This window comes from Panthera leo, chromosome B1 (genome assembly GCF_018350215.1).
Source record: "Panthera leo isolate Ple1 chromosome B1, P.leo_Ple1_pat1.1, whole genome shotgun sequence".
Taxonomy (NCBI): domain Eukaryota; kingdom Metazoa; phylum Chordata; class Mammalia; order Carnivora; family Felidae; genus Panthera; species Panthera leo.
In genome coordinates this window covers 118,820,380-118,964,558 of record NC_056682.1, presented here as the reverse complement: position 1 = coordinate 118,964,558, position 144,179 = coordinate 118,820,380, and the positions used below count along the sequence as shown (strand labels likewise).

The window sequence follows — 144,179 nt, the reverse complement described above, 5'->3', positions numbered from 1 at the left end:
AATGACCTGTTTGGTTAATTTAATAATTATAATAGAAAATATCAATGTACCAAAAGAGAAAAATCACTTAAAAACAACATAATTCACTAAAAAGGAGAACTTTAGAATTTTCTCATTGGTTCAAATTTTCTACTGGAGCTTATAATAAGTTGTCACTGTCTTTATGCTTTTGAGATATTTTCACTAAACTCATACATTTGTTGTTTCAGTAGCTGTTATATTTATTCATGGAGAGTCACCTTTTTAAAACCCAAATAGATTTATGATTCCTAGATTGTGATCTTTTAAAAGATTAGCTTCTACAATAATGCACAGATAATCAGGAACATAACATCTGTGGGGGAAGAAAGTCATTAAATAAAAATGTTACTGAAATTCTTAATCTCTTTGAAAAACATAACAAAAGTAAAAACCTTTTAGGAGTGGACCTTACCCTTTGTTTATTTTTTAAAGTTTATTAATTTATTTTTGAGAGAGAGAGAACAGGGTAGGGGCAAGGAAAGAGGGAGAGTCAGAGAGGGAATCCCAAGCGGACTCTGTGCCGATGTGGGGCTGAATCTCATGAACTGTGAGATCATGACCTGAGCCAAAATCAGGAGTCAGACACTTAACCAACTGAGCCACCCAAGCACCACAAGTTTACTATTAACTGAAAAGTAAATAGTTATCCATAGAAAAGCCACAGGTCCCAAACAAAACAAATGCTGTACAAGGGACATTTATCTCTATGAAAATAATTAAAGATGATTTCTAATAGAGATCTTACATCACACTGATTTCTCTTCATATCAGTAATAATGATGACCAGAAGTAGAAATTATAAGATGCCAATATTTCTGCAAAATCTTTGTTCTTTACCTTAGTTTTGCTTACAGACTTCACTTGGAGTCTTTTTGCCTCTTTTTCTTTTCTACCAGCCTCTAATATTTAAAATATCTTTATTCAAGATATAGTTGCAAATCTACCTGTGGATCGAGTCCAAGCCCAGCTTGTATTAGGATAACGGTAAGGGCAGTGTTTCTTAAAGTTGAAGACCATGTGTTATTAATATGGATGTAATCACTGAGGAATGGAACATTCCTGATGGTAAAACCTGCCAGTAACATCCCTTTAAAAAACAAGAAAAGAAAACATGTCTGATTCAGTTCATTTTTCTAAGTTAGAAAAGAGAAATGTTTAATTTTCCTTCTCTAAACACACTACATCATTACTTTGGTGAAGGACAGATTACATACAAGTAGAGAAGGCAGCATAAGTAAAGGGCTGGCGATAAGAAATGACATATCTCAAAGGGCTAAAACAGGTAATTCAGTGTTGTTAAACAAAAAAAGGGCAAGGACTGAGTGAGAGAATGGGCAGGAGAGGCCAGATAATATAAAGCTAACCCCCCTGCAGCCTCCAGTCCCACCGCTTGCTTTTCCAGAGTAATGTACCATAGGAAAAGTTTTAGGAGGGAGAGACATAGTGCATCTTGTATTTTCTATGTGATGGTTTTGATGAGTTAGATAGACATAAAACTAGAGGAGAGAACAATTAAAAGGCTCTGCCAAAGTCCATGGAAGACTTGGAAAACAAATAGCCTAAGCTAGGGTAAGAGTAGAAGTTTTGGAGAGAAAAAAAAAAGATTCAGTGAATACTTAGCAAGCGCTAAAAGGGTGTTGTGGACATAGAAAGGGTATTAGCAATAGGATGGAGCAATTATCTCTACTCACAGTGTACGGAATATTTGGGTGTATTGAATACTTAGAAGATATGAGACACCACTGATAGAAGTTCTTCCACTAATTTTCCTCTGTCCAAATGGAGAGTTATATAATAATGGTAATGAAGAAAGAGGATATAATACTGGTTAGGCAGATGACGCACCCATGAATACACATAGTGGAGATGCCCAAACAGCTTAAACCATAAAACTTTCTGGTGCCCTAGTCACTACAGTATTTGAATCTTATCATTGTATTTGAGTTAGGTTATCTACAGAAAAGTTCAGTCTTTTCCAAATGTTTCATTTTCTATAATATATTTAAAATTAATTTTAAAATGTCCTATTAAACAATAAAGCAACAGGAATCATATATTGAGTATATTTAAATTGTTTCAAAAATATTTCAGAAAAAATATCTGTGTGCTTGTATACAAAGAGAATAAATACTTCTATAAATGAACTATATCCACACGTATATAGTAAATATAAAAAGAAGCTATAAAGATCATATTACATTGAAATATTTCTATATTATATGTATTCTGACTAGAGTATGTTCATAATTTGCATACAGCAAAAACAAAGAAATAAGAGCTAACTGTACACTTACCAAGAAGAGGTGGAAGTTGAGGCACTGAAGGTACTCGAATGAGTTCCAAAAATTTACCCCCAATCATGGCACTATAAAAAATAATTAATAATCCAAATAAATTTCCACCAGGGAGAACTTCGGGGCCTGAGAATGACCAGGCTACACACCATAACATAAAAAGTGCAACTCCTGAAATATAAAAAAAGCATATATCTATATATCTACATAGACATAGATATATACATACAAAAGATGATTCTATTTTATCAAATATCATATTAATAGCCAGGCCTATATAATGATACATAACATAGACTAATGTTGCTTGCTAGTATGGTTGAAGAAATATCTGTTTAACATATATTCCAAAGTCCCTGTCAATTTATGGCACAAGTTTTTAACAAAGTATTAGTATTTTAAAAAATATTTTAAGGGGTTCCTGGGTGGCTGAGTCAGTAGAGCATCTTACTCTTGATTTTGGCTCAGATCATTATCCCAGGGTCATGGGATCAAGCCGTGCATCAGGCTCTACACTGAGCATGGAGCTTGCTTAAGGTTCTCTCTCTCTGTCTTTCTCTTTCTCTCTCTCTCCTTCTGGCCCTCTCCTGCTCACACATGCTCAGTCTCTCTCTCTTTCTAAAAATAAAAATTAAAAAAAAATTAGAAGTATATGTGAATCCTTTAAAGTGCTAAACATTTCTCACAATATATGACATTTAAAAAATTCCATGGCAATATGATGAGCTTTACTTCATTTTATATTTTAGAGTAGCCTTTGCATCATGAATAAAAAGATAATTGGTTGTGATAAGAATTCTCAAATTTATAGTAGATCAGAGTGGTAGAGTGCCAACTTTTTAAAACAGGACCAGAATAAATCTTTGTGCTGGAAGGATACTTCAGTTGATATTTGGCATAAATTATTAAAGGGATTTAATGGCTAGAAAAAAAGTGAACTTGGTCTTTGGGAGAATATAATGTATCTTAGGTTATATGTAGGAAGTACAGGTAAATAGTGTGAGAAGGATAAGTTAGTAGATATCTTCTTTCTGGCAACTAGATTCTCAGGAAAGGCCCTACTCACCAGGGAATCCATAAGTTTCTGCAAAGGACAAATGATTACACTGTAAATTGCCACCTGCATATTAAACATTTAACATATTTTACTATAAATCATAGTTCCTAATACTTAGAACAACTTAAGTGCATTTTTTAGCTGTGACCCCTTTTTGGCTCCATAAAACTGGCAGGATAGAAGAGGAGGATTTTGATAAACTCAAGGCAAAAAGTTAGAACTAAGATTCTTGTTCCTCTGCTCTGACTGTTGCCATCCACAAAACTGGAACACTTGAAAGACTAAACTCTTACTAAATGGACCAGAAGATACTATTCTACTGACAAAGGGAAAAGACAGGGCAGTTTGTTTGTCTTAGCTGGTCTCTAGTTGGCAAAATCACCTCTGGGAATTCATATATAAAATTAGGCCTCAACTACCTTAAGGCTAAGTCTCAAATTTACATGATTTGCTTGGTTTGGGAATCCCCAAATCCTAAATACAGCATAAAAAGTATCTTCCCATGGAACTAGGCCTTGAGCAATTAGTAGATTCTAGTTCAAAATATCCCCAATAGACACTCCTGATTCCAAACTGTATAAACCCCACTGAATCTGAATTTAAGATAAAAATTTATAAAATAAGAAGTAATTCCCAATGATTTGGACACAGGAAGCAAAATGATTAAATTATTCTAGGATTAAATTAAAATAGATACTTAGACATAATGTTGAGAAACCACAGACCACCAAAGACAAAAATAAGGTCGTAAAGATTCCAGAGAGAGAAAGATAATCATAAAAAAATAAACATTGGAGCAGATTCTCAATTCTCAATAGCAATAATGGAACGTGGACAATAATAAAGTCTTCAAAGTACAGAGATAAAATATTCAATGTTGAATTCTGTAGCCAGTTAAACTATCATTCAAACAAAAAACAAATTAAAGATATTGTCAAGTTAATATATATCTAAGAACATACTCCATTTTCACTGAAAACAAAAACTATTGAAAGATATGTTTTAGGAATAAGGACATAAGAACAAAAAGAAAGATGTACAAAGAAATTTGCAAACATGTAGGTTAGTCTAACCAATTTTAGAACACATTACTAATCAAAATGGCTAACCAGGGGATATAAAAGTAAGTGGGGAAGGGGTTGTCAATAATGATGACCTGAAGAGATAGGCAATTTATCTCAACAAAAAAATCCCTCCATGTAAAGCTATAAACAACAATAACAACAACAACAACAACAACAACAAACCAATAATTGTAGGATCCTGAAAACTGACTAATGACAGTTACCAAATTGAGAAGCATTTATTAAAAAAAAAAAAAGATGCTAGGGTTTTATGTAGGACTGGTTAAAGTCTGAGGCCTTCCTGCCTGGGACTGCTATCATTCCTCCCTCATTTCCCCACTTACTTCATTTAGGAAACACTGTAGTTTTACCATCATGGAGCTAGCTTAAAAACCAGCCACTTTGTTGTGAGGGGAGGTGGGATAGATATGGAGTGGAGGGAGAAAACCCATGACTTTGCTGGGTAGAAGTGGCAGATTGGTTTCAGAATAGGCAGAGGAAATATGCTGTGGTGCCAGTTTGAGGTTGCAGCTCAAGTTGAGGTGAGTGGCAGATATGGTAAAAATTTAACTGGGAAATGCTGGATATGACAGAATCACAGAAAGGTTGAGGTAAGTTCTCCACATATGCGTGGCTGATTGGATGTACGTGTATGCAACCACAGAGAAGACTCCTGAGAGTATGGCAAAAAGTAAAAACTGATGTGAGACTTGACTACCAGCAGCAATTCTGAATGCATTCTTCAACCCACTTATAGGATCACTTGGCAGAGGGTGGAAGCCTAACTGGCTTGAACACAATGTCTCCCCCAAATCATTAGGTGACTCTTAAGCTATGCAGACAAATTAGAAACCCCTAGGAAGATAGGCTAAAAACAAATAAACAAAAAGTAAGACACCAGGTGCTGCAAAACCATGGCACAGAATGATTCCACAGTTTAAGTACATGCAAATTACCCAAACAACAACAATGAAAACCTTAAAAAAATAAAACTGAATTCAAAGTTGCCATATGTGTAACTAAAATGTTTAATTTTCAGCCCAAACTTACCAGATATGGAAAGAAATGGGAAAATACAACCCACATTCAGGACAAAAAAGCAGTCAATAGAGACTGAGTGAATAAGTCCAGTTGCTAGATTTCCAAAGTTTTCAAAACAGCTATTATAAATATATTCAAATAATGAAAATAGGACAATGTGTCAATTAACAGGGAATATCAATAAAGAGATAAAATTTATTTGAAAATGAAAATCTGGAAATGAAATGTACAAGACTTGAAATGAAAAGTTGACTAGAGAGGCTCAACAGCATATTTGATCTTGTGAAAGAAAATATCAGTGAACTTGAATATAGATCAATAGATATTAATCAATCTGACAAGCAAGGAAAAAAAGAATAAAGAAAAATGAACAGAGCCTCAGGCACCTATAGGATACCACCAAGAGTACTAACATATGCATAAAAGAAGTCCCAGGAAGAGAAGAGAAAGACATAAAAGGGCAGAAAAATACTTGAAAATATAATGTCTGAAAACCTCTCAAAGTTAATAAAAAACATTAACTTATAGATTAAGAAGCCCAACAAATCCCAAATAGAATAAGCACAAAAGATCCACACCTAGAGACATCATCACCATCATCAAATTTCTGACAACAAAATACAAAAGAAAATCTTGGAAGTAGTAAGAAAATGACTCATTATGTACAGGGCAACAATAATGCAACTAACAGCAGCATTTTCATCAGAAAAAATAAAGGCCCAAAGGCAGTGGGGTGACATTTCAAAAATGTAGAAAAAAACCTGTCAATTAAGAATTCAATATCTAGTAAAACCATTCTTCAGGAGTGCCTGCATGGCTCAGTTGGTTAACTGTCTGACTCTTGATTTCAGCTCACAGTTGTGAGACTGAGCCCTGTGCTGGGCTCTGCATTGGGCATGGAGCCTGCTTGAGATCCTCTCTCTCTCTCTCTCTCTCTCTCTGTCTCTCTCTCTCTCTCACCCCCCCATTACCCCCAGCCCCTGTGTGTGCACTCTCTCTCTAAAAAACAAATAAACAAACACCTATTCTTCAAAGTAAAGTTGAAATAAAGACATTCTCAGACAGATGAAAATAGAAAAATTCACCCCTAATGAAATACTAAAGAAAATGCTTTAAGTTGAAAGGAAATGACACAAGATGGTAATTTGGACCAATAAGAAGCAATAAAGTATACTGGATATGGTAAATAAATACCTAAGTATAAAAGATTATAAATATATTCTCATTTCACCTCTTCATTTAAAAAAACTAAGATTATTAAGAGCAGTAAGAATAACAAAATATTGTTGAGTTTATGGCATATAGAGGTCTATTGGCTGAAAGCTGCTATATAACACAGGAATTAAGTGTTGGAGATGATTATTAGAATTCCCAGAGAAACCACTAAAACTAAAACCTCTAAAACACAGCTAAGAAGTCAATAGGGAAATTTAAATAGTGCTCTAACAATACTTCGTTAGCACAAAAGAAGCATGAACAGAAAAACAAAAGACATGACACTTATAGAAAACAAGGAACAAAACAGCAGGCATAAACACAACCATATCAGTATTTATGTTAAACTTGAATGGTTTAAATTCAAAAGGACTGTCATACTGGATTTTTTTTAAAAAAAACAAGATCCAACCATATGGTTTCTATAAGAAAGATACTTTGTATGAAACAGATAAGCTGAATATAAAAAGATGAAAAAGATATATCATGCAAATAGTAATCATGAATCAAAGAAGTAATCACAAGAGAAATATATCTTAATGAAAACAAAGCATTTCAGTATTAATGGGATGTGTTGTGCACAGACGGAAATGTATAAGCTTTAAAAAATATTAGAAAGAAAGGATTATCTAAAGTTAACAATAAAAACTTCCACCTTAACAACTTAGAAAAACATAAACAAATCAAACCAAAAGATAGTAGGATGTATGAAACAAAAAATAAGTGGAAAACAATTAAATAGAAAAGAGAAAAACATTAGAGAAAGTCAATAAAATAAAAAAATTGATTGTCTTTAGCTAGACTGACAAAGGAAAAAGAGAGAAGGTACAAATTACCAAAATCAGGAATTAAAGAGGAAACATTACTTTAGACCTTACAAAAATTAAAATGATGCTAAAGAAATATTATAAATAATTTCAAGCTAAAAAATTAGACAAAGAGATAAAATAGACAAATTCCTAGAAAGAATTTCTGGCAACCAGAAGGGGGGGTTGGCAAAATGGGTAAAGGGGGTCAAAAGTTACAAACTCCCAGTTATAAAATAAATAAGTTGTTGGATATAATGTACAGCTTGGTGACGATAGTTAAGGCTACTGCATTATATATTTGAAAGTTGCTAAGAGAGTAGAACTTAAAATTTTCATTACAAGAAAAAAAGGTTTCTATGTATGATGATGGATATTCACTAGACTTATTATGTTGATTTTGATCATTTTGCAATATACACAAATATAGAATCATTATATTGTGCACCTGAAACTAATATAAGGTTATATGTCTGTTATACCTCTATTAAAATTTCTTTTAAAAAGACAATTTCAGACAAATAAAAGCTAAAAAGAATGCTAGAAGACTTTTACTACAAAAACAAAACAAAACAACAACAACAACAAAAACTACAAGTTTTTTAGAGTGAAGGGAAAGAATTCCACATGGGAACCCAGAATGCCAAAAAGAAATGGAGAGAACCAAAGAATGTAAATATGTGGAGAAATATGAGAATTTTTTTAATGAACAAAAAGACTTTTGGCTTTTTTTAAAGCAAATGTAGCAGTAAAAAAAAAAAAATTATATATATATATATATATATATATATATATATATAAATGTAGAAGCAAAAATAAGAATGTAGAAGTAAAAATAAGTACAATTGCAGAAGTAAAATAAGAATGTAGAAGTAAAGAACATATATATAAATCTAGCACAGAGGGCAGAGGAGGAATAAATAAAGTCATACTGCTGCAAGACTCTTCTACATTATCTTGATGTGAGGGATGGTTACAGAGCTGTATACATTTGTCAAAATTCATTGAGCTGCACATTTAAGCCTTAAGTTAACATTGTGGTATGTTAACTATATTATAATTCAATAAGGCACAGTCAATAACAAAAAAAAGTTTATAAGATGATGGAGAGGTTTGGGGGAAAAAAACAGGGCAAGTGTTAACACACAAAAATTGGCAATTATGAACAAAACTGCTATAAACACCTATGTGCAGGTTTTTGTGTGTATAAATTTTCACCTTATTTTGGTAAATACTGCCAAGGAGCATGGTTGCTGGAGCATACGGTAAGAGTATGTTTAGTTTTGTAAGAAACTGTGGAACTGCTATCCAAAGTGTCTGTACTATTGGCATTCTTACTAGCAATAAATGAGAGTTCCTGTTGCTTTACATCCTCACCAGCATTTGGTGTCAGTGTTTTGGAATTTGGGCATTTTAATAGGTATATAGTGGTTTCTTATTGTTGCTTTAATTTGCAATTTTCTAAAGACATATGATGCTGAGAATATTTTCATATGCTTATTCGTCATCTTCTTTGGTGAGGTGTCAAAGTCTTTTGCCCATTTTAAAATCAGAGTCTTTCTTCCATTGCATTGCCTTTTCTCCTTTATCAAAGATCAATTGACTGTCTTTATGTGGGTCTATTTCTGGGCCCTCTATTCTGTTCCATTAGTATATGTGTCTGGTCTTGCACCAACATCACACACTCTTGTTTATTGTAGGTTTATAGTAAATCTTGTAATGTTTATTTATTTTTGACAGAGAGAGACAGAGAGAGAGAGACAGAAAGAATGAGGGGGGAGGGGCAGAGACAAAGGGAGACACAGAATCTGAAGTAGGCTCCAGGCTCTGAGATGTCAGCACAGAGCCTGATGCAGGGCTTGAACTCACAGGACCATGAGATCATGACCTGGGCCGAAGTCGGATGCTCAACCGACTGAGCCACCCAGGTGCCCCTATAGTAAATTTTGTACTTGGGTAGTATTAGCTCTCCAACTTTTAACTCAGTCTTTTGCCTCTCTATATAAACTTCAGAATGAGTTTATTGGTATTCACAAAGTAACTTGCTGGGATTTTGACTGGGGTTGTGTTGAATCTATGGATCAAGTTGGGAATGATGTTTCTTTGTCAAGTTGAGGAAGTTTCCCTCAATTCATAAATTGCTGAGAGTTTTTATTATGATGGATGTTGGATTTTATCAAATGTTTATGCTACATCTATTGTTATTATCATGTGATTTTTTCTTCTTTAGCCCACTGGTGTTATGGATTACAAGAATTTGTTTTCAAATATAAGTCAACCTTGCATATCTAGAGTAAATTCCACATGGTTGTGATGTATAGTTCTTTTTATACATTGCTAAGTTTTATTTACTAACATTTTGTTGAGAATTTTTGCTTCTGTGTTTATCAGAGATATTGGTCTGTATTTTTCTTTCCTTGTAATGTCTTTGCTTTCAGTATGAGGCTAATGCTGACCTCATAGAATGAGTTGGGAACTATCCCTTTGCTTCTATCTTCAGGAAGGACAGTATAGAGAATTGGTATAATTTCTTCCTTAAATGTTTGATAAGATTCACCAGTGAAGCCATCTAGGTCTGGTGCTTTTTGTTATGGGAGGTGATTAAGTATTGACTCAGTTTATTTAATGGATATGCCTATTCAGATTGTCTATGTCTTCTTGTGAGTATTTTGGCATATTGTGTTTTTCAAGGAATTTCTTCTTGGCTATCAAATTTGTGGGCAAAAACTTGTTCACAGTATTCCTTTACTATCTTTTTAATGGGATCTGTAGTGATGTCTCCTCTTTCATTTCTGATATTATTGATTTGTGTCTTTTTTTTTTTAATTAGCCTAGCTAGAGGCTTACTGATTTTACTGATCTTATCAAAGAACCAGCTTTTGATTTCATTGATTTTTCTCTCTCGTTTTCAGTTTCAATGATATCTGCTCTGATTTTTGTTATGTCTTTTCTTCTGCTTACTTTGGGTTTAATTTGCTCCTTTTTCAGGTTTCCTAATGTGTAAGTTTAGAAGATTGATTTAAGATCTTTATTCTTTTCTAAAATATTCATTCAATGTTATAAATTATCCTCTAATTTCACTACTTTCACTGCATCTCACAAATTTTGATAAGCTGTATTTTCATTTTTATTGAGTTCCAAACATTTAAAAATACTACTTGAGGTTCTTTCTTTGGCCCATGTGTTATTTAGAAGTATATTGTTTAATCTCCAAGTATTTTAGGATTTTCCAGCTACTTTTCTTTTGAATTGTAGTTTAAATCATTTGTGGTCTGAGGGCATCCATTGTGTGATTTTTATTCTTGTATGTTTATTAAAGTGTTTTTGTATGTGTATGACAGAATGTGGTCTATCTTAGTGAATGTTCCATGTCATCTTGAGAATAATGCGTGTTATGCTATTATTAGATGAAGTAGTCTATAATTGTTCATTACATCCTGTTGATTGATGATATTGTTGAGTTCATGTCCTTATTAATTTTCTGCCTGCTGGATCTGTCCATTTCTGAGAGATTGTTTAAGTTTCTAACTATATTTGTGGATTCATATATTTCTTCTTGCAGTTCTTCCAGTTTTTGCTTCATGTTAACTCCATGACACATGTCAACATGTCTGTTGTCAGACACATATACATTAAGGATTATCATATGATCTTGGGAACTGACCCCTTTATCATTATGTAATACCCTTCTTTATCTCTGATAATATTACTTACTCTGAAGCCTGCTGTCTGAAATTAATATTTCATCTTTCTTTTGATTAGTGTTTACATGGTATACCTTCTCCATCCCTTTATGTCTAATTTATGTGTGCCTTTATATTTAAAGGTGGCTTCTTATAGTTCTTGGTCTTTTGATACACTCTGACAATCCGTCTTTTACTGGTGTATTTAGACCATTCACATTTAAAGCTATTATTAATATACTTAGATTAATATCCACCATGTTTGTACTGTTTGCTATTTATTGCCCCTGCACTTTGTTTCTATTTTTGTCTTCCCTACTTTTTTTCCCTTTTGTGGCATTAACTAACCATTTTATTTTATTAAAAAAAATTTTTTTTAAACGTTTATTTATTTTTGAGACAGAGAGAGACAAAGCACGAATAGGGGAGGGTCAGAGAGAGAGAGGGAGACACAGAATCGGAAACAGGCTCCAGGCTCTGAGCTGTCAGCACAGAGCCCGACGCGGGCTTGAACTCACGAACTGCGAGATCATGACCTGAGCCGAAGTCAGACGCTTAACCGACTGAGCCACCCCGGCGCCCCCAACCATTTTATTATATACTTCTATTTTCTTTCCTTTATTAGTATATCAGTTATATTTATTTTTTTCATTTTCTTTTTAGTGGTTGCCCTAGAGTTTGCCACTAATCCAACTCCACTTTCAAATAATACTGTACCACTTCATGGATAGTGCAAGTACCTCATAAAAACACAATATTCCTGATTCCTTCCTCCTGTTCTTGTATCATTGCTTTCATTCATTTCACTTATACATTAGCTATCATTAGTGAATATATTTTTGCTATTACTGTGAACTGGTATCTGTTCAATAATTTAAGAATATTAAAAACATTTTTGTTTTACCTTCACTTATTCCTTCTCTGATGCCCTTCCTTCTTTATGTAGATCTGGGTTCCTGACCTATATCATTTTCTTCTGTCTGAATTTCTTTTAACATTTTGCAAGGCAGGTTTACTGACTCAATTTTTGTTGGTCTAAGAAAGTCTTTATTTATCCTTTACTTTTGATTATGATTTTTTAGGATACAGAATTAGAGTCTGGTGTGTTCTTGTTGGTTTTTGTATTAACACTTTAAATACTTCATTTCACTCTCTTTTTGCTTGCATTGTTTCTGAGGGTAAGTCAGACATAATTTTTATCTTTTCTCCTCAATAAGTAAGGTGCTGTCTTCCCCTCTGGCTTCTTCAATATTTTTTTAATCTTTGATTTTCTGTAGTTTGAATATGATATACTTAGGTGTGGTTTGTGTGTGTGTGTATGTGTGTGTGTGTGTATGGTATTTATCCTGCTTGGAATTCTCTGGCTTCCTGGATCTGTGGTTTTCTATCTGAAATTAATTTGGGGGAAATTGTCAATCACTTGCTTCAAATATTTCTTCTGCTGCTTTTTCTCTTCTCCTTTTGCTATTCCCATTTCTTTTTGTAGTTGTCCCACAGTTCTTGTATTTTCTTTTTTTCAATATTTTTCTCCTCTTTACTTTTCAGTTTTTGAAGTTCCTATTGACATATCCACAAGCTCAGAGATTCTTTCTTCAGCTATGTACAGTCTAGTAATGAATCCATCAAAGCCAGCATTTCCATTAGGGTTTTTAATTTCTAGCATTTCTTTTTGGTTCTTAGAACTTCTATCTCTCTGCTTACATTACCTGTCTGTTCTTACACGTTTACCTTTCATTGGAGCCCTGAGTATTTTAGTCATAGTTGTTTTAAAATCATAGTCTGATAGTTCCAACATCCCTGTAATATCTGGGTCTAGTTCTGATGCTTTGTCTCTTCATGTTGTGTGGGGTTTTTTTTTTTTTGTCCTATTTTTGCTTAAAAGTGAATATGATGTCCTAGGTAAAAAGGCCTTTAGTAATATAGTGGTAAGTTGTGAGGGGAGGAAAAGAGTTCTTTAGAATTCTTAACCAGTCTTTAGTGAGCCTGTGCTTCTGGGCTGTGAACCTCACAAGTGCCTCTCAGGTTTTTTTTCCCTACCCCATTAGGTTATATAGGATGGCTAGTGGAGGTTATATTAGAGGGGGCAGGAGTTGGTTCTCTTTTCCCAGATCAATTTGGCTCTGATAAAATCCTCATAAGTTAGGTTCTGACAAAACAGTTTCTTTTGAGGGACAATATAAGAAGAACAGAAAACTGTTATACTGCACATGATTACTTTCCCCCTCCCCTTGCCAGATGGCTCCTGGAGGTAAAACTCATGAAAGTGTGTCTCCCACACCATGACTGGCCTCCCTCAGACTTATCCACACTGAGTTTCTAGCCAATTTGTCAATAACAATATTGGTTTTCCTATCCTAGCACTGGTTCCTGCTGAGGTTTCTACTCTGATAAGCTATGATTCTCTGTATCCACATTCCTGTTTCCAATTTTAGGGACAGTTATTTGCCCTGTGACCTTACTTCTTTGATAGAGCTAAGAACAGTTGTCAATTTTTAAGTTTGCTTAGCTTTTTATACGTTGGTAAGATGGAGTGATGATGGTGGACCAGAAACTGGAAGTGTCTAGGATATTACTTTTCAGCTCTAAACTTTCAAGACTGCTTCCTTCAAAAAACTGATGATAAGATTTTAATGGAGAAATTCTGGCCCTCAGATTATTTGAAAATCATAGCTGGATGTATAATCAAGCTTTTCTTTCATTTATTTAAAGGCAAAACAACTTCATAAAAATAGTTATAAAGTAGCTATTATTGAAAATAAGGTATCTTTATTGAAAGTAAACCTAAAAGAAACAAAAATGGAGTAATAACCTAAAACCTAAACTATTTCCATACAATATCCATTTCTTTGGAACTAGGCAAGCTACCACCTGAGCAGAAGACATAAACTTGATTAAAAGTGATGAGACTGATTTTTGCATGTGGTTGAGAGTTTAGACTTCTTACTTAATTTAACTTATATACACTATGGGATTGGTGAATTAAATATGATTTGTAGAGAAACTGTAGCTCCATCTCTATTATCTAGAATATATGCTATTATCTAAAATATTATCTAGAATATATATGTTTTAAGAGTTTCTTTAGTGAATGTTAGGGTGAGAGAGAGAGAGAGAGTGAGAGAGAGGGAGACAGTGAGAAAGAGACACACACACACATAAGACACAGACAGATAGACATGGAGACAGAGAGACAGAGACAGAGAGACAGGAAAAGAGAATATAAGAATATACATTCCCCAAGATAGAAACATGGAGGAAGATCATTTTCCTATAGTTTACTCTAAATTTGAAAACTCAAAAATTAAAGAAAACAAAGGGGAAAACTGGTTATAGATCTAAGTATGTACGTTTGCAGTCTCAATACTGGTATTTATAAAACTCCTAAGTTAGTTCCTGAGCAAACTGCAGTCCTCAATCTCAATGGAAAATCTTTGGTGACCAATACGTTTTCCACTCTTCACTGCCCCTGACCCTACTCCTAACAAGTGCTGTATAGACACTGCTCATGATATAAGGTATAAGGCCATGGGAATGTGTATGTAAGATCTATGTGTAGAAATTATATTTACAAAGGAGTCCAATCACTTATACTATCAGATGTTCAAATTTAGATTCAGAACCTTAAAAATACTGATGTTAATCTCAAACTTTAGCCTGTACTACAAAGCTATAATCATCAAGACAATATGGTATTGGCACAAAAACAGACACATACACCAATGGAACAGAATAGAGAACCTAGAATTGGACCCACAAATGTATGGCCAACTAATCTTTGACAAAGCTGGAATGAGTATACAATGGAAAAAAGTCTCTCTAGCAAAGGGTGCTAGGAGAACTGGATAGCAACATGCAAAAGAATGAAACTGGACCACTTTCTTACACCATACACAAAAATAAACTCAAAATGGATGAAAGACCTAAATGTGAAACAGGAAACCATCAAAATCCTAGAAGAGAAAACAGGCAACAACCTCTTTGACTTCAGCTGCAGCAATTTCTTACTCAACACATCCCCAAAAGTAAGGGAATTAAAAGCAAAAATGAACTATTGGGACCTCATCAAGATAAAAACCTTCTGCACAGCAAAGGAAATAATCAACAAAACTAAAAGACAACCAACAGAATGGAAGAAGATACTTGCAAATGACATAGCAGATAAAGGGTTAGTATGCAAAATCTATAAAGAACTTACCAACCTCAACACCCGAAAAACAAATAATCCAGTGAAGATATAGGTAGAAGACATGAATAGACACTTCTCCAAAGAAGACATCTAGGTGGCTAACAGACACATGAAAAGATGCTCAACATTGCTATGTTACATAAACTTTTTATAATTCTTATATCATATAAAAATTATATGATAATGAGATGCTTTGAAATTTTAATGGGAAAGAAAGTTTTATACACTTCTTTACAAGGCAGTAGTTGTTTTAAAATTGGGGTCCTAATTTTATTAAGAACCTTAATATTGCTAGGAGTATAATATTCCTTCCAGCTGAATTAAAATTAAATATCAAAAGTATGTTTTAAATAAAAATCTTTAATCAATGCTGTTTCTAATCCTCAAGATTTAACATAAAAAGTCATGAAAAACATTAAAATATATACCTGTTAAGCAATTATTACTATTTTTTGACAGAGTTAAGGAAATATTTCCTCTTTGTCCACATATTGTTTGTAATAGAGCTGAAGTATACAGCCAATTTGATCTGGTTTATATGGATTAAGCAGTGGCTTTGTTGGTTTGTGTTTTAATGTTTATCAAATATACCTCTCATTTTCTCTCCACTTACATTTCTTTTTTTTATTTATTTTATTTTATTTTATTTTTTTTTTAATTTTTTTTTTTCAACGTTTTTAATTTATTTTTTTTGGGACAGAGAGAGACAGAGCATGAACGGGGGAGGGGCAGAGAGAGAGGGAGACACAGAATCGGAAACAGGCTCCAGGCTCCAAGCCATCAGCCCAGAGCCTGACGCGGGGCTCGAACTCACGGACCGCGAGATCGTGACCTGGCTGAAGTCGGACGCTTAACCGACTGCGCCACCCAGGCGCCCCTCTCCACTTACATTTCTTATTTCACATACCGTTTGTAATAACTTTATTCAAATTTCCTTGTGGAAGACAAGAATACTTCTTTTCCTTCTGTGGTTTTGTTTCCTCTGTTTGTGACAAGACACTTTCCTTAGTTTCTTCATGTTCACGAATACTACTATCTTTGAGGATCTGAAGTAAAACAAGGAAATCTTTTAAGACATATACTTTCCATACTATTTTATGAATGTACAAAACCACCGAATCTCATAATTAAGTTCATATTATTACTGTCATCATGGAGAGTTACACATATAAAAGAATATTCATGCATTATGTCATTAGGTATTTGGGGATGTCACAGGAGTGCACTTTGTAGAGCACCTTAATTTAGCTTTTATAGACTTGTCCCTGCCATTTTCATTTGTGGTTTATGCATACTGGATAAGTGAGCCTATAGTATAAGCAGAATAATTAAAAGTGTCCCTCTTCAGTCTTACTTCCAAAGATTATTCCATAAAACTTTTGTAGAATGAAAATACAACTGAGTTGGAAAGAAGGTGAAATATAATTCTACTTGGACTCATTTCATTTGAAAAATTATATAACTGGAAAAAAATGAAAAAAAAAGATCAAGCTTTCAGAAATTCAAGGCTCATGCTTCCACTGTTAATCATAGATAACATCCTTAGGTAGTTCATGAGTTTAGATACATCTTCCAGGCTTTAAATGCTGGTTAGTCTAACTATGAAACTGCTGATTTAGAAAAAAAAAAAAAAAAGGATACTGTAGTTTGTGAGAATATTAAAAGGCTTCTTCCAAGGTAAACAAAACAAGACAAACAAACAAACAAACAAAACAGAATAGAGTTAACCCTAAAATAAAGATCTTCAAATTTGCTTTACTGTCATTATGGTGTCTATGTGTGTGTGTGTGTGTGTGTGTGTACGCATGTATTCGCATGTGCACAAACAGGCCAACACTGTAAGTGTATTGTTAATACTCTGAGTGCAGTGGAGAGAGATGTGAGCTTATAGTGTAAGCAGACGTGTCTCTCTCCACTGCACTCAAATGAAGAGAGTGCACTGTCACAAGAAATGGTAACAAAGGCTAGAGGCATGGACAGATTAAGGAAGGGAAGAGGAAAGAAACATTTAGTAACTAGGGAGACAGAGGCACCACAGCAGCTGATGTAAATGAATTATGTGGTTCTTTAATAGCAAACTTCTTTAAAATTAATCATAATTAATCTGTTGGAGTTCTGGTATAGAGACTTTTTGGAAAGTCTGTCACTATACAAAAGGGCCAAGAATAGACACAAAGGTGAATTTTGATTAGTTTGGGTGAAAGTGCATATACAGTAAGACCATATTATTTTAAGTTTTATTATTTCAGAATGTATAATAAATTGACATAGACCAGGATGAAGTCTTTACAGATAAATAAAATAGTTAGAATCAATGACAAATGTTTTATATATTTAAAAGAAGATTTTTTGAGCCCTTAAGAACTATAGAAACCTCTTCCTATTTTAAAAAGTAAGCAATTTTTAAAAAGTAAATAATTTATAGTTCTAATTGTGAGCAATTACTATGTAGTAAAACTAGACCAACAAAACGTCTATTACTTACTCTATACACTTGGGAAAATAAAAACTTGGTTCTCTTCAAATATACAGCACAGTGTTTTAGTTAATTTAGATTTGTCTTTACCTCTTGTAGTTTAAATTACTGAGTTTTTCCTAGACGTGGCAAAAAATAATAAAACATATTTCCATTATTCCTAAAACCTGCCTTTTTTAGCCCCAAAATAATCTTTAGTCACCCCTTTCCATCTTTTCGTTCATTTTTCTCATTTCTTAGGACTTATTTAAATTAGTTATTTTCAGGGGTGCTTGGGTGGCTTTGTCGGTTAAGCGTCCAACTTCGTCTCAGGTCATGATCTCATGGTCCGTGAGTTCGAGCCCCATATCGGGCTCTGTGCTGACAGCTCAGAGCTTGGAGCCTGCTTCAGAGTCTGTGTCTACCTCTCTCTCTGTCCCTCCTTCGCTCTCACTCTGTCTCTGTCTCTCCAAAATAAATAAAGATTAAAAAATCTTTTAAATTACTTTTAAATGACCACTTCTCATTTTTTAACCAGACATACAATAGAAACTTAATAAGTAAACTTTAAAAATAAAATCTAAGATCAGATTGATTTTTATGTCTCATATTACAAAATAGTTTTAGGTTTTTACCTGAGGAGTTGTAGATGATGGGGTGTTTTTATCCTCCAAATGTTCATTTTGTGGTTCTGTGGTGTACATGCTAATATTTAAAAGAAAAATAATTTGAAAAAAAAGTACTATAAATCCATCTGAAACAAACATGGTTAAGCGGGATTAATTTTTTAATGATTTTTTATCATAAACTTGTATCACAGTCAAGTCAAATACCTTTATAGCTAAGACAGATCCAAATATTCATTGTAAAGTTATTAAGCAAAATCATGTGCATAAGTTTTAAAAACTTATTTATCACACAGAAATTTCAAAATTCTCAGTGGTTCATAATGTTGGGTCATATCTTAAGAGCAATACATAAGAAAACTCAGTTCTTTATTTTATGCACTGAAATAATTTCCACCATTGATTTACTCTATGTTCAGTCACATTCCTGTCAGAAGAGAGTACAAAAGTTTTTAAAATATGATCAACTACATTAATACTTACATCTATAAGTTACTGATACAGACTGTCTTTATATGCGGTCCATTTGAAAGATCATCCTTTACCCATTGCATTCCAGTGTCACCTTTGTTGTAAATCAGGTGACCACGTATATGTGAATTTATTTTTGGATTCTGTTCTGTTCCACCAGTCTATTTCTCTATCCTTATGCCAACACTACACTAGTAGTTGTATAATAGGAATTGTTATCTGGTGGTGTAAGCTCTCTAGCTTTGTTCTCCTTCAGAGTAGGATTGACTCTTTGTCTCTTTGTGTTTCCACATAAATTTTATTTATTTTTTTAAAAAAATTACTTTATTTATGTATTTATGTATGTATGTATGTATGTATGTATGTATGTATGTATGTATTTATTTATTTTGGAGGAGCGGTGGAGAGAGAACCTTAAGCAGGCTTCATGCTCAGTGGGGAGCCTGATATGGGGCTGGATCCCACTGCCCTTGGATCAGGACCCGAGCTGAAATCAAAAGTTTGGTACTCAATCTACTGAGCCACCCAGGTGCCCCTCCACATAAATTTTAGAATGAAGTTGTACATTCATACACATACACATACACATACACACTCTCTATATCTGGTGGAATTTTGACTAAAACTGCATTGATTCTGTAGATCAATTTGGGGAGAACTGACATCTTAACAATATTGAGTCTTGTAATACTTACACATTGTATACATCTCTCCATTTATTTAGATTTTCTTTAGTTTACCCTAATATTTGTAGTTTTCAGTGTAGAGGTCTTACATATCTTTCATTAGACTTATTCTTACATAGGCTTATTTCTAGGTAATGATGTTTTTTGAGATGTACCAAAAACAGTACCATTAAAAAAAAACCTGTTGCTTGTTTTTTGCTGGTATACAGAAATACAAGTAATTTTTATTTATTTACCTTGAACCTAGACCTTAATAAATTCACTTTATTCTAATAGTCTGTAGATTCTTTTGGATTTTCTAACTATACAAGCATGTCGTCAGCAAATATTTTTTAATTTCTTCCTTTCTCAATTTTATACATTTTTTAAAAGTTTATTTATTTTGAGAGAGAGAAAACACGAGCAGTGGAGGGGCAGAGAGAGGGGGAGAGAGAGAGAATCTTAAGCAGGCTCGGCACTATCAGCACAGAGGCTGAAGCGGGGCTTGATCTCACGAACCATGAGATCATGACTTGAGCTGAAATCAAGAGTCGGAGGCTTAACCAATTAAGCCTTTTTGTTTGTTTGTTTTTAACATGAAATTTATTGTCAAATTGGTTTCCATACAACACCCAGTGCTCATCCCAACAGGTGCCCTCCTCAATGCCCATCACCCATTTTGCCCTCCCCCCATCAACCCTCAGTTTATTCTCAGTTTTGAAGAGTCTCTTATGGTTTGCCTCCCTCCCTCTTGAACTTTTTTCCCCCCCTTCTGCTCCCCCATGGTCTTCTGTTAAGTTTCTCAGGATCCACGTAAGAGTGAAAACATGTGGTATCTGTCTTTCTCTGTATGGCTTGTTTCACTTAGCATAACACTCTCCAGTTCCATCCATGTTCCTACAAAAGGCCATATTTCATTCTTTCTCATTGCCAAGTAGTATTCCATTGTATATATAAACCACAATTTCTTTATCCATTCATCAGTTGATGGACATTTAGGCTCTTTCCATAATTTAGCTATTGTTGAAAGTGCTGCTATAAACATTGGGGTACAAGTGTCCCTATGCATCAGCAATCCTGTATCCCTTGGGCAAATTCCTAGCAGTACCAGGGCTAGTATCCAAAATCTATAAAGAACTCACCAATTTTTTTCTTTCTTTACTGCACTGGTTGTTAACCTGTATTTACAGTTGTTTTATATCCTTGCTGACCTTGGTATTGTCTGGATTTGTTTTAACATAGATCTGTTGGTAATAAATTCCTTCATTATTTGTTTACCTTAAATGTATTTCACCTTCACTTTTGAAAGGGATTCTCACTGAATACAGAATTCCATATTAGAAGTTATTTTCTTTAAGAATTTTAAAGATGTCTTCTGGCTCCCATAACTTCTGTTGAGAATTTAATTGTCATTCTTACTATGGTTCCTTTGAAGATGATATGTCTTTGGCTGATATTAATTATAGTTGTTATTTTTTTTCATTGTGGTAAAATATACATAACAAAACTTTACCATTTTAAAGTACACAGTTCACTGACATTAAGTACATTCACATTATTAAGCAACCATCACCACTATCCATCTCCAGAACTTTTTCACCATTCCAAACTGAAATTCTGCATCCAACTCCCCATTCTCTTTTCTCCTAATCCCCTGGCAACCACATTTTACCTTTCATCTCTATGAATTAGACTACCTCAAGTACCTCCAATAAATGGATTCACAATATTTGTCCTTTTGCATCTGGTTTATTTCACTTAGCATAAGGTCTTAAAAACTCATCCATTTTGTATCATGTATCAGAATTTCCTTCCTCTTTATGGATGAAAAACATCCCATTGGATGTATATATCACATTTTGTTTATTCATTCATTCACTTATGGATATTTGTGTTGTTTCTACCTTTTGGCTATTGTGAACAATCCTAAGAACATGGGTGTGCAAATATCTGTTCAAGTCTCTGCCTGAAAGCTGCTAGATCATATGGTAATTGTTTCCTTTTTCAAGGAACTGCCTTACTGTTTTCCACAGTGAGTATGGCTATACCATCTTATATTCATACCAGCAATGCACAAAGGTTCCAATTTCTATGTATACTTGTCAGCACCTGTTATGTTGTTTTTTGATAATAGCCATCTTAATGGGTTTGAAATGGTATCTCATTGTGGTTTTCATTTCCATTCTCCTAATGATTACTGAGCATCTTTCATGTGCTTATTGACCATTTGTATATCTTCTTTAGAAAATATCTGTTCTAGTCTTTGCCCAGTTATTAATTGGGTTATTTATTTTTTGTTTTCAAGTTGTAAGGGTTTTTTATATATTCTGTGTATTAATCACTTACCTGATACATTATTTACAAATATTTTGTCACTGTGGGTTGCCTTTTCTCTCTGTTAATGGTGTTTTTCAATACACAAAAGTTTTTAATTTTGATGTAGTCCAATTTCTTTCTTTTATTGCCTGTGCTTTGGCTATCTTATCCAAGAAACCATTGCCAAATTCAATATCATGAAGTTTACTCCCATATTTTAAGAGTTTTATAGTTCTAGTTCTTGCAGTCATAGTCATTTTAACATCTTTGTTTGCTAACTGCTAACTAAAAATTCTGAGTCACCTTTGAATCTGTTCCTATTTTCAATTTTCTATCTTGGCTGGTAGTCATATAGTATTGTCTAATAGCTAGCATGGCTAATAAGTTGTATTGAAAACTTGACATTGTGTATAAAAATTCAGTCTCTAGATAATATCTTGCTCCAGACAGAAATATGTGGAGTGGGGACAGTGTTAATCACTAAGCAAAATCAGAGCTTGGTTGAGACAGCTTTGCAACTTTCAGTTTTTACCTCAATGTGTCCCAATTTCTGGGGAATAGTTCTCTAAGAATTTTGCCTTAGATGATGTACTCCCCAAATTATGGTAGCCTCACCTATTTTCCACAGATCAGGATACCTTACCACTTCCCCTTTGGTTTACTCCTTTTGTTCTTGCTTTACTATCCCAGAATAGCTGAATAAACTTCTCCACGGTGACATAGCTATAAATAAGGAGTTAGGTGGGGCCAGAATCAGGCAGCTGGTTCCAGAGCCTACACTTTTTTTTTTTAAATATAATTTATTGTAAAATTTGTTTCCATACAACACCCAGTGCTCATCGTGACAAGCGCCCTTCTCAATGCCCATCACCCACTTTCCCCTCTCCCCCACCCCCCATCAACCCTCAGTTTGTTCTCAGTATTTAAGAGTCTTTTATGGCTTGCCTCCCTCCCTCTCTGTAACTTTTTCCCCCTTTGCCCCTTCCCTTCCCCCTCCCCCATGGTCTTCTGTTAAGTTTCTCAAGATCCACACATGAGTGAAAACATATGGTATCTGTCATTCTTTGGCCTGACTTATTTCACTTAGCATAATACCCTCCAGTTCCATCCATGTTGCTGCAAATGGCCAGATTTCATTCTTTCTCATTGCCAATTAGTATTCCATTGTGTATATAAACCACAATTTCTTTATCCACTCATCAGTTGATGGACATTTAGGCTCTTTCCATAATTTGGCTATTGTTGAAAGTGCTGCTTAAATATTCGGGTACATGTGCCCCTATGCATCAGCACTCCTGTATCCTTGGGTAAATTCCTAGCAGTGCTATTGCTGGGTCATAGGATAGTTCTATTTTTAATTTTTTGAGGAACCTCCACACTGTTTTCCAGAGCAGCTGCACCAGTTTGCATTCCCACCAATAGTGCAAGAGGGTTCCCATTTCTCCACATCCTCACCAGCATCTATAGTCTCCTGATTTGTTCATTTTAGCCACTCTGACTGGTGTGAGTTGGTATCTCAGTGTAGCTTTCATTTGTATTTCCCTGATGATGAATGTTGTTGAGCATCTTTTCACGTGTCTGTGGCCATCTGATGTCTTCTTTAGAGAAGTGTCTATTCATGTCTTCTGCCCATTTCTTCACTGGATTATTTGTTTTTTGGGTGTGGAGTTTGGTGAGTTCTTTACATATTTTAGATACTAACTCTTTGTCCAATATGTCATTTGCAAATATCTTTTCCCATTCTGTCGGTTGCCTTTTAGTTTTGTTGATTGTTTCTTTTGCAGTGCAGAAGGTTTTTATCTTGATGAGGTCCCAATAGTTCATTTTTGCTTTTAATTCCCTTGCCTTTGGGGATGTGTCAAGTAAGAAATTGCTGTGGCTAAGGTCAAAGAGGTTTTTTCCTGCTTTCTCCTCTAGGGTTTTGATGGTTTCCTGTCTCACATTCAGGTCCTTTATCCATTTTGAGTTTATTTTTGTGTATGGTGTAAGAAAGGAGTCTAGTTTCATTCTTCTGCATGTTGCTGTCCAGTTCTCCCAGCACCATTTGTTAAAGAGGCTGTCTTTTTTCCATTGGATACTCATTCCAGTTTTGTCAAAGATTAGTTGGCCATACATTTGTGGGCCCAATTCTAGGGTCTGTGTTCTATTCCATTGGTCTATGTGTCTGTTTTTATGCCAATACCATACTATATTGATGATCACAGCTTTGTAGTAGAGGCTAAGGTCTGGGATTGTGATGCCTCCCGCTTTGGTTTTCTTCTTCAGTATTACTTTGGCTATTCGGGGTCTTTTGTGGTTCCATACAAATTTTAGGATTGTTTGTTCTAGCTTTGAGAAGAATGCTGGTGCAATTTTGAGTGGGATTGCATTGAATGTGTAGATTGCTTTGGGTAGTATTGACATTTTAACAATATTTATTCTTCCAATCCATGAGCATGGAATGTTTTTCCATTTCTTTGTATCTTTTTCAATTTCCTTCATAAGCTTTCTGTAGTTTTCAGCATACAGATCTTTTACATCTTTGGTTAGGTTTATTCCTAGGTATTTTATGGTTCTTGGTGCAACTGTAAATGAGATCAGTTTCTTTATTTCTCTTTCTATTGCTTCATTATTGGTGTGTAAAAATGCAACTGATGTCTGTACATTAATTTTGTACCCTGCAACTTTGCTGAATTCATGTATCAGTTCTAGCAGACTTTTGGTGGAGTCTTTTGGGTTTTCCATGTAGTGTAACATGTCGTCTGTGAAAAGTGAAACCTTGACTTCATCTTTGCCAATTTTGATGCCTTTGATTTCCTTTTGTTGTCTGTTTGCTGATGCTAGCACTTCCAACACTATGTTAAACGACAGTGGTGAGAGTGGACATCCCTGTTGTGTTCCTGATCTCAGGGGGATAGCTCTCAGTGTTTCCCCATTAAGGATGATATTAGCTGTGGGCTTTTCATAAATGGCTTCTATAATGTTCAAGTATGTTCCTTCTATCCCGACTTTCTTGAGGGTTTTCATCGAGAAAGGATGATGTGTTTTGTCAAATGCTTTTTCTGAATCTATTGACGGGATCATATGGTTCTTAATCTTTTCTTTTATTAATGTGATGTATCACATTGATTGATTTGAGAATATTGAACCAACCCTGCAGCCCAGGAATGAATCCCACTTGATCATGGTGAATAATTCTTTTTATAGGCTGTTGAATTCGATTTGTTAGTATCTTGAGAATTGTTGCATCCACATTCATCAGGGATATTGGCCTGTAGTTCTCTTTTTTTGCTGGGTCTCTGTGTGGTTTAGGAATCAAAGTAATACTGACTTCATAGAATGAGTCCAGAAGTTTTCCTTCCCTTTCTATTTTTTGCAACAGCTTGAGAAGAATAGGTATCAACTCTCCTTTAAATGTCTGGTAGAATTCCCCTGGGAATCCATCTGGTCCAGGACTCTTATTTTTGGGAGATTTTTGATGACTGATTCAATTTCCTCACTAGTTATGGGTCTGTTCAAATTTTCTATTTCTTCCTGTTTGAGTTTTGGTAGTGTGTGGGTGCTTAGGAATTTGTCCATTCCTTCCAGGTTGTCCAGTTTGTTGGCATATAATTTTTCATAGTATTCCCTAATAATTGCTTGTATTTCTGAGGGATTGGTTGTAATAAATCCATTTTCATTTGTGATTTTATCTATTTGCATCCTCTCTCTTTTTTTTGAGAAGCCTGGCTAGAGGTTTATCAATTTTGTTTATTTTTTCAAAAAAACAACTCTTGGTTTCATTCATCTGTTCTACTGTGTTTTGTATTCTATGTTGTTTATTTCTGCAGAGCCTACACTTTTAAAATTAAAGTTCCTATAATATGCCAGAAACTCTGCCAGACACAGATGAAAATTTTCACAAGGAAATGGCAATAATAAATCCATTTTCAAAAAGAGAGAAGAAAAATCTATCAAATATCTAACTTTTTGGCTTTTCCATTTTAGAAAAGAAACTATTAAAAATAAGGGCCCTAGAAAAACTTTAAAATAGAGCATAATGAGTAAGTTATAGGGACGCCTGGGTGGCTCAGTCAGTTAAGTTTCTGACTCTTGATTTTGGGTCAGGTCATAATCTCACAGTTCATGAGATTGGATTCTGCGTGGGGCTCTGTACTGACAGCGCAGATCTTGCTTGGGATTCTCTCTCTTTCTCTCAAGTAAATAAATATTTTAAAGAATAGTAACAGAAGGCTAACATTATTTAGAAATAGCTCATAGGAAATCAATTTATAAAAGTGTTACAATCCCTAGCCATCATTTCATTGCCTGTCATCCTGCCTTCTACATGCCCCTCACCTCCCAAGCCCCTTCACTGAGTACTCTGGAACTTCTGCTAGACTATTATCAAACTCTCAGCCTCTTACATTTTCAACCTATTTTCAGAGCATTTTCTCAAATTCTGTGTTCTATCTGAAACCAAGCACTTCCCTTAAGGACACTTCTTTCCCTATGGTTCTCTTACATAATATCTGTTTATTTGCTACCATTCTTTCTGACACCCTACTGCTATTTCTAAACATTATTATTATTAAAATTTTTTTTAAATGTTTATTTATTTTTGAGAGACAGAGCATGAGCAGGGGAGGGGCAGAGAGAGAGGAAGACACAGAATCTGAAGCAGGCTCCAGGCTCCAAGCTGTCAGCACAGAGCCTGATATGGGGCTCAAACTCATGAATTGAGAGATCACGACCTGAGCCGAAGTCGGACACTCAACCAACTGAGCCACTCAGGTGCCCCACTAAACATTAATTTTAAAAACCTTGCTGCTTTGAAACTTGTGTAATTTGACAACACCACCTTCTCTCTCTTCTAATCTCTGTAATTTACTGACCTCATCTTGGTCCCTTTCCATTATTCACCAAAAGCATGAGCACATCAAATTTGTAATGCTTGTGAGTCTTAAACATACACTTGGATAATTCAGCTACTACCTTGGTTCCTCAGTTCTTTACTTCCTTTCCAATAAAGGAAAGGCCATACTAGACCCTTCCATAATCTGAAATGTTCTATAATCAATAATCACTAATTCAAACATCTACTTGTAAAAATATTACCTTATCTTCTTTCAGTTTGCTTGTTCAATTGCATTTGCTTCATCCCTACCAATTAATCTTTAACATCAGGATGTGTAGTGCAATGATACTTTTAGTTCAGACTTTAGCCCTTTCCCTCATTACTTCCTTTTGTATTTGATGTGTGATCTACCATCTCCAAAATATTACTAATATCCTAGTCTCCTGAAATATGGTTACTATTGTACCTTTTTAGAAAAATCTTGATCCTGCACTGACCTTATTATCTCATATTTTGATTCACTTATTTGAGCAACTGAATACTGCCATAGAAAGTTACACTAGAGAAACCTGGCATCACTATAAATTCATAACCAACAGCCTCTAGTGGGCCTTTAAAATGGACCAAACCCAACATATACATTCTGTCAACTCATTTTCCCCAACAACTATTCCAAACCTTTTCCACTCTTCTCAAACCATAGATCCTCCACATATTCCCCTTAATTCTCAGTAGATAACCTTACCTCCAATTTACATATATAAATCTAGCTTCCTCTCTTCTTAAAGGAAGTGTCCCTCCTCCTAAGGCAATCAGAGCATGTGCATTTTAGATTATATTCCTTCCTATATTCTCAAGAATTTTATACTATCAATGATCCTTCTCTGCCTGTACCAACTATCTCTCCCCTTGTACTTCCTTTTAACCAGATCCTTCCCAATGACTTTTAAATGAGTTCATCTTAATAAAAGTTTCCCAGAAACCCATCTGCCCATTTAGTTACTGCCCCGTCTGTCTCTGTTCCTTTACCAATAAACTTTTTGGAGAGTCAGCAGTTCTCAGTCTTTTTTTCTCCATGAACTACTCACCCTTCATTGTTCTCTAGTTGAAGATTCTACTCCTTTCACTCCAAAAAAACAGTTCTAGCAAAAATCATTAGTAATCTCCAAGTGACCACATGACATGATAAAACACTCTTCTTTTGGTTCTTGTTAAACCACTCTCTCATATCTCCCCCTCCCCGCCCCCATACCTTTCTTCTTATTCCTTCCCTGTCTCCTTTACAGGATCATCCTTCTCAATTGTTAAAAGTTGGGAATCCTGAAGTTTCCATCTCTCAATCCTCTACCAGTTCACTGGCTTTAGGATATAGACAAAAATACTTAACACAATTGTCTTAGTTCAGATTACCACAACAAAGCACCACAGACTGGGTGGCTTATAAATAACAGAAATTTATCCCTCACAATTCTGGAGGTTGCACATCCAAAATCAGGGTCTCAGCAAGTAGGGTGGAAAGTCTTCTTCCAGGTAACAGACTGCCAACTTCTGTTATATCCTCCCATGGCAAAACGTGAGGCAGAGAGCTCCCTGGGGTTGGTTGCTTTTATAAGGGTATTAATCCCTTTATAAGGAATCTACTTTCATGGAACTTCCAAAGGTCCCACCTCCTAATACTATCATATTGAGGGTTAAGATTTCAATATATGGGCACATCTGGCTGGCTCAGTTGGTTAAGCATCCAATTTTTGATTTTGGCTCAGGTCATGACCTCATGGTTCTTAAGATCAAGCCTTGATTAGGGCTCTGCGCTCACAGCAAGGAACCTGCTTGGGATTCTCCCTCTCCCTCTTTCTGTCTCTACCCTGCTCACATGCTCTCTCTCTCCAAAAATAAATAAACTTTAAAAAAGTTTCAATATATGAATTTGGGGAGAGACACATTCGGTCCATTGCAATGACCTATAGGATTCTGCACAATGTGGTCCCTGGCTCCCTCTTTAGCCTAATTCATACCATTGCCCATCCATTTTCCCCCCACTCTTAGCCACTCTGTTTTTTTCAGTTCCCTGAAATTGCTAGGTTCCTTCTGTAGGGCCTTAACACTTACTTTTCTCTCTAATTTGAAACACTCTCTACCACCATCTCCCTTTCATTTGGTTAACTCCTTTTCATCCTTCTGCTCAAGGAACATATCCTCAGAGAAATATTTATGACATCACTTCTGCCCCTAGCTAAGTCAGGTCCAGTTATTATATGCTCTTACAGTATCTTGATCATTTTCTTCAGAACATTTATCTCAGTTTGTAATTGTGTATCCATTAGTGATTGTTTAATGTGTTAGCCTCATTAGGCTATAGACTCCATAATAGTGCCCATTTTATTTTTCAATTTTCTTCTCATTTTGTTTTTCAATCTCTTTATCCCATTCTCTTCCTCAGATAAGATAGTTTCTATTTATCTATCAAGTTCACTGATTTTCCCTCATTCATTTCCATTCTGCTGTTGAGTCTATCCAGTTAATTTTTATTTCAGATACTGTATTTTTTAGTTTGAAACTTTTTGTTTCTTTAGTTTCTATTTTTCTGCTATTAATGTGTATCTTCCCATTCATTACAATCATAGTTTACCACAACGAAACAGTTACAATAATAGCTGCTTTAACCTCTGTCTGATAATTCCAATATCTGTGTCATTTTGGATTGGCATCTATTGATTTTCTTTTCTCGTAAGACATTCATTTCCTAGTTCTTCATATGTCAAGTACTTTTGGAGTATATCCTTGACATTTTGCTGTGTAGACTCTGGGTCCTGTTAAAATCCTATGAAAAATATTTAAATTTGTTTGTCTCAGTAGGTAATCAACTTGTTCAGGTGCAGATCATAAGCTCTCTCTTACTTTCTGTGGGCACTGGTTCCAATCTCATTTGTTTTCAAAGCCTTTGCTTTGCGGTTTTGGGTGTGTTCCAGCATGAACCACTCAGGGGTTATTCTGTGACTTGAGCAGTGTTTTTTCCCTCCATATTTATTTTAAATTAAAAATTCTTTATCTTACTTTAGTTCTTAAAGCCCTTGCAATGCTGCTTTAGGCCTGTCTCCTGCATGCACAGCTGGAGGTGACCCAAGGCATCTTGTTGTGTTCATATACAGAACTAAGGAACCTCATTCTCCAGCTTTTCCCTCTCCTAAATCTGTACCCTGCTATATCTCTCAAAGTCTCTTTCCCTGGTTTCTCTGGTCAGAAGATGGGGTTTTTTCCTCTGAGTTATAGCTGCCCATAATGTCATAAATAGGGCCTGCCCTTGGGAAAAAAACCACAAAAGGAAAACAACAACAACAACAACAAGGATTCTTCACATTCTCTTCAAATGATAGAGTCCATTTTCCCAGATCTTCAGGCCATAAAAATAGGTTTCCTATTGTACTTTTAACCTTCTGTGCTGTCCTTGCATGGTTTTATCACTGAAGCCTGTCTTCAGGTCAAAGCTGCAAGAGCAAAAGAAATTCACCGTGTGGTTTTGACTCTCCACAATCCACCTCCTTTTGTTTACTTTTCGATCTCAGGTAGTTGCTCTTCACATTTTGCCCAGAGTTTTTTTTATTGTGAGCAGTAAAAAAAAAGAGGTTGCAGTAGACCTATTACATCTTGGAGGGAACTGGAAGGCTATATGCTCCACAAGAGAGAGGGACAATATCTGGTTTTACCCTTGATCTACATAGTGCCTACCACATGGTAGGCCCTCAAGAAATATGTGTGGAATAAATATTGAGTGAACTGAGAATTTTAAATGCCAGATATTCAAAATGACAACAAAACCAAAAATATTTCTGGATGTTAACAAAAAAAGGCATCTTTTGTAGAAGAGTAAGATTGCCAACACCAAGAACAGGCTTTACAAATACATTATGAAAAAGGAAGCAAATTATAGAATGACGAAGATCCTTAATGATTATGCTGCAAAGACAGGCAGGAAATCAACAGGACAACTTAGTAAAAGGTTCTGTTCCTATAGAAAAAGACTAAAGAGTAGAAGTTTTGAAGAACTAGGTAGGACCCTGGCTAGGATAGATTTTTGATACAAAAATGGAGGAAGGTAAGGAAGAATATCCAGATACTTGAGTAATGTAGGGATCAGAAGCAGGCTAGGCAGGGTATTTAACCCTTAACTCTCTCCCTATTGCCCTCTTCTCTCTCTCTCTTTTTTTTTTTTTAACACTGTGCTTATCTCCTTTCCTCTTTGATCTAGATATCTCCTTCTATTTTCCTTTGGACTTCTTGCTTCCCCTAGGACCTCTTTATCTATTACATAATCAAATTTTCAAAAGTCGATTTCCTTAATATAATACAAATTTTATAATTTAAAATGTAGTTCTCCTAATAACATTCTTAGGAGTCAATTTCTTGACAGAAAAAATCTTGTCAACAGCTCTGTGCAATTATGTGAAATAAATTTGATATAAGCAAAAGCCTACCTGTATATATCAGAAGTAATTGTGGTAATCCAGGTGTCTAAGGATTACAGTGACTGTATTCTGGTACGAGTCCTCTCATTATACGTCTGGATAGCTGGCATAATGGAAAGAATGAGGGCTTTGAAATCAGAAATACACTAGTTGTACGATCTTGGGGAAATTATAGTATCTTGTCATCTTTTAATGAGCATAGTACTATCTACTTTTCTTACTTTACACTTACAGCTAGAGAAAGCAGGATACAATTTGAGACAAGTCCATCAAGTTTGATTTTACTAGACATCAGGGCATGCTTTTTGTACACTAACAAACAGAAGACTTCAAAGTGGTTTATATTTTAGTATCTTATATTTATGATCACCTCAATTTCTTTTTAAATTTTTAGGCTATTATTTATTTCAATAAGGTTCTTAAAAATCTCATTTGGAATAAGGCAGAAATAAATAAATATGTGCCACATATCTTGCTATCATGGGGATAAAGTAAGATATTTGTATAGTTCATAGCAAAAGCTATGGTAATCAATTAATAATTTTTATTATAAATAGGAACTGTTGTCATATTGCTAAACTTTGCTTTTACAGTAGTGGAAAATTTGGGGTGCCTGGGTTTCTCAGTTGGTTAAGTGTCTGACTCTTGATTTTGGCTCAGATCATGATCTCACTTTGTGAGTTCAAGCCCTGCATTGGGTTCTGCACTGACAGTGCAGAGACTGCTTAGGATTCTCTCTCTCCTTCTCTTTCTGCCCCTTCCCAATCATGTGCTCTCTCTCTCTCTCTCTCTCTCTCACTATCTCAAAGTAAATAAATAAACTTAAAAAAAAACCCACACAAATTAAAAAAAAATAGAGCAGTGGAAAATTTTGATGGATTTAGAAGTTCTAGTTTTATTAGAATGTTTCTTTGACTGTAAATATTAGTAATAGAAACAGTGTTGTATTATAGAATTGGGAATTCTAAGCTTCCTGCTTTTAATCTGCCACATAGCACTGAGTAAATTTCTTGTCACTTCATCTCCCTGTACCTCATTTTCAAATTTATAAAATGAGGTAGAGACGAAAGATGTTAGATGATCTAAGGTTTTTATCAGTTTTCTTTCTTGCTTTCTATTCTCTTATGGACCTACTAAGAAACGGCGTGAAAGAATACCAACACATGTTGCTTGGGAATTACACATCTTATATAAATATCATGTATGTATGTGTGTGTGTATGTATGTATATCACATAACAGAAATTAATTGTCTTTCTCTGGTGTGTGCTCTTGTTACTATACACTGTTCTTTGGGTTTATCATTTTGAAGCAATGTTGTGCAATGGCGACATCTAGTGAATATATCATATACCATTCAGCAAAATTTATGGCCAAAGAATAGTCCTTAAATATGGATAATTCACGCAGTGGTTTAGCTACATACTTTAAAATCATTTCTCATCTCTCTCCCCAGAAGATTTAAGAAATAACAATTAAGTTTTATAGTAGTGTTAAAATTGGATACATAACTGGAATTTCTTTCAAAAATCAGAATACTTACAGAGGTAAGTATAAACTATTCTAAGTGAGATTGCAACTTGTTTCCTTCCATTGAAAGCAGAGCTGGGATTTGAATTCATGTGTGTTTCAATATGTAGTCCATGCTCCGAGCCACTATGCATTACTGACATATAATGGTCATTTAACGTGTATTTATTACATGAACGTTTGGTAAAACATATGCATCATTATCTGCTTATATGTATTGCTTTAGGATCTTTGGAACTCGTGTTGTCCTTCATACAAAGAAGTCTTTGTGAGTGTACATCAAAGACCATTAAGTAAAAACTATAATGTAAGCCTTTCCAAACAGATGAATTTGAAAGCTATATCCACAAGGAGAATATTCTTTATACAGAGCATTCAAATTAGATCAGGGTTTTTTTGCTTGGCCTTTTTTTTTTTTTTTTTTTAAAGATAATGACTAGCTGGCATATTATTTAATCAGGACAATACAAATCTGGGCTAAACTAGTACTCCAATTCAAATTGACTTTGCCACTGTTAAAATTCCTATGGGAGTTAGTGTTTGTTCTCATTAATCAGGTGTTATCTTGAATTTTTATTCTTTTCAGATGCCTAGATCTTGTTTCCACAATAAAATAGTAAGGTATTCCAGGGTTCAGAGCATGATTTATATCCTTGACTTTTTGTTAGCCCCACTACAATGGTTTTTCTCACCAAATAATAAAGTTACCAACAACTTACCCAGAATCCATGGTTTTCCACAAAATGGCATCAAACCATCATGGCTTTCTCTCTAGTCCTCTTGACCCTACATTTCAGTCATACTGAACTACTAATTGTTCTCCTGTGCATTTTTGTTTTCTTTGCTTGGAATACCTTCCCACTGCATTTCTTCTTTGTAAATCATACCTATTGCTTAAGGGTCATTCCAATAGAACTTCCTGCAAGGTACAGCACAAAACTAGAAGTCGTCTTCCCTTTTTGAATTCTTACATCACTTTGTCACTTGTTCTACCTTCATTCTCTCTCTCTGGTTGTCCTTGGTCTTCTTTTCATCTATCCATCCTTTGAAAGTTGGGGTTGCTCAGCATTCTTCCCTATGCCCTCTTCTCACTCTATATACATTTCTTAAGAGACTTCTTTTACTCTCATGGCTCCAATTATGTCCAATATGCTGATGAGTCTGGCCTAGAGAAGCTCTGTTGAGATTCTAAGTAGTGTATTTAACAACTTATTGGATATCTCTACTTCATGGTCTTTACAAGCATCTTAAACTCAATATATGTACAACTGAACTCAAGAGCTTCCCCCACTAAATCTATTCCTTCTTCAGAGAATTTCCTATCTCAGAGAATGAAACCACCATCCACCTACTTGCTGAAATTAGAAACTGAGAACTCATTCCTTCTCTTTCCCTACTGACATTCAGTGAGTTACTAAATCATGTTAATACAAGCTCCTAAATAATTGAAAATTTTGTCCACTTTCTCTCAGTATAAATTGCCACTGTGCCAGCCCAGGCCATAAGCACTTTTTCACATACACCCTGTAACGGCCTTCCAACTGTTCTCCCCATGTCCAGTCTTGGTCCTCTGCTTGTAATCTCCACAATGCAGCATAAACTAAAATGTAGCATGATTCCGGCAACTTCCTGCCTAACATTCTTCAATGGCTTCCCATAGAAGAAAAAAGTCCAAGCTCCTTAAACTCATATTACAGAGCTCCCTTTAATAAGGGCTAACCTTGTTCCTGTCTATCTCCTCATTTTTTAAACTTCAGCCATGCTATTTTAGTTCTTAAAACTTGCCAAGCCTCATATCTCTGAGACTATACATTTTGTATGCTGTTTTCCAACCCTAAACCCCCATTTTTTGCACAACTAACTCTATCAGTTTAGAAGTCCTTCCTTTAGAAGTTTCTCTAAGATGCATCCTTATCATAGCATCCATCCCTTATCACAGCCTGTATCCCACTATTATAATTACTGATTTAACCTTCATCATTTTTTATTTGACAAATATTCAGCAAGAGCCCACCATATAACTGGTACTGTATTCATTTTCTTTTGTATATAGAATTTAGTCGATACCGGGTATTGTGGAAGCAATTATTGATTTAACTATTTTAATTATAATTATAAATACTAGTTTAACTATTATAATTATATTATTATGTTATATTTATAATTACTGGTTTAACTATCATCATTCTTTTATTTGACAAATATTCAGTAAGAGCCCACCATATAACTGGTACTGTATTCATTTTCCTTTGTATATAGAATTTAGTCGATACAGGGTATTGTGGAAGCATATATAGTATGTTGGAAAGGGCCCAAGAAATGCTACTTAGTGACTTGCATTTCCATGCATTTCCCTACTGGATTAAATCTGTGCTGATTTTGTAATCATTTCTGAGTTCTCTACCTAACACAGTAGATGGCAGGTAATTATCTAATCTCATTAACTGCTGAATTTTAAACACAAACAAAAAGTTTTTAAACTGTAAAAGGCCTCTAGCCAGCCATTACTTTCTACCTAGCAGAGTTTTTTGTTTTTTGGATATCACTTTGGATATAATAGAGTGTAAAAAGCAAAGAAACAAACCACTATAGTAAAAAAAAGAACAACCAAAAAACCCAAAAAACAAACAAAAAACAACCATGGGATTTTTGTCAGAACTCTGTGGTTAATAATTCTGCCACTTACTCGGTATGTGGCCTTGGTCAAGACCCTTAACCTCTTTGAGCCTCAGTTTCCTCATCTGAAAAAAGTAGTTATAAAATCAAATGAGATACGAGAAAATAAAAACATAGCACAAAATGTAAAAGGTTACCCCAATGCTATTATTATCATTATTATTATTATTATTATTAGCGTGAATACAGATCAATCAGGTTTCCCTATTACTGGTCATCCCAGCTCTACAGGCAACAGGATTTCCAAATTTTATCTTTCATCTTTACTTTCCCACTTAAGAGGTAGGCTTTTGCAATTTAATAAACACATATTGATGGAAGTGGTTAAAAAAAATTCACAAAGAAAACAAGCCAAAAAAATTAAATATTAAAGGAATAAGAGAGACAAAAGCAGCAGCCTATCTAGAATTTGGATATATGGATCAAAAAATAAATCAGATCACAATTTTTTATTTTTATTTTTTTATGTCAACTGGAAGGATAAGTGGCACAAAAGAGCAATGCTATGAGCTATTTCTCAGGAAAACTGTAACCTACTGAGTGGGCAGTCAGGATATTTAGGTTGAAGATCTCACTTAGCCACTAGAATATCCAGGTAAGCCAATCCTTATGGTCTTATGGCTCCTTGATCTCCTTGGCTCCTATGATCTTTTCCTCCACCCTATCTCAGCTACCCACTTACAAGGCTACAAATCTCAAATGGGCACTTGATCCTGCCTAGCTATGCTACTATGCTTCTGTAGTATTGCTATAGATGAATATTTGTGTCCCCTCACAACTCATATGTTGAAATCCTATCCTCCAATGTGATGGCATTAGGAGGTAGGGGGTCTTTGGTAGATGATTATGTCATGAGGACAGAACCCTTAGGAATGGGATTAGTGCTCTTAATAAGAGTTCTTGGGAGCTCTCTAATCCCTTTTGGCTTTCTATTAATCAGAAATAGGGCTCTCACCAGACACTGAATCTTCCAGCACCTTGATCTCAGACTTCCCAGCCTCCACAACTATGAGAAATAAAATTGCTTATAAGCCACCTAGTCTATGCTATTTTGTTGCAGCAGCCCAAACAGACTAAGACAAATGATTTCCTTCCATTCTCTAAAATGACTATTTTATTCCTTCTCTTCCTACCCAAACATTCTTTCTTTTCTCTCCTTACTGATCTTGCCTCAGACTTTCTATTTTATTGAGAAAAAGAGAATCACTATCAGGCAGAAACTCTTTCCTGAGATCACTAGATCTACTCATCTATCTGCATCTCTACCTATACTCACTGCCTTTCTTCTTATTACTACAAATTTTATGTTCATGTTCCTGAGCCAACACTGCTACATATTCCCTGGATCCCATTCCCTCTTGGTTTCTCAAAGACTTCACTCCTAAAATATACACATTCTCTCTTATACTATAATTTTTTTCTTCTCTGCTGAATAATTCCCATTAGCCTAGAAACATACTTAAGTGTCCCTATCTTTGAGAATTCTACTTTGACTCCACATACTCCTCTATTATCTACATTTCTCAGCTCTTCTTCCTGAAGTATCTTGAGATGTCTATAGTGCTGTATCTATTCTTCACATTACATTTTCTCTTCATCGTTCTTGTCAAGACACATAACCACTACATGTTGTCAAAATCCAATGATCAGATATCTTTATTTGACTTTTCAACGTGTTTCAATAGCACTGGCCGTGCTTTGTTGTCTTGACTTTTAAGTCACCGCACTCTTTGGATTTTCTTCCTACTTCACTGGCTACTCCTTACCCAATTCCTTTGCTTGCTTCTTTTCTTCTGCTTTACCCCTAATCATTGGAATCCTCTCTATGAATACACTTTATCCAGATAGTTTTTTCTACATGCTGATGTTCCTCAATTTTGTATCTTTGGTTCCTTACACAGAACTCAAGACACCAGATTTACTTTAGATTTCTAATAAGCATAGATCAAATTTTAGGTGAACAAAATAAAAACAGCCCCTTCCCAATGTACATAAACACACACACACACAGGTACTTTTTCTTCTTTAGTCTTTTTCATTTGGTAAATGTCACAACCATCCACTCAAATTCAAGACAAAAACATAGAAGATTCTCTTTTTTTCTCATCCCCTACATTCATAACATCACCAAATCTGTAGGTTCTGCCCCAAATATACCTTATATCCATCCACTTCTATACTATGTTAGCCCAAACTATTGTCATTCCTTCCTGGATCACAATCGTCTTCTGCTACTAATCTTGTCACCAACCCTATGATCAATTAACCACATAACAGGCAGAACACATCTATTTTCAATGAAAATCAGATTATATTACTCCCTTCCAGGAGAACTTCCTGCTGGTTTATCATCATGCTTTAAATGAATTCCAAACTTATTCTATGGGTAGATCCTCATGACCTATTCAAAGCCCTGTATGATTTGGCCCCTATCTCTTCAAGGTCAAGTTGTACCACTTAATCCACACTGAAGCTAGAGCAGTCTTTATGGTGTTCCTTGAAAGAGTCAAGCTCTTTCCTACTGTAGGATTTTTGCAATTGGAATTCCATTTAACTTCAATGCTTTGATCCTACTATTTCTGTGGTTTTTTTTTTTTTTTTTTTTTTTTTTAGATCACTGAGGTGTTAGCACATGTCAGGTCTTCAGAGAGCCCTTCCTTAACCAATCAATCTAAGACAACCTCTTCCCCAGTCTCTCTCACTTCATACTGTTTTACTTCTTGACTACACTTAACATTATCCAAAATTTCCGCATTCCTATCTCGTTGCTTTGCTCACTAAATCTTAAGTTCCATGAGAATAGGAATCTTGCCAGTCTTTCTTACCATTGTATTCAGAATAACTGGCAAAACAGATTTCCTAGAGATATTTAATGAATGTCTGTTCCTGAGTGAATCACTCACTCTATCTGATCTCTCATATTTGCAGACTTGCTAGTGCTAGACTTAGCTCTGGGTGCAGGGAATACAAAAACGAATAAGGCATGGCTCCTTGAGGATCTCATCCATTCGTCTCTTCAACAAATATTTACTGAATGTATATTATACTAAGCTCCAGGTACTATTAAATCTGTTTAGTGAAAATATGAAAATAATGTACAACATGAGATGTACCATAAACATGTTACTTTAGATGGTACTATTATTGCACTCGCCTCTTCCCTCTTGTTAGGTAACGGGCAGGAGCTCATGACAAGAGACAGCCAACTGATAAAAATGGCTAATATACATTTTGGTATTCACAGAAGGCAATAAATAGGAATGCGCTCTTCATAAGCACATAGTGACTAAACCCTTTGGGGTCATGAATTCTTTAGCTGAGATAGTAACAAGTGTTAACTTTCACACTGCTCTTGCACAAATTACAATTTTATTTACGCTTATGGAGAATTAGGGAATACCCACGTCAATTGCTCCTCTCCATCTAATTTTTCAGGGACCTGGTATGGGCCTGCAGCGCTCTTGTAACTCCTGAATGCTGTATACTGGACACATGGTACCTGTACAACAGTTGCTCTTAGTCTCTTCAAAAGCATTGAGCTAAAGGGCTTGTCCAGTGTAATAAAGCCAACAGAAACAGGCTGGGGAGGGGGAACTGAGAGGTGGGTAGGTTAGGGAGGAAAGCCTTCCCAGGATCAGCTACCAATCCTGGAACACACGTCCGGTCACAGGAGCACGTTAAAGTTCATTTGCACATATTCACCCTTTGGACAACAGTCTACCCTTAATAAAACTAATTTTGCAGTCAGTCTTGACTGACAGATCTTTTTTCTTGCGAGTTATCTGTAAAATGAAAGGAACAGAGAAGGAAGGGAGAGAATAAAGAAGACAGCGATGTGGGATGAGGGAGTAAAGAAACGAGTCAGGGGGAGGAGAGAAAAAAGGTCTGTGGCTGTTTCCCCAGCTTCTGACAAAGGAGCCCACGTCTGCTTCTGAAGCGGGAGGAAAGGAGCTCCACGGGCCTACAGGAAGGGAAGGACGGCACAGGATGAGGGGCCAGTGCCCAAGGGCCTGGAAAGGGTGAGAGTTGTTGAGAAAAATGGACCATACCTACAATTCCTTCAGCATCCCTCGCTACCCCGGGAGCGGTCCTGGCGCCCAGCAACTGCCGCGTAGACCACGCGCCGCTCTGGGGGAAAAGCCGCCAGGGCACGAACTCCGCGCGGGTGCTGGGGCCAGACTAATGGCCGCCGGCTCAGCCAAGGGCAGCGGGGCGGGGTCTGGGTGGGGTCTGGGCGGGGCTGGCAGCAGCAGGGCGGGGCTAATGGAGGCCCCGCGTTTAAGCGGACTGCCGGCTGCTCTGCCCTGCGAAGGCTCGGGTTTGGGGGTTCCCGGCGACGGCGTGGTGTGCTTTCAGTCTATTCGACCCTTTCCTTCCCACGTCTCTTGTGAATGATGACTTATTGCGTTGTCAAAGTCCAGGTACAGAGTTGACATCACAGGGTCTTTAAGCCAAAAAGCAGCGCCAGGGGCTGCACGTGTCAGAAATGACTTGTCAACTCACATCAGTGTCCCCTTAAGTCAACTTAAATATAATACAGTTGTAAAAGAGAATAGTCTCTGGGGTTAAGACTGGACTCAAATGTCAGCACTGCCACTTTATAGCTACGGAACTACAGGCAAATACATAGCTTCCCTGAGCTGCAGTTTTCTCTTCTGTAAAGGACATGGTTGGCGGTGGTGCGACTACATGACAAGTGTCTGGAACAGGGCTCGGTACAAATAAACACTCAAATGTCCTGTTATCAGCATAAAACCTTTGTGTTTTTTTCCACATGAGCTCTTATGTGGAGACCTTCATATGAAACAAATAAAAGCAGTTGAGAGTGGGCCCCCAGAAGCTTTGGGTTCTTAGTTCTGAGGCTCCTCTAATGGACTCTGCAAGCTTCTTAAATAATAGACGAAAAACAACTCTTATTTCTCCAATAAGAATTATAAACGTCTTATAGAGACAAACTGCCCTTTTCTAACTTTGCTCCCCATACCGCAAACAACTTTGGTCCTTGCACACTCCGTATCCTTTTTTGCCTATGTGTTTTTTTCTCAAGTTTTTGGTTAGGACTGTTTTCTTTCTCCTTTTCTTATTGCTCAGGATATGATTTAAATTACAACTCTTTCTTGGGTGATCAAATAAAAAAACTCTCCTTCACCTTTAGCATGATGTAGACATCTCAAAAAAGATTCAAAGTTATTTTCTGCCTTGTTTCAGGAGAGTAGGCAAGATTTCTGTGATTGTAGGGTTAGGGAAATGCTTTGTTATCATGGTAGGGAAGGGAAAAGCAGGATACTGGTGCAAAGCTCTACAAATGGTAGAGCTGGGAAGAAAGGCTTTTGAGAAGAGTCTGAACAGGGCACTGCTCTGTGCTCCAGATGCAGTGAAATACTGGAGAGATTAGTGCTTTAGGGTCCATCTAAGGAGGATGGAGGACACATAAACAAGTTCTGTTCTAATTGGAACAGAAGGCTCAAGCCAGATTTAATTTGGCTTAGTCCACTAAACCTGTATTATTTGCTCCTAAAATGGCATGAAGCAATTCCTACCTGTTGGAAAGAACTACATAAGTTATTCATATAGAAATAAACGTTCTGAAACATTTCAAAAACTATGTCCTTCATTTATTTGAAGATAACATGATGAAAATTTAATAATGGTTTAAAAAACATCTAAAAAACACCGATGTCTTCTCTTGTAAAAACTTAATAGAAACTTAAAAAAATAAGTCAGTTATATTTGCAACCATGCCATTGAGAGCAAAACACTTTGAGGAAAAAGGATGACCTTATTAATGACAGCATTTTTCACTAAATTTGATATGACAAAAATAGCTGAAAAATATCTTCTATATAAATCGCTCTGGGAGAAAAACAAGGAAGATGGTGGCGTAGGAGAACACTGGGCTCACCTCGTCCTCGTCCTGCTGATCACTTAGATTCCACCCACACCTGCCTAAATAACCCAGAAAACTGCCAGAAGATGAGCAGAATGGACTCTCCGGAGCAAAGCATAGACAAGAGGCCCACAGAAGAGGGTAGGAAGGGCCAAGAGGTGGTGCACACTACATGGACTGGTGGGAGGGAGCCGGGGAGGTGGAGGGGCAGCCCGCCTGGCAAGGCAGAGCCCCTGAGTCTGATTTGCAAAAGCGGAGGGGCCGGACGCAGTGAGTGCTGACAGCCATCGGGATTTAGCAAGCACTTGGAATGTTATAAGTCAACAGCTCTGCTTGGAGAGTGGGAGGGCAAGAGGACACCGGGAGGGAGAGGTGTTGAGCCCTGGAAGACAGAGCTCAGCTCAGCAGGGAACAAAGATGCTGGCCAGTGCCATCTCCCTCTCTCATCCCCCAGCCAAAACCCTAAAGGGAACCAGTTCGCCGAACTTGCTTGCATCGCGCAAACACCCAATGTTGTGCTTCTGTGGATCCATCCCTCAGACCGGGTCAGCCTCCCTCCCAGTGCTGCAGGGCCCCTCCCGCAGGGGACCACCAAGGGCAAAATAAGCTGAGCCTGCTCCTCTGCCCCTGTGCACTTTGTGGATCCACCCTGGCTAATATGCCAGATCCCATCAAAGCAGCACCACAAGCCTGGCAGTGTGCAAGTAACCCAGACAGGGGCCACACCACTCCACAGTGAGTCCTGACCCTGGGAGAGGGGAAGATAAGGTACACACCACTCTGACTGTGGCCCCAGTGGTGGGCTGGGGACAGACATCGGGTCTGACTGCGGCCCAGCCCACCAACACAAGTTACTCCAGACACCACAGGGGAAGTGCCCTGCAGTTCCGCGCCACCCCAGGGACTATCCAAAATGACGAAACGGAAGAATTCTCCTCAAAAGAAACTCCGGGAAGTAGCGACAGCTAGCGAATTGATCAAAAACGATTTAAGCAATATAATGGAACAAGAATTTAGAATAATAGTCATAAAATTAATCGCTGGGCTTGAAAAAAGTATAGAGGACAGCAGAGAATCTATTGCTACAGACATCAAGGGACTAAGAAATAGTCATGAGAAGCTAAAAATTGCTATAAATGAGGTGCAAAATAAAATGGAGGTGACCAGAGCTCGCATTGAAGAGGCAGAGGAGAGAATAGGTGAATTAGAAGATAAAATTATGGAAAAAGAAGAAGCTGAGAAAAAGAGAGATAAAAATATCCAGTAGTATGAAGAGAGAATTAGAGACCTAAGTGATGCAATCAAACGGAACAATATCTGTATAATAGGAATTCCAGAAGAGGAAGACAGAGAGAAAGGGGCTGAAGGTGTACTTGAACAAATCATAGCTGAGAACTTCCCTGATCTGGAGAAGGAAAAAGGCATTGAAATCCAAGAGGCAGAGAGAACTCCCTTCAGATGTAACTTGACTCGATCTTCTGCATGGCATATCATAGTGACACTGGCAAAATACAAGGATAAAGAGAACATTCTGAAAGCAGCTAGGGATAAACACGCTCTAACATATAAAGGGAGACCCATAAGACTAGTGGCAGACTTATCTACTGAAACTTGGCAGGCCAGAAAGGAATGGCAGGAAATCTTCAATGTGATGAACAGAAAAAAAAAAATATGCAGCCAAGAATCCTTTATCCAGCAAGTCTGTCATTCAGAATAGAAGGAGAGATAAAGGTCTTCCCAAACAAACAAAAACTGAAGGAATTCGTCACCACTAAACCAGCGCAAAAGAGACTCTAAGGGGGATTCTGTGAGTGAAATGTTGCAAGGACCACAAAGGACCAGAGACATCACTACAAGCATAAAACATACAGACATCACAATGACTCTAAACCCATATCTTTCAATAATAACACTGAATGTAAATGGACTAAATGCTCCAACCAAAAGACACATGGTATCAGAATGGATAAAAAAACAAGACCCATCTATTTTCTGCCTAAAAGAGACTCATTTTAGACCTCAGGACACCTTCAGATTGAAAGTGAGGGGATGGAGAACTATCTATCATGCTACTGGAAGTCAAAAGAAAGCTGGAGTAGCCATACTTATATCAGACACACTAGACTTTAAATTAAAGGTTGTAACAAGAGATGAAGAAGGGAATTGTATAATAATAACAGGGTCTATCCATCAGGAAGAGCTAACAATTATAAATGTCTATGTGTCGAATATGGGAGCCCCCAAATCTATAAAACAATTAATCACAAACATAAGCAACCTTATCATAAGAATGTGGTAATTGCAGGGGACTTTATTTTATTTTATTTATTTATTTTTTTTTTTTTTTAAATTTTTTTTTTTCAACGTTTATTTTATTTTTGGGACAGAGAGAGACAGAGCATGAACGGGGGAGGGACAGAGAGAGAGGGAGACACAGAATCGGAAACAGGCTCCAGGCTCCGAGCCATCAGCCCAGAGCCTGACGCGGGGCTCGAACTCACGGACCATGAGATCGTGACCTGGCTGAAGTCGGACGCTTAACCGACTGCGCCACCCAGGCGCCCCTATGCAGGGGACTTTAATACTCCACTTACAACAATGGATAGATCATCTAGACACAGGATCAATAAAGAAACAAGGGCCCTGAATGATACATTGGATCAGATGGACTTGACAGATATATTTAGAACTCTACATCCCAAAGCAACAGAATATACTTTCTTCCCAAGTGCACATGGAAACTTCTCCAAGATAGATCACATACTGGGTCACAAAACAGCCCTTCATAAGTATACAAGAATTGAGATCATACCATGCACACTTTCAGACCACAATGTTATGAAGCTTGAAATCAGCCACAGGAAAAAGTCTGGAAAACCTCCGAAAGCATGGAGGTTTAAGAACACCTTACTAAAGAATGAATGGGTCAACCAGGCAATTAGAGAAGAAATTAAAAAATATATGGAAACAAATGAAAATGAAAATACAACAATCCAAACGCTCTGGGATGCAGCGAAGGCAGTCCTGAGAGGAAAATACATTGTAATCCAGGCCTATCTCAAGAAACAAGAAAAATCCCCAAAACAAAATCTAACAGCACACCTAAAGGAAATAGAAGCAGAACAGCAAAGACACCCCAAACCCAGAAGAAGAAGAGAAATAATAAAGATCAGAGCAGAAATAAACAATATAGAATCTAAAAAAACTGTAGAGCAGATCAATGAAACCAAGAGATGGTTTTTTGAAAAAATAAACAAAATTGATAAACTTCTAGCCAGGCTTCTCAAAAAGAAAAGGGAGACTGACCCAAATAGATAAAATCATGAATGAAAATGGAATTATTACAACCAATCCCTCAGAGATACAAGCAATTATCAGGGAATACTATGAAAAATTATATGCCAACAAACTGGACAACCTGGAAGAAATGGACAAATTCCTCAGCACCCAAACACTTCCAAAACTCAAACGGGAAGAAATAGAAAACTTGAACACACCCATAACAAGCAAAGAAATTGAATCAGTTATCAAAAATCTCCCAACAAATAAGAGTCCAGGACCAGATGGCTTCCCAGGGGAATTCTACCAGACATTTAAAGCAGAGATAATACCTATCCTTCTCAAGCTGTTCCAAAAAATTGAAAGGGAAGGAAAATTTGCAGACTTATTATATGAAGCCAGCGTTACTTTGATTCCTAAACCAGACAGAGACCCAGTAAAAAAAGAGAACTACAGGCCAATATCCCTGATGAATATGGATGCAAAAATTCTCAATAGGATACTAGCAAATCGAATTCAACAGCATATAAAAAGAATTATTCACCAAAGATCAAGTGGGATTCATTCCTGGGCTGCAGGGCTGGTTCAACATTCGCAAATCAATCAACGTGATACATCACATTAATAAAAGAAAAGATAAGAACCATATGATCCTGTCAATCGATGCAGAAAAAGCATTTGACAAAATTCAGCATCCTTTTTTAATAAAAACCCTTGGGAAAGTCGGGATAGAAGGAACATACTTAAACATCTTAGAAGCCATTTATGAAAAGCCCACAGCTAATATCATCCTCAATGGGGAAAAAAGTAAGAGCTTTCCCCCTGAGATCAGGAACACGACAGGAATGTCCACTCTCACTGCTGTTGTTTAACATAGTGTTGGAAGTGCTAGCATCAGCAATCAGACAACAAAAGGAAATCAAAGGCATCAAAATTGACAAAGATGAAGTCAAGCTTTCACTTTTTGCAGATGACATGATATTATATATGGAAAACCCGATAAACTCCACCAAAAGTCTGCTAGAACTGGGGCGCCTGGGTGGCTCAGTCGGTTAAGCGTCCAACTTCGGCTCAGGTCATGATCTCACGGTCCATGGGTTCGAGCCCCGTGTCGGGCTCTGTGCTGACAGCTCAGAGCCTGGAGCCTGCTTCAGAGTCTGTGTCTCCCTCTCTCTCTGCCTCTCCCCCGTTCATGCTCTGTCTCTCTCTGTCTCAAAAATAAATAAACATTAAAAAAAAAAAAAAGTCTGCTAGAACTGATACATGAATTCAGCAAAGTCATAGGATAAAAAATCAATGTACAGAAATCAGTTGCATTCTTATACACTAATAATGAAGCAACAGAAAGACAAATAAAGAAACTGATCCCATTCACAATTGCACAAAGAAGCATAAAATACCTAGGAATAAACCTAACCAAAGATGTAAAAGATCTGTATGCTGAAAACTATAGAAAGCTTATGAAGGAAATTGAAAAAGATACAAAGAAATGGAAGAACATTCCATGCTCATGGATTGGAAGAATAAATATTGTTAAAATGTCAATACTACCCAAAGCTACCTACACATTCAATGCAATCCCAATCAAAATTGCACCAGCATTCTTCTCGAAGCTAGAACAAGCAATCCTAAAATTTGTATGGAACCACAAAAGACCCCGAATAGCCAAAGTAATTTTGAAGAAGAAGACCAAAGCGGCAGACATCACAATCCCAGACTTTAGCCTCTACTACAAAGCTATAATCATCAAGACAGCATGGTATTGGCACAAAAACAGACACATGGATCAATGGAATAGAATAGAAACCCCAGAATTAGACCCACAAAAGTATGGCCAACTAATCTTTGACAAAGCAGGAAAGAATATCCAATGGAAAAAAGACAGTCTCTTTAACAGATGGTGCTGGGAGAACTGGACAGCAACATCCAGTTCTGGATGAACTGATCCAAAGGCAAGGGAATTAAAAGCAAAAATGAACTATTGGGACCTCATCAAGATAAAAACCTTCTGCACTGCAAAGGAAACAATCAACAAAACTAAAAGGCAACCGACAGAATGGGAAAAGATATTTGCAAATGACATATCGGACAAAGGGCTAGTATCCAAAATCTGTAAGAGCTCACCAAACTCCACACCCAAAAAACAAATAATCCAGTGAAGAAATGGGCAGAAGACATGAATAGACACTTTTCTAAAGAAGACATCCAGATGGCCAACAGGCACATGAAAAGATGCTCAACGTCGCTCTTCATCAGGGAAATACAAATCAAAATCACACTGAGATACTACCTCACACCAGTCAGAGTGGCTAAAATGAACAAATCAGGAGACTATAGATGCTGGCAAGGATGTGGAGAAACAGCAACCCTCTTGCACTGTTGGTGGGAATGCAAACTGGTGCAGCTGCTCTGGAAAACAGTGTGGAGGTTCCTCAAAAAATTAAAAATAGAGCTACCCTATGACCCAGCAATAGCTCTGCTAAGAATTTACCCAAGGGATACAGGAGTACTGATGCATAGGGGCACTTGTACCCCAATGTTTATAGCAGCACTTTCAACAATAGCCAAATTATGGAAAGAGCCTAAATGTCCATGAACTGATGAATGGATAAAGAAATTGTAGCTTATATACACAATGGAATACTATGTGGCAAGAGAAAAAATGAAATATGGCCTTTTGTAGCAACGTGGATAGAACTGGAGAGTGTTATGCTGAGTGAAATAAGTCAAATAGAGAAAGACAGATACCGTATGTTTTCACTCTTATGTGGATCCTGTGAAACTTAAAGGTTAGAGAGGGAGGGAGCCAAATCATAAGAGACTCTCAAAAACAGAACAAACTGAGGATTGACGGGGGGTGGGAGGGAGGGGAGGTGGGTGATGGGTATTGAAGAGGGTACCTGTTGGGATGAGCACTGGGTGTTGTATGGAAACCAATTTGACAATAACTTTCTTTTTTTTTTTTTTTTTTTTTTAATTTTATTTTATTTATTTATTTATTTTTTTATTTTTTAATATATGAAATTTACTGTCAAATTCGTTTCCATACAACACCCAGTGCTCATCCCAAAAGGTGCCCTCCTCAATACCCATCACCCACCCTGCCCTCCCTCCCACCCCCCATCAACCCTCAGTTTGTTCTCAGTTTTTAACAGTCTCTAATGCTTTGGCTCTCTCCCACTCTAACCTCTTTTTTTTTTTTTTTTTTTTTTTCCTTCCCCTCCCCCATGGGTTTCTGTTATGTTTCTCAGGATCCACATAAGAGTGAAACCATATGGTATCTGTCTTTCTCTGTATGGCTTATTTCACTTAGCATCACACTCTCCAGTTCCATCCATGTTGCTACAAAAGGCCATATTTCATTTTTTCTCATTGCCACGTAGTATTCCATTGTGTATATAAACCACAATTTCTTTATCCATTCATCAGTTGATGGACATTTAGGCTCTTTCCATAATTTGGCTATTGTTGAGAGTGCCGCTATAAACATTGGGGTACAGGTGCCCCTATGCATCAGTACTCCTGTATCCCTTGGATAAATTCCTAGCAGTGCTATTGCTGGGTCATAGGGTAGGTCTATTTTTAATTTTCTGAGGAACCTCCACACTGCTTTCCAGAGCGGCTGCACCAATTTGCATTCCCACCAACAGTGCAAGAGGGTTCCTGTTTCTCCACATCCTCTCCAGCATCTATAGTCTCCTGATTTCTTCATTTTGGCCACTCTGACTGGCGTGAGGTGGTATCTGAGTGTGGTTTTGATTTGTATTTCCCTGATAAGGAGCGACGTTGAACATCTTTTCATGTGCCTGTTGGCCATCCGGATGTCTTCTTTAGAGAAGTGTCTATTCATGTTTTCTGCCCATTTCTTCACTGGGTTATTTGTTTTTCGGGTGTGGAGTTTGATGAGCTCTTTATAGATTTTGGATACTAGCCCTTTGTCCGATGTGTCATTTGCAAATATCTTTTCCCATTCCGTTGGTTGCCTTTTCGTTTTGTTGGTTGTTTCCTTTGCTGTGCAGAAGCTTTTTATCTTCATAAGGTCCCAGTAATTCACTTTTGCTTTTAATTCCCTTGCCTTTGGGGATGTGCCGAGTAAGAGATTGCTACGGCTGAGGTCAGAGAGGTCTTTTCCTGCTTTCTCCTCTAAGGTTTTGATGGTTTCCTGTCTCACATTCAGGTCCTTTATCCATTTTGAGTTTATTTTTGTGAATGGTGTGAGAAAGTGGTCTAGTTTCAACCTTCTGCATGTTGCTGTCCAGTTCTCCCAGCACCATTTGTTAAAGAGACTGTCTTTTTTCCATTGGATGTTCTTTCCTGCTTTGTCAAAGATGAGTTGGCCATACGTTTGTGGGTCTAGTTCTGGGGTTTCTATTCTATTCCATTGGTCTATGTGTCTGTTTTTATGCCAATACCATGCTGTCTTGATGATGACAGCTTTGTAGTAGAGGCTAAAGTCTGGGATTGTGATGCCTCCTGCTTTGGTCTTCTTCTTCAAAATTACTTTGGCTATTCGGGGCCTTTTGTGGTTCCATATGAATTTTAGGATTGCTTGTTCTAGTTTCGAGAAGAATGCTGGTGCAATTTTGATTGGGATTGCATTGAATGTGTAGATAGCTTTGGGTAGTATTGACATTTTGACAATATTTATTCTTCCAATCCATGAGCAGGGAATGTCTTTCCATTTCTTTATATCTTCTTCAATTACCTGCATAAGCTTTCTATAGTTTTCAGCATACAGATCTTTTACATCTTTGGTTAGATTTATTCCTAGGTATTTTATGCTTCTTGGTGCAATTGTGAATGGGATCAGTTTCTTCATTTGTCTTTCTGTTGCTTCATTGTTAGTGTATAAGAATGCAACTGATTTCTGCACATTGATTTTGTATCCTGCAACTTTGCTGAATTCATGTATCAGTTCTAGTAGACTTTTGGTGGAGTCTATCGGATTTTCCATGTATAATATCATGTCATCTGCAAAAAGCGAAAGCTTGACTTCATCTTTGCCAATTTTGATGCCTTTGATTTCCTTTTGTTGTCTGATTGCTGATGCTAGAACTTCCAGCACTATATTAAACAGCAGCGGTGACAGTGGGCATCCCTGTCGTGTTCCTGATCTCAGGGAAAAAGCTCTCAGTTTTTCCCCGTTGAGGATGATGTTAGCTGTGGGCTTTTCATAAATGGCCTTTATGATCTTTAAGTATGTTCCTTCTATCCCGACTTTCTCAAGGGTTTTTATTAAGAAAGGGTGCTGGATTTTGTCAAAGGCCTTTTCTGCATCGATTGACAGGATCATATGGTTCTTCTCTTTTTTTTTGTTAATGTGATGTATCACGTTGATCGATTTGCGAATGTTGAACCAGCCCTGCATCCCAGGAATGAATCCCACTTGATCATGGTGAATAATTCTTTTTATATGCTGTTGAATTCGATTTGCTAGTATCTTATTAAGAATTTTTGCATCCATATTCATCAGGGATATTGGCCTGTAGTTCTCTTTTTTTACTGGGTCTCTGTCTGGTTTAGGAATCAAAGTAATACTGGCTTCATAGAATGAGTCTGGAAGTTTTCCTTCCCTTTCTATTTCTTGGAATAGCTTGAGAAGGATAGGTATTATCTCTGCTTTAAATGTCTGGTAGAACTCCCCTGGGAAGCCATCTGGTCCTGGACTCTTATTTGTTCGGAGATTTTTGATAACCGATTCAATTTCTTCGCTGGTTATGGGTCTGTTCAAGCTTTCTATTTCCTCCTGATTGAGTTTTGGAAGAGTGTGGGTGTTTAGAAATTTGTCCATTTCTTCCAGGTTGTCCAATTTGCTGGCATATAATTTTTCATAGTATTCCCTGATAATTGTTTGTATCTCTGAGGGATTGGTTGTAATCATTCCATTTTCATTCATGATTTTATCTATTTGGGTCATCTCCCTTTTCTTTTTGAGAAGCCTGGCTAGAGGTTTGTCAATTTTGTTTATTTTTTCAAAAAACCAACTCTTGGTTTCGTTGATCTGCTCTACAGTTTTTTTAGATTCTATATTGTTTATTTCTGCTCTGATCTTTATTATTTCTCTTCTTCTGCTGGGTTTAGGCTGCCTTTGCTGTTCTGCTTCTATTTCCTTTAGGTGTGCTGTTAGATTTTGTATTTGGGATTTTTCTTGTTTCTTGAGATAGGCCTGGATTGCAATGTATTTTCCTCTCAGGACTGCCTTCGCTGCATCCCAGAGCGTTTGGATTGTTGTATTTTCATTTTCGTTTGTTTCCATATATGTTTTAATTTCTTCTCTAATTGCCCGGTTGACCCACTCATTCGTTAGTAGGGTGTTCTTTAACCTCCATGCTTTTGGAGGTTTTCCAGACTTTTTCCTGTGGTTGATTTCAAGCTTCATAGCATTGTGGTCTGAAAGTATGCATGGTATAATTTCAATTCTTGTAAACTTATGAAGGGCTGTTTTGTGACCCAGTATATGATCTATCTTGGAGAATGTTCCATGTGCACTCGAGAAGAAAGTATATTCTGTTGCTTTGGGATGCAGAGTTCTAAATATATCTGTCAAGTCCATCTGATCCAATGTATCATTCAGGGCCCTTGTTTCTTTATTGACTGTGTGTCTAGATGATCTATCCATTTCTGTAAGTGGGGTGTTAAAGTCCCCTGCAATGACCACATTCTTATCAATAAGGTTGCTTATGTTTATGAGTAATTGTTTTATATATCTGGGGGCTCGGGTATTTGGCGCATAGACATTTATAATAGTTAGCTCTTCCTGGTGGATAGACCCTGTGATTATTATATAATGCCCTTCTTCATCTCTTGTTACAGCCTTTAATTTAAAGTCTAGTTTGTCTGATATAAGTATGGCTACTCCAGCTTTCTTTTGGCTTCCAGGAGCATGATAAATAGTTCTCCATCCCCTCACTCTCAATCTAAAGGTGTCCTCAGATCTAAAATGAGTCTCTTGTAGACAGCAAATAGATGGGTCTTGTTTTTTTATCCATTCTGATACCCTATGTCTTTTAGTTGGCGCATTTAATCCATTTACATTCAGTGTTATTATAGAAAGATATGGGTTTAGAGTCATTGTGATGTCTGTATGTTTTATACTTGTAGTGATGTCTCTGGTACTTTGTCTCACAGGATCCCCCTTAGGATCTCTTGTAGGGCTGGTTTCGTGGTGACAAATTCCTTCAGTTTTTGTTTGTTTGGGAAGACCTTTATCTCTCCTTCTATTCTAAATGACAGACTTGCTGGATAAAGGATTCTCGGCTGTATATTTTTTCTGTTTAGCACACTGTAGATATCGTGCCAAGCCTTTCTGGCCTGCCAAGTTTCAAAGGAGAGATCGGTCACGAGTCTTATAGGTCTCCCTTTATATGTGAGGGCACGTTTATCCCTTGCTGCTTTCAGAATTTTCTCTTTATCCTTGTATTTTGCCAGTTTCACTATGATATGTCGTGCAGAAGATCGATTCAAGTTACGTCTGAAGGGAGTTCTCTGTGCCTCTTGGATTTCAATGCCTTTTTCCTTCCCCAGTTCAGGGAAGTTCTCAGCTATAATTTGTTCAAGTACCCCTTCAGCACCCTTCCCTCTCTCTTCCTCCTCTGGGATACCAATTATGCGTATATTATTTTTTTTTAGTGTATCACTTAGTTCTCTAATTTTCCCCTCATACTCCTGGATTTTTTTATCTCTCTTTCTTTCAGCTTCCTCTTTCTCCATAACTTTATCTTCTAGTTCACCTATTCTCTCCTCTGCCTCTTCAAGCCGAGCCATCGTGGATTCCATTTTGTTTTGCAATTCGTTTAAAGCGTTTTTCAACTCCTCGTGACTGTTCCTTAGTCCCTCGATCTTTGTGGCAAGAGATTCTCTGCTGTCCTGTATACTGTTTTCAAGCCCAGCGATTAATTTTATGACTATTATTCTAAATTCACTTTCTGTTATATTATTTAAATCCTTTTTGATCAGTTCATTAGCTGTTGTTATTTCCTGGAGATTCTTCTGAGGGGAATTCTTCCGTTTGGTCATTTTGGAGAGTCCCTGGCGTGGTGAGGACCTGCAGTGCACTTCCCCTGTGCTGTGGTGTATAACTGGAGTTAGTGGGCGGGGCCGCAGTCCGACCCGATGTCTGCCCCCAGCCCACCGCTGGGGCCACAGTCAGACTGGTGTGTGCCTTCTCTTCCCCTCTCCTAGGGGCGGGATTCACTGGGGTGGCGTGTCCCGTCTGGGCTACTTGCACACTGCCAGGCTTGTGTTGCTGGGGATCTGGCGTATTAGCTGGGGTGGGTAGGCAAGGTGCACGGGGGCTGGAGGGGCAGGCTTAGCTCGCTTCTCCTTAGGTGATCCACTTCAGGAGGAGCCCTGTGGCAGTGGGAGGGAGTCAGATCCGCTGCCTGAGGTTTGGCTCCGCAGAAGCACAGAGTTGGGTGTTTGCGCGGAGCGAGCAAGTTCTCTGGCAGGAACTGGTTCCCTTTGGGATTTTGGCTGGGGGATGGGCGGGGGAGATGGCGCTGGCGCCTTTGTTCCCCGCCAAGCTGAGCTCTGCCGTCCGGGGGCTCAGCAGCTCTCCCTCCCTTTGTCCTCCAGCCTTCCCGCTTTCCGAGCAGAGCTGTTAACTTATGACCTCCCAGACGCTAAGTCGCGCTTGCTGTCGGAACACAGTCTGTCCGGCCCCTCCGCTTTTGCCAGCCAGACTCGGGGGCTCTGCTTGGCCGGCGAGCCGCCCCTCCGCCCCGGCTCCCTCCCGCCAGTCCGTGGAGCGCGCACCGCCTCGCCGCCCTTCCTACCCTCTTCCGTGGGCCTCTAGTCTGCGCTTGACTCCGGAGACTCCCTTCTGCTAATCCTCTGGCGGTTTTCTGGGTTCTTTAGGCAGGTGTAGGTGGAATCTAAGTGATCGGCAGGACGCGCTGTGAGCCCCGCGTCCTCCTACGCCGCCATCTTCCGGAACCGAAAAGACAATAACTTTCATATTAAAAAAAATCTCTCTGTAGTTCGGGGAGCAATAAATAGAAAGATGGTCAACTAATAGAAATAGAAGTGTGGTCAGTGATCTATTTGGTATGATTTAATTGCCAATAAAAATTTTTTTAATGTTTATTCATTTTTGAAAGACAGAGAGCGCAAGCAGGGGTGGGGCAGAGACAGAGGGGGACACAGAATCCAAAGCAGGCTCCAGGCTCTGAGTTGTCATCATAGAGCCCGATGAGGGGCTCAAACTCACAATCTGTGAGATCATGACCTGAGTTGAAGTCGCACACTTAACCAACTGAACCACCCAGGCTCCCCTAATTGCCAATTTTCTTTTCTAGTCCTACCTGTCACTAATTTTTTATCAACCCTAAGTGCCAAATTTTTACTGTATACCAGGCTTTACTGTTTCAAATTTTCCAATATGCTTGTCCTTTATCTAGTTGTTTCCTTCTTCACCTTACTCTCTAATATTAATCCATCAATTCAAATTGAAGGTCCAATTCACGTTTATCCTCCTTTAATTTTCCCCACTGAGAACACTATTGAATCATTCATTTGTATTACAGCTATTTGTACATATCTTATTTCCTTGTAAGATTCTTGAAGGCAAGTATGTGTTATTCGTATTTGTATTTTCCACAGTGTCAATTTCCCAATAGAATTTGAGTTCCGTGAAACAGGGCTCTTGCACATCTTGGTCATTGTATCTCTTGGCATTGAGCATAATGCCTGGCACATAGCAAGCATATTATAAGTGTATTTTGAGTGAGTGTATGTAAGGATTTTAAAACATAATCTCCATCAAGGTTATCTCCATAATCTCCAAGGATTTGTCTGTTTTATTCATTGCAAAATGAATATGTTAATATTACCAGGTGAACACATGCTTATTTGGAAGTCTCAGTATTCATCATATACAACAAATTTCTTCAATCTCTATATCTTCACAGAAGTCAAATATAAAGTGTTTGTTCCTTTTCACCCAACGAATTCAGTGGATGATGTATCTTTCTGAAAATAAGACATCTCCTAGAAGTGCAAGAGTAAAATGTAAAAGAATCAAAATAAAATGGATGTTTATGTTAAGAGTAGTTTCGGTTTTGTTCCTTGTGCTTTTCTGTGTTCTAAATTTTCTGTAATGAAAAGGTCTTATTTTATAATCAGAAAAAAATGGTATTTTTAAAGAGTGTAAAGGATGAGATCATTTGCAAATGTATGGTTGAGGAAACTTTGAGGACATCCAAGTTCAATCAAGGTTATCTGGAGTTAATATCAGAGAGAAAATATTGGAATGTGAAAATTACTTTGACCTGAAATGTAATAAGCCTCTCTTAAAAAAACAATACCTCTCAGAGGAGAGATGGATGGCACCAACCTTAGGAAAAGAAAAAGACATCATAGAACAAGAACTTACAGTGATTTCTTAGCAGTGCCTTGGAAGTATGACACCTTTGCTGTGGACTGTTTTCCGCCCAGATTCATATGTTGAAGCCTTAACCCCCAATGTGATGCTATGTGGAGATGGGCTTTTGGAGGTAATTACATTTAAATGAGGTCATGAGGAAAGAAAAGACACCAGAGAGCTTACATACTCCCCCTCCCCCAACCCATTCTCATCTCTTTCCCTATCACATGATGACACAGCAAAAAGGAGGCCATAAATGAGGTAGGAAGAGAGCCCTCAGCAGAACCTGATCATGATAGCACCCTCATGTTGGAATTCCATCCTTCGGAACTATGAGAAAATAAATGTCTGTTGTTTAAGTCACTCAGTCTATGGTACTTTGTTATAGCCGCCCAAGCAGAATAATATAGATCAAGAAGACTAAGATCGGAACTGTTATGTGGCAGGTAGTTTTCCTTTCTCTTTTTTTTTTTTTTAGAGAGGGAGAGAGCATGATGGGGAGTAGAAAGGGAAAGAGAGAGAGAGAGAGAGAGAGAGAGAGAGAGAATCTTAAACAGGCTCCATGCTCAGCACTCAGTATGAAGCCTGGTGGGGGCTCGATCCCACAACCCTGGGATCATGACTGGAGCTGAATTCAAGAGTTGAAAGCTCAATTGAGCCACCCAGGCACCCCTGGCAGGTAGTTTTCTATATTGGAATAGGATCCCCTCAGTGATTCAGTCGATGAAAGTTTATTAAATGCCTACTGTGTTTCACGCCCTGTGCAAAGTACTGTGTATCCAAAGATGACCAAGACAAAGCTCCCACCCCTAAGGAGCTCATGTAATAGGAAACAAGCATGTAAACAAACTGAAAAAAGATTATAAATGCTTTGACAGAAGTATGTATGGGGTACTTACATCCTTTTTTCAGGAACTCAGAGGTCAGGGTAATTGTTTCTATCTGTGTTGGGGTGGTGTAAGTTTGGTTGGCCTGAGTCAACACTCTGTATCTAGTTAACTCTGAGTTCAACCAAGTCAATAGCTGTGACTCATGATGTGGTGATAAGCCTGAGACTTCAGTTACAAACCCTGCATAGGCCCATACTGGACCATACTGGACATTTTTAGGCACTTAGATAGTGGCTGCCCACCAAGGAGAGGGAGGACAGAACCTGTTTTATGCCCTCCAAAATGGCATAGGCTATTGCTAGTGGCCAAATGGCCTCTTGCACCATTTCTGTACTGTGAATTTCCACTTCTAATTCTTCTTTGGAGCCTTGAATATTTATAACAACATTCTCATTTACTTATACTAATTGTATTTTGTATACGTTAACAAGCATTCAAAGCTGTTACTGGAGAAAAACTACTGGAGAACATGGGACCTAGCACTAACTACAGCAGCCTTTTGCCTCACATGCCTTTTGCTGTCTATGTTCTAAGCATCCCCCATATCCTAGCCCAGGCCTTACTCTGTCTGGGAGCTGTGCCTGAACTGTACCACCCCTGGATTGTGAGGGTGCTCCTGTTATGAGCCCCTCAGCACTCCTGGATTTTCTGCATCATAGCACATATCATATTGCTTTGAAATCTCTTATTTGTGTCCTCTACTAGACTGTCAGATCCTTAAGGACAGGAGCAATAATAGTTTTGATGACATGCCTAGGTCATCAAAGGCTTCCACTAAGTATTTATTGAAGGAATCCAGTTTCAGAGCCTGCAAAAGTAGAGGAACAGATGAGCATTAAGTTTATGTTGCTACCACCAAGGTGCATCTAACCAATGAAGTTCAGTTTGAAATATTTATCTGAACTTCGGCATAAATCAATCCAATCCAAATAAAGAGCAAAAACTAGAAGGAAACACAGTACCATAAAGCAACCAAAGTCAGGCTGATATAAAAATTGAAGCTATTATGGCTTCATATTATGTTAGCTTAATAAAAATTAAGTTGGTTTTGAACAGAGGTGAAAGTCATGGAGAAAGGGTCTGGAGCAGTAGTCTGAGGACAAGAGAGGAATGGATAGGCTTTATGCAGATCAGCTTGGTAGGATCAGAATATTTGTAATCTATTCATTTAACACAATCTATTCCTTTAATAAGAAAAGGCTGAATCAGGGCACTCCTTAAGGCAAACTCAGATTGGCCACTAAAATGGGAGACTCTGTGTTGCCACCTAGGAGACAGGATAAGGTCTGTCTAGGTGCATAGCTGCAAGAGGAAGAGCCAATGAAGATACTCTGCATACTTGAAATTTTGGTGGGACCAATCAGTTACAATACTACACAGAATGGTAGCAAGAGAGGTAGAAATGGAGTAGAGGCAGATTGGCACAGAAAGTGGGGGTAAAACTGATGGGGAATTGCATAAAGTGGGGGTAGAAATTAATGGGGGATTGCATTATGGTATTTAAAAATAAAAAAGAAAAGAGGAGTCAAAAATATATCAAGGCATGAAAGGTTAGGTGACTATGAATCATGAAATTATGACAGTTACAGTAAGTTAGAACAAGCTGTTGGCTAATAGAATAGGATACTGCACTTGATGTTTTCCATGTTAATCTTAAATTGTGGTAGTACATTTTAGTGTATATGTCCCTAAACAAATTAAGATATATGATGAAGACTTATTTAAAAAAAAAAAAAAAAGGTCGAGAAATCAGGTTGGAGTTGTAGAATATTACCATACAAATGGAAAGGATAATGGCTGAAAATGCTCTTTAAAGAAATAGCCACACTTTTGTTTCTATTACATTTAAGGTTTAAACATTACATATCTCAATATCCATCTAGATAAAGTAGCCTCTGGTAGTTGATAAAATTAGCTCTGGTAGCAGCTTTCTAATCATTATATTCAGCATTCTCTCTCTTCACCTCTAAACTTGTACAGAAGTCTCTTCCTGAACTTCTTCATTTTTATTTTGATGTTCAGCTTTCTGGAGAAGCCTGGGGCCCAGCAAACCGATGAGCAGACTGCCAATTGGGGCTGTGATGAGGATGGACAAAAATGCCACTGTCAACACATCCATTCCATATTCTTCCAATTGTTTCTCTCCATGTGATCTTGCTGTGTCCAAAGCCACAGATCCTATGGCAGCCTATACAAGTTTAAAGGTAACATTGTAAACATAAGACAAGCACACAGAAAAAAGGTGAATTATTTTCTCATTTGCAAAAACAAATGGCTTATTCTCTTGCTCAACTAAGAAAGTTCTTAGTCTTCCTTCAAAGCATACTGCAGTTAGTTTTGTCTGAAAACTCTCCCTGTCCTTGCTTGGGGAAAGAATAGTGATTCATATGTACCTATTTGCATAAGGTAGGGTTACAAAAAGTATCAGGCAAATATATTTCAAAACAAAAGGCAAACGCAGACTCACAATATTAATTAACTATAACATGATCTTATATACTAACTTCCTCCTGAGTAAAGCTGAATGTTACTGGTCATCTCATTCTTTTATCTTTAGAATTCTGAATTAAGAAAAAAAACAAGATGAAAAAATGCAGTGATACTGGAAGATGGTGAAGTTTTAAATAACAACAATAATAATAAAAGCCCATGTTGTATGTAAGCGATGAATCATGGAATCTACCCCCAAAACCAAGAGCACACTGTATACACTGTATGTTAGCCAATTTGACAATAAATTATATAAAAAAATTTAAACAACAAACAAAAGAATATGTTTTGCTTTAGAGCCTAATTATTAAACATCATGAAACTTGAAAATGTTAGGCACCTTCAAAACTTGAAATTAATGTTATTCAGTATTTAGTTAATTTTTGCCTTGGGAGTTGGTAAAATGTCTTATTTAAGATTTGGCTTTTGAAAAGCCTTACACAATTTTTGTTTCCTTTTTTACAGGCAAAATGCAGTATTATCAGTGCACATGGCAAAATAACATATTAAACGATCTGGTTATTCCCTTATTCCACAGAACACAACAATGTTAGCCTGGAGGATAATCAAACAGAAGAGAAAATATCAGTGTGCATAAGACACATGGCAGAGACTACTAATTGCCCGCAAATATCTGAATGCCCCTTTATCCTTCTATAATGAAACTCTTGAGTTTCAGCTGGTCAATTACTGTACAAAGAGACTTTTTTCAGCGTTTTTTTTACAACTAGATGAAGCTATGTTTCTAAGTTCTGGCCACTGAGAGGCAAGCAGAAGTGATAAATGCTATTAGTAGACTGCTCTCTAGGTGGACTCACGGGTGGAAGGCACACACTGAGGGTAGTAGCCACGCTGCCAGCTCTGGAATGCCCAGATAATTTATTTGAAGGTTCGTGGTTATTGCAGTTTACCTTGTACCATAAGTAATACAACATTTCAAGAATTCTTGAGAAGATGTGCACATACTACGATGTGTAGTTTTCAATTTTCTGTTGTGTGTGTGAGTATGCATGTGTGTTTTGGGGCTTGTACATATGCTGAGTTGTGATTTAAAATATATTTCTTATAGTATACATGAGCAAAAAAGTTTGAAAAACACTAATGTAGAAAAAACATATAAGACAGTTTTGTTTCTTGGGCAGTGGCAAGAGGAGAAAAAATTTTTTATACAATACTTACTTCACAGAACATACATTATTCAACAGGTTCTGGATAATGTTTCCTTATTTTATAATTGGCTTTGAAAGCAGGAAAGTGTCATTTTCCAAATGTTAATGTTTAGAAACAAATCTTTCATACCAAAGCTACTAGAGTGATTATTTGATATTTACCCACTAAAGTTACCAAAGGTAGCGAGGAAGCTGAAGGCACTCTGAGGGAGAAACTATTTCACTTACTGTACTATTAACCTCACAGTATTCTTATCCATTATGTCTCAGACGTCTTTGAAAGTCTGATGGAAATGAAAACTTCTCTGGAATAATGCCGAAGCTCACAGCCACACAAAATCTGGCATAGTTATAGAGCATACATATCCCCAAAAGCTTCCTAAATTAAGAACATCTGATTTTCATTTCATGAAACAGAAATGTGCATATTTAAACAACTGCAAAATAATCAGAGAAGAGACAGTTAAATCTTGTGTGCTATGTTTAGTTTGAAAATATGGAACATAATCAGAATTATATTACATTTGCAACAAATAATAATCTACACAGTTGTAATTTAATTAGTAACTAAATTCTATCAAATACGTGGTCAGTAATTTCAAGCACCTATATTCATGCCTTGCTCATGAGAGTGCACAGTTTTGGGGTCATGTGATTGATACATTTGACAGGAGGTTCGGCTAGTTTGAAAATTTTAATATCAACCAATAATCTAGGAAGGCAATAAAGCATTTTCCTAATTGTTTTTAATAAATCTTTCTCCTTTATATATAAAGACTGTGGTCAAGCATAACTGATCATTAGTCATACGGACACTGAAGTATTTCCAAATACTAAGATGGGCCATGTTATTTCTGTTTTACTCTCTTCTTGGAAGATATTGAAATGCAAAGCTGTCAAAAGATTGACAACTATCTTTCTGGGTGATTTAGAGAACTCTGACTGATAAAAATTCAAACACTTTCTTCCTGTGACTACTACTTTCTGCTTAGTGTAGGGATATATTGGATTTTTAGTTGATTTAAGTAAATCTGGTGATCTAGATAAATTTAAATGAGCCATCATATTTAGGAAATGAATATACTCAAAATAAAACTTTTAAACAGTAGATTAGTATAAACCCTTTTTGTAAATCAGTCTTCAATTACATTTTTTCACCAAATTTTAATTAGCCCTCTTATTCAAAAGTTCAAGATACCATATATAAATAGGAGTTAAGATGCTAAGCCATCCTATCCATTATTACCTGGACTGTGGCCTTCGGAAGCCATGCAAAAGAAATAAATATCTTTTCCTTTATGTTAAAACCAGCAAAACACACCATCAGAAATGTAGTCAAAACTCGTATCAATACTGCAGTGCCGAGGATGGCAATACAAAGGCCTGTAAGAAATACTTAATTTTTAGATGTAATGAAATACTGAGGGAGAAAATGAAACTCATGGTTATTGATTCAAAATACTATCAACTGTAATTATCTAAATATATTAAAAAATTAAAAAGACAAAAATGATTAGGCATAATTTATCAAAACATCAACATTAAGGATCAAACCACATGTTTGAAAGAAGTTATTTTTCCTAGATTAAACCAGAAATTAATTAAATATATTTGATATATGGATGAACTAGAGGGTATTATGCTAAACAAAATTAGTCAGTCAGAGAAAGACAAGTATCATATGACTTCATTCATATGAGGAATTTAAGATACAAAACAGATGAACATAAGGGAAGGGAAGCAAAAATAATATAAAAACCAGGAGGGGGACAAAACCTAAGAGACTCTTAAATACAGAGAACAAACCGAGGGTTGCTGGAGGGGTTGTGGGTGGAGGGATGGGCTAAATGGGTAAGGAGCATTAAGGAAAACACTTGCTGGGATGAGCATTGGGTGTTATACATAGGGGATGAATCATTGGTATCTACTCCTGAAATCATATAGTGCCCCTATTGCACTATATGCTAACTAACTTGGATGTAAATTAAAAAATAAATAAATTTTAAAAAAATTTAATAAAAGAAAGAAAAAGGTTGAGCACAAATTCTCCATAGCAAAAAAAAAAAAAAAAAAAAAAAAAAAAAAAAAAAAAAGAGAGAGAGAGATATTTGATATATATTACAAAGGAGATTTGAATGTTATTTCTTTTAAGCTGTATAGCAAGAACCACACTTTCTTCCATGTGTTTATTCAACAAGAATTCATTAAATGATAACTATGCATGACAGGATTTGGACTACGTATTGTGTATACAAAAATGCATAATGTGCAGACTTTGCCTCTACGAAATTCAAAGTCAGAGGAGAAGAGAAGCATAAACAGCTAATTAATATGCTATAAGGTAAGGGCAATATAAACATACTGGTAAGAGGTCATAGAGGAGGAAAAGATTAATGTCTTCATCAAAATGGTTGAGAACTATTTACAGAGTATAAACCAGAGGTGACACTGAAGATATTTATCAGCCAGTATGGAAGCAATTAGCCAATCAGGACAGAGCTGGCTGGGCACTAACCTATCAGAATAGACACTGGCAGTCTACATCTGTTTCACCATATTGGTGTGTACACTGACTGCCCATTAGCCCTGGTTAACGTGCACAGATACTTCATTCAGTCCTTTAGAATCCTTTGCTCAGAGATAAGTTCATCCTGATTTGCAAAACAAGAACTGTGACTAGGGCTGCTACAGGCTACTGAACCTGAGAAAGGTGCTAACCTGAGCTAAGGTGACTGCTAAGAGGGTGATTTTCTAAAAAGTAACATTTGTTGAGTGTTTACTGTGTGCTAGGTTCTGCATTCAGCTTTAAGTGCACTCATTACTTAATCCTTACAACCTGTGGGGAAATGTTTCTTATTTTACAGTTGAAAAAAAATGAAGTTTAGAAAGGATCAATGACTTTCTCAAGTTCAAAGGTTAGTAAAACACCAGATAGACATTGCTGGAGGATCTACTGTGAATCTGCAATATGGCTTCTTTACAAAAAAGTGTGGCTCTGTATAGAAGGACATTGCTCTTATCATCATTTGTTGCAAATCAGGTTGGTAGGGTTCAAAAGTACTTGTTGCCTGAAGTACAAGAAACCAAAGGGATGATTTGGTTCATTTCCAGGAGGAAACATTGAAGGTTTGGGGAAAAGATGATTTAGAAGTTTTGAACATATTGACTTGGAAGTTTTGTGAGATTTACAAGTGGTGATTTCCAATCAGCAATTAGATACACTGATTTAGAGATAAAAATTTTGGAATTATATAGTTTATAATCAAAGCTACTGAATATAGATGAGCCCAGAAAAATGATATAGAGTGAGAAGCACAGAAGGCTTTGGAAGAACTTAGATGAAGAGTAGAATTTAAGCCATATACAGTGTAAGTGAGGACTCAAAGGGCATTGAAAAATATGAAGTTTCAGAATTCAATGTAAAATGTATTTTAAAGAGGTCAATAGCATCAAATGCTGCTGAACGATCACGTAAAAAAAAAGACTGATAAGTATTCAGTATATTTAGCAATATAACCTTGGTGAGAGCAGGGTTGGTTGTACGATGGGTGAAAGCTGGGCAGAGATGTTTTGAAGAACAGAGTGAGAGTTGAAATGGAAAAAGGAGATACAGTTACCTCTTTGGAAAAGTTTGAAAAGAGGAATAAAGAAGAAGCATGGTAGATGGGGGGGGGGGGAGTGAAATGGAGAAAGGAAATTTTATGTATTTACATATTTATATATAAATATAAATTGTGGTAAAATACACATAACAAATTTGCCATCGTAACCATTTTTTTATTAAGATTTTTTTTAATGTTTATTTTTGAGAGAGTAAGAGAGTGCGAGAGGGGGAGGGGCAGAGAGAGGGAGACACAGAATCTGAAGCAGGCTCCAGGCTCTGAGCTGTCAGCACAGAGTTGGAAGTGGGGCTCGAACTCAAGACCTGAGCTGAAGTCGGATGCTTAACTGATGGAGCCACGCAAGAGCCCCCCGCATCGTAACCATTTTTAAGTGTACAAGGTAAGTAGCATTAAGTTAAACATTCACATTTTTGTGCAACAAATCTTCAGAATTTTTTCATCTTGCAAATTGACCTATTTAACACTTCATTTCTCCCTCCCCCAAGTCCTTGGCACCAGTCTACTTTCTGTTTCTGTAGTCTGACTGCTGTGGATGCCTCATATAGGTGGAATCATACAGTATTTGTCCTCTGGGTTCATCCATGTTGTAGTATGTATTGGAATGGAAAGACACTGAGATAGGAGAGATTAGAGTTCGTTTAAATTCTGAAGAGGAAAGAACTGTGACATGGATATTTGAAGGTATATGAGAAAAGGAGAAGAATCGATGTGTGAGATCCAGAAGAAAGTATCAGGGACATGGGATTCCTAGTAAAGATGAAAGAATATGGAATGAGCAGAAAGAAGAAATAGTGTGTACATGGGTACAAATAAATTTTTAAGTGTGGTGTTACGAAAAAAAGTTTTAATATGATGGCTTTCAAATATATGAATAAATAAATGAATGAATGCTCGAATGGACATTTCTGTTCCATGGATGTATATTATAGAACTGAGTAGTTATCTTTGCAATTCTGGCCCTTGATAAGAACAAGTCTAATTGAACATTTTTATCCTTAGAAAAAACTTTTAAGACCTGCATTTTCTAGATAGTAGTTAGCAGTGTTACTTTACAAAGAATAATATTAAAGGTATAAAATTTATGCCTTAGATTGACAAATATTACTTTGTAGCCAACTCCTGTAAGAGACTTAGATCATTATTAGCTTTTTATATAATTGTGACAATAAATATATCTAATAAAGGTATTCCACTGAATATAGAAGTTGATTCTAACAAAAGTACTACTTTGAAATTCTTACCTACAGTTTCTGGTCTGAGAGATGCAATAGATACTTCTGCTCCAATCAGTCCAAACAGAAGGGGCTGAAAGATGTACCAGGCAACTGCAATAATTTTTTCAACATCTGCCTAAAAGAAATACACCCACACACCCACACACAGATTTTTATTACATGAAGTTACAAGTTCTAAGAATTTTACTAATTTGAAATTTGAGTCAATTTGACCTGAGATAGGCTTTATTTCTGTGACATCTTTTTTTTCTTTTAATGTTTATTTATTTTTGAGAGAGACAGTGCAAGCAGGGGAGGGGTAGAGAGAGAGAGGGAGACACAGAATCCCAAGTAGGCTCAAGGCTCCAAGGTGTCAGCACAGATCCCGATGCGGGGCTCGAACCCACAAACTGTGCAATTGTGACCTGAGCCAAAGTCGGATGCTCACCGCCTGAGCCACCCAGGTGTCCCTATTTCTGTGATACCTATAAATAAGAGGTTAGCTAAAATAGATCAAAAAACTGCATAAAGATATTTCTAACACAGTTATTATATGAGGTGCTTTAGAGTTGGTTTGCAAGTGGATGTTAATTATAAAAAGTCTAATAAAATAATCTTAGGGGGGTTTCTACTTCTAAATATATGATACGTGTGTATGTACATATGTAATACCTAGTATTTTATAGTTAAAATTTTATGTTAATCTTCATTTGACAATATGATTTTGAGATCTTATAATAGTAGCACATATATCTAGATACACATCTCATTATTGTTATATAGTAATCTATAGTATGGTAGTACCATAGTTTATTCAATCATTTCTTTATTGATGGCCCTTTGTTTCCCATTTTATTTTATCTTTATAGAAAACATCATTTAAGGTTGTCTCAAATCATGCACAGAAATATAACTCAGGTCTAGTAAAATGCTGTGCCACTTGTTAATTTTTTACCCCTTGGTTCTAAATCCACATTTCATTGTTGCTCTGCAGAAAATTAAGCTAAGCCTTTAAATATTTCTCTTTTGCCAGCTGGCATCATATTAAATTTTGTCAGTAGAGAGTGCTGAAGAGATATTGCAAGGAAGATACCCTCCTTTCTGATTTCTGGGGCTCCTCCCAGCAGGATCCTATAGCACACTTGGGTTTCTTCAGCACCCAGGTATCTTCTCCAGTGCTGGGCTTCTATAGTGCATGGCAGCCAGCAGCACCCAGTGGCCAGCAGCCGCTCCTAGCTTACTGCAAGGGAGTTTCATAGCCTATTCCCTTGGGCAAAATACCTCCCCATGCATGCTAGAAGGTGAATTTGGAGTATAGATTTCCAGCAAATTGTCCAGGCAGGGCACCATGGCTGCCTTCTCCACCATCCAGGGAATAAAGGCTTTCTAACATGATCTGGATTCTGAGCCCTGGGGGTGGGAGAAGGTGGGGTGGAGTGGGGAGGTCTTAGGGGATGCTTAATCTGAGCGCTAGGAGTTTATAGCTTATTCCTATATTCTTCAGGGGTACTTTACATCTTACAAGCCAATCTCTTGTTATCTGATCCCCTGGTATGGTTAATAATTAACTTTCCCTATTCCAGTTATCATGTGATTTCCCTTGCCTGATAAGATCCTAACTGATAAAAGTACTAACTTTATAACACATACTGCCAAAATCCTAAAAGAAGATGGGCACAACTGACTATAGCAAGGCTAGAATGTTTTGTGGCAACAGAAACCATACACAAACAAAGAACAAAAAGATGACAAACCAGGAGAAAATATTTGTACTGTGCATAACAGAATAAGGAGCAAAATCTAAGCAATAAGAAAAAGAAATAGAAAGTAAAAGAAAAAAAAATGGGCAATGTATATATACAAGTAATTCATAGCTGAAGAAACACAAATGGCCAAAAACATAAGATGTTAAAATTCAGTAATCAGTGAGACACAAATTAAAATGATATGTCACATTTGAGGAGGCATTACATTACAAAAACTACTAAAAAGTTTTAATAATGTCAAGTATCTGTGATTATAAGGAAACTCTCACTAATTGGTAGGAGAACAAATTGATAGTGCTTTTTTTTAGAGGGCATTTTAGCAGTACCCATCATAGTATCTAAAATTTGTATTGAACAGATTTTTCCAGTCAACTAATAAGAATCTATTTTTAGACAACACTTTTACACTTATAACTACACACGTTTGAGGATCTGGTTTTCTATATCTATATTCAGCAGTTTAACAAAGGAAGATTACATCGTGTCTCTGTTTTCTTTATTTTTAAACAAGTTCTGGTATGTTTATTAGGGTGAAGATTCTGTTTCCTCTTGGCTTACAAAAGAGCTCATGTGTGAGGGGGCTGGTTGATATACTTATACAGTTCTATTCCTACATCATGCAAAGAGTTATGTTTTCATATCATAAGGAATCAGATAATAGCTTAGGGTCAAATACTGCCACCTGCTAAATGCAAGCCACTTGTCCCTCAGTGCCTTATTTTCTTCTCATCTGTAAAATGGGAAGTTTATATAACATCCAAGATCTTTTATCATTTAATGACAATTAAATTGTCCTACCAAAACTGGAGTCCAGTTGCCCACCTTTCTACGTATCTTTAAATTTTACTTTTTAATTTAGTTTTTAGAGTATATCATAGGTATAGCTCAGACTTTAGTTGCTATCCACATTAGTGCAGAACAAAAATCAACTCTATTAATCTTAGGTTACTTAGCCTTTTGTTACCATGACTAATTATTTAAGGGAAGGCCTCAAAAACATTTAATGTACTCAGAATTCCAATGAAAGCAGATGGCCTAAAAAGCTTTCTCCATCCAATTATTTTCATTTCTAAACTGTAGACAAAGGCCACCATTTGTTTTTTTGATTGTAATGCTTTAGACTAGTTGAACATCAGACATAGGTTTATATATTGTAAGACTTAAAAATGGGAGAAGAGTCAAAATGTACCCTCTTAATGCTTTTTCATAACTTCAAAATGAATGTGCTTATAAAGAAAATGGAGTCATCGAATAGGCTAAGTGTAAAAGAGAGCAGAGGAATGAAAACTACGTTGTCCACACTAAATGTTTAAGGCTACTTTATACATCTGTTTGTAGCAGTAGCAAGAATTTTCAAAAACATAAATCACTTTCAAGGATGGAAAAAGGAAGAAAATGAGCAGAAATGGAAGTTTTACCATGACTTAAATACCTACGTAAGCTGATACCTCCCTTCTCAGAAAGAGTATTTCAAGATTCAGAAGATTCAAAGTATGTCAGAAAAACCACCCCACAGCTACAAAGGTCTTCAGAAGAAGCACTGGATTTGAAAATAGATGAAAAAAAAATGACAGAGGTTGTAAAAAGGTGAGCGTATTTGAATACAATAAATGGCAAGATTAATGATATATGGAAAAACCAAGTAAAAGAAGTATGAAATAATGTCAGAAAACTATAGCATAAACAAAGTTTTATAACATATTTTAGCTTTTCAAATTATAACTCAAAACCAGCCTTGATATAGCACTGTTGAGTTTACAATTGTTTTATATCTGTTTTCCTACATAGTAGTCACTATTCTTTTGATATTATTATTATTTTCTTCCTATTACAGTTTGAGAAAACAGAGTAATAGAGAAGGCATGTAAGTTTGGGGGGATTATACAGCTACAGAGCAGTAGAATTGGGATTGGAATCCCAATTACTTTATCTTAAATTTTAAGCTCTTTTTATTATATTGTATTGCTCTACAAAGTAGTTACAAAATAATAAGGATTATATTATTATTTACTGAGTGTATTCTATGGCTAAGGATTTAGCTTTGTATAGAGTATAATGGTTAAAAAAAAGTGTGTGTGTGTGTGTGTATGTGTGTATGTAAGGTAAAGAGATCCATATATGAGAGTTACCAGAGGTACATATGAAAAAAGTGTTCCTAGTTCTTCCACTGGGTTGTAGGATTACACGGACCTATGTAGGTTGAAGGCAATTCAGGCAAAATTATGACAAATGCAGACTAACAGATGCTGTGTTTTGGTTTATAATGATCTTTTCTCTATAATCCCCAGTTTTTGAGAAGAGTGGTATAACTGGAACTGGTCAAAATTTCCCTTGCCTTGCTGTGTCTTTCTGTGCCCGTAGCTAATGCACACTTGCAACAGACACTAATCTCCCCTTTGATTTCCCTGTTGCTAAAACTACTCTTATATGTTCCATTCCAAATGATATGGCTCCTTTCATTGTTTATTTTTTATCCTATCACTTAGGGATTTAGACACTTAATTTTGAAGTGCAAAGCGTAGAAATATAATGTTTCTAAGGTACTTGGTATGTGTTATTCAAATAGATGTCAAAAATATAAAAATGTGCCCTGAACAACAATGCTACAGTTGTATCACAGAGTAGTAAATCTGGTGTCAGGTAAACCTGAGCTTAAATCACAGTGCCATTTTCTAATTTTGTGATTTTGGACATGTTATTTATATCTTTCTGATTTATAGTCTCTATAAAATAGAAATGGTAATACTTTTTAAAGTTTATTTTGTGTGTGTGAAAATAAATGAGAACATCCACTTAGTGCCCAGCATACAGCCATACAGACTGGCCAAAAAAATTTACTAAAAAACGGGCAGAAGACATGAATAGACATTTCTCCAAAGAAGACATACAGATGGCCAACAGACACATGAAAGAATGTTCAGCATCACTCATCATCAGGGAAAAGCAAATCAAAACTACAATGAGATATCACTTCACACGTGTCAGAATGGCTAAAATCAATAATACAAGAAGTAACAGGGGTCGATGAAGATGTGGAGAAAGAGAAATCCTCTTACACTGCTGGTGGGAATGCAAACTGGTATAGCCATTGTGGAAAACAGTTTGGAGGTTCCTTGAAAAGTTGGAAGTAGAACTACCTTATGATCCAGCAACTGGACTAGTAAATATTTACCCAAAGAATACAAAACACTAATTCGATGTTTATAGCAGCATTATATAAAATAGCCAAATTATGGAAACAGCTCCAGTGTCTGTTGATAGATGGCTGAATAAAGAAAATGTAGTATATATACAATGGAATATTACTCAGCCATAAAAAGAATGAAATCTTGCCATTTATAATGACAAGGATGGAGCTAGAGTATTATGCTAAGCAAAATAAGTCAGGCAGAGAAAGACAAATACCATATGATTTCACTCATATATGAAACTGAAGAAACAAAACAAAAGAAAACAAGGGGAAAAAAAGAGAGACAGAGACAAACCGAGAAGCAGACTCTTAACTATAGAGAACAAACTGATGGTTACCAGAGGGAGGTGGGTGGTGAGATGGGTAAAAGAAGTGATGGGATTAAGGAGTGCACTTGTGATGAGCACAGGGTGTTATATGGAAGTGTTGAATCACTGTATCATACCCTTGAAACTAATATTATACTGTATGTTAACTAACTTGAATTTAAATGAAAACTTAAAAACATGAAATAATCTAATTATCAAATTAAGATTATAAAAAGAAACATTAAAAAAGAAAAAAACTATTAGTTCCCTTTCCTCTTTTTACCTGTTACAGTATGAAATAATGAGTTGGCTGTCATTTTCGAAGATTTTTAAGGGGGTGACAACATAAAAACAGTTATCCATAAAGTTCAGTTTGAAAAAGCTTATTATGAGCATTTTTGAGAGTTTTCTTGTTGAATAAATGAAAGGAAATAAACTAAAATATTTAAATACTTTACAGAGCTGTTGGCTTTAGATGGAGGAACTGCAAATGATTTCTTTCCTTTTCTTTCAGATTTTCCCCCTCCAAAGTTAAAAAGTGAGCATATAGTACCTTCATACTAAAAAATAAAGTTAATTTTATTTTAAAAATTACTGTCTTTGGTAATTTACGTTTTTAATGCTGGAAAAAAGATTACTATTAAGAAGTGAATGGACAATTTGTAAAATGCCAATGCAGGCAAACTTCCCAAGTGTTGGACAAAGAAAGGGTCACAACGTGAATGTAGCAGCATCTTTCACTAAAGTGAAACTGTGACCTCGGTCCTGGGGCAGAGAATAGATCAGAGCGCTTCAAAGAGTAGGGCACATTTGTCAGCAGCCCTGGGGAGGACCCAAGACAGAGAGCAGTGAATCCACAGAGAGAAGCAAAGGAGGCAGTATAGCCCTTAAGTCCAGAGCTGAGATTAGATAGAAGACCGACCAGTGATAGGTGATAACTCTGCTTCAGCCCACAAGCAGAGTGAAGCCATGGAAAAACAAATGTTTTGATAAGAGCAAATGCTTATGGGAGACAAGGGATGATAAGAGTACCTGATTTATGCTAGGAAGTTTGTTTACTCTGTAGCTCTGCTCTGGTCAAATGTTAGGTTACTTGAAATCAGAAAGCAGAATTGAGTAATACAGGTGTTGCTAGGAAAGAAAAAAGTAGACCTGAAATAAGCCTGGAGCCAAGAGTCTTGCAAGGCAGCAAACCAAGGGGTGCATCTAGTGCATGGAGCAGAGTTTCAAAGGGACTCTCTACTTTCCTTCGAAGCCCAATCCATCTCCATGTACTTTCTGGTGGCTTCAATACTGTTCTCTACACAATGCTCCAGGCTGTCCCTACCATTTCTGTCTCCTCTGCAGCAAGAGAATTCAGTTATACTTGTCTTAACTTTGTAATCATAGATTACACAGCGAGAGCCTCCTATCTGAGTGTTCTTTACTCACAGGGAAATTTTGTCTCTATTCTACCTCTGCAGAGATTCACTCAATTGAATTTGATTATACACCTAACCTCAAGCTTTTTAACCCTCACATATTTTTCCATGTGGCATTATTTTAAGCTTAATTATTTTGAACAGTTGTTTCCAGGTTGTCCAAAATGATATAGCTGCATTTAGGTGGGTCACCTACATCTAATTTCTCCATTAAACAGAATAGCATATGCTGCTGTCAAGTTCAAATCTATAAGGATGTAACTTGAAATTAAAATTAGTAAATAACAACCAGCTAATTTCCATAGTACATATCAAAAAAATCAATAATATTAATGATCATGAAAATCAATAAGAAAAACCAAAACAACCTTTTAAAAAAATGGGCACAGGCTTTTGAGCAAATCGGTTAGTAAGCACAGGAAAAGATGATTAGCTTCACTCATAAAGAAATGTAAGTCAGATCAATAATGAGATACATTTTTAACATATCAGATTAGCAAAATATCTGAAGATTGAAAATACTCAGATCAGAAAGACAGATCTTCACATACTGTTGGTGAAAATATAAACTGGCGCAGTCTTTTAAAAGGGAAAATTGATATTATCAAAATATCAATGTATGTACTCCTTCATAGAGAAATCCTGTTTCTGGAAATTTATCCTATAGATAAACTCAAACGTATGTCGTATTTTGTTGATTTTTTTTCACATTTTAAAATTTCTGAAATTAGGATGTCATGTCATAGTTTAATAGGCAGTATTCTTTTTTCTTTCTTGGTAGCATGTAAAATGGTGCTTCTTAGATTTGATAGCATCTTAGAGTTAATGAAATATGGCATAGGTAGGATATTTTACCGAAATACTTTTTGTCTTAGTAGAAAACCAGAAACAATTTAAAATCTGTTATCAGGAGACTGGTTAAATATAGGACAGCTATACCATGCAATACTCTGTAGCCGTAGCCCTTACAAAGAATAGGGAGGCAGCATGGAAATATGACCATAATATATTTTCAAGTCATCAAATTACAGATTGGTATATAAGGGGGAAAAGGATGTATGTGTGTACACTTGGGCATACATTTACATATGCATAGAAAATAGCTTTTGTGATTAAATAATTTTATTAATTTGATATTAGGAAACATCTGTAAAGAAAAAAATTTACTCTGATCAGAAAGAACTTAAATGAGAAGAAGAACTTGAAATTCACCTTTTCGCCAGCCCATCTCAAACCTGCAAGGAAGGACATGACCAGTGTGCACAATCCTCCTGACCCAGGGAAACCAAAATACACGCTGCTGAACACAGCTAGTATGGACAGCCCCAAAACAATGAATGCTCTCTTCCACACAAGTTTGTCCTTGAGGAGAAAAAGAAAGGTTGATTAGCTCAATTATTTCCTATAACTGATTTTTAATGATTGCTTTTTATATATTTAGGACTTAGTGGAAAATGAAAATGTCTGTCTAGGCAAATAAATGCATGCCATGACATTTACTTTCTTTTTCTTAATAAAAGTAGAGTCAACACATGGACAAATGCAGCTTCCTCTTCCAAGAACACTAGTTGTATTCTCCTGCAGTTATCAAAGCAGAATTTCACAGGGCTGAATGTAATAGTAGAAAAAAGCGCATGGGCTTCGGAGCCAGACAGACCAGAGTTAAAATTCTAGCTCTTTTACACTACTGGCATATGTAGTGGTCACATTACTTAGCTTCCTCAGGCTTTTTTCTTCTCCTCCCTGAAAGCAGTTTTGTCACAGGGTTTTTGTGAAAGTTAAAGATGTGATATCTCTAGTATTTTTAGGCTGTTTACTCCTTAATGCCATGCTCTCCTCATTTTTTTTTTCTAAACATGATTCTCCTTCCTGTTTATTTATTCATTTGTTTTGTTTTTAGATTCCACGTGTGAGTGAAAATCATATGCTCTTTGTCTTTTTCAGTTTGACTTATTTACTAGCATAACACCCTCTGGATTCATCCATGTTATTGCAAATGGCAAGATCACATTCTTTTTTATGGCTGTTCAATGTTCCATTGTGTATATATCACACCTTCCTTAGCATTTACCTATTGATGGACACTTAGGTTGCTTCCATAGCTTGGCTATTGTAAATAATACTGCAATAAATACAGGGGTTCATAATCTTCTCAAATTAGTGTTTTCTTTGAGTAGATACCCAGTAGTAGAATTACTGAGTCATATGGTAATTCTATTTTTTATTTTTTGAGGAATCGCCATACTGATTTCCACAGTGGCTGTACCAGTTTACCTTCCCACCAACTGCACAGTGTTCCGTTTTCTCTGTATCCAATACTTGTTATTTCTTATCTTTTTGATGTTAGCCATTCTGACAGGTGTAAAGTAATAACTCATTGTGGTTTTGATTTGCATTTTCCTAATGGTTAGTGATGTTGAACATCTTTTCATGTGTCTGTTGGCCATATATTATGTCTTCTTTGGAAAAATGTCCATTCTGGTATATACATATATATATATATATTCCGATTAAAAATGGGCAGAGTACCGGAATATATATATATATATATATATATATATAGATATATATATATATGGAATATATATATATACACACACACACACACACACATATATATATATATACACATATATATATATATACACACACACACATATATATATATGTGTTGAGTTGTATAAGTTCTTTATATATTTTGGATACTAAGCCTTCTTGGATACATCATTTGCAAATATTTTCTCCCATTTAGTAGGTTTTAGTCTTTTAGTTTTGTTAATGGTTTCCTTTGTTGTGCAAAAGCTTTTTCTTTTGATGTAGTTCCAATAGCTTGTTTTTGCTTTTGTTTCCCTTGCCTTAGAAGACATATCTAGAAAAATGTTTGCCATGGCCTAAACTTCTTAATCACTTTAGAAGGCAAGTAGGTCTTTAGAAGTGCTTGACTTAGAAGCATCCAGGCTCAGGATTACTAGAGTTCACTCCCAGCTCTGCTGCTTTCTAGCTGTATGAACTTGTTCAAGTTACTTCTTAAATCTCAATCTCCTCATCAGTAGAAAGGTACTGATGAATACTATTAATAGTATTCTCTTCATGGGTCTTATGTGGTTTACACTAGATTACATGAGTTTATATGATTGTACTAGATCAGTGCTTCCCAAAAGAACATCCAGTGATGATGGAAATTTCTACATCTGCACCACTGAAATGTTCTCTATCTGCTATAGCCACATGTAGTTGGTGGCTGCCATATTGAATGTAGTGGCACTTTATTGTACTTACTATATCATTTTATATACAGTAAGCAACAAAATGTAAGCCATCACTCTTTTCTTTATTTTGTTGTGTAATTAGAAAATCCTATAATTTTCTTTTATGCATTCATAAAATTTTTTATAATTTTAGTTGGAGGGTTTTGGAGCATAGTAAAAATCCAACTCATCATACTTTCTTATAATGGAACTATTAATTTTTTTAAAGTTCTACTTTAGTTAAGTTTATATTTCCATTCAAAATTCTCTGAAATTTCAAAATAATGCCAGTTCTTATAGGAAAACAAAGACTCTTATATGTTTTTCTATCCCAAGAGACTTAGGAGGGTAAAGGAAAACAAAACAAAAAAACCCTCTGTGAATATTATGAAATTATTGTGAAGAGTAAAGAACTTTGATCATCTTGGTGACAAATACTAGACTATATTACAATGAGATGTTAAGGTATAGGTAGTATTATAATCTAAGATATGCTGATACTAAAAAGAGGGCCCCAAAGCCATTTTACATCTTGACTTAGCTAATATTAATAATAATAATAAAATAAAAAATAAAAACAAAAAGAAACGATTCCTTGCATATTCTGGAAATGATGTTATTTATTTTTCAGTGAAATGTAAGTTTATAGAATATACATTAGAGTAAAAATTTTAGGATTGCATTAAAACCTTATACAGTTGACCCTTAACACAGATTTGAGCTGCATGGTCCACTTACATGCAAATTTTTTTTTTTTTTGATAAATACAGTACACTACTATAAATGTGTTTCCCTTTCTTTACGATTTTCTTAATAATATCTTCTTTTCTCTAGCTTACTTTAAGAATACAGTATATAATACATACAACATATAAAATATGTGTTAATCAACTGTTTATGTTATCAGAAAGGATTCTAGTCAACAGCAGGCTATTAGTAATTAAGTTTTTGGGGAGTCAAAAGTTATACATGGATTTCTGACTGTGCACAGGGTCAGTGCCCCTAATCCCTGCATTGTTCAGGGGTCAACTGCACATCTAACCTTGTTCATACATCTCATGGATAGCATTGATTTGGGAATAAGCAGTTTTACAATGGGGGGCCATTTTCTAAATCGTGTTCTTCACGTTCAGGGGACTTTCCAGAATGTTTTTCCAATGACATTTTAGAGCATGACTTTCCCACAGATTATTTCTTTTACCTGGTCACTGCTTGGAAAGTACTGAATAAAAAATCCAAGAAGAGATCCAGTTGCCATACCAATTACCACCTCTAAAATTCCTCTGAGAACATTAAAAATTGTGGAGCCTTAAAAACACATAAAAAGAAAAACTTCAGGCAGAACTCTAATCTGTAAATACTTAGACTTTACTTTAATTATCAACATAAAAAGCATCTAATTACATAGAAGGAAAGGTATACAGGTATTCCCTGCTCTCCACTTTCTTAAATATATGTGATGTAAAATGTCTAATAAGATGGGCCTATATTATAAGAAACCTATGCATATTATTGCAGATAAATTTCAAAATTGGTATAAACTATGATTTGTGCCCTTCTTTTATGCTTACATCAATAAAAGTTTACTTACATGGCCTAAGAAAATACGAAAGATAAAATTCATGAACAGAGCTAATTTGTTCTACTGTACTATAGGCACAGGTTGGGTGAGAAGACATACCTAGTTTTCAAATTGCCAATTAAGAGCCTGATTTTTTACTAATAATTCATTACAGTAGCTCTGATATGTAAAGAATACAGTAACTTAAAAATTTGGCAGTTAAATCAAGAATCTTTTATTTTTTTAAGTTTTTAAAATGTATTTATTTATTTTTTTGTTTTTAGTAATCTCTATACCCAATGTGGGGCTCAAACTCATGACCCTCAAGGTCAGGAGTCACATGCCCTTCCAACTGAGCCAGCCAAGTACCCCAAGAATCTTTTCTTACTACAAGGAGTGTAGGGGACCTACTGTTTCTCAAAAGCTATTTCTAAAAGTAAATCTGAAAACAAATTACTAAAAAAAATTTTTTTTTTAATGTTTATTCATTTTTTAGAGACACAGTGCAAGCAGGGGTGGGGCAGAGAGAGAGGGAGTCACAGAATCCAAAGCAGGCTCCAGGCTCTGAGCTGTCAGCACAGAGCCCTAGCAGGGCTCGAATTCACGAACCCCGAGATCATGACCTGAGCTGAAGTTGGACATTTAACTGACTGAACCACCCAGGCACCCCCAAAAACAAATTATTTTTGAAACTGCTCTTAGAAGAGCCTTTATTTGTTGGATTGCTTCTTTGAAGTATCATAATATATATATAAGTAGACTTCTGTTTTCTTTCATAGCAAACAGAATTTAGAATACTTTAAAAAAATCTGTTAGCACATTGAACACAAAATCATAGTAAATTGCTCAACACATGAAGTCCTTCCTTCCACACTATTCAAAGAAAATATGTACTGGGGCGCCTGGGTAGCTCAGTTGGTTAAGCGTCCAACTCTCGATTTAGGCGCAGGTCATGATCTCACAGTTCATGAGTTCGTGCCCTGCATAGGGCTCTCTGCTCTCAGCACAGAGCCCACTTTGGATCCCCTGTCCCCCTCTCTTTTTGCCCCTCCCCCACTCATGTTCTCTCTCTCTCTCTCTCTCTCTCTCGGTCTGTCTCTGTCTCAAAAATAAACACAACATTTTAAAAAATGCAACTAGTATGTAGTTTCTTATTATTGTAGTTTAGGGTAACAATATGCCACACCAAGGTATGCCACTTTGGCATAAAGATGATTTTGAGCAGAAGGCAATTGAGAAGAAACAGAATCAAGAAAAGGTATCTATCTCCTCCTATTTGCCTAAAAGGAGAGCATAAACTTTTAAGGGCATAAATTTTTCCTCTACCAGAAGGACAGAAGTTAACCACTGGGACCAACTTCAGACTCTTATCAGCCCAAAGACAGATTCTACTAAGAGCATCCCTAGATACCATTGGTTACCCTATTTGCCTTTCTACAATTTGCTGCCTCTAAAAGTTCAAAGTTCTTTTCTTTTGTCTTGCATTTCACCAAAATTACTGTTTTTTGCTAAGATGTGATATATACATCACATACAGGTTTGAGTTGCACGGTTCACTTACATGCAAATTATATATATATTTATATACCAAATTCTAACCACCTCTTTGAGTTAGGCATCACTGAGTAAGTACTCCCCTAGGTAAGCAGGGTGCACATGCTAACAACATGCACAACAGGGTGCACATGCTTTTCTCTTGTTAATTTGTCTTTTGTCATTCTGATTTACAGGGCCCAGCCAATGGACTTAAGGTGGGTAGATGGGCAACAGTTTTTCCTTCCTTACAGTTTTAATCATCTCTCTTATTAAAAGAAAGAAAAAAGAATTACCTCTGTAGTAATTTTATTTAGCTAGAGCAGCTCTATGTTAGATAATGGTGTGACTGTCAGAAACATCTAGCTGTGATAGTAGCAAATGTCTCAAGCTATTACAATAAATAATTTACTATAAATGTATAAAAAGTAGCTAATTAGTTTCAGTCTCTAGTATGTAAGGAAAAAAAAAAAAAGACTTCTTGGACCCACCTCTAAAAATTCTGATTCAGGAAGCCTGGCAGGGCTTGGGATCCATATTTTAAAGAGGCTCCTGGTAGTTCCCATCCAAAACGTCTAAGGACCACATTTAGTGGAGCAGGGCAGAGGGAACACAGCATTGTTGACTAGGAAAGTTCTTTAAACTATCCATAGCCCATACTCCCCAGATTATGAAACCCCAGTACACCCTCCCTCTTGCCCCCTCATCCCTCTTCTTCTCCTCCCGTGTGATTCTAATGCAAACTCTTGCATAAAGCCTGGTTTCTATTCCCAAAGGTTCTGATTTAACTGGTCTAAGGTAGTGCTCACTTACGAGTATTTTTAAAAATTCTCCAGGTAATTCTAGTATGCAGCTGAGGCTGAGAACCATGGTTTCAAAGGTGTATACCAGGAAGGCAGTGAGAACATAAGTTTGGATAGGTACAGTAAAATTAAAGTAAAGACAAGGGTGTAGATTTGACCTAACAGGTAAGAGAGAATCCTCACTGGTTCTTGTACCAAAAAGTAATACTATGAGAGTCATGTTTTGACAAGGTTAATTTACCAGTGATGCACAGCAGTGTATGGAGGTGACCGGATATAAGGAACTTGGGGCAGTGGGAAGAGTTGAGGTTCTAGGTAATCAGCCTAAATCCTAAAATGTTATCCCTAGATAACTATGGGAGTAGAGATACTGAGAACATATGACTTCCCAAGAAAATGTGTTCCACAATAATTGGAAGCTAACTCACTCTACAATTACATTTTGTCAATCGCATGGGATCGCAAATCTTATCTCTGAATCTTGGACATGGTTTAAGAATAAACTTGTGTTGTGCCAAAGGATAGTAAAAGTCTTAAATAATAGTGGGAGACAAAAAATGCTTTACACTCTTCTTTTATTACTGCTTAGCACAAAATACATCCATGTCAGACACTCAGTAAGGAAGTAAGATACCTGTGAAAAATCATTGCCATTATTACCCATAAAATGTTACAGAGAGCAGAAACTGTTCCTATTTTAGAAGAATGCTGTTCCTTTCACTTGGACTGCTCTGTGTCATTGCTGTCTTTGAAAAATCTACTCATCTCTGTGTGAAGTCTCCAAGATTGAGCTTTCTCAGAAGCCTCCATGCAAAAGCTATTCTAATCCTTTCTTAAACTTTGCTACTCAGGATCCCTGTCAATGCATTTACCAGACCATTGGAACAGTCCATGTCCAGAGGGTGAAGGGAGTAAAATAAGCTACTGGTCCCTCCTCAGGTATAGAACTAACCTGTGGAGTTGGTTTCTCCATTTTAATCTGCCGTATTCAGTTATCAAGCAAATATGCCCAGCTTGTAACATCATAATCTATGTCTCTGTAGCGCAAGAGAACAGCACATCGTGAACTGACCAGTTTACCTGTGGAAAAGGCCATGCCCAAGCATGTGTTGAAGCCAGTGATAGCCAGAATATCATCGAAGCTGCCAGCAGCCATAAGTAAGGTTGGGACGCCTTTTTCAACTCCATAGCCTCCTTCCTGCAAAAGGAGCATTGAAGGCACTACGACAGCTGGAGATACAGCACCTAAAACAAAACTAAGTAGGCAGCGCTTTAAACATTTGTGATAGCAGCTTACTCATTATTATTATTATTGTTGAAATTATAATAACATCTACTCTTTTAGAGGTTACACTTTAGACAACTACTGTCTTTCAAATAGCAGTGAAGCACCAAACTGGAAACACACACACACACACACACACACACACACACACACAAGTTCTACAGAACACTTTTTGAAAGCGTGGCTACAATCAGCCTATATTGGAACCACTTAGGTTGCCCCGAAATATATAGTTATGGGTGGCACAGAAGACCTAATGGGATTAGGTTGCAGGAATCTGCCTTAAAAAAAAAATAAATAAATAAAAATAAATAAATACATACATACATACATACATACATACATACATACATACATACATAAATACATAAATAAAGCCACGGCGACTGCATGGCTCAGTTGGTTGAGTATCTGACTTTGGCTGAGGTCATGATCTCATGGTTCGTGGGTTCGAGCCCCATATCAGGTTTGCTGCTATCAACACAGAGCCCACTTTGGATCCTCTGTCCCCTTCCCCGTTTGCTCTCTCTCAAAAATAAATAAAACATTAAAAAAAATAAAGACGAAACATTTATGGTATGAGGTTTAAAAAACACAGCTGCAGGCTTTTTAAATTGGAACTGACTGTATTAGGCCTTCTGTTGGGACTTGGTATGTAGAACAAGAGCACAGATTAGAAGAAGCCCATAATGGCAGTGACAGTGATACTAACACTAGCAGCAGCAGTAACAGCAGAAAACATTTTACAGTGTTTACTATGTGCCAAACACCATTTTAAGTGCTCTACATAAATTAACTAATTTAATCCTCACAACAACTCTAAAAGGTAGCTACAATAATTATCTTCATTCTGTAAATGAGGAGACTTCATTCTTGCAAATGAGATGCAGAGAGATTGAATAACTTGCCAAAGTTCACAAATTGGAGTCACAGAGCTGGGATTTAAATCCAGGCAGTATAGCTCTACCGTCTTAACCAGAAGTAAGGATTTCTTGCTTCTTGCCTACTAATTAGTACTAAATTCTTACTAAGTACTTTCATAATTATTTGCTTCTTTTTTTAATGTTTATTTATTTTTGAGAGACAGAGAGAGAGCATGAGTGAGTGAGGGAGGGGCAGAGAGAGAGGGAGACACAGAATCTGAAGCAGGCTCCAGGCTCTGAGCTGTCAGCAGAGAGCCCTACGTGGGGCTCGAACCCACGAACTGTGAGATCTTGACCTGAGCCGAAGTCAGACACTTAACCGATGAGCCACCCAGGCTCCCCTTTATTTATTTACTGCTTATGGCTGTTAACCATTAGAAGAACTGGCAGTGGAAGGAAGAGACAGCAGAACCACCCAATCATAACTGTCTGGTGACAAAAGAAGGAGAAAAGAGTGTTAGGTGTTCATTACTGTTGATATATTTATTACCCTTTGTATGGACTTTGAGGTGAGATATGGCATCTCTCTCACCAGCATGGAATAAGGTGTAGGTAAAACACCATTAATTCTTCAACTGTTTAAATCATAATGCCTGTAAAAGTTAGATGTATTCTATAAATAGTATATTTTGAAGTTATAATATTTAGATTACGCTGGAATATCCATGTTGTATTTTCTGATGTCCTTAAGAAAATGCTATTATGCATTCTCTGGTATGGAATCAGAGAAAGCCCCAAACATCCCTGCATTGTTTTCATACGAAAAAGAAAAACCATTACCCCAGGATAAATCCCCATTGCCATGGTAAGCCCATTAGAAAGTGGGCCAGAAGTGCAGATGTGCATGCCTCCACAAGACAAGGACCCATGGACAGTCTTATACAAACACCCTTCAACTTCTTCAGGGCCTGAAATATGCAAACAGAAATACAAAAATAATCATTTAAAGACAGAAAGAGATTATGACATCAGACACTTTTCTTCAGTATTCAGACCATGTTTGGATTATCATGAATTTGCCAGGTAATGAGTTCTATTTAACAAACATTTCAGTGTTTGAAGTGTTTTGGAGATAGCTTATTTAGTCCTCATAGCAACACTATGATATAGGTGAAATTACTATCCCCATTATATTTAGATGTCCTCATCTAAAAAGATACAAGTTAAAGTCATTTGTCCAAGATCATGAAATTGGTAAATTGTGCAGCTAGGTTTGAACTCAAGCAGGATGTTCTGTAGTCTGTGCTCATTAATCCCCAAAGTAGCTGATTTAACCCTCTCGGTGTTAGCTTTATTTATAACTTGTGGCCCCAGAATGAGGCCAGGGTGAAAACCTTCATCCCCAAGAACACTCATTCTCTCATTCAAAAATATACGTTAGTAAAAGCAGGAAAAAAGGCATACTTGAGACTCGTCCTATGTATCAAGCAATTTCTTGGGCTGTATAGTTAGCCCTAAGCACTTGCATAAGGCTTTGCATGCCATAAATGTGCTATCCTCTCTCTAGCCTGTTATTTATAAGGATGACCTATATCTCTGTCAGAGAAAAGGGGAGCCTTTATTGTTAGTGCTGTCCCCAGACAGTAATTCCACCTTCCACCAAGAACGAATATAGGGTCATCTTCTGGGAATAGTCAGTCCTCCGTGAAATAAACTCCATTCTTTTCTTTAAAAAAATTTTTTTTAACATTATTTCATTTTTGAGACACAGAGAGACAGCGCAAGCGGGGGTGGTGTACAGAGAGGGAGACACAGAATCCGAAGCAGGATCCAGGCTCTGAGCTGTCAGCACAGAGCCTGATGTGGGGCTCAAACTCACGAACTGTGAGATCATGACCTGAGCAGACACTTAACCAACTGAGCCACCCAGGCCCCCCTCCATTCTCTTCTTTAGACTGTCACACAAAGTGCCTAAAGCACGGTGATTCTGAATAGTAGCAGTACTAGAAGAGTTCAATTCCTAGTCAACAATTAGAAATTTATACTTCATACCTTTGAATCAAGCCCAAGGCCAGCACGAACCAGTATGATAGACAGGGCTATGCTTCTCAAAGAGGAAGACCACTTATGCTTGATCTGTACATTATCACTGATGACAGGGATATTTCTGACAAGAAACCCAGCAAGAAGCATGCCTAGAATGGAGAAGTCAAACAACTCCTTAGTTGGTTTTCAAATAGAGAAGATATTTTTGGCATTTTTACTTTTTGAGTTCATGTCTCTTTAATATTCTTTTGTTTAACATTTTTGTTTAAATGGATGAAAGACCTAAATGTGAGATAGGAAACCATCAAAATCCTAGAGGAGAACAGATAGCAACCTCTTTGACTTTGGCTGTAGCAACTTCTTACTAGACACATTGCTGGAGGCAAAAGAAACAAAAGCACAAATGAACTAATGGGACCTCATTTAGATAAAAAGCTTCTGCACAGCAACGGAAACAATCAACAAAACAAAAAGGCAGCCTATGGAATGGGGGAAGATATTTGCAAGTGACATATCGGATAAAGGGTTAGTATTCAAAATCTATAAAGAACTCACCAAACTCAACACCCAAAAAACAATCCAGTGAAAAAATGAGAAGACATGAATCGACACTTTTCCATCATGCAGATGGCTAACAGATGCATGAAAAGATGCTCAATCTCACTCATCATCAGGGAAATACAAATCAAAACCATGATGGGATACCACCTCACACCTGTCAGAATGGTTAAAACTAACACAAGAAACAACAGATGTTGGTGAGGCTGTGGAGAAAGGAACAGTCTTATGCTGTTGGTGGGAATGCAAATTAGTGTGGCCACTCTGGGAAACACTTATGGAGGCTCCTCAAAAAGTTAAAAATAGAACTACCCTATGATGTAGCAATTGCACGCTAGGTATTTACCCAAAGGATACAAAAATATAGATTCAAAGGGTACATGCCCTCTGATGTTTATAGCAGCATTATCAATAATAGCAAACTACAGAAAGAGCCCAAATGTCCACTGACTGATTGATTAATAAATAAAGAAGATATGGTATATATATATATATATATATATATATATATATATGAAGCTTCTTATATATATGTATATATAAGAAGATATGGTGTGTGTATATATATATATATATATATATATATATATATATATATATACACAATGGAATATTAGCCATCAAAAAGAATGAAGTCTTGCTATTTGCAACAACGTGGATGGATATTATATATCCATATCCATAATATTAGTATATTATATATCCATATCCATAATATTAGTATATTATGCTAAGTGTAATAAGTCAGAGAAAAACAAATATCATATGATTTCACTCACATGTGGAATTTAGGAAACAAAACAGATGAACATATGTGAAGGGAAAAAAAAGACAGGGAAGCAAACCATAAGATACTCTTTTTTTTTCTTTGAATTTTATTTTTTTATTTTTCTTTTTTTATTATTTTTAAATATGTATGTATGTATGTATGTATGTGTATTTATATCCTAGTTAGTTAGCATATAGTGCAATAATGATTTCAGGAGTAGATTCCAGTGATTCATCACCTATGTACAGCACCCAGTGCTCATCCCAACAAGTGTCTTCCTTAATGCCCCTTACTCATTTAGCCCATCTACCTGCTCATAATCCATAAGATACTCTAAATGATAAAGAACAAATTGAGATTTGATGGAGGGAGGTGGGTGGGGAGATGGGCTAGATGGGTGATGGGTATTAAGGAGGGCACTTGTTAATGATGGGCACTGGGTGTTATATGCAAGATGAATCACTAAATTCTATTTCTGAAACCAATATTACATTATATGTTAACTAACTATAATTTAAATAAAATTTTCAATAAAAAGTTAAAATAATATACTACATTAGAGGAGCTAAGAAAAGCCTTTAATATGCAAATAAAAATCATTAGAATCAGTAATGCAGTATTCAGATAGAAATGTGATCAAATTATAAATATAAAATGTTTTAATACAATGCCTAATTCAGTCACTCTTTTATGTGCAAATAGTAAACAGCTCCTGAAGTTATTTGCTATGTCAGATTACCTGAATTATCAACAAATACCTATGTGGATTCTATTTCACCCTCAAGCCAGGTAATTTAACAAAAAATACATAACTTGCGAGGCGCCTGGGTGGTTCAATCCATTGAGCATTCTGACTTTGATTCAGGTCATGATCTCATGGTTCGTGAGTTTGAGCATCGCTTCTGGCTCTGTGCTGACAGCATGGAGCCTGGAGACTGCTTCAGATTCTGGGTCTCCCCTCCCCTACCTGTGCCCTCTCTCTCAAAAAATAAACATTAAAAAAAATAAAAAAAAAATAAAAAACATTAAAAAATAAACATGAAAAAAACATTAAAAAAAATCCTTGCTTTCCAAAGACTTGTGAGTTATGAAGAAATGGACATTGCTCTGTCAGGTCAGCTTCTGATTCTTCTTTCATTCAGCCATTTACTGTTTACCAAATGCCTTCAGTATTTTAGACAGTACAGTAGGTAGTAGAAGTATAATAATGAACAAAAACTTGGTACTACATCTCAACAAGTTTTCAGCCTCTAGGGGAGTGAGATAAACTGACAACCTCAATTTTATGGAAGCATAAGGAAGTGTTGTATGAGTGAGAGAAGAGTAGTAAGTCAGAGGGATCCAAACAAGGGGAAGAACCGGGTGGAGAGTCAAGAAGTTTCTGGATGGGTTAGCAGTTTCTTCCAAGGTATGAAGAGGAAGTATGACACATTCTGGGAAGTGTCAGTAGTTGACAGTGACTGAGGGAGCTGAGGAGTTTGCTAGAGAATCCTGCCCTCACTGATACCACATGCCCCTACAACAGGAAAGAGAGACTTCTCCACCAGACACTGGGCTTCCAGACTGTTCTTCTCTAGCAGTACCCTCTTCTCAGCATGACCTTACAAGCATTACACATTAAATGACTAAACAAACTTACTATTGTTGCCATGTTCTGTATGTAAGCTATGAGAATGGAGACTAATGACAAGCACAGCTTTTGTGACTTGCTCCAGACACCGCTAGGCCAGGAAGCATCACTGCCATTTAATCTAGAAGAAGGTCTCATAAAGTTTTGAATTCTGCAGTTACGGTCTTTCCAGAATTTTTGAAAGTGGGAACTAGCCAACCACAGTTGTTTTTTAAAGAGTAATAAGGATAACACATGCTCATGGTGAATTAAAACATCACCAACAAGTAGGAAGTGACAAGTACATGTCCTATTCCAACTGCAAACTTTCGATCTTCATTCTCCGAAGATTTTCACTCTTAAGGGTTTTCTTTGCCTTTCCAGAAAAGTTTGTATACCTATGTAAGCATGCCTCAGTATGAGTGTTCGTGTGCCTCATTTTCTAATAGTAGAAATAGTATCTCATTGTTTGGAAGTACTATAATTTTTTGAACCAATTAATGGACTTTAAGGAACTTTTCAGATTTTTCATTACAAATAGTGCTGAAATGAGCACAGTTCAAAAGAAATAATAATCTAACAAGGACTCAAAAATATGTTAAGAGTTTCTTTTGGAGTTTTGGGGGGGGGCACAAGAGGAAGCATTTTTTTGTTCTCCAAATGAATGTGACAACAACTTCCCTGGGACACTGTTTCTGGATGGTCTGGATTGATATGGCCACCTGATACTGATCTGGCAGACGACCCCTTCACTCCTTTTTCAATGATGTGAGTGACTTACAATACATTGGGCCCTAGTTTTGTAGCATTTCTGTCTTATAGTTACTTCTACCATGGTTGATGTTAAGCTACCAACACGATGTCAGTGAATGTGCAGTTGGGAAGAGAGAGCCAGTGGCACAGCACTATATATTGTTTCCATAATCTCAAGAGCCTAGATAAGGGGAAAATGCTGTAAGTGATTAGTTTTGAGTATCTATTGGATTTATTTTTAATGCAAGTTATTTAATTGTAAATATATATAATTTAATTTTTAAAAATTTCTGTGTTTAACAACTGGCTTACCAAACTCAAAATTTAATAATTGGCTTTGGCTCCAACACATCAAATACAGAAACATTTTATATTTATTTCCCAAAGCTTCCCAAACTACAGTGTTTAAAATATGATTTACTCTTGAAGTCAGAAGGTATTTAGCACTTACCTAGAAGAGGAGGCAGTGGAGGTAATGTTGGTAACTTAATGAGCCCCAAAAGTTTACCTCCAATGATGGCACAATAGAATAGGATTATAATTCCAAATAGGTTTCCTCCAGGAAGACATTCGCTGGTAGTAATTGACCAAACTACAGCCCACAGAAGAACAACCATGGTAACTGAAATAAACCAGGAAAACTAGTTTCTATCAGTAAGTTGTCATATGGTTTCAATATAATATAAAAATTTTAAAAATTTTTATATTATATTGAACATACATACAAGTATTTATAACCATGTGTAAATTTTAGAAAGCATCAGTAATATGAACAATTGGGTAATAATTACCAACCATCTTAAGAAATAGGATATTACCAGTGCCTTTGGATCCACCCATGTGTCCCTCTTAATCCCATCTCCCATCTCCTTTCACACCGTCAGAAGGAACTACGATCTTGAATTTTTTTTTATCATTCCTTCTTTTTCCTTTATAATTTTACCATAAATATTCACTCGTTAATAAAAAGGGAAACACTGGCTATCTTTACTCTCTTCATAGGAACATGAGAATACCTGAATAATCACATTCTAGTATTTTAGTTCTGTCTTGAATTAAACACTATTATTGTTTCTTTTCTATAGTCAATGTTGGTTTAGAATTATCCATATACTCACCTATTTTCCGTTTTGATCATTATTCATTATGGCAACTCAAATTTTTTACCTGGGACAATTATTTTGTTGCCTAAAGTATTTCCTTTAATAGAGGTATTTCTATTAGAAGGTGAAACATGTTTCCTTGTTTGAAAACCTTGTGTTGTACTAAAGTTTACACTGAAACAACAAAGACTCATGGGAAAACAGTTGGGTAGACAACTCAAAGCTTAAATCCAGTGACCAAAGTATTGACAAAAACAGTAATGATCCTAATAAAAGTGCTAGTGCAGTTAAATCTCCACTGGCATTTGCATTTCACAGTCTCTTTTTGGCAGACTCAAACCCTTGGAACCACACGTATTATTTCGAGATGTAGAACCTTGAAAGCATTTGCTTTAAATAGTAAGCAGTTCCATCCAAATCTGATCCAGATTATAGCTTTCTCCATCAATCAAATATTTGTTGTTGTTGTTTTAACTGAGGGAAAGTGTTGGCAGCTACTTTGTTTGTAATGTCAGCTTCTACATCCATATATGGTTTCATTAGATAGTTTAATGGTCTAGAAAGTTTAAAAAGCCTCTGAAACCCCTAAACCAGCAACTAACTGTCTGAAAAAAAAAAAAAAGTACTTCTATAGGGAGTTCAGCTTTTTAAAAAGTCTTCATTTTAGTAAGGCTTTATCTTTAATTGTAAGGAATCATATATCTGACCTTTTTTGTCTGTTTTTGTTTTTCAATGCATTTTGTATTCACATGCTATTGTTTGGTGATGTAAAATATTAACATGGCAGGAGAAATTATGTACAAATGCAAATTTTCATGTTACACTAACACAATTCCTCATTTACCATCATATATGAACTAATTCATAGTTCAGAAACAGTGCACCAGAGCATGCTATATTTCTCATGAAGATCTGTTGGTAACAAATTCTTAGTTTTATTGATCTGGAATTATCTTTATTCTCATTCTTAAAAGATAATTTTTCAGGGTATACAGTTCTAGGTTGAGAATTACTGTCTCCCAGTTCCTTTAAAATACTGTCCCTTGGTTTTCTGGCTTTTATTGTTGTTTTTAAGTGCCTTTTAGGAATTTTTTTTTCCTTTGGCTATTTAAAAAAAATTTTTTTTAATGTTTAAGACAGAGAGAGAGAGAGAGAGAGAGAGAGAGAGAGAGAGAGAGAGAGAACGAGTGGGGGAGGGGCAGAGAGAGAGGGAAACACAGAATCTAAAGCAGGCTCCCGGCTCTCAGCTGTCAGCACAGAGCCCGACATGGGGCTCGAACTCACAGACCGTGAGATCATGACCTGAGCCCAAGTCGGACGCTTAGCTGACTGAGCCACCCAGATGCCCCTCCTTTGGCTATTTTTAAGATCTTTCTTTTTCTTTGGTTTTCTGCAATTTCAGTGTGATCTGTTCAGTACTTATGTTAATTTCCATATGGCTTCCTTTTAGTTTGTTTAGGATTTATGTTTTCCATCCATTCTGGAACATTCTGTCTTTATTTCTTCAAATATTTCCTCTTCCCTATTCTTTTCCCTGTATTTTTCTGGAACTATGATTAAATCATTGAACAGTCACAGTCTCTTCTCCATTTGGGTAAGCCCAGTTTTCATATCGTCCATTTTTTTTCTGTGTGTACTGCATTGTAATCTCTTCAGACCTATTTACTAGATTACCAATTTTCTTTTCACTTAATCTGCCTAATCTACTGAGTTTGAAATTTCAATTACTTTATTATATCTTTCATTTCTAGAAGTTGGTGCTTATTGAAATGTGTTCATTTTTGTAAATAGTTTCTTGTTTTATACTTATATTTGTTACCTCCTCTTTAATTTCTTCATAGTTATTGAAAATATTTTTTATTTCTGATAATGCAAATTTTTGAAACGTGTTTCCTTGTGCATGTTGTGATTTTTGTTTTTGTTTTGTTGCTTTTGTTTTTGGCAACAGTGAGCTCTTCCCTGAAACTTAATCTTTGGGAATTGCTGGAGTTGAATGTCAGTTTTCCCAGATAGGATATGAATTTGCCCCTACCATGTGCTTACAATCTTAACAATCCGGGACTACTTTTAGATATATTTTCAGCTTGAGGTTTTTTTCTGTGACTTTGGAACACAGATCAGCATGAAGTTACACATATTTAGTGGAGACTCTTTTCTTGCCCAGACAGCACTACAGTTCAGACAGTCAGGTTTAGCTGCGGGCCCCCTCTGCAGGGCAGGTTTACCTCAAATGCATCATTACATTGGGTTCCAGCTTTGTATGGGTGAGAAGGAGTGATTTCTCCTCTTTCTCCCAACCTGGGCAGGCCCATGCATAGCCTCTTATACTCTCATGGTTCTCAAAATGAATCTCAAGTTCACTGGTGTTTTGCAGAAGCCCCAGAGCGAAAGCCAGCTTGAGTGCTTATTTATCTCTCCTAGTCATACTGTTTTTAGTGTCTGATGATTTCCTGTTTTCTTGACAGATAAAAGGTATATTCAAAGAGACTTAAAATATTGTTTTCAGATGTTTTCATTGACATAAGTGAGAGGGCTGTTCATTGAATGTCATCTACCCCATTGCTAGAGATCAAATCCAATGTCCCATTTTTTAACCCTCACAGAATTATTACAGATTTTGTAGGCTGTGATGCTATGAAATAACTAAAGCGCCTTTTGTATCTTCCAGTTGGGTAGAGAAGCTGAAATTTCTATATAGTATGGGAAGTGTAATGGAAAAGTAGGAATTTTAAACTACTAAAATTTACTTTATCATAGCACAAAATCAGTTTTGTACAAAATTCAGAAAGGTAGAATTAAGTTTTCCACTTCAAGACCACTTTTCTTTTAAACCTCTAACATTCCTTTCCTTTTTCATATTCAAAATGCAGTTCTAAATAAATAGTAAGTGTATATTTACAGGGTTTCTCTAAATCACATTTAATTCAGTTAGTAATTTGCTTCTCATTTATGATTTTGGAAAATCAGATTTACTTAAGAAAAATATGTAAATATACTGAAGTGATACAGGAAGGAGTATAGGGAAAAAAAAAAAAAAAAGAACAGTCTTGTAAGCCTAAGCAACAGAAGCACAGGAAAACAAGTGAAGAGGTGTTTATATATTATGAGTTCGCATTTCTCAGGCACCTTTATGGACAATGATCATAGAATTTTTAAAAAATGACTCTCTGGGATACCTGGGTGGCTTAGTCGGTTGTGTAACCAACTCTTGATTTTGGCTCAGGTCATTATCCCAGGGTCATAGGATCAAGCCCTGTGTCTGCCTCTGCACTGAGCACGGAACCTGCTTAAGATTCTCTCTCTTCTGGGGCACCTGGGTGGCTCAGTCAGTTAAGCATCTGACTCTGGCTCAGGTCATGATCTCACGGTTCGTGAGTTCGAGCCCCACGTTGGGCTCTGTGCTGACAGCTCAGAGCCTGGAGCCTGCTTCAGATTCCGTGTCTCCCTCTGTCTCTGACCCTCCCCCCATTCATGCTCTGTCTCTGTCTCAAAAATAAATAAACGTTAAAAAATTTTTTTTAAAAAAAGATTCTCTCTCTTCCTCTCCCTGTGCCTGTCCCCCACCCCCTTTCTCTCTAAAAATAAAAAAAAAAATTAAAAAATGAGTCTCCAAATCACATCATTCATTTATACCCTTTCCCTAATGCAATCACTATCTGTTCTACTGTAAATGTTTTAACTAGAAATGTGCCATGATTTGAATGGTGAAATTTCAAAAAAATAATAAATAGGACAGAAAAGGTATTAAATTATATGTTGTCTTATCAACTGGTATATATTTTGGAACCTGTTTTTCTCTACATTTTTAAATAAAGTTTGAGATTTTTTTCTCATGCTAGTTTATAGACTTACCTCATTTTATAAAAATATATGTAGAGCCTAGAGTATAACTGGGCTTCAACTGTCCCAGTTGAGAATGGTAAAAATGTTTTTCAGAGCTCACAAATGAAGTATAACAATAACTGAGTCTGATTTTTTAGTAAACACAACTTTTAGATCAAATGTATTATATTCTTCAACATATTTACTTTGGGAAGATATGTATTTACTCTAGTGGTGCTGTCGCTCCTCAATATCATTTTGAAATTGTCTTCAAATTCTCATTTATAGGGTGCCTGGGTGGCTCAGTCAGTTAAGTGTTCAACTCTCCGTTTTGGCTCAAAGTCATGATCTCACGGTTTCATGAGTTCGAGCCCTGTATTGGGCTCTGTGCTGGCAATGTAATGCCTGCCTGGGATTCTCTCTCTCCCTCTCTCTCTACCCCTCCCCCACTCGCACTGTCTCTGTCTCTCTCAAAATAAATAAATAAACTTAAAAAATTAACAAAAAGTCAGCATTTATAGACAATTTTCAAAGCCCTTCTTTTTCCTACTACATTTCCTCCAATGTACAAAATATATACACTTCACACACACCCTCTCTCTCTCTCTCTCTCTCTCTCTCTCTCTCACACACACACACACACACACACACACACACACACACAATTTCCTTTCTGAACAAAAAAAACAGGATTACTGAATCTGAATATCCATCTATTCTTCAAATTGATATCATAATAATGTTTGGCTCCCTCCAAAAACCAAATCTATTCCTCAAAGACAGTATGTGAAATAGTGCTGAGATAAACTCCCAAAGAAAAGTCCTCCAGGGGTGCTCGGGTGGCTCAGTTGGTTAAGTGTCCAACTTCAGTTCAGGTCATGATCTCATGGTTTGTTGATCTCATGGTTTGTGAGTTCGAGCTCCACAGTGGTCTCTCTACTGTCAGCACAGAGCCTGCTTCAGATCCTCTATCTCCCTCTCTCTGCCCCTCCACTGCCCATGTGCTCTTTCTCTCTCAAAAATAAATAAAACATTAAAAAAAAGAAAAATCTCCCAAATATTTTAGGTAATAGTAGTTGTACTGGAGTAAGTTGGATTGGAAACCAAGATTCTTACAAAATGATGGATTCATTTGGAAGCATAAATTAAGCTGTTTGTTCAAACATTAGTTGCATTACTTAATAACGATTAAACCCAACATTTATGTAGTGCCTTTCTGTTTACAGGTGATTTCTCATTTTTCTCATTGGAGGCCAAATGTAATCCTGTGAAATTACTCACAGACAGAAAAGGAAAATGTCTTTGATCTCTGCTCTTTTCCTGCTAGCTGGAATGGTAGTAGCAATAGCACTCTAGTTTTTATGTATACAGAAGTAAACTTCTTTTTGTTCTTTAAACCATATTATTTTGGAATCTCTCATTAAAACAATTTCATCTTTTACCGTCTCTTTCTGAATTATTTTTTACCATTTACATACCATTTGTTATCCCTCTAGCCAGCAAGCCATGTGGAGGGCAAGCAAATGTTTGTCCTAGTCTTCGCAAATTATTTGATTCAGTTGGTATTTCTTGTAGCTTTTTTTCACTGCTATTCAGGAGGTTACTTCCTTCTGTTGGTTCTTTTGCATCTATTCCTTTAGAGTTCATAACTGCTTCCTCCTGTGTTTAAAACAATTTAAGAATACTTAAAACGGTTATATCTGCTGTACATTTTTATAGCTATCGAGTCATCAAATCACAAATCAAATTTTTACTGCTAGAATCAAGGCTAACACTTTATAGTGGAAATGCAGAGCTATACTAATAGCTAATCAGTGAATGCTTGGAACAAGAATTATGTTAGAGGAATATTTACCATTGAGTCACTATTTGTAGCATTATAAATCCTTGGGGTACACATACTATTTCATTTTGTTTTACAATACTGGGTTTAAAAATTAGCCTACTTAAGATATTCTTCAAGGCAATAGTTGGTTAATATATTAAAGTGGTTCAGAAAAAATAACTATTTGTGGTAAAAATGAATTCAAATTCATTCATCTAGTTGAATTTAAGCAATAAAAAGGGAGGGAAGTAATCACAACCATTCTAGGGGTGAGGCTGGGAACACAAAGCATTTCACAGGCTCTCTATTTTTCCAGCCTCGTGTAGGGCCAGCTGCTAATGAATCTGGGAAAACTGGTAGTCACACCTACTGTACAAATTTGGGGATTAAAAATGGGAAGAACTGTTAATTGAGTGATAGAGCATGAAGAGAACACAACTGTATCAGAGATTTGGAAATATATAGTCCCTCTCTTAAGGAAATGGTTGGAATGCTCTATATTTGATCGTAGGTTTACCTGTGTTTCTTGATATGTAGAGGCTGTGTGGTCCATTCCTGTGGATGGTGTGAAATCTTCATGTTCAATTGCTTTATCTTCATCTCCCATGATTTATAATTAAAAATAAGATGACACAAGGGAGAGGAACGGGAACTGTTTCGAAGGAGAAATAGTACAGATATGTAGCATCAACTTGAGATTTATATGAATGAATTAAGCAGCAATTTGAACAATTTAAATGAGTGAATTGTACTTATTTTTTCCCTTGGAACTCTGAATGTCTAAAATATTTTAAATTAGACTATTCTTAACTTTCAATTGCTAACCTTTTCTTTGATTACAATATGTTATACTAATTCTTATTTACTTTCTACCTCTCCTGAAAAAGCCCTTGTTTATCATATTTTTATATGATGTCTTTCCCACCCTGTTTTCTGAGTTATATTTCAAATATTCCAAGCAATACTACTGTTAAATCGTTCTCTCTAATGGTCGGGCTTGATGAAACAGGAAATCTCCAGGCAATTTTTCTTTTTTTCTTTCTTTGTTTCTTTCTTTGTTTCTTTCTTTCTTTCTTTCTTTCTTTCTTTCTTTCTTTCTTTCTTTCTTTCTTAATATAATTTATTGTCAAATTGGCTTCCATACAACACCCAGTGCTCATCCCAACAAGTGCCCTCCTCAATGCCCACCACCCACTTTCCCCTCTCTTCCCCCCTATCAACCCTCAGTTTGTTCTCTGTATTTAAGAGTCTCTTATGGCTTGCCTCCCTCCCTCTCTGTAACTTTTTTCCCCTTCCCCTTCCCCTTCCCCAAGGTCTTCTGTTAAGTTTCTCAAGATCCACACATGAGTGAAAACATATGGTATCTGTCTTTCTCTGACTGACCTATTTCACTTAGCATAATACCCTCCAGTTCCATCCACGTTGCTGCAAATGGCCAGATTTCATCCTTTCTCATTGCCAAGTAGTATTCCATTGTGTATATAAACCACAATTTCTTTATCCATTCATCAGTTGATGGACATTTAGCCTCTTTCCATAATTTGGCTATTGTTGAAAGTGCTGCTATAAACATTGGGGTACAAGTGCCCCTATGCATCAGCACTCCTGTATCCCTTGGGTAAATTCTTAGCAGAGCTATTGCTGGATCATAGGGTAGTTCTATTTTTAATTTTTTGAGGAACCTCTACACTGTTTTCCAGAGAAGCTGCACCAGTTTGCATTCCCACCAACAGTGCAAGAGGGTTGCCATTTCTCCACATCCTCGCCAGCATCTGTAGTCTCCTGATTTGTTCATTTTAGCCACTCTGACTGGTCTGAGGTGGTATCTCAGTGTGATTTTGATCTGTATTTCCCTGATGAGGAGCGACGTTGAGCATCTTTTCATGTGCCTGTTGGCCATCTGGATGTCTTCTTTAGAGAAGTGTCTATTCATGTCTTCTGCCCATTTCTTCACTGGATTATTTGTTTTTTGGGTGTGGAGTTTGGTGAGCTCTTATAGATTTTGGATACTAGCCCTTTGTCCGATTTGTCATTTGCAAATATCTTTTCCCATTCTGTCAGTTGCCTTTTAGTTTTGTTGATTGTTTCCTTTGCAGTGCAGAAGGTTTTTATCTTGATGAGGTCCCAATAGTTCATTTTTGCTTTTAATTCCCTTGCCTTTGGAGATGTGTCGAGTAGGAAATTGCTGTGGCTGAGGTCAAAGAGGTTGTTGCCTGTTTTTTTCTCTAGTGTTTTGATGGTTTCCTGTCTCACATTTAGGTCTTTCATCCATTTTGAGTTTATTTCTGTGTATGGTGTAAGAAAGTGGTCTAGTTTCATTCTTCTGAATGTTGCTGTCCAGTTCTCCCAGCACCATTTGCTAAAGAGACTTTTTTCCATTGGATACTCATTCCAGCTTTGTCAAAGATTAGTTGGCCATACATTTGTGGGTCCCATTCTGGGTTCTCTATTCTATTCCATTTGTCCATGTGTCTGTTTTTGTGCCAGTACCATGCTGTCTTGATGATTACAGCTTTGTAGTAGAGGCTAAAGTCTGGGATTGTGATGCCTCCCACTTTGGTTTTCTTCTTCAATATTACTTTGGCTATTCGGGGTCTTTTATGGTTTCATACAAATTTTAGGATTGTTTGTACTAGCTCTGAGAAGAATGCTGGTGCAATTTTGATTGGGATTGCATTGAATGTGTAGATTGCTTTGGGTAGTATTGACATTTTAACAATATTTATTCTTCCAATTCATTGCTTCTTGGCCTTTTGGCTAAGATCAAGTGTATTCTTCCAATCCATGAGCATGGAATGTTTTTCCATTTCTTTGTGTCTTCTTCAATTTCCTTCATAAGCGCTAGGCAATTTTTCAATGTTGAAATGAGTCACCAAAGAAAAATCTATGGATTCCATCATTTTCAGAGAAATTAGAATCACTAATTCTTGTCTGGTTCATATTTCTAAATTAAAGTTAAAATAATAACATTGGTTGAGCAGCCACAATGTCTTAGACAACTGAGACATGTTGGTAGTCACTGTAGGTAATTCAAAGATTACAAAAACATATTTTTTGTTCTCTATAGGCTGACGATATACCAGGAAAAATAAACTTACATGAAGTAACTAAAAAACCTGTAGGACAGACCTATAGCTTGACTCTGTAAACTACTTCAATCTCCTCTCTCTTGGCTTCTCATGCTATATAGGCTGAACAACCAAATACTCCAATTCCTGGCCACTTCTGTAGCTATAGATAGCCATGTGTCACAGTTCTGTGTAATGAGATATAAGTGAGAGTCCCTAGGGAGAACTTTCATTCCCAGACTATAAGGCAAGGCTTTTTGAAGATCATACTTTTATTCTTTGTCCTCTAACATTTCTCCTTCTTCTTCCTAGAATGTAGATACACTGCCTGGAGGGCCAGTGACCATCTCTCAACCACGAGAAGAAAAAGCCCTATACTAAGGAGAGTAGAAAATTAAGATAGGAGGAGCTGGTTCCTTGACGATACCCTTTAATTGCTCCATCAGTCTTGGATGCCAAGCTTCAAGTTAATTGTTGAAGCTATTGTTAGTCAAGTGTTATTTTTACTAGTAATCAAACTTACTTCTAATGCAACAAGTATAATGATATTATAATAGAAGCACGAACTACAAACCCTGGTATAAGCAAAGGGAAAATTATGTGAGAGAAGGGAAACTCTAAATCAATACATTTGAGTGTCTAATATGTGCCATACACTATGCTAGGCTATAAAGATAAGGATTAATTAGACAAGACACCTGCCTCAAGGAATAATTTTCTGTTTAAAAAAGTGCCAAGAGGGGCGCCTGGGTGGCTCAGTTGGTTGAGCATCCAACTTCGGCTCAGGTCATGATCTCGCGGTTGGTGGGTTCAAGCCCCACATCGGGCTCTGTGCTGATGGCTCAGAGCCTGGAGCCTGCTTCCGATTCTGTGTCTCCCTCTCTCTCTGCCTCTCCCCCATTCGTGTTCTGTCTCTCTCTTTCAAAAATGAATAAATGTTAAAAAAAGTGCCAAGATATTTGCATTTAATATTCCCAAGAAAATTATATCCTTTCTACCACTACCACCCTCACCATCACCATCATCACCATTTTTCTTCCTTACAAAATACAATGTTGGCCAGGGTGGTATCTCAAAAAACCTTCAGTTTGGTTTTTATATTACATATAATAAGTTCATGTACATATAATAATATATATGTGTGTATGTATGTAGATATAATTTTTTAAATTTATAAATTTATTCCAAAATTTAGACTCATAATGAGAAATAATGGCATTTTGATAGGAAGAATGTTGGGCTCAGAGAACCCTTGTCTTGAAGGTATGGAGGCATGGAATCCAGTGGGATGTCAGGGGAAACTTTGTTGGAGCATGAGGTGTAAGGCTGAAAGCAATGGCAAATGAAGTGGGAGAGCTAGGACATCATTTCCCAAACTATGGCACTTGCCCTTTACCCTATGTAGAGAATAACCCCCTCATATAGTAAGTGATGATCTGCTGGGTCTGGAGTTAGACAAAGCTGGGTCTGTAGTCTAGTTCTATTATATACCAAATTTCTTAGCCTCTTTGTAACTAATTCCTTATTTATAAAACGGAGATAAGAGTGGTTCCAACCATGCACCTGGTAAGCATTCAATAGTGTTGGTTATGAGCCACTCATGTTCCTTCTCCCTACTTAACATAAATCTCTAAGATTCTTTTTGCCTTCCTTATTAAACAAGACAAGGTCCCCCCAGGCCCATGTTGAAGAATTTACTACTTAATCCCACTGATTTTCTTTGATAATTCCCTTTTCCTCTTTCTTTCAAGGCCAACTTCTTGATAAGGTGGATGGAACACTCACCATTGTCATTTCTTCACTTGCTCATTAGTAGAATCATATAGGCACTCTTGAGCAGTGTTACTAGAATCATCTCCTTTATCAAATTTCTAAAATCAGCCAATTCTGCCATTTATGGAGAATATTTTTAAATAACCAAGAAGTATAAATGACTATTTCTAATAGCAACCATGTTCATGGCACTTACTGTTCATAGTCATTGAGTCTTGAAATTACAATAGTATATCCCTTACCAATAAGTTGGTTTCAGCAAAGAAATCAGAACATACACAAAAATTACCTTTTAAAGGGAATAAGATATATCATGAAGTCCATTAAAAAGTGGGAAGTTTATACTTCCTTTTTTTTTTTTTTTAATTTTTTTTTTTAAGTTTTATTTATTTTTGAGACAGAGAGAGACAGAGCATGAACGGGGGAGGGTCAGAGAGAGAGGGAGACACAGAATCGGAAGCAGGCTCCAGGCTTGGACCATCAGCCCAGAGCCCGACGCAGGGCTCAAACCCACAGACCGCGAGATCGTGACCTAAGCCGAAGTCGGACGCTTAACCGACTGAGCCACCCAGGCGCCCCAGGAAGTTTATACTTCTTATAGAGAAGCTCTCAAGTCCTCACTCAGAGCCCACTAACTTTTAAAACATTTCAAATGACTTGATAAATATCAAGTCACACACACACACACACACACACACACACACACACACACACACACTGGAGTATTACTTAGCAATCAAAAAGAATGAAATTTTGCCATTTGCAACTACATGGATGGAACTAAAGGGTATTATGTTAAGTGAAATTAGTCAGTCAGAGAAAGATAAATATCATATGACTTCACTCATATGAGGACTTTAAGATACAAAACAGATGAACATAAGGGAAGGGAAGCAAAAATAATATAAAAACAGGGAGGGGGACAAAACATAAGAGACTGTTAAATATGGAGAACAAACAGAGGGTTACTGGAGGGGATGGTGGGAGGGGGGATGGGCTAAATGGATAAGGGGCATTAAGGAATCTACTCCTGAAATCATTGTTGTACTATATGCTAACTTGAATGTAAATTAAAAAAATAAATTAAATAAAAAAACCAAAAATAAAAACACTTCAAATGACTCTCCTCATCTGGTTTCCAAACCCTCAGAAGAAAAGATGTTAAAAGTTACATGTAGGAAGAAATTGTGATAGAGGCAAACTGAAAGCACCATAAGTGACAGCTGACAGGAAGGAGATGGAAAGATAGGAATTTAAGGCTATAAAATGTGGGGATATCTATCTTTTCCATATTTGTAGTTTTGGCCTCCCAAACATCTCCCACCCAACAAGCTTTTTGATAACAGCATACTAATTTTCTTTTGTGGAATCCACATCTCCTCTATTCTCCATCCATGTGGTTCATATGAGACTCACGTCCTCCTCACGTTCCTTATCTCCATGCTCTACCAATGCTCTGGAGATGAGGACAAGCCTGGCCAATGAGAGTATGGCCAGTCATACTGATTGTTTTAGGCATGAGCATGTGATCCATACCTGGCCAGTGAAAGTCAACTTTAAGGTGTTCACTGGAACCATTGAGAAAGAGCTTTCTTTCTGTTGGGGTTGCTAAGCCCAGACTCACTATTGACAACCCTTGTGACATACAGAAAAGCCTTCCAAAGAATGAAGTGACCACAGAGCAAAGCAGATCCTTAAGGAGAAAGGAGAAGGAGAAAAAAGGAAAGTCCCAAATTAATAACCACATTGTTGATTTAACAGGAAGCAGCTCCTTGTCAGTTATAGGTAAGCTAACAAAGTCCTTACTAGTTAGAGTTGAGTTTCTGTCATTTGCCACCAAATGAATCCTCAGTAAGAACCTTCATACCTGAATTGGCCCTGAAGGATCTCTTGTATAATAACAAATGTTTGGAAGGTGATTTTACATCTTCAAGAAAATGAAAAGAAAAAAAAAACTGATGTGCTAATACTTTTGGTTTTAAGAGGCATTAAAGTATATAGCATGGTTTAGCAATGTAAAAAGAATGTTAAAGAAAATGTGGCATTCAATAAAATAGATGTCAGTTATCCAGAAAGCTAAGTGAAATGCTTTGTTTTCAACAATGCTATTTATTTATTTATTTATTTATTTATTTATTTATTTATTTATTTATAGGAAAAGACAGAATCCCAAGCAGGCTTCATGCCCATCATGAGATCCTGACATGAGCCAAAATCAGGACTAGGATGCTTAACTGACTGAGCCACCAAGATGCTACTTAATAATGCTATTTAAGTAATAAATGCTATTTAAATGAGACAAAAAATTTTTTACTGTATTCATAAAAGTCTTTTAAAATCTTTTGACCCAGTAGAACTTCATGAAGGCTGTTAAGCTGAGATACTGGGTGTCTGGAATGGAGAAATTAAAAAGTGGGGAAATATGGAGAAACTAGTTGATTTCCTAGTCATTAAGAATTACAGTTTAATGGAATAATAAAAGTTGGAAAGGAAAGGTTTTTAGAAATTACTTGGTCCAATTTCTTTAATATTCACATAAGAAAACTAAAGCCTAGAGAAGCTAAATGACTGTTTTCAACTAACATAGCCAGTATCAGGCAAGCCTCATAGTAAAATTGTATAAATATTTGTGAAATGAGAGAATTCTTTAATCTATATCTTTGATTTCAGGTTATTTCTACCAAATCACTGCATTATATTTTTATATATTTTTGCTGTAATATTTTGTTTAAAATCCCACTCACATATAGTCATAATTAACTATAAGTTTGAAAACACATTCCATAATAAGTTTGGAAAATATTTTTATTTTATATCTTGTATTACCTTCAGCTTTATTCTTTCCCATTGTTATGACTGTGATAGAGTTTATTATAAACAAAATATTTTATTAGTCCATTTAGGTTGCACAACATTGGTGACAAATGAAACAAGAACTTTATACTGTTCTCATGACAAATATTGCTTATATATTCTGAAATTATTAGTTAATTGGCTAAGCAACAACTTGCCATTTAAATATGCCTTAAGATTCTAGGGATTAAGGAGCTCTCTTTTTAAAAAATCCAGTTACAAAGCAGGAGGCATCACAATCCCAGACTTTAGCCTCTACTACAAAGCTGTCATCATCAAGACAGCATGGTATTGGCATAAAAACAGACACATAGACCAATGGAATAGAATAGAAACCCCAGAACTAGACCCACAAACGTATGGCCAACTCATCTTTGACAAAGCAGGAAAGAACATCCAATGGAAAAAAGACAGTCTCTTTAACAAATGGTGCTGGGAGAACTGGACAGCAACATGCAGAAGGTTGAAACTAGACCACTTTCTCACACCATTCACAAAAATAAACTCAAAATGGATAAAGGACCTGAATGTGAGACAGGAAACCATCAAAACCTTAGAGGAGAAAGCAGGAAAAGACCTCTCTGACCTCAGACGTAGCAATCTCTTACTCGGCACATCCCCAAAGGCAAGGGAATTAAAAGCAAAAGTGAATTACTGGGACCTTATGAAGATAAAAAGCTTCTGCACAGCAAAGGAAACAACCAACAAAACTAAAAGGCAACCAACGGAATGGGAAAAGATATTTGCAAATGACACATCGGACAAAGGGCTAGTATCCAAAATCTATAAAGAGCTCATCAAACTCCACACCCGAAAAACAAATAACCCAGTGAAGAAATGGGCAGAAAACATGAATAGACACTTCTCTAAAGAAGACATCCGGATGGCCAACAGGCACATGAAAAGATGTTCAACGTCGCTCCTTATCAGGGAAATACAAATCAAAACCACACTCAGATACCACCTCACGCCAGTCAGAGTGGCCAAAATGAAGAAATCAGGAGACTATAGATGCTGGAGAGGATGTGGAGAAACAGGAACCCTCTTGCACTGTTGGTGGGAATGCAAATTGGTGCAGCCGCTCTGGAAAGCAGTGTGGAGGTTCCTCAGAAAATTAAAAATAGACCTACCCTATGACCCAGCAATAGCACTGCTAGGAATTTATCCAAGGGATACAGGAGTACTGATGCACAGGGGCACCTGTACCCCAATGTTTATAGCGGCACTCTCAACAATAGCCAAATTATGGAAAGAGCCTAAATGTCCATCAACTGATGAATGGATAAAGAAATTGTGGTTTATATACACAATGGAATACTACGTGGCAATGAGAAAAAATGAAATATGGCCTTTTGTAGCAACATGGATGGAACTGGAGAGTGTGATGCTAAGTGAAATAAGCCATACAGAGAAAGACAGATACCATATGGTTTCACTCTTATGTGGATCCTGAGAAACATAACAGAAACCCATGGGGGAGGGGAAGGAAAAAAAAAAAAAAAAAGAGGTTAGAGTGGGAGAGAGCCAAAGCATTAGAGACTGTTAAAAAACTGAGAACAAACTGAGGGTTGATGGGGGGTGGGAGGGAGGGCAGGGTGGGAGGGAGGACAGGGTGGGTGATGGGTATTGAGGAGGGCACCTTTTGGGATGAGCACTGGGTGTTGTATGGAAACCAATTTGACAGTAAATTTCATATATTAAAAAGTAAAAAAAAAAAAAAAAAAAAAAAAAAAAAAAAAAAAAAAATCCAGTTAGTCTACTGTCATACCACCCTGAACACTCCCGATCTTATCTGATAAAAAATCCAGTTAGACTAAGATGCTTTGAGAGATTTTTGTATATAAAAATATGACACTAAGAAATAGGAAGGCAAAGAACATTTTAGATAAATATTAAAAGTGCCTATATACAGAAGCAACAGTTTTTTTTCTGCTTCTCAATCAAGACGTTGTATTATTCTGATTGATACACAACAATAAACTACATTAAACAAATTTATCTCACATCAAATGGTGGAATTTTACAGATTTCATAATTCAGTCAATAATGTTAATTTAATCAAAGTTATGTGACTCAAATATAGATTTCAACAGAAGAATGTGGTTTGACCTAAGCCAAAGGATGTGGCTGTTATGACTGTTGTGATTACCCACTTGCTAGAAGGTTAGTAGATCAAGTTCTAAAAACATATTCAAAGGTTGTTGGTCACTCATGCCTCTCTTTAGCATTCCCAGTATACAGAATTTCCTACAGGACTGATCTACATGCTTAGAAACCATCTTGGCTTAATTTGAGCTTTATATTGCAATACTAGGAACATATGCCACCAAAATCATAGAGCTGTGGACTTGAAAAGAACAATCTCCTAAGTCTTTCCTCCAAATTTGAGAGAAAATTGCAGATGAAGAATCACGGATAAAGAATATGAACATTATGTATGAGCATTTGCAGGTAAATAAATAGGAAAAAAAGTCTGTAAATTGTAGTTGCCTTTGGGGAGGGAAATGGAATCAGAGTGGTTGGAATATCATTTTTATTCTCTGTATTTTTGCATTGTTAGGATTTTTACAGTAAGATTTTCTTATGCAATTCAAAATACATTTAAACAACGTTATGTAATTCTTAAAGCTTTAGAGAAAAGAAAATGATACAGCTTTCCTCAGTAATAATACTTTTCAGAGATAAAATCTGGTAATTTCCCTTTAGATAACTTAATCCCATTGCTACAATTTAAGTTAATTTTTTGTTTTGGGGGTTTTCAGAGATGATGGGGAACTGCCTAGCATCTTCTACAGCAGTTTTCAAATATTTTTTAGGTCAAAAAAGAATCTTTCATCAAATAAAACCCTACCCTGAAATCCAACAAATGGGACAAATAAAGGGGACTGCAGGAGACGTGTCCACTAACCCCTATTTCTCCTGGCAAGTGAAGGACACTTTGAAAATAACTTTTGCAAATATGCTCTCATATACAGAAGGCTGTTAAATCAGCCTTCTCTTTTTCAGGTTATCTTATTAATCTAAATGTTTAAAAGTGCTTTCTGTAATATTCCAGAGGAAATAAAAGAACTCTCAATTTGTGAATGTCCATAGACTCTTGGTCAAGTAAAATATGCTTACTGCTATCAGTTGAATTACTGCTAAAGGATCATTACATAGATAAAGGCTGGTTATTCTTATTTCTGTCTGAGGTAGGGACAGACCAACACTTAATGGGGTAATCTTAATGAGAATTTACATATATGGCTGGAGTACTGTATGTGTTATTTATACATTTGAAAGAACATCTCAATGACTATCCATTAAGTATTCTATAATGATTATAACAAAAACTCCTACCTTTGGTGTTCAACCATTCATGTGTTGGAAGTGGAAGCTCACTCTGATATGTCTATGTAGAACATATAGAAACCTTTCAGTTTCTGGATTCTGCTAATCAACTGCTGATCTAATGCTCATTCCCCAAAAGGAGACCCACCCAGCAGTGAGGAATTCAGGTCAAGTGAAGGGTGGGACTTAAAATTTCCTTGAATTAGTTAACTGAAATGACTAAGAATGTTTCCCTGAACAAAATAACCTTATCTGAAAGTGTTAGGTGTGCTGACCATATGAGACCAAGCAACCAAAGGAAAACAAGTACTGTTCTATTTGGCTAACTGATACAGTGATTTGGTTGAATCATCGTGAAGTAAAACACTATGTAATGAGATACGAATATAAAGAAATTACTCCTAGGTAAGAAGGGACCCAATACTTGCTTCTCTCCTTTCTAATCTCTCTCCCAAGGACAAATGCATTTAATTAAAATTTAAAATATTACCTCTAGGCCTACTAAAATCTGATTCCAAAGATTCGATCTCCTCAAGTGGGGCAACCCAACCTATTACCTAAGAGCCATTACTCAGGTATGTCAGTGTGTACCTTCCCCACCCTTAGTGATAAATCATTATTGGTCTAAATCAATCTCTGTAACACCATTCCTTCACGCCAGCTGTTGGTTTAGGGCTGGGCATGATTCACTTCTCACCAATGAAATCTGTGGGCAAGGCTGTTGGGGACCACTGGATATGATATTGCTCCTCCCTCACCCCCCAAAAAGAGGCAAGAATCCTCTCCTTTTAAAAAATATTTATTTAATTTAAAAATTTTAACTTTTTTTAACAATTTCGCAGTACCTTTATTCTTTTTTAAAATTTTTTTAATGTTTTTATTTTTTTTTGAGAGAGGGAGACACAGCCAAGTAGTGAATGGGCAGACAGAGAGGGAGACACAGAATCTGAAGGAGGCTCCAGGCTCTGAGCTGTCAGCACAGAGCCTGACGTGGGGCTTGAACTCACGAACCATGAGATCATGACCTGAGCCGAAGTTGGATGCCCAACCGACTGAGCCACCCAGGTGCTCCAAAATTTTAATTTTTAAAATTGCATCTATCTATTTATTTAGTTACTGTTTATTTTTTCCTCTCCTCTTTTTGTCTTTAAACTGTGTATCTGTGTGTGTTTGGGGTGGGGGGAGGGGATGGGGCCAAGGATGATGACTGTGTTTCTTGGAACTCTAGCAGCCATCATTTACCATGAAGAAAAAGACAAAATTAGCTCATGGAAAGCAAACTAAATCTTGATATCATTGGGCTACAGAACAAACCCCGGATCCAATTACCTCCACACACCTTGTGTAAGAAAAGTAAATTTGTATTTTTGAAGTCAATTTTAGCTGAATTTCCTATTACCTGCAGCCAAAAGCAGCCTAACCAATACAACAGATGATTTTGATGCAGAGCCAGCTCAGAGAAGCTCTGATGAGCAGTAATGGGGAACCTTTAGCTCATATGTGTTTCCCTAGCTTCTTGACGTGGTGCAAAATCTTCATGGAGGATGAACAATCAGAATACTGCCTCTGTGTTGCTATTTATCAAAAATATTCAGAAAAGAATATTTAAGTAGCTAAAAAAATCAGTACCAAGGTTTTTAGTGCCATTCTTTTAGTCAATAGAGATTACAGAGATTGTAAGGTTATATATTTTTCCTTCCCTATCCCTGAAGTTTGGTTGTAATATTTGAATAGTGAATAATAACAAGTTGGACTTATAAACATTTGATGGTTTTCTAAATGTCTATTCATGAAGCAATTACAACCACAACAGAACAGCACTACTATTACCGCCTGGGGTTTCATTTTTTGCTTTTTCTATCTGGTAAAATTCTACTAGTCATTCAAGATCTAACTCAAATGTCACTTTCTCAATTAGTATTTTTTAACTTCATGTAGACTAACTCTGTACCTCTTTTTTCTCTCTGTGGACTCATTCATTCATTTATTTAACAAACATCTATTAAACTCTTGCCAGATTTTAGCTCTTGTTCCAGGGATTCAAGAATGAACAGTCTGAGGGATGAAAGATACAGCATAGAGAATACAGTCAATGGGATTATAATAATGTTGTACAGTGACAGATATAGCCACACTTGTGAGCATAGCATGACATAGAGACTTGTTGAAGCATCATGTTGTACACCTGAGACTAACATAACATTGTGTGTAAACTATACTTCAATAAAAAAACACACAAAAAAGTGAACAGTCTGACATAGTTCCCACACTCAAAGGCTGTAATGTAGTCAGAGGATGATAGCTCATTCCTTAAACAACCATAGTAAAGGGTGATAAGTTTCGATATTAGGCACATGAGATAACAACTCTATCCCTTTACAGTTGGTGAAGTTCATCAAACTTTTACTGATTTTCTGTGGTGTGTAAAGCACAAGAGATACAAAGATTACTGAGATGCAGTCTGTTCTTGAGGGACGGAAGGAGACTGATACATGTTCATCAAACCAGTTTCCTGTGCGGTCTGGGCACACAGATAGTAGACATTTCCCAGTCTCCCTTACATGTTAGTGTGGCAAGTCACTGAGGTGTGGCCAATGGGATGTGGGCATAAGTAATGTCTGCCACTTCCATTTTTTTTTTTAAATTTTTTTTTTTAACGTTTTATTTATTTTTGAGACAGAGAGAGACAGAGCATGAACGGGGGAGGGGCAGAGAGAGAGGGAGACACAGAATTGGAAGCAGGCTCCAGGCTCTGAGACATCAGCCCAGAGCCTGACACGGGGCTCGAACTCACCGACCGCGAGATCGTGACCTGAGCTGAAGTCGGACGCTTAACCGACTGAGCCACCCAGGCGCCCCTGCCACTTCCATTTTTTACCTATAAGAAACTTTCATGCAACCTACAACATACCTCCCTCTACAACATACCCTGTCTAATGTCTGAAAACTAAGAACTTTTAAGGTTTTAGGGGATGACAATGCCATAATATAAAGACTTTGGGTTCCTCACTGAGTAGAATGACACCCACTGAACACCTGATTGGACTTTACCTGAGTAGAAATAAGCCTCTACTATGTTAAGGTACTGAGATTTTGGAGTTTATCTGGTGTAACAGCTAGTTATGGCAACTGCTGAGGGCAGAGCCCAAAAGAAAGCATTCACATCATTGCAAGCCCCTGAATCTAATCTCTTGGTTTCATTTCCCTTCTAAAGAAATGGAAGAGATTAGGGGATCCTGGGTGGCTCAGTCCATTGAGTGTTCAACTCTTGATTTTGGCTCAGGTCATGCTCCCAGGGTTGTGGGATCAAGATTCTCTCTCCCTCTGCCCCTCTCCCCTGCTCATGCACGTGCTTTCTCTCACTCTCTCTCTCTCTTTCAAAAAAAAAAAAAAAAAAAAAAGGAAGGGATTAGGTTTATGTGACTCTTACAGGCCACATAGCAAACATATTCATCAGTCAGTGCAGAACATCAAAACCATTTCAGGTATTTTAAGCAGGAAGAGGTTTTACACAGGGAATTAAGTGAATTGTTTAAAGGCTAGAGACTGTTGAAAGGGTTAGAAGAGTAGGTTCTAGACTGGGCCTCTGGGAATGACTTCTAGAACAGTAGTAAATGAACTGTTGAGGAATGTACTATTTTTGCTACAATCAGAAGGCTCCACAAGGACTACAGAGTTCAAGGACACCATTGTAGCTATGAGTCCGAGAAGCTGGGATCTGGAAGCTGCCTGGGCAGGGAACACAGACTATGTTCACCACTTCCCTCAACTGCTTCTTGATGGCCACAGAGCTGGTGATTCAATATGATGCTGCTGAGTCTGGCTGTCACCACTGTTGTAAGCCCCTCCCCACACCCACAGTTCTGGAGACTAGGACTGGCAAATCCTGGACCTTCCTTGCCAAGAGAAAACAGCAAAAAGTAGCAAGGAGATGGCCTCTGTCTCACCTCTGCCTTCAAAAGCTCAGACAAGTTCATCTACTTGCCAGACACCAATGTTACATCTAGAACTTTGGCTGGATTGGAGTCTAAGGAAGTGTTTTTAGCTCTCCAGTGTCTCCTATACAATAAGGCATGCTGGAAGCAGGTAGGGATCGATATGAGTGCCAACCTTCTATATCCAGCACAGCAACTTTTGGAGTAGACTCCAAAACAGACCTGTATCACTGAGTTCTTCCCATTTTTTCAGAAATCCTTGAAAAAAAGGGCAAGGGGCATCTGGGTGGCTCAGTCAGGTTAAGCACCTGACTTCGGTTCAGGTCATGATCTCATGGTACATGAGTTCGAGCCCCTCTGGCTCTGTGCTGACAGCTCAGAGCTTGGAGCCTGCTTCAGCTTCTATGTCTCCCTCTCTTTCTGCCCCTCCCCTCCTCACACTCTGTCTCTCTCTCTCAAGAATAAACAAACATTATGGGGCGTCTGGGTGGCTCAGTTGGTTGAGCATCCGACTTCTGCTCAGGTCATGATCTCACACTCCATGAGTTCGAGCCCCGCGTCGGGCTCTGTGCTGACAGCTCAGAGCTTGGATGGATCCTGCTTCAGAATCTGTGTGTGTCTCTCTCTGCCCCTCCCCTGCTCATGCTCTGTCTCTCTCTGTCTCAAAAATAAAAACATTAAAAAAAATTAAAAAAAGAATAAACATTAAAATTAAAAAAAAGCAAACATCTACTCAATAGGGTTATAATTCTAAAGATCTTAATATTCTAGTAAATATAAATTTGTGAATCAGTCACTTTGCTCACGTCATTAGTACAGCATGAATCACTCTACCTAGTAACTTGTTAAGTATATTCTGATCCATTGGATTTTGAGGTACTGAATGGCAGAAACTGTAGTTAGTTCATATTTGCATTTCCTGTCCCCATGCCTGCTTGGCCCAGAGAAGACAAACAGATATTTGCTAAAGTTAAATGTTTCATTCTGAACTCAGAAACAGTAAGCCAGAATTTCATGACAGCAGTTTGTAGCAGCCACAATGTCAGGTGGAGGTCCCATTACAGAGTAGGGAAATAGGGTTTCTGTCTTTCAGTGAAAACAGAGGTTAATGTGGCTAAGGAAGGTACCCGCCTTCTCTGTCCACTGGTGGTGTCCATTTCTTGAAGGGAGGCTAAAGTCAATGGTGGCTTTCTGATATCAATTTTTTAGGGCAACAAATCACCAAAGTCTTCGGTGAGATAACAAGGATGCAACCAACAACAAGGATGAGATAACAAGCTGCTGCCTGGTAAGTAAAAAAAGCCACAGGCAGTGTGCACTTTCAGCATGTGGTTATGTTCTCCAGCCAGTGGGATCTGATGGTTCTCAGCATCTTGGTGGTGCTAACGTAGCCCACAGTAGCCACGGCCTCTGGTGTTCGAGAACTAAAACACAAACAAGAAAAACACGCTCTGGACACTCAGTGTCCTCTGAGGGCTACTCACCTGGCGGTCTCCAGCGCAGGAAGAGTGGGAGACGGGCTAAAATATCTTCCGGGGGAGCCTGGTCCAGCCACGCGCGCGCATCGCCCCAGGCGGAGTCGGAGGCTGTGAAATACGCTTATATCTGGGCCCTGGGCGCGCCGCGGATTTCCGAGGCTCCGCCTTCTCTGCGCGCGCGGGGCGGCCCTGTGGAGGGAGGGCCGTCTGGTCCGGCGGCGCCCGAGTAATACCCTGAGCGAGCCCGGGAGGGGCCCGGCCCCAGGCGGCCGCCCCACGTGCCCTCCGCCGGGTCGGGGTCTGGCGGCGCGCGGCCTTCCCGGGCGGGGGTGCCCGGCGCACCACCCGCCCGCTTGCCGAGATGTCGCGCCTCACCGTCGTGTTTCAGTCGTGCGTTCTGGCTGGGCGGCCGGCTCCCGGTGCCGGGATGAGCGCGTCTCCCCCGGGAAACTCGCAGGAAAGGCCGCCCAGCGAGCGCGGACCCCGGCGGTGACGAGAACTCTGGAGAGGACGCGCAGCGCTGGCTTTTCTGGAGTCGGGAGTGCAGGCCCGACAGCCAATTACGAGGTTTAATGTTCCCTAAACCCACTAATACACTTCGGGTTTTAACTCCACCTTTCAGCCGTGCTTTTCGAAGTGTCTTCTCCGATGCGGTGGGAAGATAGCATTCTCCGTTTGGGTGGCCAGTTAGGCGGGATTAAAGACTTGTCCTTCCCCCTTGTATCGCGTCTTTAACAGGAGCCCTTCTTACCGCGTTGTTGTAGATTTGAACCTTCCCATCAGCAGTTTCTTTTTCCATTAAAACTCCCTTCCATTTCTGTGTCTTCCTTTTCTGTATGTGTCCCGGCTCCAGGTAATAAGTGTGTGTATATATGCGCGCGCCCCTTTCGGGGTAATTTTCATTTCCTTCAGAAATAAAAATTGTCTTACCTAATTTTCACTTCTTGGCTCAATTTTAATCACCGCTTTTCAAGCAAGGGGGACAATGTCAAGTTAATATCTCCACCAAATAAAAACCACTCATTCTTGTCTCTCAGCCTCCTTTGTGGGCAGGACGGATGAACCTACGTTCTGTAAACTTCAGGGCATCTAAAGTGATTATTACTGTATCTTCCTAAATCGAATTCTCCCTCTCCTAAGGATTGAGGAAGTTTCTAGTGGTATCCAGCTTCCTCTTACCACAGGAATGAAATACAGTTTTCCTTTTGTTTCAGTCATATGATCTTCATCGACACATCACCCGATTTGAATAACACGACTTTGGAGAGGAACACTGAACTTTTTAGTTAGGTTTTACCTGCACTTTTTTTTTTTTTTTTTTTTTTTTTTTAATGTTTATTTATTTTTGAGACAGGGAGACAGAGCATGAACGGGGGAGGGGCAGAGAGAGAGGGAGACACAGAATCGGAAACAGGCTCCAGGCTCCGAGCCATCAGCCCAGAGCCTGACGCGGGGCTCGAACTCACGGACGGCGAGATCGTGACCTGGCTGAAGTCGGACGCTTAACCGACTGCGCCACCCAGGCGCCCCTTTACCTGCACTTTTATTGTTTATAATGTTTTATAGTTTTTTTTTTTTAATTTTTTTTAACGTTTATTTATTTTTGAGACAGAGAGAGACAGAACATGAATGGGGGAGGGTCAGAGAGAGAGGGAGACACAGAATCGGAAGCAGGCTCCAGGCTCTGAGCTGTCAGCACAGAGCCCGACGGGGGGCTCGAACTCGTGAACCACAAGATCATGACCTGAGCCGAAGTCGCACGCTTAACCGACTGAGCCACCCAGGTGCCCCTATAATGTTTTATAGTTTATAGTTAGATGAGAGAATGCAGTCTGAAGAAGCATTTGTTAATTAGAATTCATTTTCAAGAATTCATCGTTTATTTAGAATTCATCTGTCATAATTATACATACACCCCTATACTTGCTCACAGCATGAAGTACTTCATAACATACTTGTAAGTTTCGTTGTTCCACTACTCCACTTGATAAGAAGTTACAGCATTTTGAATATGATACACCAAAAACAAAACACAAAACAAAACAAAAACCCAAGTCATTTGGCCCAGCTCCCTTATTTCACAAACCAGAATACTAAAATCTAACATATATCCGGTGACTTGGTCTAGTCACAAACCAAGCGTTCTGTGATGCAGTTGTGGAAACCTGGTCCAGAACCCCAAAACAAATCCTGTATCAATGGACTCTTTGGGAATGCTGGTCAAAATATCCTTTGCTGTCAATTTTAACTTTTTTTCATCAATCACATAATACTCTTCCTCGCACATAAAATGTTATCCTCTCAATGTCCATTTCAAAATTTTCCTTGTTAATATTAATATTAGTTGTTTATTAAGTTTCTAAGAGGAAAGACTAAGAAGAACTGCTCATTTATTATCTATATGTGCATCATACCATTTGGTCTTTTGAAGTAGCAACAAGTAAAAAACAAACATAAAACCCTAAAACTAAAATAAAAAGAAAAAACTTCCTAATAACCTCTTATACAATTATCATCCATGAATTTGCTTAAACTTTTTCTTGAAAAAAATTTTTTTTAACCATTTCTTATTGAATTATGATTAACATAAAATGTTGTATTAAGTCCAGGTGTAAAACATAATTGATTCAATAATTCTATACATTATTCAGTGCCCATCATGATTAAGTATAGTCCCTATACAACATTATTATAATATTAACGACTGTATTCCCTATGCTGTACTTTTCATCTCTGTGACTTATTTCTTTTATAACTGGAAGTTTGTGTTTCCTAATTCTCTATTTCACCCATCCCTTGAAAATTTTATTTTCTTTAATTTTGTTTCCTGTTATATGATTCATTTATATTTATGTATCCAGAGACTGTTTCTAAATTTCATGTCCTCTTACTGTTAACCTGGCATTTGGTGAAAAAAATCTACACTTAATCTATTCAAACTGAAAATACTGCTGGTTCACTGTAAGTTTCTTAGGCCCATGCCAATATCATTATTTATTTTAATAAAGATTTTTTAGTTAAACTAAGAAAATAGTACTCAATTATGAGTGGTAACATCTGTTAAATATAAATACTTGATGATTATTTTTCTTTTATATAACAGATTAACAATATAGTTCTGAATCTAAACTCTTTTTTAATGTAAGTCACTGAAGCTAAATTCTTTCCTATCTTGTGTTCATTTATGATGGTGTAAAATTTTAAAATTAGAGTCCATGTACAGACCAAGCAGAATTATACAAAATATTTGAATATTGGGAAATAGAAGTAAAATACAAATACTTTTTTCTTAAAAACCTTCCATTTTTCATATTCACATTTTAATTTTATATGTTTACAAATTGTGGTTGATGTTAAACCTCTTCATTTGCAGTGAGTTCATTATCTTTTATGTCGTCTACCTATAATGATTTCAGAAGAGGTTAGAAAGAGATTAATATATTTAAAGAATCTGACTCTTGTGAGCAAAGACATCATTAAAAAGGGCTTGTTTTCATTAATAGGCTGTTAATAGGAGAGACATGATGGATGAGTTTTCTTTGTAACCAGGTTCACTGTGGACAGGAAGAGCCTGCCTTCCCAGCAAGGAGATTTTAAAATCACAAGCTCCAGCCTCCATCAATGATGACAGGATTACCTGTTACGTAGGCAGACTGCAATGACAAACACAAGGAGACAGAACAATTAACCAGGTTTAACACAGGTTGTGTTTCTTCAATTTTTCCATGACTCAGAAACCTAAACAATGTACTCTCATGGTAACAGGAAATCTCCCATAACAAATAGATTTTAGGAAAAATCTGAATTACATTTTGGATGATCTGAAACTGCTGCATGTTCTTGTGATCTAGAGTTACCTGGCCTCTGGCTAGTGTTTTAGCACATGTCACATTCTAAGCAGATGTTCGGTCTCAGAATCAGAAAATTAAGCTCAGTGATATGCAGCCATTCCCTAAATTAGGATAAAGTATAAGCTAAAACAGTACATTTTCATTTTGAAATTCAGAACTATTCTAAAGCAGCTGAGTTTTATGCCATTAATAAACTTTTGAATGTCGTCAAGTGTGTTAGTCATAAAGTGGTTGTGTTAATTACCAAACAGAATTTTTTGTGGAAGATATTGTATTTTTAGTTGATAAAAATACATAGGTGTTGTCAGAAGCTGAGGCACAGTAAATGTGTTTAAAAAATTTATATGAATAATTATTATATCTATTAAGCTATGAAAAAATATTCTATACTAGTTTCAGATATCCAAATCTGTACCAAACTAAGGGAATTAAAAAAAAATTACTATTTTTTTTTTTTTTTTTGCACAGAATTTTGCACTTTCCAAAGAAATAAATCTGAAGTAAGCCTTGTGGTAGAGGTTTAAAAATCTTTTAACTTAAACATAGATGTTAAATTCGTGTTCTTATTTTTAAATTTATCTGAAGCCTGACACAATGGAAGATGCAGGAAGGAAAGACATCACAGTATGAGTACAGACATTTTAAAGTTCAATCTATGAAAACTAATCACATACTGTAGGTAAACTATCATCAACTCCCCAAAGGTTTTTTAAAAAGCAAACTTGGAGGTTCCGGAAGATGGCGGCATAGGAGGACGCTGGGCTCACCGTGCGTCCTGCTGATCACTTAGATTCCACCTACACCTGCCTAAAGAACCCAGAAAACCGCCAGAGGATTAGCAGAACGGAGTCTCTGGAGCCAAGCGCAGACGAGAGGCCCACGGAAGAGGACCACAATGCTATGAAGCTTGAAATCAACCACAGGAAAAAGTCTGGAAAACCTCCAAAAGCATGGAGGTTAAAGAACACCCTACTAACGAATGAGTGGGTCAACCAGGCAATTAGAGAAGAAATTAAAAAATATATGGAAACAAACGAAAATGAAAATACAACAATCCAAACGCTTTGGGACGCAGCGAAGGCAGTCCTGAGAGGAAAATACATTGCAATCCAGGCCTATCTCAAGAAACAAGAAAAATCCCAAATACAAAATCTAACAGCACACCTAAAGGAAATAGAAGCAGAACAGCAAAGGCAGCCTAAACCCAGCAGAAGAAGAGAAATCATAAAGATCAGAGCAGAAATAAACAATATAGAATCTAAAAAAACTGTAGAGCAGATCAACGAAACCAAGAGTTGGTTTTTTGAAAAAATAAACAAAATTGACAAACCTCTAGCCAGGCTTCTCAAAAAGAAAAGGGAGATGACCCAAATAGATAAAATCATGAATGAAAATGGAATGACTACAACCAATCCTTCAGAGATACAAACAATTATCAGGGAATACTATGAAAAATTATATGCCAACAAATTGGACAACCTGGAAGAAATGGACAAATTCCTAAACACCCACACTCTTCCAAAACTCAATCAGGAGGAAATAGAAAGCTTGAACAGACCCATAACCAGCGAAGACATTGAATCGGTTATCAAAAATCTCCCAACAAATAAGAGTCCAGGACCAGATGGCTTCCCAGGGGAGTTCTACCAGACGTTTAAAGCAGAGATAATACCTATCCTTCTCAAGCTATTCCAAGAAATAGAAAGGGAAGGAAAACTTCCAGACTCATTCTATGAAGCCAGTATTACTTTGATTCCTAAACCAGACAGAGACCCAGTAAAAAAAGAGAACTACAGGCCAATATCTCTGATGAATATGGATGCAAAAATTCTCAATAAGATACTAGCAAATCGAATTCAACAGCATATAAAAAGAATTATTCACCATGATCAAGTGGGATTCATTCCTGGGATGCAGGGCTGGTTCAACATTCGCAAATCGATCAACGTGATACATCACATTAACAAAAAAAAAGAGAAGAACCATATGATCCTGTCAATCGATGCAGAAAAGGCCTTTGACAAAATCCAGCACCCTTTCTTAATAAAAACCCTTGAGAAAGTCGGGATAGAAGGAACATACTTAAAGATCATAAAAGCCATTTATGAAAAGCCCACAGCTAACATCATCCTCAACGGGGAAAAACTGAGAGCTTTTTCCCTGAGATCAGGAACACGACAGGGATGCCCACTCTCACCGCTGTTGTTTAATATAGTGCTGGAAGTTCTAGCATCAGCAATCAGACAACAAAAGGAAATCAAAGGCATCAAAATTGGCAAAGATGAAGTCAAGCTTTCGCTTTTTGCAGATGACATGATATTATACATGGAAAATCCGATAGACTCCACCAAAAGTCTGCTAGAACTCATACATGAATTCAGCAAAGTTGCAGGATACAAAATCAATGTACAGAAATCAGTTGCATTCTTATACACTAACAATGAAGCAACAGAAAGACAAATAAAGAAACTGATCCCATTCACAATTGCACCAAGAAGCATAAAATACCTAGGAATAAATCTAACCAAAGATGTAAAAGATCTGTATGCTGAAAACTATAGAAAGCTTATGCAGGTAATTGAAGAAGATATAAAGAAATGGAAAGACATTCCCTGCTCATGGATTGGAAGAATAAATATTGTCAAAATGTCAATACTACCCAAAGCTATCTACACATTCAATGCAATCCCAATCAAAATTGCACCAGCATTCTTCTCGAAACTAGAACAAGCAATCCTAAAATTCATATGGAACCACAAAAGGCCCCGAATAGCCAAAGTAATTTTGAAGAAGAAGACCAAAGCAGGAGGCATCACAATCCCAGACTTTAGCCTCTACTACAAAGCTGTCATCATCAAGACAGCATGGTATTGGCATAAAAACAGACACATAGACCAATGGAATAGAATAGAAACCCCAGAACTAGACCCACAAACGTATGGCCAACTCATCTTTGACAAAGCAGGAAAGAACATCCAATGGAAAAAAGACAGTCTCTTTAACAAATGGTGCTGGGAGAACTGGACAGCAACATGCAGAAGGTTGAAACTAGACCACTTTCTCACACCATTCACAAAAATAAACTCAAAATGGATAAAGGACCTGAATGTGAGACAGGAAACCATCAAAACCTTAGAGGAGAAAGCAGGAAAAGACCTCTCTGACCTCAGACGTAGCAATCTCTTACTCGGCACATCCCCAAAGGCAAGGGAATTAAAAGCAAAAGTGAATTACTGGGACCTTATGAAGATAAAAAGCTTCTGCACAGCAAAGGAAACAACCAACAAAACTAAAAGGCAACCAACGGAATGGGAAAAGATATTTGCAAATGACACATCGGACAAAGGGCTAGTATCCAAAATCTATAAAGAGCTCATCAAACTCCACACCCGAAAAACAAATAACCCAGTGAAGAAATGGGCAGAAAACATGAATAGACACTTCTCTAAAGAAGACATCCGGATGGCCAACAGGCACATGAAAAGATGTTCAACGTCGCTCCTTATCAGGGAAATACAAATCAAAACCACACTCAGATACCACCTCACGCCAGTCAGAGTGGCCAAAATGAAGAAATCAGGAGACTATAGATGCTGGAGAGGATGTGGAGAAACGAGAACCTTCTTGCACTGTTGGTGGGAATGCAAATTGGTGCAGCCACTCTGGGAAACAGTGTGGAGGTTCCTCAGAAAATTAAAAATAGACCTACCCTATGACCCAGCAATAGCACTGCTAGGAATTTATCCAAGGGATACAGGAGTACTGATGCATAGGGGCATTTGTACCCCAATGTTTATAGCAGCACTCTCAACAATAGCCAAATTATGGAAAGAGCCTAAATGTCCATCAACTGATGAATGGATAAAGAAATTGTGGTTTATATACACAATGGAATACTACGTGGCAATGAGGAAGAATGAAATATGGCCTTTTGTAGCAACGTGGATGGAACTGGAGAGTGTGATGCTAAGTGAAATAAGCCATACAGAGAAAGACAGATACCATATGGTTTCACTCTTATGTGGATCCTGAGAAACGTAACAGAAACTCATGGGGGAGGGGAAGGGGAAAAAAAAAAAAAAAAAAGAGGTTAGAGTGGGAGACAGCCAAAGCATAAGAGACTGTTAAAAACTGAGAACAAACTGAGGGTTGATGGGGGGTGGGAGGGAGGGCAGGGTGGGTGATGGGTATTGAGGAGGGCACCTTTTGGGATGAGCACTGGGTGTTGTATGGAAACCCATACAATTTGACAGTAAATTTCATATATTAAAAAATAAAAAAAATAAAAAAAAAATAAAAAGCAAACTTTCTGTAATACATATGGACCCCTTGGGGCTCCTCTAAAAGTCCAAAGGTCTTTTTATTGCACATTTCAAACCAGAACATTTCCAAATATTTGGTAAACTTAAGTTCTGGCTAAACAAGGACAATTTAGCTTATGAGCAGTACCCCCCAATTCAAATGAACTCTTCTGCAGATACAGATTCAGAGAAACAACAAAAGCCAATGAACTTGTTCCATTAGTAATTTGTTTAGCCATTTCCCAGCTACTAAAAACTGCTGTTAACAGTCCTGAGAAGTGGTAACTTTGGTCACTAACATTTCAACCACTATTTGTTACATTCACCAACTAGCTGGTGTGCAAGTTACGTAAAGAAGAGCTAACAGATCAGTAACACACCTCCTCACTCCTGCCTACTCCCCCCCACCCCCTTCTTCTCATCTCAAATGCTGCAGTTCCCTCCTCATGTAATATTCAAATACATCCAACAGAAGGGGGTGTTTTTGTGCTCTTTACCTTATAGTTTCTGCTTTCCTAGTTGTATGCCATTTAAGAATATGCAATAGCCATTAAGGAAGAAATTGATTACTAAATAGGTGCAAAACAGAATGAGATAGAATTGGGATTTCCATATGTGATAAACAAGAATTCACAGGAAAAAACCAGCCAGTGGGATTGTCCTAATTAAGTCACCAGTAAAACTAAAAACACCAAATGCCAATTCTGTGTATTCTAGACACAACTAAATCTGGTTAACTCTCTCCCCCTTTCACCTGAAGCTCTCATAATTTTGGAGGTTCATTTGCTTGACTTACATTTAATTCGACTTTCCCCAATTATAATTTTTCAAAGCAACTGTCTCTCATAAAATTGAGCAATTTATTTTATCAATATTCCATGTCATTTGCTACAAGATTTAGTGACACATAGAGTTGAATAAGGAAGAGTTGGTGGCTCAGATCTAAGTGGCCTTTCTTTGAGCAAATTAAATTAGAATTTATCCCTATCTTGTAAATGCAACCTCTTGTATATGTTGCAACTCTCTAAAATGACATTATTTTGATAAGCAAATTGTGGCCAAATGAGGAATAATGAACTCCCTGGGAAGAACAGTGCTTACTTCATCAGAAGCCAAATACACACAGAGGAGAGCTACTTCTTCTGCGGTTGCAAATCTTCCAGTCTTCTGTCTCTTCAGGAAAGAGCTCAGTGCCTGAGATCAGAAACCACACCAGATATCAGTGATAGGAGGTGAAGTCTGAATTCACTTGCAACTCCTTCAGGAAGTCTGAGGCAAGAGGAATCTATAGAGTTACCATTGGCTTGCTGCCTTGATTAATCATGTATGATACATGATATATGAGAATATCATTAATTGTGGACCAGGTAGGACTAGAATGACTTCCAAGCTACTCAAACTAGTAAAACCTATAGACACTGTGTCTATAATAAAACCTGTAGATACTGTGTCAGATCAAAATACATATTAAAGAGGAGAGCTTTGGGGAGCCTGGGTGGCTCAGTCGGTTGGGCGACCGACTTCGGCTCAGGTCATGATCTCGCGGTCCGTGGGTTCGAGCCCCACGTCGGGCTCTGTGCTGACAGCTCAGAGCCTGGAGCCTGTTTCAGATTCTGTGTCTCCCTCTCTCTCTGACCCTCCCCCGTTCATGCTCTGTCTCTGTCTCAAAAATAAATAAACGTTAAAAAAAAAAAAATTTAAAATAAAAAAATTAAGAGGAGAGCTTAAAAAAAATTTTTTTTGAAATTGTGGTAAAATACACATGTTATTTACCATCTTAACCATTTTTAAGTGTATAGTTCAGTAGTGTTAAGTACATTTACGTTATTGTGCAACAAATCTCTAGAACTCTCTTCGTCTTGCAAAACTGAAACTCTGTACCCATTAACCAATAGCTCCCTGTTCTCTCCTCTCCCAGCTCTTGGCAGCCGCCCTTCTGTCTGTCTCTGAATTTGTCTACTCTAGGTAAGGAAGAGGACATTTTTCAACCAGAAGATTTAATTGCATTTAAAATAGTAGATATACCTCTTCAGGATTTGGTCTGGCTTGTATTCTTTCTTGTAGAGATGGGGTATCAACTGTTCCTAAATCAAAGGGGGACATTCAGCTTGGTTAATTACTCAAATTGAAAAAGAAGTTGACAAACTTTAAACTTCCTTTCCACATGATACATCAATGAAATCCTTCCCCATGACTTACAATGATAATTTCACCTCCGTGTTTAGGATTTCTAAAAACACAGACCATAGGGGTGCTTGGGTGGCTCAGTCAGTTAAGCATCTGGCTTTTGATTTCAGCTTAGGTCATGATCTCATGGTTGTGAGATTGAGGCCTGCATCGGGCTCTGTGCTGGTAACACTGAGCTTGCTTGGGATTCTCTCTCCTCTCTCTCTCTGCCCCTCCCTCCCTCCCTCTGTCTCTCAAAATAAATGAATAAACATTAAAAACACACACACAGAGACCATAATTCTTTGTGACATTAGGCAAGGACTCTGGGTGAGTCACACAAGCATCCCCAAGATATATTTTAGTCACATTACACTGCATGACACTTTATGGATTTTCAGCACTTTTACATGTATTATCTCAGTTACTCCTCACAACAACCCTGAGATGTAAATACAGCCATATAAATACTTCATCAGTGAAAGAACCTAGGTTGCCTTAATGATCCCCAAACCATTCTTTGCTGTCAGGTTCACTCTGGGGATCCTCAGACAGGGCCATGCCTGTCACGGTCCTCAGTAATTAGATGGCTCGACATTTTCTTCATTATCTTGCCTATTTTCATTGGTTTCAAATTCCTATTTTTAACCACTGTTTCATGTTTCTCATAAAAAATATAATTTGAATTACTTAAAGTAAGAATGACACTAAACATTTGAAAATCCCGCTTGGTTCAAGCTCCTACAGAGCAACTTTCCCAGAGTTTCTGTCAATTTTTGTAATCTGTAAATTCTGTTTAGAGGGCCTTTTGGCGGGGGGTGGGGGGTGCTGACAGTACTCTGGGCAACCACATGGTATTTTTAAGGTCATAAAAAGTGATTTTAAAGTCATATCCTCTGCTCCTGAGAGTGCCATAGGGATGATGTTTACTAGGAAATCATTTATTTTCTTTTAAAAAAAAATTATTTTTTTAAGTAATCTCTGTACCTACCTTGGAGCTTGAACTCACAGTCTCAAGATCAAGAGTTGTATGCTCTATCGACTGAGCCAGCCAGGAGCCCCAACCATTTCTTAATTTTAGCATCATTTGTCATTTCTCTGGAGAGGGTGGAAATCTTCAAATTCAGAAAGTTCTGGCTCCTTTGTGTTTACACCCTTTCTTTAGCTTACCTGTTTCCTCTCACATTTCACCATAAGTGGGCAGCACTTTTGACACTCAGGGTAGAAACGGTCTTTACTAGATATGGTCACCTGGTTCATTAGGAACATTTTCTACCTTCCACATTACTGCAGGCAATAATGTTGATAAACTTTCTGAAACCGTGTAACAAAGAGTCACTTGTACCCATTTTCTGGTAATATTTTCCTCACTTCCCTCGTCCATAGCCTCCTTACTGTCCCCAGTCCTACCAACAGTATGCTCAAGACGTCGTAAGCTTTCATTGAACAATGTCCTCAAAATCCAGTTTTAAAATACAACTTTGACAGCTTCTTACCACTCAGGCGAGGGAGCATCATGTCTTTCATATGGCTGGTATTAATGGTTATTAAATGAAACTATAGAGCAAGCCTATGTCTTCTACTTAATTCCATTGTCCCAACTCTACTGCATCCAGGGCACGGACCACATAGCATGCCATAGTCTACACAAGGCTGGTGTTGAACAGTGTGACTATACCACCAGCAGCACTACCCCAGACACACTCACTCCTTGTCAGGTTTTCTGCTGTGACTGGCTCATGAGTCACAGCTCGTTCCTTGTCCCACACAGGTTGATAATATATTTTCCAAACTTCTGAAAAGTCCAGCTGCTAAAACAACCACATTTTCCAAATCATTTTTCCATTTTTTCCACTGGGTAAATGGCACCAGAAATAGCTAGAGTCAAGTATCACCAGCGTGTATGTTAAAACCCAGTGAAACTGTCTCTTCTGTATCTTCTTCTTTCTTGGTGTTACCTATGTTTACATTTCTAATCCAAGAAAAATTAAACAGAATACCTCCGTCATGGAAATTCTGTAGCTTGAAAGGTATTTCACATTCCTCTTTTAAACTAATGAGTTAGTGTTTTTTAACCTGAGGGGAGACCATGGTGGATTATATAAAAATCTCATGTGGAACTTTCCAAACTACACACAATTTTCCCCATCAACTCTTTCCCCAAGTTCTGGCATGCACTTCAGGTTTTGAAAAGTTCCATACGTAACTGTGAAATGCTGCTTCTCCCCAACCCCCCAGTACCAGTTGTGAACCACTGAGAGCAAGCTTGATTCTGGATATGTGATATTTAATTCCTTTTTAGAGAAGAAGTTAATAATTCTTCTTAGGCAACCTGTATTCATTTTGGGTCAGTGGAACCAGGTGAAAGGGCATATCTGTTTAATAGACATACCCATAGTCATTAAGAAAATGGGAAGTTATTCCTACAAAAGAAGTTATAGAATGCTTTTGTTTGGACAGACTGAATGTCCTTTCTACTAATAATAAGTTCTTCTCTTCTTCTTTCCTTTATATGAGAGGTCAGCATGCATCCTGGTAAAAAGCCAGATAGGAAATATTCTTAGTTTTGAGAACCATTTGGTCTGGCACAACTACTCAACTCTGCCTGTAGTCATACATGTGGCAAACTAGGTGTGGGTGTGTTACAATAAGACTGTGTTTACTAAACAGGTGACGGGCCAGATTCCACCTGCAGGTCATAGTTTGCTGATCCCCTTTTTATAGCATAAAGGAAGGTGTTAATCTCTCCTTTTTGGTTGTGGGTCAGCCCAGGTGATTTATAAGACTCAGTAGCTCCCTGTGTTTTGGCAGGCTCCTCTTACCTTCTTCCTGCGGTCCAGTGAACACGGTCTACTTTTCATCTTTCGCCTGACAAGGTCATCTCTGGTCTACCTCCAAAACACCAAACTCTGGTCAGTTATCTTGGCCACGAGATTTGGAGTTGTTCCACACACGTGTGAATACCATTTAAACCCTTTGCATCTGTGGTTCATTCCTAATGACTGAGAATCTCATTGCCAACATACCGTTGGACTGTTATCTTAGCCTAGACCCTTTTTCATTTGAGCTTTTCCTAATGACAGGACACAATATAGCATGTGGTAAACAAGCTTCTATGCATATGTTTCACAGTGCGAACCAGGGTTCAGAAAGGACAAGCGCACAGCCCTTTTGTGCCTACCTCACCTGGACAAACACAGTTGCACCTGATGCCCTGCTGGATGAAATCTGCAGCCACAGACTTTGTGAGGCCAATCACGGCTGCCTTCGTGGTACTGTACACGCATCTGTTCACAACTCCTGAGGATGAAAGGAAGGTTTAACCATTGAAGGAACAAAAAAATCTCCTTTAGAAAGGGAACACAAATAACTGTCCTCGGTACCTACTGTCATACTTCCTCCCATGCCATCCTTTTTAAAGTTTGATTCAGGGGGCACCTGGCTGGCTCAGTCGGTTGTGTCTGACTCTCGATTTAGGTTCGTGAGTTTGAGCCCCGCATTGGGCTCTGCACTGACAGCACAGAGCCTGCTTGGGATTCTTTCTCTCCCTCTCTCTGCCCTTCACCCTCTCTCTCTCTCTCAAAATAAATAAATACACTTAAGAAATAATTAAATTTGGTATCAGGTTTTCTCCCTTCCTGGGGCTAGTTTCTGAGTGTGGGAAAATAAGATCATTACTGGCCCAACTCAGTTGAGACCTAGGTGTTGAGATGCTGCATTTAGGTAATGGCAATGGTCTTAGGTTTTCATCGTCAGTTGGTCGAACACTTGGGCAGATTCCAAAAGACACCAAAGGACAATCAGGGTAAAGAACAACAAAACAAAAACCAAACCAAAAAGTCAAGGGGCCGAGGCATTTCTCTACCTTCCTCTCTTCATGCAGGCTCACTGTGTGTTCTTGCAAAGAGAAAGAATGTTATCTCAGCAGTAGTGATTTCATTTTAAACTCACAAACCCATCTGCCAGACTGTGACATTTGACATTATTCCAGATGGCACTGCGATCCTGGCTCTTCAACTTGACCTCTTGTTTAGGGCCGAGATCCACCGTCTTTGTGAAGCACTTCCCAAATTGTTACCCTCCCCCATATCGTGCCAGTACTTTGCACAAACCTGTGTTGTAATATTATCATGCTATAGAAGACCTACATCTGCCTGACTCTCTTCCTTTTGCAGTGTGAATTCTTTTGGGCAGGGACACACAGTGTTCAATACATCTTTTTTGGTTAATTAAATGGGTAAATATTTCCTTCTTCCAACTTGATTTCCATTTCCATATCCACTGGAAGGGATTAGAGGAAGGGCAAATGAAACCAAACTTATTTGTTACAATTGGTTTACATCTAAGGCAGAAAGGGCTGATAGAAGGGAGCTTAATAACAATTTTTTTTAAAAAGTGGTGTTGAAATTACGTGTGGGTTTTATAATCCCTGCTATGTTTGTTCCGAAAACCCATATAGGTCATAAAGTTTTTGGAGTATGTGCATCGTGATTCCCAGAGGAAGACGGACCTTACCTTTGAGGCTAGAAGCCACAGAGGACATGTTGATAATGTTGCCAGATTTCTGTGCAAGCATCTGCCAAAACAAAAACAAATTTAAAAAATGCCACTCTGCAAGATAAAAATAATAGCTCTTTAAAAGATCTGCATTTACTTATGGTTTGCAGAACCATCTTCTTAGCTATTAACATTAAGCACGGTTAAGCGTCTTAACAGCCTCACCCAGTCACTGCTGGGAGTTGATGGCATGCTGACGCACTCACTGGCAGGAACATTTCCCAGGGGGATTACTGCCTTCCTTTGGCACAGGAGCATCAGCAAGACCAAGGAGAAACTCTGAGCTGAATGGAAGGTTAATGAACATTAATTATTACTTTGTACTCCCGATGTTGGAAAGTTCTTACTTTATTCAACATATATTTGTTGAACACCTACTGTGCTAGGTCCAGGAGATACAAAGATAAATGACACACTCTCTGCCTAAGGAGAGCTGCCAGGGGACTGGGGGGGCTGACATAACCAGCATCCAACAACAGTGGAGACCTCTACAGAGAGGGGTCGGTGGTGGGAAGGGACCAAACTAGGCTTCAGGACTCAGAGGAGGGCTCCTGAGGAGGAAAGAGGTGGGCTGATACTACCCCCCCCCCCACCCCTCCACCAGGGAGGAAAAAGCATTTTATTTATTTTTTATTTATTTATTTTTTTAATTTAATTTTTAATTTTTTAAAATTTACATCCAAATTAGCTAGCATATAGTGAAACAATGATTTCAGGAGTAGATTCCTTAATGTCCCTTCCCCATTTAGCCCATCCCGTCCCTTCCCCATTTAGCCCATCCCCCCTCCCACAACCCCCCCAGCAACCCTCAGTTTGTTCACCATATTTATGAGTCTCTTCTGTTTTGTCCCCCCTCCCCATTTTTATATTATTTTTGTTTCCCTTCCCTTATGTTCATCTGTTTTGTCTCTTAAAGTCCTCATATGAGTGAAGTCATATGATTTTTGTCTTTCTCTGACTAATTTCACTTAGCATAATACCCTCCAGTTCCATCCACGTAGTTGCAAATGGCAAGATTTCATTCTTTTTGATTGCCGAGTAATACTCCATTGTATATATATGCCACATTTGCTTTATCCATTCATCCATCGATGGACGTTTGGGCTCTTTCCATACTTTGGCTATTGTTGATAGTGCTGCTATAAACATGGGGGTGCATGTGTCCCTTTGAAACAGCACGCCTGTATCCCGTGAATAAATGCCTAGTAGTGCAATTGCTGGGTCTTAGGGTAGTTCTATTTTTAGTTTTTTGAGGAACCTCCACACTGTTTTCCAGAGTGGCTGCACCAGCTTGCATTGGAGGTGGGCTGATTTTTGAAAACTGGAGTGTAATTCAGAAAAATAAAAGAGTAAGGTGTTTTAAGGAGTGAGGGCCACATGTATAAAGCCTCTAGCACAGAGCTGGGAGGAAGGGATGGGTCTGGCTGGAATGCCCGGAGTGGGAGGAATGAGGCTGCAGAGGCCAACAGGGGCTAAATTTAGGAATTTGGGCTTTACGCAGGAGGCAATGTGGTGGTGACAATGAGGGGCTTAATGCAGAGAAGTGGCATGTTTAGATTTGGGGAATTCTAAGATTATAGTGGCACGACATAGAGGAGACCACTGGAAGGTGATACAGTGATTTCAGAAAGGACTGAGAAAAGCTGAGATGCAGCAATGTCTGTGAGTTATGCGGGGGGAGGTTGAGGTGGTAAGGGCAGGACGTGGTAAACAGTTACATGAAGTGAGGCCTGCCTCCCTCATCGAGGGCAGTGCTTCCTAAGAACACCTCCCTCAGAATTCCCCCATTCCAAGTGTGAAGGTCTGAAGAGGGTCCCTCCTAGACAGGGAGGACAGTAGGTGGTCAAACACTGTGATGAATCAAAATCTCTTGAGGGGCTAATTTAAAGTGCAGATTGCTGGGCCCTGCCCCTGACGTAAAGGAATATATAAATGAAAAACTGCTATGAATTAAAAATGTTTTCGTATACATTTATACTTAGTATAATAAGTACGTGTGCTTTCAGGGCATGGAGGTATGTGCAAGAGTGTGGGTACCCATGAAGAAGTGAGACATGGAGAGAATTCCTACTCGATGGGCACTACCTTCTCATTGACATCAGAAGCCCGGAGGATGGCTGTAAAGAACAAGGTTGAGTGGGGGGAATGGTGGACACAGAGAGTGGTGAAGAGTTAAAACAACTGCTGAGAGGAAGTGGAAGACCACCACCAGAGAACAGAGGAAGGAAAAGCAGGATATCCTATGCCATGAAAGTCAAGCAAAGAACGAGTTTCTAAAAAGAAAAGAGTCTCAATAGTCAGGGTAGGGAGAGAAGTCACTTCTGCTGCGGTGAGCTTCTCCAGCAGCTTTCAGTCAGAGAGGCATAGGGATGGGGGCGAGTGACTGGATGGTCCAGGGATGTGGCTGTGAGATGGCAGATCTCCCCATGGTATTCTCCTGACTTTCTGTTTTGATACTTAGTTACTGTTTGTTCTCAAGAGCAGAGAATCTACAACAACCTAAGGCATTGTGTTGGATGGATTAAAGGGTACAGGGGAGGCTGAGGTGACCCGATCAAGGCAAGGACACAGTAGGGGTGAAAATATTTAACCCCACTTGTTTGTCTATGTGGTAAAGAGGATCATAATGAGATGGGGTCTTCACAAAAACGACCAGGAAAATTAGTAAAGTATAATGGTGTTGGAAACGAAGCCTTAACATAATTCTTTCTTATCCAATTTAGCAAATAATCTGTTTTTACTTATTTTTAGTTTTGTTCCAGTTTCATTGAGCTATCATTGTCATATATAATCCATTTTAATACCTATAGAATACATACATTACAGAAGAATACATAAAGATGAGCTACTAAGTAAGTTCAGTCTCTAATCACCGGAAATGCTATAATTCCTCAGGCAAAACTTTGGAATACAGTCACCTAGGAGGTGCTAGTGCTGTCCCTTAACACTTGTGCTATCCATTCAGCCAGGTCTGTCTGCTGGATCTAGAGCCCTCAGTCCATGCTCAGCACCCTTCCACGCTGTTTTCTCAACACCAGCTCAGTACCTGCTGGTATGGTGTGGATGCTGTTCCTGGCTCCCCATGCAACGTCCCGCTCTGGCAAATATCACTTGGCAAGTATAAAGTGAAGTGCCTGGTATGTAGTAATTCTATATGGGACTGACCTCCCAGAAGCTCAGGCAGGGGCTAAGAAAGAGCTCTGAAAATTTCCTCCAGCTGTTGATCTAGTCAGTCCTACCTACCTAGCTTTTCTATCTCCACTGAACTCAGCTCTTAAACCTGGCAGACCTTGGGTTCTTGGCTCTTTGATGATTCCATGTCTCACCTCTACCTGGACTGACAACCTAGATTCATTTATTCATTCAACAAATACTTGCTAGAGCATCTCTATGTACTAGAGAATCTTTTAAGATACAGCAAAGGGGAAAAACCTCCACATATCCAAGACTTCCCTGACTTTGGATTTTGCACTGACTTCTTCTTACAGTATTTTCAGCTTGTTCTTTGCCTTTTGACTCATATTCCAGTTTTGGAACGGTTTTCTGTGTGTCTATCCATGATCAAAAATTTCCTACAAGTGTTCCTATGTCTTGACCACCTGACTTTTCAGATCTGCCTAGACTCCAAATCCTGACTTCCCCTGGAAAGTTCTAACCTGTTGTATGTGCATCATTGTTAATGAACCCAGAAGATCCCAATTAGGTCTGGAAGGGATTGTGTAATCTCTCATCCTCATTTTATTTTATTTTTTTAAACTTTTTTTTTTTTAACGTTTATTTATTTTTGAGACAGAGAGAGACAGAGCATGAACGGGGGAGGGTCAGAGAGAGGGAGACACAGAATCTGAAACAGGCTCTGGGCTCTGAGCTGTCAGCACAGAGCCCGACGCGGGGCTCGAACTCATGGACCATGAGATCACGACCTGAGCCGAAGTCGGACGCTTAACCGACTGAGCCACCCAGGGGCCCCTCTCATTTTATTTTTTAACATTTATTTATTTTTGAGAAACAGAGTGAGACAAAGCATGAGCGGGGGAGGGGCAGAGAGAGGGAGACACAGAATCTGAAGCAGGCTCCAGGCTCTGAGCAAGAGGTCAGCAGAGAGCCTGATGTGGGGCTTGAACCCACGAACTGTGAGATCATGACCTGAGCCGAAGTTGGACGCTCAACCGACTGAGCCACCCAGGTGCCCCACTCATTTTATTTTTTTAAAGTTAGCTTATTTATTTTCAGAGAAAGAGAGTGAGCAAGCAGGGGAGGGGCGGAGAGAGGGAGAGAGAGCATCCCAAGCAGTCTCCATGATGTCAGCGTGGAGCCTGATGTGAGGCTCAATCTTGTAAACCATCAGATCATGACCTGAGATGAAACCAAGTGTTGAACACCTAACTGACTGAGCCACCCAGGTACCCCATCTCATCCTCATTTTAAATAGAATATAGTACAAGTGTCATTTCCCACGGCACATGGTGAAGTAGGGGCAGAGTTCAGGCTGTGATGCCAGAGTTTGAAATCCAGGGTCAGGTTGGTTACTGTCACTTTAATAAGTGGCACTGACTTCTTCTCACTGCCCATCCCAGTCAATAATATCTCTTGGGATTTTTTACAAATGAGTTTAGTGGCTCATATGGATTATTGTTAAGATGCTTTAAATTATAGGAAAACTCACTAATTTGCAAGTTAGTGTTTGATATTTCGAAAGTTAACATTTACTGACAAGTTTGAATTTCAGTGCCGCTGGACCATACCCCATGCCTGCTCCCTTCACTCATTATTTGTCAAGCATTGCAGACATGAAGTAGGCTGTTTTTGCACATGTGATAATCTTACCCACTATGATCTAAGTTTTCTCCTTTTACCACAGCCTTGGCTTCTCTCCCAATCATAGGTTAAGGATCAGGCTTCAAAAAAATAATCAGGGTTCCAAATAACAGATTCTTATGAACTCCGAATAAACAAAAAAATGAAATTTACATTAAAAATAAATTTGCTAGGGGCACCTGTGTGGCTCAGTCAAACATCTGACTTCGGCTTGTGTGGTGATCTCATAGTTCGTGGGTTGGAGCCCCATGTCAGGCTCTCTGCTATCAGCAGAGAGACGGCTTCAGATCCCCTGTCTCCCTCTCTCTGCCCCTCTCCACCCCTCTCTCTCTCAAAAATAAATAAACATTTAAAAAAACAATTTGCTAGTCCCATATCCCATGGAACCACTAAGAGATCCTTTCTAAGCACTAAACAAGTAGATTGAAACAAATTCCTTTGTTATGAAGTCAGTTTTTCTAGTTTTCCTTTCAACATTCACCTGGATCCTTCTTCTTTTTTTCTTTTTTTAATGTTTATTACTTATTTTTGAGAGAGAGAGAGAGAGACAGGTAGAGAAAGAGGGAGAGAGGGAGACACAGAATCCAAAGCAGGCTCCAGGCCCTGAGCTGTCAGCACAGAGCCTGACATGGGGCTTGAACCCACGAACGGTGAAATCATGATCGGAGCTGAAGTCGGATGCTTAACCTACTGAGCCACCTAAGTGACCTGGGATCCTTTTTGACATTATGTTGAATGTTCAGAGCAAAGCATCAGCCCTGCCTTGCCTTTAAAAAGCTCTTCTCCTGCACTGGGTTGGCAGCATTCAATACGTCTGCCATCTAATCCAGCCGGGATGGAAGAGAAGAACGGCTCCTCTGCATTTCACTAGGGTTCAGTTTGCAGCCTTGGACTGAGCCGGTTCTGTACACAGTCAATCCCTTTCATTGTCTGAGCCTGTGCTCATTATCGGCTTACAAGTTCATTTGAACTCAATCTTTTCCATATTTACACTCCCTCTCCGAGAACGCCTAGCTTGTGCTTTTCATCAAAAGGCATGTAATGCTTGTTTGTAAAACAAAATGAAAAGTATTAATGAGTTGTGGAAAAGCTGTGGAATTCCAGGGTAGCAGATTCAGGAAGAATGCTCTCTCTTTAGCACATACTGTCTCTCACCTCTCTGGTACCTCTGTGGCTCAGTTAAAAACAGGAGTGCAAGAAGAATACTCAAGGAACAGAAAAGCAATGAGGTACATCCATCTGACAGCATGTGCCTAGACAATGAAATTCAAGAAGGGGCCTAACCTCCAGGGTTCAAATCCCGGCTCTAACCACTTGCTAGTTATGTGACCTTGGGCAAGTTACCTCACCTCCCAGTTTTATCCTCTGTACAGTGGATGTGATAAAGTAGTACCTACCTTATCCCATTCTTCTGGTCCCATGTACCTCCTTGCTATCCCTCTCTCTGGGACCCTCTACCTCATATACCTCAATGGTTAGCTCCCTCATTTCACTTGGACCTCCATGAAAATTTCAGCTTATCAGTGAGGCACCCTGGACTTTATTGATATCCTAGCTTCTTTTTCTTCCTAGCACTTTTTTTTTTAAGTGTATTTATTTTTGAGAGAGAGTGAGCAAGCATGAGCAGGGGAGGGGTAGAGAGAGAGGGAGACAGAGAATTCCCAGCAGGCCCCACACTGTCAGTGCAGAGCCCGAAGTGGGGCTCAAACTCATGAACCATGAGATCACGACCCTAGCTGAAATCAAGATTTAGACACTCAACCTACTAAGCCACCCAGGTGCTCCTTCTTCATAGTACTTCTAACCACTCCCGGAGTTATATGTTTATTTAATTATGTTATCCTGTCTCACTCCCCAAAAGTGAGATCTCTCTCATAGAAAGGACTTGTTTTTCTGATGAGTCTTCTGCACCCAGAATGGAGACTTGCATAAAGAAAGTTCTTAATACTTCTTGAATATTTCTTAACTGGAAGGTTAAGTGAGTTTGTATTAAGTGTCTTGATATAAATGTTCAGTATGGGTTAGTCATTGTGGTAGCTACTGTCACTCTTCAGAACAGAAAGGTAAGGACCCTTTCTGGATGCCCAGTGTGGAGACCTACTTATCATAGTGATGGTGGTCCTTACTTTAGGAAGAAATGCCTTGATCATCAGGTACATGCTGCGGACATTGAGATTCATCGAGAAGTCCCAGTCCTTCTCCTCACAGTCCAGGATGGTTCCATGATGGACAAAACTGGAAGAGGGATTAATCAGTGGGGAAAAATGATCATTTAGGATTTCTATTGTGCTTCCTTATCATTTTATATTGTCATTTATTGACTTAGACCTTACGAAGATTTTAGCAATTCATAGTAACACTTAGTACATTAAGTTAGTAAGTATCCAACAGCTTAAGCTAAATAAATTTATTGGAAAACAACATCCTTCTTTTGAAAGAAAGGCAAAAGCTTGGGGCCACCAAACATAAGAAGCTCTATGGCAAGTGCACAGGAAATAGCAAAAACAATATCACAAACAAATGAGAACATGATACTCGCCCCGACTCCTATTTCATAAGCAACAGTGCCCTCAGGTGGCATAGATTTAACATTTTCAAAGGGAAATCAAATTGCAAAGGAAAACCATTGTCTCAACATCTCAGGGTAGCAAAGTAATATCGCTATCATACAGTTCTAACATATTGAGTAAACAAAGCAGAACAAAACAAAACTCTTAAAGCAACTTTCATTTCTTTTCCAGTCACACTCTTCTTTTTTAAAAAATATTTTTTTAGTGTTTATTTGTTTTTGAGAGAGAGCAAACAGAGGAGGGACAGAGAGAGGGAGACAGAGAATCTGAAGCAGGCTCCAGGCTCTGAGCTGTCAGCACATAGCTCGATGTGGGGCTCAAACTCACGAGCTGTGAGATCCTGACCTGAGCTGAAGTTGGACGCTTAACCGACTGAGCCACCCAGGTACCCCTCAAGTCACACTCTTAAATAACCTTCTCATCCTTCGTATGACAGCAGGAACCCACGCTCTATTTCTATGTCCCTTACCTTGCTGAGAATTTAATACGTAGATATTCAAAAATCAGTTCTGCTAACTGATTTTTTTGTCATGGCTCTGAGTATATTCTCATATAAGGGATGAGCAGTTTATTTATGTAGCAGATTGTCATAAATTGTTGGTTTAATATCCACACAGTGTAACCTATGACAAACTATATATATATATATATATATATATATATATATATACACACACACACACACACACACACATTTTTTTTTTTTAAGTTTATTTATTTTTGAGACAGAGAGAGACAGAGCATGAATGGAGGAGGGGCAGAGAGAGAGAGAGAGAGAGAGAGAGAGGGAGACACAGAATTGGAAGCAGGACCCAGGCTCTGAGCCATCAGCCCAGAGCCCGATGTGGGGCTCGAACTCGCGGACCGTGAGATCGTGACCTGAGCTGAAGTCAGACGCTTAACCAACTGAGCCACCCAGGCGCCCCCACACACATTTTTTTGGTGCAGAAACATAATGATTAGGAGGAACAAAAATGTATTAGAAGGCTCTGGAATTTTTCCATCAATGCGGCAGTACAAATACAACAGAACATAAGAAAAGTGGGATGTCACTTAGTTCCTGTGTAAACCTCGGCTGTCCTCATCTCTACTGTCTCGCCTGAGCAGGGAAAGTCCCAGCACGAGCTGCTCCAGTTCCAGCCTCTCCTCATTCATACACAGTTCAGCACGTTTGGTATCATCTGCGTAAGTTCAATTAAGCCATTCTCTTTGTGCTCTATACAGAGATGCAACACGGAAACTTCTTTTGCTGGGTGGAATTCATTGTCCCAGTAAGAAACACTGAGCTTGGGATGTGTAAAGGAGTTGCTAGAATGCCATGCCAAAAAATTGGGAACACCTGCATTTCAATAAGCTGAGTACTTGGTTTCTGGTAAATATATTTTGCTTTAAAGACACCTACTGGAGGGGCGCCTGGGTGGCTCAGTTGGTTAAGTGTCCGACTTTGACTCAGGTCATGGTCTCACAGTTCGTGGTTCAAGCCCCGCATCAGGCTCTGTGCTGACAGCTGAGAGCCCGGAGCCTGCTTCAGATTCTGTGTCTTCCTCTCTGCCCCTCCCCTGCTCATGCTCTGTTTCTCTCTGTCTCAAAAATAAATAAAAACATTAAAAAAAAATAAAGACACCTACTGGAAAATGGTTTTTCATTTTATTTTATAAGTCTTAGTGGAGCGTCCACAGCCAGTCCATTGTTGTGAGCCTATGACCAGCCTTACGATTAACAGGTTTGGATTAATACCAGTTCTCTTGAGTAGACCGTCATTTTCCTTAGGACTCAAGTCCATGTCCACTTTTTTTTTTTCCTTAAGTTTATTTATTTAGTTTGAGACAGAGTGAGAGAGAGTGCATGTGCATGCAAGCAGGGAAGCGACTGAGAGAGAAGTGGGAGAGAGAGAGGGGATCTCAAGTGGGCTCCACACTATCAGTGCAGAGCCTGAAGGCCATGTTCACTTCTATGGCTGTCTTATTTGCTGAATCTTACTTGGAATAAAATTTGTCTAAAACCTAACTATATTTCCTAAGAAATATATTACGGTTCATGATGAACAATTATGCCTTATTATCAAAAATTTTTTAAAAGTTCATTTATTCATTTTGAGAGAGTGAGACAGAGCACGAGCCAGAGAAAGGCAGAGAGAGAGGGAGACAGAGAATCTCAAGCAGGCTCCACAATGTCAGTGCAGAGTCTGATGCAGGGTTTGATCTCACGAACCGTGAAATCATGACCTGACCCAAAATCAAGACTTGGATGCTTAACTGACCGAGCCACCCAAGTGCCCCTTACCAAAACTTTTTAAATAAAAGTCATATAAAACTTTCTGTAAGGACAGTGAAATGAAAAAGTATGAATTACCCAGCAACATTAAAGAGAACATCAAGTCTCTCAACTTCATTGGCAAACTGATCAATTTGTTTCTTCTTTGTGACATCAAGGGCCCGAATCTGAATACCTGAAAAACAAAACAAAGTACACAATTTATCTTTACTCATAGAAATGTTTAGCCTTGAAGATTTAGCTGTTCTGAAGTGTGAAGACTGTAGTATTTGTCCAGTTAGACTTCACAGGATTGTCGGCCATTAGTAGGGTCTTACCAGTCTTAAGAATCTCATTAGTAAAAATCTTGAAGTCCTCCCCATCTTTTTTTTTTTTTTTTTAAGTAGGCTCCACAGCCAGCATGGGACTTGAACTTCCGACCTGACATCAAGAGTCGGAGGCTCTACAGACTGAGCCAGCCAGGTGCTCCACCTTGACCTCTATAGTAGATGCTTCTCAGCAAACCAGCAGCAATACCTGCAGGTGGGCTCATTCTAGTCCCGTCTTTCAACCCAGAGGTTGAATCACTGCTACAGTGATGCTGAATTCTGTCTGAGGGGGAAGGGCAGGAGCAGTGGGATAAGAGATGGTTTCTATTTGTGCATTTTACCTTTATGTCAATTGTATTATCGACTAGAAATGACTTTGCGGATCACAGGTACCATCACTTATTTCTGGACCAAATTCCAAGAAGAAATGACAGGCCACAAGAAGGGATGAAAACACTAGCCATGAGAGAGTTGGCATGGGGTCTGAAGAAGAAACACTGTACTAGCTACTAAAAAAATATGCTCTAATGCTTTCATTAAGCAGCAGTCATAATTTTTATGATTTAAAAAATATATGGTTTATTATTCTATTCTTCCCTTTTGGATATAGAAAAGAAAGATTATAAATAAAGGGAGGACTAGAATGGAGTTTCAGAAGGACTTTCCTTTCCTCTGTGCTTTTCTACGACAGCAGCTTCCCTTAGATTTTGTTGAAATGATAACTCAGTCTAATTCAGTTAACTAATTCAGTGAACTAAATTATGTTTGATCATGCAACCTATTCTATTTCGCTGAAAGAGTTAACTTTGAAATGAGTTCTACGTTCTGATTTCTTTCTGAGTAACGCCAATTAAAGCCCTTTGACATCGGAGTTAGATTCGGTGTGGTACAGTAAGGGGCAATATGCACTTGAACAAGTTAATCTCTTATAGTTTCTGATCATGACATGTGATTTTAAGGCTGAGCTGTCTCCAATATGGTGGCCACTAGCCACATGTGGCTGGCTACTAAGCATGGATGGGAAATGCAGCTAGTCTGAACCGAAATGTGCTGTAAATGTAAAATACACATGGATTTCAGAGATTTAGTGTAAAAAATGTAAAATTTTCTATTGTAATGTTTTACAATTGCATATGTTAAAATTATAATATTTTGGATACATTGAATTAATTAAAATACATTATTAAAATTAATTTCACCTGTATCTTTTTACTTTTTAAATGTAGCCACTAAGAAAATTTACACTTGCACATATGGCTCATGTCATGTTTCTATTGGACAGCGTCTCCCCCAGAGGGAGGCAGAGAAGTGGAAAGTCATCATCAAAAGTTAACGTAACAGGGGCACCTGGCTGGCTCAGTTGGTGGAGCATGTGACTCTTGACCTTAGGTTGTGAGTTCAAGCTCACCATTGACGAAAGCTTACTTAAAAAAAAAAGTTAGGGGCGCCTGGGTGGCTCAGTCGGTTGAGCGTCCGACTTCAGCTCAGGTCATGATCTCGCGGTCTGTGAGTTCGAGCCCCACGTCAGGCTCTGGGCTGATGGCTCAGAGCCTGAAGCCTGCTTCCGATTCTGTGTCTCCCTCTCTCTCTGCCCCTCCCCCATTCATGCTTTGTCTCTCTCTGTCTCAAAAATAAATAAATGTTAAAAAAAAAAATTAAAAAAAAAAGTTAACAACTATTAAATTTTCACATGTAATTTTGTAATTGAGTACTGAATCCTTCAACATTTTGGCTAAATAAAAAAAATTTAAGCATACATCTTAAAATTTTGTTTATACATTTAAATGTATAGATTTTTGTCTGTAGGTTCACAGAATACAGATTTTTAAAAAATGTTTATTTATTTTGAGAGAGGGAAAAATAGAGAGAGGGAGAATGCAAGAGGAAGAGGGGCAGAGAAAAAGGGAGAGGGAATCCCAAGCAGGTTCTGTGCTGTCAGCATAGAGCCCAACATAGGGCTCAGTATCACAAATCATGAGATCATGACCTGAGCTGAAATCGAGAGTCAGATGCTTAACTGACTGAGCTGCCCAGGAGCACCACACAGAATATAGGCGTCATAGCAGAGAAAAAGGCTCTAAAAAAGGCCAGCAGAACCGAGCAGCTAAGGAATTTTCTTTCAACATGTGAACAATATTGCTTTATAATACCTTGTAGATTGTGAATCCCAAGTTCAAAGTGCTGAGTTGCTTACCAGGGTACTTTTCCAGTTCCTGAAGTTTGGACTCATTGATATCTGTGGCTATGACTTTGGCACCTTCTCTTGCAAAAGCCTGGTAGACACAATGTACAAATAAATCCTTTGTTTATTCGATTTGATTCCATTCTCATGAGTGGAAAGTCATTTAGCCTTTCCCCCCTTATCTTATTTTCATTGTTTTACCTATAAAATAGGTGGAATTTTAAGCTCTCTACTCTCATTTCACCCTTCCCATTGTTAAAATTTTTACCATTAATTAGAACAACATGACATACATTGTGCTTGTCATCTGACTTTATGCCTGTAAGCATTATCAAATAAAAGAGTGTTTTTAAAAACTAGGACTCTGTTACTGACACCTCTCAAAATACTATTCTGTGATGTGATAGCCTGTATTTCATTTCTGAGCTAGTTCTTATTATTTTCCATTTTTTACTATATCCCAAATAATAAGAGAAAATGCATTATTTTCACACTTTTTCTCCTAAGACTATATTACTGTTTTCATAAATGTCAAACCATACCCTATTATACTGTAAGTGCATTAATGAGTTCAGGTGTGGGTTATAATGCACAAGAAGTTGATATAAATTAGAAGGTGAAAGTAACCTGATAGTCTTGTATCTCTAGAGTCCTACATCTGAATTGACAGTTACAGAAAGCAATACATTCCTGTAGGTCCCCTGCAGTAAATATATTATCGTGCAGAGAAACTGAGGCAGAGAATTAAGTTTCTCAGAGTCCAAGGTTATCATTGATGTCGCATAATAAACATGTGAGGTATTCATTCCTTCACTTGCCCTGGGTCAAGGCTAGTGAGTTTTCTTTTTGTAACTTCAAACAACAGAAGCACAAAAGTAAAACAAAACAAAATCAACGCCAAAAACAACCAAAAACGAGAGCAGAATTAAATAACCACGGGCTGTGTCCACATAATTTAATACCTCAAAAGTTAGTAAGCTAACAAGAAATAATAACTTACTATGGCAGCTGCCCTCCCAATCCCCTGAGCAGCAGCGGTCAGGACAATGATCTTCCCATCAAGTCGACCCATCATGGAACCTGTGGTTCAATCTAGAGACATGTGTATTTAATGGCTTACACTGCAGCATGTGGTCCTGTGCAGTGACACCTAGAATGAACTTAAAGGCAGCATTTCTGTACAGATAGTCCATCAACTGAATTCTCCAAGAATGCTGACTCTAGATACATAGCTTTGTAAATCAAAAACATTTAGCATAACCCATTGAAGTGATAACCGGCAACAGACAGACACAGGACTTCAACCTACCATTTGGTTTCTTCACTACTTAGAGAAGACAGCCTCTGATACTGATATAGCAGGGGAGGAGTCCTTCCCCTCACTACCACCACCATCCTCCCCACTCTCTCTATACACACTTTTTTTGGCATTGTATGTGTCCTTACTACTTGGGGCTGTTTCCCAATTTCTCTGCTATAAATCTTTGTTGGGGTTTGCACTATCAATTGTCCATGGCTTTTCCTTCTCCCTTGGAAAGATTTAGTGGTTGGCCTCAGAGAGTCATTGAACAAAAGAACTGGAAAAATAAAATCATGTCCAACACTCCCATTTTGTAGAGGGGAAAACTGATCTGACTTGCTCAAGGTCACAGAGCCAGTTAATGACAGAACCAGAACTAAGCTCAATCCTCCCGACTCCTTTGCTATGTGAAATTCCACTCCACAATGCCGCTGATCCTCTCTTAAAGTAGGGACGCTTTATCAGATACCATCAGTAATTCTCAAACTGGAGACTGAGAAATTCTGACATCGGGAAAATAAGATACGCATAAGATATCTGGTGCTTGGATTGTAGATTCTGGGATAAGAGGAATGGCTCATGACGAGATTGGGGGTGGTTAAGAGTCAGATGATGATCAACTGAGGCTGTCTTCAAGGACCTGGGCGTCTTTTCTCACCCTGCTGTACTTTATGGCTGCCTCTGATCTCACACCAAGTCACAAAATGGCTACTTTGTCCCAAGGCATCTCATCAGCATTCAGGCAAAAAAAAAAAAAAAAAAAAAAGGTGGGGTGGTGGTGGGAAATAAAAGCCAAAAAAGCCTTTCAGAGAGTCCTCACTTTCTAGCCAATAAGGAAGCCCTTGCCAAACATTTCAGCCTACATTTCACTCGCCAGCTCTAGCAGCAAAGGCTAGGAATTTGAGAGTTTTGTTTTCTGGCCTCTATTAAGAGAAAAGCTGGGGGAAGGGGTGCGTCATTGGGTGGGTACCCAGTGAACTTACTTAAATAGTACATGTACAGATAACCTACAGCTCACTGCTCAATTACCTGCCTAAAAAAATACAGGTAACTAGCTAGTCTTGCCTAAAGGGCTCACATGATCTAGTGCTATCTTTGTGAATATATCTCTGCTGTCTTCTGCCAACCTTGGCATTTTGCTGTAATCAAGCCTTCACACTTTATCTAAGCTCGGAATGCTGAGCGGCCAGTTACTCCTGTGGATAATGGGCACTGAAGGACTAATGAAATGAGTGCAACACAAGAAAACATGTATTTTGGAAAGATCACTGGAGCAGACCTTGGGGAGTGGGTGGTTTCCTTGGGAGGGTGCTGCGGGGGCCTGAAGGGCCGAGCGTGAAATAGCAGGGATGGGAAGGGGGGGCTGGATGAGAGAAGCATTTGAGACGTGACACAAGGCCTGGTCACCAGTGCCCTATCTTCGGAGAGATCATGTGGTCTGCGCCCTGCCTCGCGGCCGCGAATTAGGCCTACGGCTTGTGGGTCCAGGAGAGGACCTCGTGGTTCGCGTGGTTCTCGCGGTCTCCCCACGCCCACCCGCACGCTGTGAGACCTGGGCGCGAGTGCACACCACCACCAAGGCTGACTCTTTTCTGGGGGACACGGGGCTCTTTCCGGGGCCTTGCAGACCCTCCAGTCACTGCACTGCCTTCCTGCCCGGGGAGGGAGGAGGGGCTCCCTCGTGGTCTGACGGCCAGTTCCCTCTCGTTTTCTCTCACACCAGCATTTCCCCTTATAACTCTCCTGCACGTTTACCTCTGTCTTGGAGTTTTCCTTCTCCGAGGGCCAGACGAACAACCCGCTCCAGAGACCTGCTTAGAGTCTCACTGATACTCTCGGATTAAATCTGCGTTTGTCATACGCCAGAGAAACTGAGCTTTTACACTGCCTGACCTACTCTGATGCCATGGATTTTCGCTATTTATTTTGTCTTTATTCTTACACGAGTGATACGTTTTCACTTTAAACATGTAAAAAGTTGAGAGATACAACCGTATATAGTATAGAAAGTAAGAGAATCCAATCATCTCCACCCCCCCCCCCCCCGCCCCCTCCCCCGAATCCTGGGCGTGGTGTATTAAAAAGCGATTATTTTACACCTCTGTCAATTGCTGGCTTCAGGAACATGATACTGAAGGCACACACCAAAGGTGTCCCTAGGAATCTCTGACACCAGGGGAAAGAAGCACTTACTATTGAGCAATTGCTGGAGCACAGAGTAGCTAGCCACTTTGCTCACTCGGATATCTCCCCTAGCTAGCCTTGGCTTTCTGGGACCAGATTTTGGGGCTAAAACCTGTTAGAATAAACTACATTATTAAATATAAATGGATTTATTTGGGAAAATGAGTGCAAACGTGGCCTTAAATGGTAAAATCCAACGTGAAAAGCACATTGAAAAACTAATATACCAGAGTTTCAAACTTGTTAAAAACACACCCTTACCCTGACCTAACTGCTAAGATTAATGTTGAAATAGGTAACTTGCAGAAGAAAGCAAAAATCTAAACCTCTTCTTTTCCCAGGCTAAAATTTCATTTAAAAAATATTAGGAAATCTTACTTTAGAGCAGCAAGTGGACGCCGTCCTCCAGATCCCCGTGCGAGCAACAAACTTGAGACCTTTGTGCAGGAGCAAGTCAGGCGCTTAAAGATGCATGTTGGGATTTGTAGTTTCGTTCAGTTTTAAGGAGTCTCACATTTGCATACTATATACGTGTGTGTGCTGCCATCTAGTGGAGCTCATCTAGAACTGCTAACTCCAAGGAGAAGGTGAAAACTGGAAAAGCCCGCTTACAGCTTACTTAGGATGTGGAAATCATTTGCTTCACTTTAACGGGTCTTTGTTGTTTGTTGGGGTCTATTATGCGCTCTTCTAGGATATTTAAATTTTAATGAGTAAGAAATTTCACATGAAAGAGAGCAGGGCAATAAAATCGAAGGGCCCTAGATCATTTAAGATAGTGGAGGCTTCCTTCCTGGCCCTTCACCAAGATTGTTTTGAGGGAGAGAAATAAAAATTCTCTCATTTTAAGGCATAGTTACGGTTGTTTCGTCACAGTCTACTCTAACACTAGTACATATTTAGTGGCAGAGTGCAGGCATCCTGACTACCCTGAGGAGGCAGGGTCCAGGCAACACTTCAAGCTTCACAGTGTGGAGGAGGTGTGGAGGCTTGAAAGGGAAGGACATGTTGGGTAGGTGCAAAAAAAAATCAAGCTCGGCTGAAGAGAACAGATATTAGAGATTGAAAAGAAAGGATGAGGTCATGTGTGCTAGGCTTAGTCATTCATACTTATCAGGTGTGTAATTGAGCAGGGTGATTGTGTAGGTTATTTTCTGCATGTACTATTTAAGTTGGTTTACTCAACATGCACCCACCTCACTTTCCTCTGCCTTTTATTTTATAAAGGTCGGAAAACAAAACTCTCAAATTCCAGCCTCTTTTGCTGCTAGTGCTGGCCAAGGAAACACAAGCTGAGGAGGACTTCCTTCTTGGATAGAAAGGCAAGGCCACTCTGAAACGCTTTCCATTTTTGCCCTTTCCTTGCTTTTTCCTGGAATGCGAATATTCCTTGGGACATGGCAGCCATTTTGTGACTTGGTATGAGGTCAGAGGCACACATTAAGGACAGAGCCCGGTAAGGGAAGGAACCTGATGGCTTGAAGACAGCCTCAGTGCCGCAGCCCTAGACTAACTCCTCTGTGCTCCTTATATGAGAAAAGGTTAACTTCATTAGATTATGTTTTTCTCCAGGTTTTTTTGTCTTTGGAACCATGTATCTTCAAAACAGTCATGATGGTTAAGAACAAAGACTGCGGAGTCAGAAAGACCAAGGTAAGCCCCACATCTTTTCACTAGCTTAGTAAGTAACAACTCTCCAAACCCCAGTTTTCTCATCTGTTAATGAAGGTAACCATAGCACCTACCTCAGGCATGTGAGGAGGGACTAGAGGCACGTACAGATACCAGCGCATTTGTTACATTTTTACTTAATAAACATTAATGATTATTAAAATTCAATTATAGTAGATGGCAAAATTTGATTTTAAAAAATCCCTGATCTAATTTCTGCATACATCCACATACAGTTTTTGGTAAAACTGTCCCTCATTGCCTACGGTAGCTTCTAATGGAGTCTAATAATCTCTAATCATGCCCAGCTGTGCTCCTTGCCTCACTGTCTTTCCTTTAACTTTTGAGGATTTTAGAACGGATTTTATATGGACATGAGAATTCTCTAATCAAGGCCAACTCTAACACTTTCTTGGTGCAACTTTCTTCTGACCCCTTTGTCCCCAGATTTTCAACAATAATGCCTACTCTGTGATAGCCTAAGTAACATGGTGTTGTAAAAATTTGCTTACACATCTGTATTTTCCATGGACTAAATTTCTTCAAGGCTGGGGACCATATCTTTTTCACCCTTATATTATAGCAATCAGCATACAGTAATTTGTTTTCCAACTAAACATAAATTTCACCAAGACAGTATCTTTTGGCGCCCAGACCAGCGACTGGCACACAGTAAACGACCATTAAATATTTGCCTAGTATGAATGGCAGGCTCTCAGTTTTCTTGAATATAAATCTGCCAGGCTCTCAAGAAAATATTTCCTATGAACAATAATCTATTTGTCTTCAGTCTTGGCTTTATTTTCAGGCCAGTTTAGTGTTTTCTGACCATATTACTGCTTTTTAACATTCTTGCATGTTTCATTGTTGACTTTTGTCATTGTCCTTTCACAGCCATTCATCATGATATTGAAACTCAGATCTCAAGAGTTTAACAACATTCTGAGGGAGATGTCGACAACATGGAGGAAAAGGGAGTCCCACCTCTCTTTTCCCCCGAGACACTGATTTAAAACACTAAATGAACCAAAATACCTTCTTAACCTAACTAAGCCAGTTAAGAAGTTGCAGTACCCTTGGTAAGGAGAAAGCTGAGAACAGCTGCATTGAAATGGGCAAGAGCCATTTCACCTCACCTGTGGCTCCACCCATCCCACCCCACCCCTTTCCCAAGCTAGCACAGTTCAGCCTCTGGCTCCTGGTTTCCCCAGGGGAGTAGGGGGAAAGAAAAGAGTGGAAAATTCATCCAAAATTCTTTCCATATGGCAGCCCAAGGGACTGGTTTCTATCTTGCCTGACTTGGGAGTGCTGATGGAACTGGCATAGTTGGCACTAGACGGCCTGCAGTGCCCCAGAAGGAGACCAGAATGGTTCAGCACACTTGGGAGAGAGGAGGAAGAGTAGAGTATGTGCTTGGTGTTCCAACTTTTCGGAAGGATGTACAAGACTAATGAGAACAAAGGAGAGCTGGTGGCTTCTTACTGCATTAAAGAACATGCTGTACTGCAGACAGACACCAGAGGGAGCAAGAGATCCAGCTCTCGGAAAAGAAATTGGCAAATTATACACATAGCCCAGAGAAGTCATATCCCCATAAAAGTTTTCAGAGACCTCTGGCATCTATGACCAGTCTGACTGGTGTAAGCATTCCCCTGTGTGAAGCAATCTGTATACTAGAAGAGGTGGCTGCTTTTTCAAATGCATTAAACTCAGCAAAAAATCAGAAAGCACATGTACACGCAAAGAGAAGCATGACCCGAAGGAACAAAATAAGTCTCCAGAAACCAACGCCAAAGAAAAAGTGATCTATGAATTACCAAAGAATTCAAAATAATAGTTTTAAAGATGCTCAGTGATCTACAAGACAATGCAGATAGGCAACTACATGAAATTAGAAAAACAATGCATGAACAAAATGACAATATTAACAAAGAAATAGAAACTATAAAAAAAGAACCATACAGAAATTCTGGACGTGAAGAATACAATGACTGAATTAAAAAATTTACTAGAGGGGTTCAATAGCAAGACTTGATCCAGGAGCAGAAAGAATCAAAGAAAAAGGAATAAAGAAACGTGAAGAAAGCCTAAGGTTCTCATGGGACATCAGCAAGTGGACCAATATATGTATTATGGGGCTTCCAGAACAGAGAGAGGGTCAAAAAATTTATTAAGAAATAATGGCCCCAAACTTCCCAAATCTAAGGAAATGGACATCCAAATTCTAGAATTGAGCAATATTCTACTAGACTGGATACCTGATGACTGATTACGTGTAATGGACTTAGTTTTATTATCCAGGTGAACCTACTACCTTGAGTTACTGTTATTCAGTGGAGGAGCAGACATTGTCAAGAAACAAATCTGCATCTCTGCTATAGTGTCTTATTGGGGTAAGAGTGGAAAGGAGAAACAACTCCGAAGGGACTGGCTCGGGGGAGACAGTTATTGGAAGGGACACCTTCCCTTAGCCCTAGTGAATGCCTATGGTAGTATATTAAGGGAAAATATCCATCCATAGATTGTAAAATGATGGCTATGATGTAATTCACAATCTCTTCCTTTGAATGAATTTTATCAAAGAGCCAAGAATGCACTGAAATCACTAACTGTTCTAAACCTTATGCAACTTGCTGTTTTATGTGATTTTTCAAAGTCTTATGATTTAAAAGTAGTAACAGATGCTCTCTAAAACCATAGTTCTTAACCTCCTATAGGATGACACATCCCTTTAAGAATATGATAGAAGTATGGACCCAAGTATCCTAGAAAAATGAGTTTACATACAAATTAACATA

The 144,179-nt window shown here is 37.9% G+C and overlaps 3 protein-coding genes across 18 annotated transcripts in view; all 3 read right to left on the bottom strand.

Annotated features, from left to right (window-relative positions):
• Positions 1–39,549, bottom strand: part of SLC9B1 (solute carrier family 9 member B1) — a 73,064-nt gene extending 33,515 nt beyond the window's left edge. The window contains exons 1-6 of one of the 10 annotated variants that reach the window (XM_042935798.1): positions 39,438–39,543; positions 31,189–31,282; positions 18,458–18,527; positions 16,275–16,413; positions 2,316–2,486; positions 966–1,108 (exon numbers count right to left, since the gene is read on the bottom strand). In XM_042935798.1, coding sequence (XP_042791732.1) covers positions 966–1,108; positions 2,316–2,486; positions 16,275–16,413; positions 18,458–18,526 — 522 coding nt within the window. In that variant the 5' untranslated portion in view covers position 18,527; positions 31,189–31,282; positions 39,438–39,543. Of the gene's footprint in view, positions 1–965; positions 1,109–2,315; positions 2,487–16,274; positions 16,414–18,457; positions 18,528–20,726; positions 20,808–20,862; positions 20,883–31,188; positions 31,283–39,433 lie in introns of those variants that run through there. The other 9 variants (XM_042935797.1, XM_042935803.1, XM_042935804.1 and 6 more) reach the window with 9 other exon arrangements.
• An 18,038-nt stretch (positions 39,550–57,587) lies between these two features.
• Positions 57,588–109,284, bottom strand: SLC9B2 (solute carrier family 9 member B2). 6 transcript variants are annotated; one of them, XM_042935788.1, is made up of 12 exons: positions 109,206–109,284; positions 93,280–93,414; positions 92,416–92,596; positions 86,464–86,634; positions 82,330–82,472; positions 81,118–81,245; positions 79,210–79,385; positions 75,434–75,540; positions 72,197–72,346; positions 64,327–64,435; positions 60,709–60,845; positions 57,588–57,991 (listed from the first exon to the last, which is right to left on the bottom strand). In XM_042935788.1, the coding sequence occupies exons 2-12, from the start codon at positions 93,367–93,369 to the stop codon at positions 57,770–57,772; spliced, it is 1,614 nt and encodes a 537-aa protein (XP_042791722.1). In that variant the 5' UTR covers positions 93,370–93,414; positions 109,206–109,284; the 3' UTR covers positions 57,588–57,769. The 6 variants fall into 6 exon arrangements, with proteins under 6 accessions (XP_042791722.1, XP_042791723.1, XP_042791724.1 ...); XM_042935789.1 differs by lacking the exon at positions 109,206–109,284 and adding an exon at positions 99,140–99,163; XM_042935790.1 differs by lacking the exon at positions 109,206–109,284 and adding an exon at positions 99,020–99,087.
• Positions 109,285–111,983: 2,699 nt separating this feature from the next.
• Positions 111,984–140,502, bottom strand: BDH2 (3-hydroxybutyrate dehydrogenase 2). Of its 2 annotated transcripts, XM_042935787.1 has the most exons (10): positions 140,089–140,502; positions 137,227–137,318; positions 136,239–136,317; positions 133,815–133,911; positions 131,019–131,127; positions 124,033–124,093; positions 122,704–122,817; positions 119,377–119,435; positions 118,453–118,545; positions 111,984–112,852 (listed from the first exon to the last, which is right to left on the bottom strand). In XM_042935787.1, the coding sequence occupies exons 2-10, from the start codon at positions 137,299–137,301 to the stop codon at positions 112,799–112,801; spliced, it is 741 nt and encodes a 246-aa protein (XP_042791721.1). In that variant the 5' UTR covers positions 137,302–137,318; positions 140,089–140,502; the 3' UTR covers positions 111,984–112,798. The 2 variants fall into 2 exon arrangements, with proteins under 2 accessions (XP_042791721.1, XP_042791720.1); XM_042935786.1 differs by lacking the exon at positions 140,089–140,502 and having other exon boundaries at positions 137,227–137,328.
• Positions 140,503–144,179: the final 3,677 nt, after the last annotated feature.

Bases quoted from the DNA above. Each gene is read 5' to 3' on its own strand.
- SLC9B2 (XM_042935788.1), bottom strand. From the start codon at position 93,369: ATGGGAGATGAAGATAAAGCAATTGAACATGAAGATTTCACACCATCC. The intron at 86,635-92,415 runs GTATGTAAATGG...GGTTTATTTCAG, and splicing joins GGCTAGAGGGATAACAAATG to TTACCATGGTTGTTCTTCTG. The intron at 82,473-86,463 runs GTAAGTGCTAAA...TCTCCATTCTAG, and splicing joins TCCACTGCCTCCTCTTCTAG to GCATGCTTCTTGCTGGGTTT.
- BDH2 (XM_042935787.1), bottom strand. From the start codon at position 137,301: ATGATGGGTCGACTTGATGGGAAGATCATTGTCCTGACCGCTGCTGCT. The intron at 136,318-137,226 runs GTAAGTTATTAT...TGTGTCTACCAG, and splicing joins TTGGGAGGGCAGCTGCCATA to GCTTTTGCAAGAGAAGGTGC. The intron at 131,128-133,814 runs GTAATTCATACT...TCCCTCTTCCAG, and splicing joins GTTCTCTTTAATGTTGCTGG to TTTTGTCCATCATGGAACCA.